General features: G+C 33.6%; 14 protein-coding genes and 2 long non-coding RNA genes across 24 annotated transcripts; 7 read left to right on the forward strand and 9 right to left on the reverse strand.

The window, feature by feature from the left end:
* Positions 1 to 10,403: 10,403 nt before the first annotated feature.
* LOC126759684 (dual specificity phosphatase 29) lies at positions 10,404 to 24,429 on the forward strand. 6 transcript variants are annotated; one of them, XM_050474686.1, is made up of 6 exons: positions 10,404 to 10,747; positions 12,560 to 12,619; positions 17,979 to 18,148; positions 19,601 to 19,729; positions 23,932 to 24,056; positions 24,114 to 24,429. In XM_050474686.1, the coding sequence occupies exons 1-6, from the start codon at positions 10,730 to 10,732 to the stop codon at positions 24,317 to 24,319; spliced, it is 708 nt and encodes a 235-aa protein (XP_050330643.1). In that variant the 5' UTR covers positions 10,404 to 10,729; the 3' UTR covers positions 24,320 to 24,429. The 6 variants fall into 6 exon arrangements, with proteins under 6 accessions (XP_050330643.1, XP_050330645.1, XP_050330647.1 ...); XM_050474685.1 differs by lacking the exon at positions 10,404 to 10,747 and adding an exon at positions 12,181 to 12,219; XM_050474687.1 differs by lacking the exon at positions 10,404 to 10,747 and adding an exon at positions 12,181 to 12,219 and having other exon boundaries at positions 23,959 to 24,056.
* Positions 24,430 to 31,802: 7,373 nt separating this feature from the next.
* LOC126759683 (uncharacterized) lies at positions 31,803 to 37,405 on the forward strand. Of its 3 annotated transcripts, none has more exons than XM_050474682.1 (5): positions 31,803 to 31,890; positions 32,039 to 32,135; positions 33,057 to 33,263; positions 33,327 to 34,557; positions 37,152 to 37,405. In XM_050474682.1, the coding sequence occupies exons 2-4, from the start codon at positions 32,106 to 32,108 to the stop codon at positions 34,548 to 34,550; spliced, it is 1,461 nt and encodes a 486-aa protein (XP_050330639.1). In that variant the 5' UTR covers positions 31,803 to 31,890; positions 32,039 to 32,105; the 3' UTR covers positions 34,551 to 34,557; positions 37,152 to 37,405. The 3 variants fall into 3 exon arrangements, with proteins under 3 accessions (XP_050330639.1, XP_050330640.1, XP_050330641.1); XM_050474683.1 differs by having other exon boundaries at positions 31,867 to 31,970; XM_050474684.1 differs by lacking the exon at positions 31,803 to 31,890 and having other exon boundaries at positions 31,897 to 32,135; positions 33,046 to 33,263.
* A 2,602-nt stretch (positions 37,406 to 40,007) lies between these two features.
* LOC126759680 (serine-rich adhesin for platelets) lies at positions 40,008 to 44,790 on the reverse strand. Its single transcript, XM_050474678.1, has 4 exons — positions 44,302 to 44,790; positions 43,164 to 43,321; positions 42,698 to 42,890; positions 40,008 to 42,637 (listed from the first exon to the last, which is right to left on the reverse strand). Exons 1-4 carry the CDS (start codon positions 44,353 to 44,355, stop codon positions 40,655 to 40,657), a joined length of 2,388 nt encoding a protein of 795 aa, XP_050330635.1. The 5' UTR covers positions 44,356 to 44,790; the 3' UTR covers positions 40,008 to 40,654.
* Positions 44,791 to 45,340: 550 nt separating this feature from the next.
* LOC126759681 (nuclear envelope integral membrane protein 1a) lies at positions 45,341 to 47,420 on the forward strand. The gene is made up of 4 exons (XM_050474679.1): positions 45,341 to 45,563; positions 45,633 to 46,143; positions 46,195 to 46,669; positions 46,725 to 47,420. Exons 1-4 carry the CDS (start codon positions 45,473 to 45,475, stop codon positions 47,181 to 47,183), a joined length of 1,536 nt encoding a protein of 511 aa, XP_050330636.1. The 5' UTR covers positions 45,341 to 45,472; the 3' UTR covers positions 47,184 to 47,420.
* A 1,305-nt stretch (positions 47,421 to 48,725) lies between these two features.
* Positions 48,726 to 52,903, reverse strand: LOC126759682 (probable cytochrome P450 28d1). The gene is made up of 7 exons (XM_050474681.1): positions 52,600 to 52,903; positions 52,366 to 52,504; positions 52,089 to 52,301; positions 49,538 to 49,939; positions 49,358 to 49,478; positions 49,020 to 49,292; positions 48,726 to 48,956 (listed from the first exon to the last, which is right to left on the reverse strand). The coding sequence occupies exons 1-7, from the start codon at positions 52,785 to 52,787 to the stop codon at positions 48,781 to 48,783; spliced, it is 1,512 nt and encodes a 503-aa protein (XP_050330638.1). The 5' UTR covers positions 52,788 to 52,903; the 3' UTR covers positions 48,726 to 48,780.
* A 2,973-nt stretch (positions 52,904 to 55,876) lies between these two features.
* Positions 55,877 to 63,433, reverse strand: LOC126759679 (dynein axonemal intermediate chain 3). Its single transcript, XM_050474677.1, has 9 exons — positions 63,211 to 63,433; positions 63,012 to 63,152; positions 62,292 to 62,953; positions 62,054 to 62,228; positions 61,566 to 61,756; positions 60,404 to 61,501; positions 57,314 to 57,489; positions 57,055 to 57,257; positions 55,877 to 56,980 (listed from the first exon to the last, which is right to left on the reverse strand). The coding sequence occupies exons 1-9, from the start codon at positions 63,354 to 63,356 to the stop codon at positions 56,476 to 56,478; spliced, it is 3,297 nt and encodes a 1,098-aa protein (XP_050330634.1). The 5' UTR covers positions 63,357 to 63,433; the 3' UTR covers positions 55,877 to 56,475.
* A 1,048-nt stretch (positions 63,434 to 64,481) lies between these two features.
* Positions 64,482 to 65,175, forward strand: LOC126758711 (adenosine 5'-monophosphoramidase HINT1). The gene is made up of 3 exons (XM_050473072.1): positions 64,482 to 64,599; positions 64,652 to 64,793; positions 64,844 to 65,175. Exons 1-3 carry the CDS (start codon positions 64,550 to 64,552, stop codon positions 65,111 to 65,113), a joined length of 462 nt encoding a protein of 153 aa, XP_050329029.1. The 5' UTR covers positions 64,482 to 64,549; the 3' UTR covers positions 65,114 to 65,175.
* LOC126758710 (rab-like protein 3) lies at positions 65,162 to 66,275 on the reverse strand. Of its 2 annotated transcripts, XM_050473071.1 has the most exons (4): positions 66,063 to 66,275; positions 65,840 to 65,995; positions 65,549 to 65,773; positions 65,162 to 65,494 (listed from the first exon to the last, which is right to left on the reverse strand). In XM_050473071.1, the coding sequence occupies exons 1-4, from the start codon at positions 66,115 to 66,117 to the stop codon at positions 65,283 to 65,285; spliced, it is 648 nt and encodes a 215-aa protein (XP_050329028.1). In that variant the 5' UTR covers positions 66,118 to 66,275; the 3' UTR covers positions 65,162 to 65,282. The 2 variants fall into 2 exon arrangements, with proteins under 2 accessions (XP_050329028.1, XP_050329027.1); XM_050473070.1 differs by having other exon boundaries at positions 65,549 to 65,995; positions 66,063 to 66,274.
* Positions 66,276 to 72,563: 6,288 nt separating this feature from the next.
* On the forward strand, positions 72,564 to 76,394 carry LOC126758137 (protein obstructor-E). Its single transcript, XM_050472208.1, has 4 exons — positions 72,564 to 72,831; positions 75,510 to 75,725; positions 75,783 to 75,977; positions 76,030 to 76,394. The coding sequence occupies exons 1-4, from the start codon at positions 72,777 to 72,779 to the stop codon at positions 76,257 to 76,259; spliced, it is 696 nt and encodes a 231-aa protein (XP_050328165.1). The 5' UTR covers positions 72,564 to 72,776; the 3' UTR covers positions 76,260 to 76,394.
* A 3,090-nt stretch (positions 76,395 to 79,484) lies between these two features.
* Positions 79,485 to 81,819, reverse strand: LOC126758136 (uncharacterized). Its single transcript, XM_050472207.1, has 3 exons — positions 81,299 to 81,819; positions 80,283 to 81,246; positions 79,485 to 80,222 (listed from the first exon to the last, which is right to left on the reverse strand). Exons 1-3 carry the CDS (start codon positions 81,755 to 81,757, stop codon positions 79,828 to 79,830), a joined length of 1,818 nt encoding a protein of 605 aa, XP_050328164.1. The 5' UTR covers positions 81,758 to 81,819; the 3' UTR covers positions 79,485 to 79,827.
* A 2,947-nt stretch (positions 81,820 to 84,766) lies between these two features.
* LOC126757969 (uncharacterized) lies at positions 84,767 to 92,384 on the reverse strand. The gene is made up of 5 exons (XM_050471910.1): positions 89,103 to 92,384; positions 87,311 to 87,488; positions 86,770 to 86,791; positions 85,670 to 86,182; positions 84,767 to 85,609 (listed from the first exon to the last, which is right to left on the reverse strand). The coding sequence occupies exons 1-5, from the start codon at positions 92,373 to 92,375 to the stop codon at positions 85,426 to 85,428; spliced, it is 4,170 nt and encodes a 1,389-aa protein (XP_050327867.1). The 5' UTR covers positions 92,376 to 92,384; the 3' UTR covers positions 84,767 to 85,425.
* Positions 92,385 to 94,363: 1,979 nt separating this feature from the next.
* Positions 94,364 to 98,800, reverse strand: LOC126758907 (uncharacterized). Its single transcript, XR_007666914.1, has 2 exons — positions 98,472 to 98,800; positions 94,364 to 94,550 (listed from the first exon to the last, which is right to left on the reverse strand). It is a non-coding gene; the product is annotated as an uncharacterized LOC126758907 (long non-coding RNA).
* Positions 98,801 to 101,028: 2,228 nt separating this feature from the next.
* Positions 101,029 to 101,843, reverse strand: LOC126758129 (uncharacterized). The gene is made up of 2 exons (XM_050472199.1): positions 101,751 to 101,843; positions 101,029 to 101,692 (listed from the first exon to the last, which is right to left on the reverse strand). Exons 1-2 carry the CDS (start codon positions 101,838 to 101,840, stop codon positions 101,081 to 101,083), a joined length of 702 nt encoding a protein of 233 aa, XP_050328156.1. The 5' UTR covers positions 101,841 to 101,843; the 3' UTR covers positions 101,029 to 101,080.
* A 5,894-nt stretch (positions 101,844 to 107,737) lies between these two features.
* LOC126758190 (3'-5' RNA helicase YTHDC2-like) lies at positions 107,738 to 111,733 on the reverse strand. The gene is made up of 4 exons (XM_050472301.1): positions 110,838 to 111,733; positions 110,573 to 110,780; positions 109,898 to 110,509; positions 107,738 to 109,839 (listed from the first exon to the last, which is right to left on the reverse strand). The coding sequence occupies exons 1-4, from the start codon at positions 111,408 to 111,410 to the stop codon at positions 107,882 to 107,884; spliced, it is 3,351 nt and encodes a 1,116-aa protein (XP_050328258.1). The 5' UTR covers positions 111,411 to 111,733; the 3' UTR covers positions 107,738 to 107,881.
* A 1,028-nt stretch (positions 111,734 to 112,761) lies between these two features.
* Positions 112,762 to 113,658, forward strand: LOC126758191 (uncharacterized protein C9orf85 homolog). The gene has a single exon (XM_050472302.1). The coding sequence runs from the start codon at positions 112,853 to 112,855 to the stop codon at positions 113,498 to 113,500; it is 648 nt and encodes a 215-aa protein (XP_050328259.1). The 5' UTR covers positions 112,762 to 112,852; the 3' UTR covers positions 113,501 to 113,658.
* Positions 113,659 to 120,366: 6,708 nt separating this feature from the next.
* LOC126758786 (uncharacterized) lies at positions 120,367 to 121,276 on the forward strand. The gene is made up of 4 exons (XR_007666884.1): positions 120,367 to 120,557; positions 120,618 to 120,911; positions 120,977 to 121,054; positions 121,120 to 121,276. It is a non-coding gene; the product is annotated as an uncharacterized LOC126758786 (long non-coding RNA).
* The last annotated feature ends 620 nt before the right edge of the window (positions 121,277 to 121,896 follow it).

The following is a 121,896-nucleotide window of genomic DNA, read 5'->3' on the forward strand; positions in this document are numbered from 1 at the left end:
ATCTTTTCTCGTCATCCAGATCATTTATATATGTATATACATATGTATGTATGTATATGTATAACCCTATATCTATGTATATCGCTTAGTTTTAGGTGATAAGTACAACCGTTAGTTGAACAAACCTATAATACTCTCTATCAACTGGTTGCAAGAGTATAAAAATCTCTCGCTCGCTTCAGAACCTGATGGAGAACTATAGTAAACCTATAATAAAACGTTCACACAAAATTGTTTAGATATCTTATATTTTATATAAATACATTTTATTTTAGATGTAGTTAAGAGATCTAGATATAATGTTATCTGCCAAGTTACTTTTAAGTTGCAGCTGATATGAGATTTTAACTTAAAGTAGGCGATGTCATGATCACTATCTATTCTCTTATCGATTCACATGAAAACTAAGGTACCATCCCTGTGGTTAAATTTAATTCTGCCGATTACTGTTGCTGTCATATATTATAGAATGAGAGCAAACAACAAAAAAAAAATGTAAACACTTATTAAAAGTCGTGAAATAAACTTAATTAATAAAAAAAAAAATTAGTGAATCGCGTTGGCAAATGTGTTGTACTCGTATTTGAGTAATTTTTATTAAATAAATACTTTTATCTGTTGTCAACATAATTGCTATGATTGGATGATTGTAATTTTATATAAACGCTAATGAACGTAATAAATAATTGACGAATTAAACCAAATTAAATTATGGTACAATACTTCTTCGATTAAGTGAAGCATTTACGAGATATTCATCGTCAAATATCAATGCCTATCAAAGGAAAACACAAAACCAAACAAGTATGGAAGGTCTAAGTTCGGGTGCAATTGAGCATTTGATACTCTTGCAGCTTGCAGGAATCAAGGCCAGGCAAATACCTTAAGGTGCAAAACATCAACGAGAGGATCGAAATCCAAGCAATTATATATGTATATACTGTATATATATATACTACTAGGGGATCCGGCCGGCCCCGCGTTGCTGTGGTATACATACATTTTATACTATTATTCATATAATAAACTATTCAACACAGGGAAAAATTTTTTTACGAATAAAGACAAAAACGTTTTTGTCGGTATAAGAATCCAAGAGATTGTACTTGAATAACAAATAAATTGCATTGGAAAAATAACGAATTTAAGGCTGCTTTCTCAATGTCTGGTTACCTGCCTTTCTGTTTAGTTAATAGAGTTGTCCGCTTAATAGATTGTAATAAACATCAACAATGTCCATGGTTAATGGAGATGCCCGCTTAATAGGGCATCAATTTAAGAGAGTTTTCACTGTAATCTTTACTTATGAATTGTTTTAGCTATCCTATCTTCTAAGTTGGTTTGAACTGAACACAGTATGCTAAATTTTACTAAAATCGGTTCAGTACTTTAGGAGTCCAACGCGGACAAACAACGTGACACGTACTTTTTATATATAAAGATATTGGCAAATCTTTGTTGAGTTTCAAATGTTTGATCTTACAAATCAAACAGGCAAATTAATAAAGAAATTGTAAGACGGGTCCATATTCCCGCGTATGTATATAATCACATAAGCCGGCAATTGAAAGAAGATCGGAAAGAATTCGATCTACAATTGCAGAAGCTAAGATAAATATAAATACTAGAGACGAAACTGACATCGAATTTTACGAAAACCGTCTCAAGCTGTATGGAGAAAAATATCGACGAATTGACGATGAAGTACAATAAGCCATGTAATATTTTCGAATTAGAAGATCTTTCCTTTGAAGCCACCGATACTTTGCGGGTATTAAAAAAACAAAAGGAAATCAACTTAAAAAAAAACGGAAAAATTGGAATTACCCAAAATAGAATTGCAAAAATTCTCAGGCGAATTCCGAGAATGACAACCATTCAAAGAGCTCTTCGAGGAGTATGTCCATAATAATAAGGACATTTGTGACTCCAAAAAGATGAGCTATTTAAAATCTTGTCTTCAAGGAGATGCTAGACTAATGGTTAGTCACCTTATAACGGGATCAGGTGCAAATTACAACACTGCTTGGGAATTACTGGCACACAGATATGATAACGTGCGCAAACAATTTAACGACAATATCGAAAGGCTAGTAGAAATACCACAACTGACGGATGAGTCAGCATACAAAATGAAAAAATTCTTAGATGTAACAAATGAATGCATCAGTATAATAAGGAATAAAGGAACGTTGGAGGAAGTGTTAGCACAGCTGGTGCTAAGAAAATTTTCTAAACAACTACTTCGAAAATATGAAAACACCTTTCGTAAACCGACTAAAATACAAGATTTGTCGAAAGTAATTTCATTTCTGGAACAAAAATACAGTACCCAGAACTCTATGCAAGAATTGCAAAGATATCTATCTCGAGGAGTAAACTCGCCACAACAAAACCAATTTTATAATTCCACAACAGAAACAAAAAAACCATCAGGAAAGACAAGTTTTCGTCAAAGTTGTAAAGGTTGCTAAATGCAAGGACATGACATATGTAAGTTCGGGTGTCACCGAACATTTTATACTCTCGCATGATAAAGTGATAATAATTTACATATTTTTTTATTTTGCTGTAAAATTTATTAGATTAGATCAATCTGTGTACTTTGAGTATTGAATTGTATTTTCATTTCCTAATGTATATATGTATTATACAGAGAAGGCATCAGATGGAATTCAAAATAGCTTTATATTGGAAGAAGGCGTGGTTGTGAACCGATTTCACCCATATTTCGTATATGTCATCAGAGAAAATATTATGTACTGAATTTCATTGAAATCGGTCTAGTAGTTCCTGAGATATGGTTTTTGGTCCATAAGTGGGCGGCGCCACTCCCATTTTAAATTTTTAAAAAAAGCCTGGGTGCAGCTTCCTTCTGCCACTTCTTCCATAAAATTTAGTGTTTCTGGCGTTTTTTGTTAGTCGGTTAACGCACTTTTAGTGATTTTCAACATAACCTTTGTATGGGAGGTGGGCGAGGTTATTATCCGATTCCTTCCATTTTTGAACTGTATATGGAAATGCCTGAAGGAAATGACTCTATAAAATTTGGTTGACATAGCTATAGTAGTTTCCGAGATATGTACAAAAAACTTAGTAGGAGGCGGGGCCACGGCCACTTTTCGAAAAAAATTACGTCCAAATATGCCCCTCCTTAATGCTATCCTTTGTGCCACTTTAATATTTTTATTTATGGCTTAGTTATGGCACTTTATAGGTTTTCGGTTTCCGCCATTTTGTGGGCGTGGCAGTTGGCCGATTTTGCCCATCTTCGAACTTAACCTTCTTATGGAGCCAAGAAATACGTGTACCAAGTTTCATCATGATATCTCAATTTTTACTCAAGTTACAGCTTGCACGGACGGACGGACAGACAGACATCCGGATTTCAACTCTACTCGTCACCCTGATCACTTTGGTATATATAACCCTATATCTGACTCTTTTAGTTTTAGGACTTACAAACAACCGTTATGTGAACAAAACTATAATACTCTCCTTAGCAACTTTGTTGTGAGAGTATAATAATAAAAGTGGTAACGCCAAAAGGAGAGTTGGAATTAAGAGCCTTGATTGATAGTGGTTCTCAGAAAATTCTAATTTCTGAGGAAGGAGTTCAGATGTTGGGGTTCCCGAAAATAAAGGAAACCACCGAAATAAGCGGCGTCTCAGCGGAATGCGTGGAAGTTTCACGGCATAAAGTAGGACTGAAAATAAAACCCAGATTTAATTGCAGAAACAGAAGCTCCAGTGTTATCTAAACTGCATAAAGCACTTCCAATAAAAAAATTTGAAAAGAAGGCGTATGTATGGAAGAATAAAATACTAGCGGATCCGAATTTAAACAAACCAAGTCGCATTGATGTAGTAATTGAAGCTGATATATGATTTGATTACCCAAAAATAATGAAAAAAGGTATAATTAAAGCTGATGGATTACTAGGACAAGCCACAATTCTGGGTTGGATTGTGTCTGGTAATATTGAAAGATCCAGAAGCAATGAAGTAGTAGCAGCTATGACAACATTTAAACTAGATGAATGAAAGATATCTCACTCGACGAAAGACTGTTTCATTTCCCCCCACCAGAGGTAAGGAATGACAAATCTTTGTTGAGTTTCAAATGTTTGATCTTACAAATCAAACAGTTTGATTTTATAATTCAAACAGATATATAACTCATACACTGACAGACAAGTTACAGCTTGCACGGGCGGACAGACAGACATTAACCCGGATTTAATTTTTTCTCGTCATCCTGATCATATGTACATGTACATATTACTCCTATACTGACAGACACCTCAGGTTTGTTAGAAAACCGAAAACCATTATATGTAGTATGTTGAAGTTGGGGTACTATCGACCAGATTTTATCCTTTTTTTCCCAATAATAATACATACTATTAATACTACTGTGATCAAATTGAATTTTTAATTTATACTTCGCGGGTTTTTCGAATCGATAATTTTTTTTCTGTAAGTTGGTAGTACTGTTAGTGCAGGCCCGTCCAACATAATTTTGTGAAGGGCCAGGTTTAGCATTTCATAACCGTAGCGGGCCAAAAAAAAAATAAAATGACCTTCAGTTTTGGTATATTTATTTATTTATAAAAAGCAACATCACATAAATCTTAATATATTATTATTAATGTAACTATGGCCTTAGCATATAAAGATATTCTTATTCTTAAAATCTAATTAATGAGATGTCTGAAATTTTTTCTGTTTGCACAGCGCATCTATGTCAGCTGGAGTTTTAGAAGTGGCTATGCGCAAAATGCCTTTAAGATGGCTATCTAATAAAGATGATCTGGTTTTTGATTTGTTAAATTTCATGCGAGAAAACAGCTGCTCGCAAACATATGTACTACCAAATAAAGAAATATGTTGAATAGCCAGCTTAGTAAGGTTTGGGTATTGACTGGGTGTAATTTACTTTTTGTTAAATTAAATTAAGTTTGGAGGACAATATGCCGTTTTTAGATGAGAGCTGCTTTGCAATTCTATTAACTCCAGCTGTAAACTCAGCGCAGCGCCTTCAATTTCAACATCAAATGGATTTTGAAACACTTTCATGCAGGGAGTTTGTGATTTGAAGTCTGCGAATCTGTCGTCAAACTCGTTCCTTAATATTTGTAACATCAACACGTACTTGTCAAAATCCAAGGTATCTTGCTTTCCTGTAGATAAGGTCTCCCAATGAATCAACTGCTTTTGTTCCAGCTGCATTTCCAACAACAAAAGCTTTTTTGTGAAAGCTAGAACGTGTTCGTATAACTGTGTGCATAGTTGGTCTTTCCCTTGTAGTTTTAAGTTAAGATCAGAAAGATATTTAGTTATATCAACCAGGAAAGCCAGATCTGCCAACCACTCCTCATCAGTAAGGAAAGTAATTTCTTGGTCTTTGTTGCCAAGAAAAATCTTTAAGTCGTCCAGCAGGGAATAGAATCGTTTTAGTGTAGCTGCTCTGCTGAGCCAGCGAACGCGACTGAAGTATACAATGTCTTCGTGATCTGAACCGACATCAGCCAGAAAAGCCTGGAACTGTCTGTGGTTAAGCCCTCTTGCGCGTATAAAATTAACTGTCTGCACTACTTTATTCATCACGTGTTTCAGGCCTATACAACTGGGATACCCAAAGACTATAAGAGATGGCGGGCCGGATGAAGGGCCTATGCGGGCCGGATGGTGGCCCGGGGGCCGTATGTTGGACAGGCCTGTGTTAGTGACATATGTATGTATATGCTAAATTTAACGTCAAAATATTTATTAGTAATCATTTTGTGAGCCTCTACATAAAAGTGAATTCTCGATTTTGACCATGTCCGAATTTATTGAACAAAGAAGTGCAATAGAGCACCATCTCATACTGCATTGGTTACTCGTGATCATTTCGCCATTTCAACAAATATCGCGCCGCAAACACCGCAATCGGCAGATTTACCTTCGTGTAACTTCTGGCTATTCAGCAAATTCCAAAGACCACTCCGAGGACACCGTTTTGACTCAATTGAGGATATAAAAACTGGATCGAAGAAGGCTCTGATGGCCATCACGACGGAGGATATTTCCAAGTGCTATGATGACTGGAAAATTCGTTGGCATAAGTGTATTGCAGCGGGAGGGGATTACTTTAAAGGAGATGAAATGGACAAAATTCACCTTTCGATTTGATCACAATAGTTTGTCACTTACTAAAAAACTAATCATATAGAGTAAAGTCAGTCGGATGTTCGAAAATCCTGATATTACTTATATGGGGGATAAGTCAAGTTTTCGCTCAAATTTATCTATTTTAGTCACAAATATGTATGCATACACTGTTATGAGTAAGAAAGTCTAGCTCATATATTGGCCGATATATGCGGTATAAAGTCACCAGGAAGTTCGAAAATCTTTATATTAGATATATGGTGGCTAAGAGAAGTATTTATTTATTTATTTTATTTATTTATTTATTTAACAAATTAACGCCAATCGGCAATATACAACAGTTACTTTTATAAGTAAAAGAAAAAAGAGAAAAAATATAATAATAAGGCCAATTGTATTACAGAGATCAAATTAATGGTATGGAAGGAGTTTGTCCTTTATATTATTGATGAATGAACTGAGGAAGCCTCCATAGAAATCGATGTTCTGGTGAAGTGAATTTACATGGTTAGCAATCCTGTTGTGAGGTCCGTGGAAGACGTAGTTTTTCTGTGTCTTTGTTGTTTTAAGTTTCCGTGATTGTCTCAGCGAGAATGCCGTAGGAGCAAACTCAAAACTACCAAGAATCTCTGGGGCATCAATTAGGTTGTTAGCAACCTTAAAGTAAAAGACTAGGTCAGCGACTTGACGACGTGTAGCTAGGCTGTTGATTTTAAAGCGTGAACGAATATCATCAGTGGAGAGTACCAGCGACCTCAAGGTTGTATGAAAGGATAGAAACTTACAGAATTTATTTTGGACCTTCTCCAATGTGTTGATTGAGACATCAGTGTGAGGAGACCAGACTACAGTGCCGTACTCAAGTATGGGTAGAACCAGTTGGCGATATAGACATATCAATGTGTAGGAATTGCGAAACTCTTTGCCTGTTCTCGTGATTAATCCAAGAACCTTATAGAAACTTACAGAATTTATTTTGGACCTTCTCCAATGTGTTGATTGAGACATCAGTGTGAGGAGACCAGACTACAGTGCCGTACTCAAGTATGGGTAGAACCAGTTGGCGATATAGACATATCAATGTGTAGGAATTGCGAAACTCTTTGCCTGTTCTCGTGATTAATCCAAGAACCTTGAAAGCTTGGAGTGTGATCTTATCTATATGCTTCGAGTAAGTGAGTTTGTTGTCTATGATGATGCCCAGGTCTTTGATGTCGGGAACTTCTTGCAGATTGTGACCGTTTAGTTTATAACTGGTGGCAATATTGCTGTGAGAGCGCGAGTACGAGACTACCGCGCATTTATTTGCGTTAATGTCTGTTTCATACATTCCTACTCAGTTAACCTGGTGATAAAAAACGTTGAGATTATGATAATCGGCTTTCTTGAAGGAGTATGTAGGTGAACTCGGTGATGTAAGATTAGGTCAAAAATTAAGACTGATAGAGAGGGCCGGATGATATTTGTCCTCTTCAACAAATGGTACGTTGACGAAGACGAGCTCTAGGTTATTTTGATCAATTTGTATTAGTTCAGCTTGAAAGTGGCGTTTGAAAGCGATGAATACCCCACCACCTCGTTCTAGACCGGACAAAACTGGATCCCTATCGTGCCTAAAAATTGTGTAAGTGCTGTCGATTAGTTCGCCATCGTGAATCGATGGGTGTAACCATGATTCAGTAATACAAATGAGGTCGATATTACTGACGGCAGACGCTGTGAAAAATTTATTTAGTTTTGTTCGGAGCCCCCGCGTGTTTTGATAGTACACTTGAAGAGCTTCGGGTTTCTTCCTTTTCACTGAGCGGGCGAAAATTTTTGTTAACTATCTGCGGTATGCCATGGATATACGAGTACTTGATGGTTTTACTTGTGTCACCATTCTTGTTGAGAGTGTTTAATTTAGAGCGTAAATCATTAAGGTGAGTCTGGTGTTCAGGGGTTAGGTCTGGTTTGAATCTAACCTGAGAACTCTCACACTGGTTTAGTTTAAAGATTTCTCTGCAATTGCAACTGACTTGGTCTCTATAAGCAGAGGACGTGTACGGCTAGGTGTCTGACGTCCAAGTCTTCGGATTTTGAACCCAGTTAACTTAGCAGATAATTCATCCGATAATACAGCTGAGAGTAATACTTTATCATCTTCCAGTCGGTCGTTGCCAGTAGCTTTGGTAGACTCTGAAATTCCAAGAGCGATGACGTTTGACTCACGCTTCTTACGATCATTAATTTCTTTTATGATGTTCTCAGGAGAAGATGGTGATGATGATGAGATTTTGTATGAGCATAAATTCTTTTCAATAGTTGTAATACGGTCACTCAGACTCGTGCATTTTTTGTCGGGGATGGCATGTTGCTTGGCGAGCGCTTTAACTTCTTTTTTTAATCCGGTGATACTTTCACTAATAGATGATTTAAAGTTTTCAAGATTGTCATACATTTTTTTGGCAAATTCTTCAAATTGTTTATTTAGGACTTTTTCAAGTAGATCAACGTTGTCATTCTCACTTTCATCCTCCGAATGTCTTCCACTAACCTCCAAATCATTGCATTCCAGACACCTCCATAAGATACGATTTACAATTAGCTTTTTAGGTGGCAGGTTGATAATCAGATTGACACATTACCAGTAGTATTAGTAACTAAAAAATGTATGTATTTACAACACGATATTTTAGTCTATTAATTTAGTCAGACAGAGTTAATTAATTTACAAAAATTATTTTAATTAATAATAAAATATCACGAGCGAAAAAAACCATGTATGTCTACTTGGTAGCCCTCTAGCGGCAAAAAAAAAAGTATTGGTCCGATTCAACACATTTTTCACATACGGACAAACTATTGATATCCCTAAATATCAAAAGTCAACTATATGTAGGTACTAGGATCCAAATATTCGGTACATGGGGAGCTTGAACAGTTTTTGTTGGATTTGAACAATTTTGTTCATGAGTGAACGGGGTTTTCATCCGATTTCACCCATTTTCATACTGTTGGTGGGAGTTCTTATAATATTTGCGCTGAGAAAATTTGGTTGTTGCAGCTTAGGAGATATGTACCATAAACTTAATAGAGGGCGGGCCCATGGCCACTTTTTCAAAAAATTTTGTTCACAAGTGTCTCTTGCTACTGCGATCCCCTGTACTAAATTATAGTTATATATCTTAATTTAGTGCATAGTTATGACACATTTTAGGTTTTCGGGTAATAGCGATTTACACGAATACATTTTTTTTGGACTAAGGAACCTGCATACCAAGTTTCATGAAGATATCTCAATTTTTACTCAAGTTACAGTCACCCGGATTTCAACTTTTCTCGTCACCCTGATCATTTTTATAAAGGGGTTTTCATTAAGAGCGCTACAAAAATTCTTTTAAATAAAATAAAAATTGTTTGGGTTATCAATGAAATTCTTTATTCGTGTGAAAGTACATTCGATGCTATTATGTATGGAACTCGATTTGTTTGGATCACCACCACGGGCACGCTTGCAGAAGGTACGAATGTACTTTCATTGATATCGCAAACAGTTTATGTTTTATAAAAAAAACTTTTTACTGACTCCGAATTTCAGTAGTAATTTTTAATAATTTCGACTCGTTGTTGGATCGTATATCTTTCCATGATGAAATTACAAACCTATAACACCAGTTGAAATTTTTATTAGGGCAGTAAATTTCCTATGAGACCATAAAATTTGCAATTTAAAATTGTTTTCATTGAGTTATAAAATTCAAAAGGACCGTAAGAGACTATTTTGTAGAGCATTCAATCCCCTAATAAAATCCATTAAACGAAGTATGTATTGTTCTAACTGATAATAAGAGAAAAATAAAAAACCGTTAGGCGAAGGACCTTCCCGTTACAATTAAGAGCTCATAAGCGCATACTTGGAGAACCTTCCTTACCTAGGAACTTTCGTATTTTTTTCAATAAACTAATAAAGCATGTTCATTTTACAAATTTAGAAAATTTATTGGGATTTCATTTACAATGACAGTAAATTGGACAGTTTGTTGCCTCTGCTGATTCTCCCATTTCTAATATCCATGATTCAATGATAGAGACAAAATGACACGTGTTGGGAGAGTATACAAAGTTATACACCCCCATACATTTGTACATACATACATATATACATGAATGTATGTATTTGTAAAAGTTTTGAAACCCATTTATAAAAGCTTTGAGTTAAATGCAATGCACAAAAGAGCTTTCGTTTTCCCTGAAGTGAAGAAAATAGCTATTGTGCAATTTAGTACCTAAAAGAACGTCAAATAAGATTTACAATAAAGTGCCAATAGCAGAAGTGAATGACATATCAGGATTTGACGTGTTTTAATAAATTAATAAATTTTTAATAAGCCAACGTAAACAAACTTAACAAAACTCAAAAGTGTGAAAAGAAATAAATCGATACTATTTTAATATACATACATATGTATGTATAAGCACATATGTTTATGCATTTACAAAAATTTATAACTATTTGAAATATAAGGATATATTGAATTATTGAGACGATAACAATCAAATTAGCAACGCCAGCAACAATAAATTCATCAAAATGTCATGGAGATATACGGTACACATAATCTACTTTTCTGTTGAAATACGTATTTGAATGCATGTGTTTGCAGCCTTTTCCATATGCGTAAATACATATATGCACATACTTATGTGCATGCATACTATATATCTACATATGTACACATTTTCACGTTTAATGAATTTAAACACAGCTTCAATATTCATTTTAAAAAGAAAAATTTAATAACATGATATAGATATAAACATAAGTATGTACATATGTATGACGTGCATATATTAAATTCATTTTATTTACATACTATACCGCAAATTCATTCAATTTGTTGGAGGCGAACGTCCGTTTTTTTTTACATTTGATTTAGATGTTTATATGTACATATGTCAAACTGATGTGTTTTTGTGAATTTGTTGTGCTTCTTCATTGTTCTTGTTTTTGCGCTGCTGCTCTCACCTTGTATACATTCGTCTTACATATGTATGTAATATTGATTATGTTCAGGTATATAGCAACATTCCGCAAAACAGCAATGTTGTGCAAGGTTAAAGTTGACTTTTAAATACTATATATGAAATTACCATATACATGCATATGTATACTAAATGGTTCCTCAAATACTTGTGCAGATATAACGTTAACAATAATAAATATGAATAGTAAACAAATTTCTATAATGCTCCGATCCCAATGCGTTATAGAAATTTTTTATACTTTTTATAAAGTAAAAATCCGATTTTTAATTTGGTCTTGTATTCAAATAGAGAATACTCAAGTCAAAAAGGTTAAAATTAACACAAATTTTTATAATAATTTACAATGGTCAAATAATATCCTTTGATTGGAATGAAAATTGTGTAAGCGTTTTTAAACAATGCTCGTAAGTGGTTGGATTTTAGACAACTGTTGAGATGCACACACATTCTTTGTTGTGTCCGAATGTACGAAGGTCAAAGGAAAATGCTTAATTTGCAAGAAAGTTAATTTTGTGAAAGCTTTCTAATAATAAAGTTAATCAGAAAAATCATTTAGATTTTTCTTATACTTGTACGTATGTATATGTGATCTTTGTGTAGGAATGGAACTAACTTTAAGTCTGTTCACCTGCTATCTGTTCGGTAAACCGATTGTTGATTATCGTAAATAAGTGGAAAAAATAAAATGTGTATATCAATGCGTTTTGTAAATGTTACTAATTTATGTTAAGTTTGTATACGATAATTATATATTCACGTATCTGCAGATTTAATTTGCGTTGAGAGTACTAGCGATAAATGAGAGTTGTCGTTTGTCTCTATTAGATTGCGTTAGTCTCAACGGGTATTCTAAATCAACAGAAAAATAAAAATTATAAAGCTTACCCGATCGTATTTTTTTTTTAATTTTTAATAAAAAAAAATTGCCGCCTACAAACTAACTAATTAACATTTCCAGAATGAATATTGCTAATATGTATTACTATTTCTTTATTGAAAGCTTTAACATTGATGTGTACTCGTATTCCACACATGGTAATGTCTATTCATAATGTTATTGTGCATTGCAACTAAAGAGTTAAATAAATGTAATACAATTATGACATGCTGCTTTATTGATTATTTGTATTACCTCAGTTAATAAACACCTTTCAAACTAATCAATGGAAATTAATTTCTAATCGGATGAATATTGTGTTTTAATTGCTCCTTATATTAGTGGGAGGCATTGTCATCGAAGCTAAATCGTATTCTCATAAGTAGAGATACCTATTGTTCCACACCTTAAAATGCATGTCATATATGTAATACATTCATTCATACATATACATATATGTATGTATATATGTACTTAAAAAAATATACAATTTTTCAGCCCCCCAATGACAAGTATAGCACCAATATTGGGGAAAGGTACAGTCCGTTGTATTACCAGGTATATTTTTATATTTTGTATGCTTGTGTGTAATTAAAAAAACTGAAAGAAATGGTCATGGCTACTAAACTACAATTAAATCGCTTTTATATGATACAAATATAAATCTTATTGTTCGAGATTAGAATAGTGCTTAAAATCCTATTCTGGAAGGACTTACATATATAAGGAGTTTATTTACATTTCTTTATATACTTGTTTCCACGTTTCCATTTCGCTTTTATGTTACAAAAATTAGTAAATAAGCAAAACTATTACAATTTGCAAAAAGATTACAAAAATATAAAATGAGCAAATAGCGTCGAATGAATTTTAATTGCATAAAATTCACATTTGAGAAATATAATAAAATTACTAATTTTTATTTAAAATGCAGATCGATTATAATATATTTAAAAAGAAGCTTATCCTGGGATACTTAGATATTCATTTTCATATTTCATTCAGAGAAAAAATGTATTCTTACTCCATTGTGACTAAAGTAAGTTTGTAGATTATCTTCTTGATTCATAATTTTCACGCTCGAAAACATACAGGTATGTAGAATATTATAACTGCTTTTCGTGAATTGAAAACGTTTAGTGCAATTTTTTTTCTCAGGCTGACTCAATTTCCGAAATTATACATACAGGTATATGATGCTTTCATGAATCATAATTGAAATACACATGTATTGTACATACATAAATATATGTGTGATTGTACATATTTATAGTTGTGACCATGAAATTCTCGTTGGTTGTTAGACTTATATATGAACTTTATTTTTTTAGTACACTCATCCGATATAAATAGTCTGGCGCAAGGAATTCTATTTAGAAAATATTTTGGATATTTGCCAACGGTCATTTTCAGAGCATCTGTCTGTACGAAATTCTATAAGAAAATATTAGAAAGAACATCATGAAATAAATTTAGACACTGTTAAGTGTATCAGTTTTAAAAAATGTATATGTATGTAAGTCTTAAAAACTTTTAAGAAACAAAATAAATTGTTGATATTTTTATACGTTCCTTTCGCTTTCTCCCTCACAAACAAAATATGCTAAACCTAAAATTTTCGACAAAAGCATTTTATACATATATAGCACATGAGTAAAAACATTGTGTAAAAGATGAGAAAATATCATCCACTTTGAAAAATGGAAATAGTAGGGCATTATCGTTTTCCCGTTCATTATAGTACAAAGAACATACTTTAAAATAAGCAAGTAAAGAAAAGCTTATATTCCGAAAGCCTACATAACTTTATTGTACACAATTCTTTTATGTTGACTTGATTAACAATATTTTACGTATTCGTCACATTACTTCTTGAGCGAGACAAGAACAGATATCTCTAAAATTTGATAAGCGAAACTTTATTAACATATCGTACTCAGATGTGATAATGAAAATATTCAATACAAAGACATTAAGTTTAACTATTATTTCGAGTTTTTTTATATTCGAGTTTATTTATTTAAATTGGCAAGACAATATATGATTATATCGCAATAAATTTAATTTTTTTATTGGAAGTTCACAAAATATTTTATATTTTCACATAATTTCGCACAGTAATACAATAAATTACATACATCTCATACAGCTCAACGTTCCATCGAATGCGATATTCGCCGTGGCCACACATTACATATTAAAAATAAAAAAAACACTACTTTCAAAATACAAAAGTTTTCATCTCCGACACTAGAAGCTATATTGTATGTTAATGTTTCATAAACCACTTGAACTATCTTATGCAAATTGCGTTAATTCGCAAAATTGGTTCAAATGATCACATTCGTATCATATTCGTATTTCGCTAAAGCAAAATTAAAACGTCATTAAAAAAATTTAACAAAATTTAAGAAATAAGTTCATATCTGCCGTACTGAATGTAATGATCTCTATCACACTAATGAATTTGAACAGTAAATATGATAGATAAATTAAAATCTACTTGTAAGCTGATATAGATTAATTTATTTTTTGAGTAATGGGCACTTATTTATTTAATTAAATCAACCTTATTCTCTGAGAGAGGCTACACTTCGGAGCAGTAATCTATCTCTACCTTGATGGCAGCCATCTTCTCTTGAAAGGCGCTACAGCCTTGTTTATTTAATGAAAACAACCTTACATCTAAACTACAGTTAACTGAGAGAGAGAGTTAATAAATAGAGAAGGCGCAATAGTCAGGTTTAAGCATTCAATAAATGTCCGAGCTTTCTCTTCATAAGAATTTGTTACTTTAGGCCCCATTACGGCAATCAACCTAACTGCATTTTGGTTGAAGGAATTCAGTTATATGGTTTTTAGCACAACCCGTCGAAAAAAAATTTGGATTGAACTGTTGTCCAACTTCGTCTTTATTTTGGTATTACGGTTATCAACTCTGTGCTGGTGGGGTTGACTAGAGTATCAAAAATGTTCAACTCCTAAGGAGCAGTTGCAGTTAAGCATTGATGAATTTATTTAGGAAAAATATTAGCAGAAAATTAAAAAAAAAAACTATTTTATTTATAATTTCTAACCATTTTAAACAGTTATTATGTATAAGACACGCTACAATTTCCAAATATTAAATAAAATCAAAAGACCGCGGGAAGTGTTTCGAACATAAAAACCCGATACAATCTACTACTGATAGAAATACAAGAAGCGTTCCAAAGTAAACAGGACTTTTTGAATCTAGCTCCCTCTGGTGGCGCCATCTATATGTCGACTGGTGCGTTAGAATCTGCTCTCTTTATCGATTGCCCAGTGAGAATTTCATGACATTTCATGGAATGGAAGTGAAGTTATTGCGTTTTAAGTGTCAGTATGTTTGTGTTATCGGTGCGAAAATGAGCTTCGAACAAAGAGCCAACATTAAATTTTGTTTTAAAATTGGTAAAACTTTTACCGAAACGTTTCAATTGATGAAACAAGTTTATGGCGATGATTGCCTATCCCGTAGCAGAGTACACGAGTGGTTTCAACGTTTTCAAAGTTGTCGTGAGGGGAGGGTGGGTGGATTTTGGGGTGTTAAACTCTGCTGATAGAATTTAATTTTTTGAAACTATGAAAATGTTAAACTAAAAACAAACCTATTGTATCTGGATAGTATTAAAAAGTTGTGGGAATGTAGGCCAATTAAAAAACCCAGAAAAATATAAACTGGACAGAGACATTTTTTTAATTTGCTTCAAAGTAATGAGCTTGCCTTATAACTCTGTGGCTGCTGAACTGGATTTTTTTAGATTTAAGGAGAATTGTGAGTCGAAAATGGACTTCTTTAGAAAATTAGTTCTGAACTGAAAAGTCACCAATAAGGTTTCTATTACTTTTTTTAGAGTTTATTGTTAATCATAATAAAGGAAAAATAAAAACTCATTTATTATGACTTTCAGTTTTCGTTCCATAAGCAAACTGTTGTGAAATAAATTTAAATTAAAAAAAATTATGCTATTTGCAAAAAAATACTTGAGTGTCTTAATTAAAATGTCTATATTTAAAAAAAAAAACAACCAGAAAAAACTGAATTAGATACACAACTTTACTTATTATTTGTTTTTCATTTGCTGAATTTAGAATGTGGAAAAGGTTAAAAATCTTTTCTTCAGATTATATTTTCTAACTAAAATTTTGAATATATTTTCAGGAACTGGTTAAATCAAACAAAGAGATTCAAAACTTTTTTAGTGCATCGTTTTTTAAAGATTGGAGCAACAATCCCTATATCTGTCGCTTCAAGTGAACGCTCGTTTTCCTCACTTCGCAGGCTTAAAACACATTTAAGAAATAAAACTGGAGAAGCACGCCTGAACGGAATGGCTCTCTTGAATATCCATAGAGATATAGACGTGACGGAGGAAGAGAGATTTTAAATGTTATGGCCCAAAATAAAAGAAGATTAGACTTCAATTTGTGAATAAAATAATGAAACATTGTTTTTTACCTAAAACCCCCCCCCCCCCCCCCCAAATTTTTTTCCTGCGTTCGCCACTGTCGTGAGGACATAAATGACGATCAACATGTGGGTTAATCAAAATCTGTGATCACCAGAAATTCCATCGAAACTGTGCGTGAATTCATCAAAAACCATCCCAAATCATAATTGAAATTCATGGAGATGGAATTGAACATCTCCAAAACATCGATTTATCGCATTTTGACCGAACATTTGGGCTAACGAAAGGTGTGTGCACGATTTGTTCCACACAAATTGACTGAAGACCAAAAATTGCTCAGTATCCAACATTCCAAGGACGATTATTTTACCAAAAATCACATTTTAACCATTAACCACTTCCCGTATTTACCTGATATGGCACCGTGCGACTTCTTCCTTTTCAGAAAAATGCATTTTCCCATGAAAGGAAAGCGTTATGCAGACGTTGAGGCCATTTAAAAGGCTTGCACCGGAATACTGGCGGCCATATCGCCAACGAGCTAAAACCTTGTATACTTTTTGAGTAAGATTAAATTTTTGAAGCATTGTTATCCTCTTCAGTCACGCACAAATATGGTGTTAATAATATTCAAAAGCAGGTTTTGTAAGAACCATAGATATCGTAGATTGTATCAATCCAAAGTTAAAAATATTTAAAAAGCATTCTTGATACCTACCGGCAGCGAGGAAATAAAGAGTTTGTGGTAACGTTCCTTCCATCTTATTTAATAAAAAACAAAATGACTCCTCATTTAAACGAGAACAACTTATGAATCTGCAATAAACATTAATAAAAATTTATTTAAATGTCAATAATACTTTAGTTTACTTGGAGTTAGGAAGTTCAAATGGATTTCTGTGATAACGAAGGATTTTTCTTATGCGCAGCACATCTGTTTTGACCCAAGCAATGTTGGTATCGTAATATACAAGTAAATAAAAATTAACGTCCATTTTAATAATTATTCACCTTTTTGTGAACGGTAACTAAATTAAATTGTTTTGATTTTTCGTTTAAAAATTTTCAGCTTCTAATTTGTCTGAAAAGAGTTGAAAATCGTAATACCAAAAAAAAAAGAGTTAGGTTGATCTGAAGTTGAATTGCTCTAAATTCAATTCCACCGAGTGGAGTTGAAAACCATATTATTTTAGTGCCAAAAATCGCAATAGTTGTAGCACTTTTCGATTTCACAAAGTAATTCATATTCGATTGGTTTGGTAATACTTTGTTACGAATATGTATTGGGTTATACGTAATATGAATGAACTAAAAATACATTAGGTTAATAGTGTATGTATGTATGTATACATTTTTGTCTATTGTATTTCCCACAAATTTAATGTTCAATATGTTGTGTGTAAAAGCAGACTATATTTCACTTTCAAATTATACTTTAAATTTAACGGTTAACGGTTTCAATATTTATGTTTACTTTAAAGCCACCGAGTCGATTGGATAATTCAGACCAAACTACAGGCCGTCATTTGCAAAGAGTCCTATATTATTCAATGACGCCCTGCAGGAATCTGACAGGGCTACGAAGAACAGAATGCGCCTTACATGATGTTGACTGTGATGAAGTATATCCTGGTATTTACATTGGTGATGTGTAAGTACTAATATGGAAATAAATTATATTTCTGTGTAAGTTTTGTTTCTTTAAATGTAGTAAGCTACTGGTAATAGATGCATTGAATTTATTCCAGAATTAGTCTGCTTAAACGATAGCCGGGGCTTACAATAATTTCTAATTGATCAACTTTCTACTGCTGTCAATTTTTAATCCCAACGGAGTACTAACAAATAATTTAATTATTTTGGTGGTTCAATAAAGCCTGCTAAGATTTTCATATTTTCTCGTCAATAGTACAAAAAAAAGCAAAATATTGTATTATTCTTCTTCTTTTACTTGCGTAGGTGCTTACGCAGTTTTAGGCGAGTTGACAGCGCGACAGTAGTTCTTTTTTCCCTATTTGGCACCCATTTCAGATACCAAACCCACATGCTCACATATGTAATGATATCAATATTATCGGCGTACACCAGCAGCTGTACACTCTTATAGAAGACTGTACCTTCTCTATTTAGCTTTTATTTTCTCCAGCAGTAGATTGAAAAAGTCACACGTTAGGGAGTTTCCTTGTCTGAAACCCCGTTTGGTACCAAACGGTCCTCCCTAATCCTGACGGAGCTTTTGGTGCCGGGCATGCTTTCAGCTGACCATATCTTGTAATCAGTTCTTCGACGTTGTATTTGAATAGCTCGGCCAGTAATCCATCGGTTCCTGCCGCTTTATTGTTCTTCAGGAGGGTAATTGCCATTCGAACCTAACCTAATTTGCTCATTTTCAGCATATAGTATAATTGAAAACTCTTCAAAACTATGCATCCATTTTTGAGAAGAATCGGCATATGCCCGTATATCATAGCATTATTTGTTAAAGTTTAGAAATATATATTAAATGGTAGAATATTTATTACACACAGTCGAACGGACGGAAAGTAAGGCGTGATGATATAAAATATTCTTTGTATTTCGGAATACTTCTTAATACCTACAATTTGGTAAAATCGAATTACCTAAAAACCTACTAGATAACAACTAGAAACTGCAGATGGAAATTAAAGTAGCCTAGAAATTTTAAAATTAAAAATAAATTTACGATTTATTAATTATTTATTTTATTTCAATTCACCTAATAGTAGTACTAATAAACCCGGTCCATCCGCCATTGTTAATTACTATAATTTCATAACAATAATAGCTTGCAATGTTATTTAAGATTATGCTCCTGCATACTTCGCAGTGTTTTAATTAATTTTTTCTCAAAATATACAATATATAGTATCAGTGAATTGATGCATCGGGGATGGACAAAACTGTTATATATGGTTCTTGATAAATAATAATCAATTTGATACATAATTAGTTTAATAATGTCCATATGTTTTACAACAAATTGTTATTAAAGTGCTTAATATCGAATAGAATAAAGTACGATGTTTTACTATTTAATGTTCTTAATATATGTAACAATATTTAAATATTTTATTTATTATAGAGCTGCGGCGAAAAACAAATCATTTCTGCGAATGATGGGCATTACACATGTGCTAAATGCAGCTGAAGGTTGCCGCTACGGTCAAGTGGACACTGGTCATAGTTACTATCGCGATATGCCAAGCATAAGGTTTGTTTACATGATAATTTTTACATGAATAAGAAAGTTACTCACAAACAGTGAAGTTAACACAATATTTTTTTATAAATAGTAAACTAAAGTTCGGGTATAACCGAACATTTCATACTCTTGCAACTTGCGAGGATTAAAGCCGGGGTTTTCTCAATTTTATTAAAATAATTCACATATTGGCCGATACGGAAGTATTGCCTCGATTCATTCTATTTTTGATACACAGATTTACTATTGTTAGGAAAGGACTCTCTCAAAATTTCAATTATACATATACATTAAGTAACTCACACAATGACCGAATCGGTCAAAAGTTAAGTACTGGAGTCAACATACTCGGTACCTACAGGCTTGAACAGTTTGGGTTCCATTTTTTTGGTCATAAGGTGGCATACTTCAAAGGCATTATCCATGAAAAGTATTATACCGTTATAATAATTGCTTCTTAATTTGTAGACAGGATAATGAAAGAATCAAAAGTGACCGTGGTTGTAGTTCGATGTCACTCATTTTCAGAATGTTATATAGGAGTGTCAGCAGATTATCATATATCGAATTGGGTTGAACTCGGTCGGGCGGGTGTCGAGATACATATGTATTTTCAAATAAAAGTGGGCGGTACTACGCCCATCGTCCAATTTTGACGCCATTAAAGCCTTGTCATACCATCTCGGGAGTAAAATTTAATGTTTTGGTATATTTAGTTTTTAACAGTTATATGAGGAGTAAGCGGGCCTTCACTGTCACTACACTGCACTGTCGGTAGAGATTCTTGTAATATTTGCGCTAGGCGAATTTAGTTATTGTAGCTTAAGTGAGTTGAGAGATACATACATATGTATGTACATTAAAGTTATTAGAAGATGGGGCGTTGCCCACTTTTCAATATATTTTGTCCACAGGTGCCCCTTGCTACTGCGATCCCCTATGCCGATTTAGAGTTTTATATATTAATTAAGTGCTTAGTAATGGCACATTATGGGTTTTCGGTTAATGGCGTTTGGAGGGTGTGGCAGTAGTCCGATTACGCCCATCTACGTACTCATACTTTTTATGACAAGGAATGCGCATACCATGTTTCATCAAGATATCTCAACTTTTACTCAAGTTACAGCTTGCACGGACGGACGAACAGACAGACAGACAGTCACCCAGATTTTAACTCGTCTCTACATCATCTACAACTTCAAAGTTGTGACTAAGAAGAAGAAGAAGAAAATGTATTTGTTCTTTTTCATTACTGCATAATTTTGCCTGTGCTATTTTAATACTGAAGTTTTTATTTATTGTTACTTAATTAAGTTAACAATAAAAAATGTGTTATTGTGTTATTTTTTATAAATTTCGATTCACCACATCATATGTACATATGTACATACATATATGTCATAAATTTTAAGCTTCTGCGATCAGAAATACCCATGTTATATGAAAAATTAAAAAAAAAAACGTATTCAACTGCTTAATTTCGTTAAACAAAATAACGTATCATCACTCATGTAAAAATAACAGATTTTTTTTATAACGAAGTTAGCCTTAATTTATTGTCTATGTTTATTTTTATTGGTTATGTTCAATATGCTTTGGTAAGGTTAGGTTAGATGGGTGATCAAAGATCCCATGTGGACTACTTTATGTAGTTCTTTATGAGGCCATAGAAAATAAGAACTCCTATGTTCGAACTATAAATTAGCAAAACACTTAGTAGCTAATACAAATTTGTACAGGCGTTTAATTTCCATTCCCGCCAGCTCGGTGGGATGTCTAAAGTTAGGCGTTTTCAACTCTCTCTCGCGATCAATTTTTGGAAAAACGACTTTTGCGACAGCGAGTGTACCAATGGTGGTCCAGTGCTGACTAAGCTTCCGCAAGGCCCAGCTATTCAGTAGTAGAACGCAAGAGGATACGAGACCATCGACCCGCTCCCATTCTACCGATGCGGTTCTAAGGTGCCTTGAACGCACTGTTTATGAGTTTAAGGCTAGTATCGCCACTCTGTTATCTGAGTGGATGATCCCTTCTCTAAAGGAGGCCGCAACCCCGGCTTGGAAGACACTGCAATAATCAGGAAGTCTGAAATTGCAGTTGATTGAGAGCTCCTGACAGTAGACCACTCCACCAACCTTCCCCCCAAGCTTTGATCCATCCGTGAAGAAGCTCACTGCTCCTCTCCTCCAACGGCTTCTTCCCAAAAATTACAACATCTGCAGGGCCCAGAAGCTTTAATTCCTGCAGACTGTCATTATTTTATCATAATATATCTTTTGATAATTAATTGTTTAATAAATAATAATTAAACATTATTATCATGTTTTTGGCTTGAAATAATTTAATTTTTTCTACTAACATATGTATGTACGCATCAATAATAATAATAACATGAAATATGAAAAACTTGTAACTGTTTAATTTGCTAATATTCAAATTTTTTATTTCTTATACAAATTTAGATTCATCATACGTTATTTGGTTTCAGAAATGAAAATTCAAAATAACGTAGGACACTTACTATAAAATTTGCTTTATTTTTTGTCTAAAATATACTTATAGTTTCATGTTAATTCAGATTTGAAAATTTTGTTTAAATATCTCAAGTTGTATACAAAGAATCCTGTAAACCTATGAAAAGTGATGTTACGTTATTTTGCATTTCAGTTGACGATATGTACGAGTATAAAATATACTCGCGATATATTTTCCGTTAAGGTGTTTTGCTACAATTTTAACTCACGGTTAAACTACAACTACTTTCCAACACTCCTAATAATTTCATACATATGTATGTATATGTGAATGTAAGTTTGTTAGGAAAGGAGGACACATAGTATGTAGAATTTTTATTAAATGTGTATATTTTTTTGCGGAATGTGAAAAATTTTATTTTAGTAGATATGATTATTTGTCGAAAAAATGTAAAATCTTGCAAAGCAAAAAATGAATCAAGCGTATTCGTTATATGTATTTCTATAAATTGCTAAACTGCCAATTAAAAATCAATGAATATTAATAATGAATTATTAATAGTAATCATAATAAATTTACCACATACATATACACCCAGCGAAACAAAAGAGTCGTAACAAATGTTTTTTCACAAATTCATTGTAAACGGTTTTGGGTATTGCCCAAAAATAGCAGCACAATTAAATTTAGACAGTGCGACGTTTTTTGGAAAAACATCGTAAAACTGGCGAACTAGAAAGTAAGAAAATTTCAGGTAGAAAAAGCAGCACTAGCTTTGGAGAACATCGTGCTAGCTTAAACACAAGTTTGCAAGACCGATTCAATAACAATATTTTAACTCGAACAGTTCAAAATTGGCATAACGAGAAGAAGAAAAAAGCCACGCGTGACCATTAAATTAAAGAAAAGTGGTTGAGATGAATTGTAAATAAACTTTTCTGGACACAAACGAATTGGAAAACTTTAATGATTTCTGACGAATCGAAGTTTAACCTTATTGAACCTGATGGTTATTAAGCAGTTCGTCGCAGAAGTGAAAAACTATTCGCAGAAAATTTAATTCTTCCTACTGTGTAACATTCCGCCTATATAAAAGTAAGGGTATGCATTTCTAAGGGCAAATCGGAATCAATTTGAATATTAGAGAACTCAGTGAACGCTGAAAAATATAAAAATATTATAACGAAGAGGGTGATACCCAACTTGGTGCTCTTGAAGATTTTTCATTCCCGTCATTTTTTTAAGTTAATTCGTTAATTTTGATATTTGAGATTACAAAATTAAAGGAAGGTATGGGTATTACTTCATTGGATTTGCCATTAAGTGTCCGGATGTTATTCCAATACAGAACGTGTAGGTGCTAATAAACTCTAAAATGCGCAGAAAGGAACCTAAAACAACCGTTGAGGCAAACAATACAAGCGTGATTCAAACCAATAGTTGCAGACTATACTACATAAGCGCCTAAGTCTACCATTTTTGAGGGGACTGAATTCAACACTGTATGTTTTGATAATTTTGCATCTATGTACATAAGTACATATATTCGGGAAATATTGCACGTTTTGCTTTGTTTCGCTGGGTGTATAGTTACTATATGCTGCTAAAACAACTCTTCAAAAACCTATGTATATCGAAATTTAATAAAATTGTTTGGCTTTGTTGGTTTATCGATCTACAACTTTTTTTTATCACAAATCCCTATTTTTGATAAACAAAATATAACAACATTGTAGAAGAAACAACAAAGATACTATTTTTAGATATATGGGCTTCCCAATGGTTGACGCACCTACAACAGACATATCCCGATACTTTTATGTCGCAGCGAAGTTTATTGATAGCGCAATCAGCAGTGGAGGTGGAAAAAACCAATTACCCAATTTGTTTATGTAACTAATTATTTTGCTTATTCTAGGGAAAATTCTAGTTCATTGCTTAGTAGGCATGTCAAGGTCCGCCACATGCGTACTCGCTTACCTGATGATTTGCCGAAAAATGACCGCCTCAGATGCGATACGAAAAGTTCGTATGCGTCGCGAAATTCGACCAAATGAGGGATTTCTGCAGCAATTAGCGGATTTGGATATGGAGCTTAAAAGGAACAAAAATTATCAATACTGAGTTTTCAAAACTTCATGACTACCTTTTTAATACAATATTCGAACGTTTAGTACAACTGGCGATAGAATTTAGAAACACTAATAAATGTATTCTAAAATACTAAAAACTCATGTACATATGTTTAAGATTTATAAAATTTTTTGGAAAGTACTCATATATGTAGTATGAAATAATAAGTATAATAGTTTTGTTGACCTAAAGTATGTTCCTAACATCTAAAACTAATTTAGCTGAGCAAAATAAATTAGACTGCAACACCAGAAAAAGTAAATTACAGAGAAGGTCCAACAACGGTTCGGAGGAGAAATTTTAACGTGGCGCGTAAACACAACTGAGCATTGAATGAGTTTGTGTGAGTTTGAAAGTTTGCATTTATATTACACCCGCATGTTAGGCTTTTGGCTTATATTTTTATGTGTTTATATGCAATCATTTGTATTGTCTCAGTGCTATTCAGCTTCAGTGCCACTGAAATAATTTACAAACATGCAGGTGAAGCTAATAAAATAGCATTAAAAATTAGATTATAATGTAATTTTTTTTTAATCATCCTTCCATTTAATGGCGAAAAGTAATTAAAACCCCATTATGATAATTTCCATCTCGTTCGATGCCATAAATATGGATAAATAACTGGCGTACCAAAATAACAGTGGTGCGTTTTTTACCGCTTAGCGTTAATAAAATGGTGAAGAAGGTTTTTCAAAAACATATTATTTATTTCTTATTAATTTTTTCTTCTGAAAAGTTAACAAAATCAATGATTTCGTTCATCTGAATAGGTGCAACATAAAAAAATTAAAATTATATAAGTAACTTAAGATAATTTTCATACTTATGGCACTTAGCTTATACTTAAGTACATTTCTAAAGTAATTTTTAATAAGTTTATAATGAGTGAATCCGTCGTTTTTATACTCTCGCAGCAAAGTTGCTAAGGAGAGTATTATAGTTTTGTTCACATAACGGTTGTTTGTAAGTCCTAAAACTAAAAGAGTCAGATATAGGGTTATATATACCAAAGTGATCAGGGTGGCGAGTAGAGTTGAAATCCGGATGTCTGTCTGTCCGTCCGTCCGTGCAAGCTGTAACTTGAGTAAAAATTGAGATATCATGATGAAACTTGGTACACCTATTTCTTGGCTCCATAAGAAGGTTAAGTTCGAGGATGGGCAAAATCGGCCCACTGCCACGCCCACAAAATGGCGGAAACCGAAAACCTATAAAGGGTCATAACTAAGCCATAAATAAAGATATTAAAGTGAAATTTGGCACAAAGGATCGCATTAGGGAGGAGCATATTTGGACGTAACTTTTTTGGAAAAGTGGGCGTGTCTCCGCCCCTACTAAGTTTTTTGTACATATCTCGGAAACTACTATAGCTATGTCAACCAAACTCTATAAAATCGTTTCCTTCAGGCATTTCCATATACAGTTCAAAAATGGAAGAAATCGGATAATAACCACGCCCACCTCCCATGCAAAGGTTATGTTGAAAATCACTAAAAGTGCGTTAACGGACTAACAAAAACCGTCAGAAACACTAAATTTTACGGAAGAAATGGCAGAAAGAAGCTGCACCCAGGCTTTTTTTAAAAATTGAAAATGAGCATGGCGCCGCCCACTTATGGACCAAAAACCATATCTCAGGAACTACTTAACCGATTTCAATGAAATTCGGTATGTAATATTTTCTTAATCCCCTGATGATATGTACGAAATATGGGTGAAATCGGTTCACAACCACGCCTTCTTCCAATATAACGCTATTTTGAATTCCATCTGATGCCTTCTCTGTATAATATATACATTAGGAACCAATGATGATAGCGGAATAAAACTTTACACAAATACGGTATTTGAAAAAATATGTAAATGACGGATAATGAAATCTCGATTATCACTTCATCATGCGAGAGTATAAAATGTTCGGTGACACCCGAACTTAGCTCTTCCTTACTTGTTTGATATAACTTCATATAAACGATCGGGAAGCGAGCTATAAAAATTTTGTAGTATTTGCAGCAAAATTGTTGTCCAGGCCGTTTTAATTGCCGCAACTTAAGTTATTTTGCAATAAAACTGCCTGCCTTCTTCACATACCTTGCGCGATAGCAACACCCATACGTTTTCCATTATATTAAGGTCAGGTGAATATGGGGGCCATTCGAGCAAGTCCACATTTTGAGCCTTACTCCACTCTTTTACCACCCTAGTTGTATGAATAGGGGCGTTATCGTGCTGGTAAGTCCATTTGAAAATGTGAAAAATATTGGAATAATGAGGAAACGCAGTCTGTATGATGGATTTGTAGGTTTCCGCGTTGATTTTGAAAGTAACAAATTGAAGGTCGCAAGTGCCAAAGACTGATACCGGCCCCCACACCATTATGCCTCCCTCACAGCTATGGCGACGGCTCAGGAAATACTCCTCCTTTTGAAGATCGTGATAATAATAGTTGTATCCATCAGGACCGTCTAAATTAAATTTTTTTTTGTCGAAAAAAACTACCTTCTGCCATTCGCTCGTCCAGCTCATGTGCTTGCGTGCAAAGAGCAGTCGTAAAGCTTTACGTGCATCATTTAACGGTGTTTTTTTTTAATTTTTAGACACACTGGCTGTAACACCGCAAATTTCTTTAATTTTGGGTGCTGAGAGATGTGAATTGGACGCAACTAGCACAATATGCCTCCTGACTGCCGCAGAGGTGGCGTGTTTGACTCCGCCTTTCATGTTTTTGCCATATTCTGCTTTGTTTCCCAAAAAGTTACTCACTACATTTTGGCTTCGTCCAATTTTTTGAGCGATTTTGTGATGGCTAAGACCACTTTCACGATAGACTTCGATTTGGCCTCTTTCATACTCGGATAATTGTTCTCCGCGTCCCATTTTTCATTTAATTTAAAGAAAATACATGAAATAAAAAATTTGTATCAAAAATGTGTCGCCACACCGCCAAGTTTAATCGCAAACTAAAAATTAGAGATGGCAAATATTTGAGTACCTGTGACTTTGTCACTGCTACTTAAAAATCACTGGTCACAGCTGTGACAAGTTTCCTAAAGTAGCAGTGACAGGAATTAATGAACAAAGTAGCAGTCACAGTATCATATGAAAAATTGCGACTGTGACAAAGTAGCAGTTACAGTATCATGTGAAAAATTGCGACTGTGACAAAATAGCATTCACCGTGGAATATTAAAAATTGCGACTGTGACAAAGTAGCAGTCACAGTATCACATGAAAAATTGCGACTGTGATGAATTCATATTCATTAAAGCCATGAATTTTCTTTAATTTCAGATAAGTATAAATTGGTTAACATAAAAAAGTTAATTTATCTTTAAACGGGTGATATTTATGTACAATTGATTACAGAAATCTCAATGCTGTAGTAAAGCCAATTATAAAACTTTTAATCTTAAAATTGCATCAATTTATATAGTAATTTAAAAAAAAAACTTATAAAAAGTATTTTATAAGTAACGAAATATTTTAAAAAGTATGTTTTCGTTTAATTTAAATAGTTTCTATTGAGTATCCTTATATTGAAAAAACCCTTCAGAGAATATATTTATTGTGACTTTAAAAATGTGCGTCTTAAAAAATAACGGATCATGTACATTAATTTTTGTACGAAACGGTTACAAATCAGTTTGCTTATATCTATTTAATAAAAATTAAAGATGTCTGTGTCAAAAAGAACAAAAACGAGTTATGTGTGGCAATTTTTTAAAGAAGTGGATGCTGTTTTCGCAAAATGTGATATTTGTAAATGCAAAATATCATATAAAACGTCAACATCAAATTTAAAAAAACATATGGAACGGAGGCATCCTACTGTTCGATTGGAAATGGTAATCTAATTTTGAAGTTACTATCAAATTGGTATTGTGAAAATATTTTTGCAGACGGATATTACGCCAGCGCCGCAAAATACGCCTGTTACTTTTGAAGACGATATTCCATCAACTTCGACTGCATTACCAAAGCCTTTAACACAAACCAAGATTTTAAATGTCGCGCGGCTAAAATCAAAAAGTGAAATAACAAGCAAGTTATTGCAGCTGTTTACGGTGGATTTGCAACCTTTCTCTATAGTTGAGGACAAAGGTTTTCGGGAATTTGTAACAGCTCTAAATCCATCTTATGACATTCCTAGCAGACGTGTGATTTCAAAATCAATGATTCCTGCATTGTATGAGGAATGTAAACATAAGGTGCGAGAAATGATTAGGAGCGGGGAAAAGTTTTGTATCACCACTGATTGTTGGACATTGCGGAACACGTCTAGTTTCATTGCTGTAACTGCACATTATGTGTCCGACAATTTTGAACTAACGTCAGTGCTTTTATCGTCATCCCAACTGAGGCAAAATCATACAGCTGAAAACTTAAGTGAGGCGATACAACAAATCGTAAGTGATTGGAAAATTAACGATAAAATATTGCTAGCTGTGTCGGATAATGCTAGTAACATAAAAAGTGCTATAATTAATAAGTTAGGTTGGAAGCATTTTGGTTGTATGGCTCACACAATTAATTTAATTGTAAAAGAAGGATTACGCATTCCTGAAGTAGAACAAGTAACTGATAAAGTTAAAATAATAGTTGCTCACTTCAAGAAAAGTACTTCAGCGAATGAAGCGTTTGAAAATTACCAGCGCAACAGCGGTAAAGAACCTCTAAAATTAATTCAACAAGTTGAAACGAGGTGGAACTCCACACTGGCAATGTTGGAGCGTTTTTCGGAGTTGGAGGAAGCGGTGAAATGTACTTTGGTAATTATAAACAAAAATTTACCTATATTAACCAGCGACGAGTGGGCGACTGTTGCTGCTTTGTGCAAAATTTGTAAACCATTTAGAGATGCCACAGTAAGCATTAGTGGTGAAACATATTGCACAGGTTCGCTTGTAATACCAATCGCAAATGGTCTATTAGATGTGTATAGACACTTGCGAACTGAAACATTTTCAAACACTATACAAAAAGTGATTGAAATTTTTTTAAATGGAATTAGGGAACGTTTTAGCAGTTTACAACACAGTAATACACTTACGGTAGCTACTTTTCTAGACCCCCGGTTCAAATTAGTGGCGTTGACTAATGAATCAGCAGCTCATAACACAAAAAAACTTATAAAACGTTATCTAATAGATATGCAAAGGGAAGAAATAGAATTTCAGACTGAAAGAACAGAAGAAAACATTGAAAAATCAGTATCAATATGGAGTTCTTTCGATAAATACGCTAATGAACATAAACCACATGGTAGCGTAGAAGCAAAAGCCATTATTGAAATTCAGCGCTATTTGGAAGATGGCCTGGTTTCCCGTAGTTGCGACCCATTTCATTGGTGGCTTGAAAATAAATACAGATACCCTAAAATGGCAGAATTAGCCAAAAAGTATTTATGTGTTTTAGCCTCCTCCGTTCCTTGCGAGAGAATTTTTTCCAAAGCGGGGCAAATTGTATGTGATCGTCGGTCAAGATTAAGCGAAAGGAATACTGAAATATTGTTGTTTTTGAATACAAATGGAAAATATTTACAAACATAATATTTTGGCCTTCTTTTCCATTTAATGTAAATATTTTTAACACTATTTAATTTTATCTTTTATGTATATACTTTGTATTTGGTGATTTTCTAAAAATGAATTTACTATGTTAATTTCTGTTTATTCTAATAAATATGTACATTGTACCTAAATGAAAAAAGGAAACAATTTTGTTCTACTTTATTGGCCTATGTCTGTTACAATTTTTATTTCAGTCACAGTCACAGTTTAAAATCACTGCTACTACAAAGTCACGGTCACAAGTAGCAGTGTTCCTTAAAAGTCACAACATCGCCCATCACTACTAAAAATCTTTCACCTGAAAGTGTAAACACATAGACGGCGACAGACTGCAAACTACATCTGTCAAATATTAAAATACACACGTTCTTAAGGGCAGTGTTATTTTGACAGCTGCACGACTACACGACTGCAGGCCGACAGTTGTCGTTCTCGCTAACTTCAATATCCTCCTATTTTTGCCAACGACAGTAGGACGACAGTAGAGTTGACAGTAGAATGGAAGATAGAAAGAGGAGGTAGAGTGGTGATGCCACTAATATGTAAAATGTAAAATTATTCACAGCTCTAACAAACTTGATAGGGGTATTCTCTTGCTCTTGCAAGATTGCAGATTGCAATAGTATTTTTGCCGAAATATACAAGAGCACGAGAGCACCCATTGCAGAATCTAGTGATATACGAATGGCTAATTCGGTCAATTTGTTGTGAATGACTATTAAGCATGGCTATTGTGAATTGGCGCACCTTCTGCATACATTTTTAAGAAAAAAAAACTATAACAAATCTTTAAAATTTAAATAGAAATAATAAAATCCATTTAAAACTTATCTTCCTCAACAATTTAACGACGTAATATGTCTTTATGTAAAATGGCAACTACAACAGGGTTGCAATTATATTTTTGCGTGACATTGCACGCAAATATACATAGGTTTTGGTCTGACATATTTTACAGCCCTTGCAAATATTTTTCTGCGTGTGTTTGTTGTTGTGCCGTTGTAAATCTGCAATTCTTGCACCGTGCACCGGGTCTTGCAAGAGCAACAGAATACCCCTGATGTTATTTTACAAATAAAAGCATAAAATAGCTATATTATAGCTCTATTATATCATTTGTAATAGCAATTGATAATTTAAAGCAAAAATATTTACCTATTTACTTATTTTTTGCATAAAAAATTTCACTTTGAACAATATATTAAAATTTCATTGAAGTGAAAGGTATTAGTATGGCCACAACGAAATTGTGTACATACAAAATGGACAACTGCGTTTTTGTGTACATGCCGGCCATTGTGTTGTTGTTGCTTCTCAAAATGTACATGTAGTAAGATGAACAACGACGTTTTCAGTTCACTGTCGTGCCGCTGCAGTCTGTCGTAGCCATTGTGTTTACACTTTGAACCTATTCAGTTGAACCAAAAAATTGCACAGAAATTAGCGAAATAAATAGCAAAACAGAATATGCAAAGTAACGGTACTTAGCAAGCGGTTCTTTACTAGCACACACTGATTGACACAAATATAAAGTTAAAACGTTTTTAAAAAAACATGCGCACGATCAATATGTGACGAAAAATTCATGAAAATGCAAGCGAATTTATGTGAACCTATTCAGTTGATCGGCAGTGTATAAGCCTATGGAACATTGATAGTAATTTGCCGCTTTCGCTTTTATTCAGGGACAGCAGTAAGTCAGATATCGCAGTATACCATATATGAGAATATTACAATTAGGACAATGTTTTTTGTTGTAAAAAAATAAAATAAAAACAACTTTCTAGCTGTAAGGACATCTGTAAAATAAATTATATTTGAAAATTTTAAATTTTTCACATTTTGGCACACAACTCTTAACAATTTCCAAACACTTCCTTAAAGTAATTTTAAAAATATCGAGTGGTAAGTCAATGAATCGAAGATTGTTATTTTAAATAAAATAAGGTGGCAGCACTAGAGTGTTCTATTCAATTTAATTTAGACAGGGTAATTATGTTATTTATGGGTATTGCATGTTTCAATAATTTTATAGAATAATATTGAAGTGATTGAATACTATTGGTTTGGTATCGTATTTAAAGTAGTATAAATTTAATTATTCACATTACTAAACGGCATAATTCCAAATGTCTAGATGAAATATGCTGGTGCCTTGCTGCTTATGTAGTTTTGTGTCTAAACGAACTTAAATGGGCCAATGAATGGACGGAAATAAAGAAACTTATATGTGTGTAAGTAGATGTACGCATGAAAATGAATAACAATATGAGTAGTTATATGATATATAGTTATCGCTGACTTCTAGTTTTTAAGACATTTGCATTGAAATTTCAAAATCTTAATCTGGAGAATTTTCTATCTACCTATTTGCCGATACCCACTTTATTTCGGAATTCGTGGGATACTTACTAGATCTCAGCCTTTATTTCATGTTAAATAGTGCTATAATGGTTTTAATTCAATAGATATTTAATTTTTAGTTTAATTCTAATTACTTAAGAGTACGTAAGTATAAATAACGCCTGGTCGGTCCAATTCCAGAGCTTCCTCAATTTTTTCGCGTAGGTCTCGTAAAATCTTTAAGCGGCAGTTTTTTGTATTCCTAATCTGTAAAACCTTCTTTATCATTCCATACCCATTTTAAAACAGAATGCGTGAGGGTCCCAGTCGAAAATTTTAATAAACATATATTTAACATTATGTCGTATAGATCAAACTGTGAGTTATATTAATTAATTAATAGCATGAAAGTATGTTTTCAAGTATATGTACTTCAATTTAATGCCCACAGTAAATACAATCAACTCAGACTTATTCGTAGTCCCAACATATCCAATAAAGTGATTTTCGGCTTTCCAGTTGAGTGTATTCCGTTTATGTTGGCCATTGTGAAAAGAAGTTTTCATATTTCCTTGGTGATTTAGAACTAAATGAAAACGATCTACACAACCAATACAAAGTTTCATCGATTAATGAATTTAAATGTTGCTATTTTATTAAAAAAAAAGTTTTACCATCGCCTGGCAATATTTCCACGTTTTTGGGTCTTTCCAATTTCGAAATTATGAAACCTTCGGTTACATCCGAACTTAGGGATTTTGGAATGCTATAATATAAATTTTATATAACATACCCTTTCAGATATTTTCCAGGTAAAAATGCAGAATGGAATTTATTATAAAGAGATAAATACCGGCATTCACTCCGACATTAATCCAAACTTCTCACCTGCCAATGAATTGGTGGCATTTAATCGTGAAAAAATCAATTACACTTGTGAAGGTGTTGATCTTATATTAAAAGATCGACATAAATATCACGGAGGTCGAAGCGATTGGGATGTGCAAAATGGAAACCAGGTAAATTTCTGTGTACCTACTCTTTGACATAATAGGCACACTTAACAAATTTTTATATGACAGGCGAAGTGGTCACGCAAAAATATCACTACGACAATGGAAAGATTTGAGCCTACAGGTGATCCTCCTCCACCTCCACCTTCATACACATTTTTAGATTATGGACTTGCTGCCACCGTAGTTGCCTCGATTAAAAAAGAAACAGATGATGTAAAAATTGTAAATCCTTTCAATGGAACATCAAAAGATATTGAGTCCCTGGGCGCTGTTGGATCAGTAGATCACGTTTATTCGTACGCTTATTATGAGCCGCGGGTAGTGAAATGTAATTCAAATATCTTTCATCAAAAAGAAATAATAGAAAAATGTAAGAATGAACAGATCAGTTCCCGACGAAATGTATCAAAGGGGTTTCGTTTAAAAGCAAGTAGTGAGCAGAACGCATATTTATCCTTGGAAGACCGTCATAGTTATACAACTCATTATGGAACAACGGAAAATTTGTATGAAGAAGTTAACGAAAAAAATGGTAAACATGTTCTTTGTGATAATCATACATCAATATCTGCAAATAGCGTTAAAGAAGAATTTTTACAAGTACAACGCAATCACTTCCGAGTAATAGAAGAGCTTAATTTATCACTGGAAACTTTTATTATGCCTCCTAACCTGACCTTGAACAACATAGCGGAAACTGCAGAAAGTATTGTGCACTGTGTAGGTGCTGAAAGCGATTTGTCCTCTGCTGTCGAAACCTCAAATAAAATATTACCTCCGAAACCTTGTAAATCTGGTTTGATAGGAGGACCTTTATCTTCCTTATCCATATCAGGTCATCGCAGAAAATTTTCAAGTACAAGCCTTGAAGATGTTATAGAGACTTTTCAATCTATGGACCTAAAAGATAATTCTCAAAATTCTTCTAATAATGTAGAATTTGATGAAGAAGATTTGGACAGCGGATTTAGTGGTAGTGTTATTAGTAGCGGGGCTAGCTACAATGAAAGTTTGCGGTACAATAAAAGTAGAGGTGCGCCACAGACACGCAGCAACGCTTTTTCTAAAAGCTCCTGTTGTTCATCCCCACCTTCGAATGAGTTTTCCACAAAAAATAATGTGACATCTCAACAATCTACCTCTGTAACTAATAAACGATGTTGCGAAAATTTGCTCCCAAAGAAAAAAGGTCATGAAATAACTTCATTTAATAGTTCCCATCGTTTTTCGGATATGCATCATTTATATATTCGTTCAACACCAGAAGCACTTTCAACTGAAAATTCCTGAAGTTGTTGTAAGTAGATCGTGTTAATTGTACCAAAAACTTTTTATTAATTCTCGCTCACAGAAAAATCTAATAATTAGAGCAGGCTGTATAATGTCAATAAAATTTTTCGTTCTCCTACTGTTAAGACTTATATTCTAGCTCACCTAATTAAAAGCATAACAAAGTAAGAAAAACGTTAACTTCGGCTGCACCGAAGCTATAATATCCTTCACAGGTACATTTCTTATAGTTTAAATGTTCGGTTAAACATATAAATAGAAGTTCATGATGGGTCGGCTTTAGTATACCGTCCCAGGATTTCGGGAATAAAATGGGTATGGTCGGATAGAGGAGACTCTCCAGATCACGAATATATATGGTTATAGCCGCAGGAAGTTTATAGTTTTCGAGATATTCGCGTTTAAAGTTGAAAATTTGCAATATTTTAATTACATACATATTTTCGATATATAAAATTAATTTTGCACTTATATTTTTCAATTTTATATACACTAACACATCACTAATTCATTTGTACACATTTATTTTATATAATATAGAGCAAAAATAGCTTTTAATATACATTTAAATTATTGTTGAATTATGATTATTTAAGAATAACAAATGAATTACAAACTGACAAATAATCAGTGTTACCTTATCGACATCATTTTTAAAATAACTAAATGAAATAAAGTGAACAGATTATACCCCAAATACGAGAATCAACAACCTATCAAAAAAATAACCCTGATCGGTCAAACACCGAGGTGTATCAGATTTCATGATATTTACCTATTGATATAAGATAACAAAAAATGTGTCGATTTCTATCGATCTTCTAGCTGCCTGTTTCTCTGCTTGCCTTTCTACACGAACGTAGCTTGATCCTGTCCTCTCATCAAATTTTACAGGACAAAGTTTTTATAGTTTATATCAATTTTGATTTCGGTGAAACTCGAAAACGCGACAAAATTATTACTCCCAGAAACTTTTTTTTATTTTTATTGAAAAAATTCCAAATTTCAAATCACTATGTTTAATCGTCTAATTTTGATAATCAAACTTTGTCGCAGAAATTTTTAAAGCTTGAAAAGTGAACTTTCTGAATATGTGATGGTTATTTTTGAGAAACGAAAATTACTTGGTGAATGAAAAAACGTAAATTCCTATGTTAAATGTATGGGAACCTAAAAATATATAGCGACCCCTTAGAGTTAAGCTACAGAGCCTGGCTTCAGGGAGGATTTTTTGTTTGTCAATCACTAACATTTGAGGGGGTAAGAATTGAAAAATAAATTCAAATATTTTTTTAAGCACCCTAGCGCATATATAAATAGATACTTTTCAAATATTACATCCAGATAACTGAACTTTAAAGACAATTCTTTTTTTTTTTAAATTAGTGAAACTTAAAATAATCTTTTCGTGTTTTAGCGTCAGAATATTTCCCAGCAGCTTTCAATTAAGGAAGTCGTAATACAAGTATTGCAGGTTAACTGAATCATATGTAAGGGCGGGGGTTAGTTTCAGCGCGTCTTGTTATTATCTAGGAAAATGTTAGACTTCGAGTAAATTATTCGATGGAGCTGTGTATAGAATCAAGAGCCCGCCATCATCGTGTCATCAAGCAATAAGTATTTTATATCTACCGATATAATAAAAGTGACAGATTTTACATATAAAGAAGTCAATCGTGGCTAACATGGATTTATTGCAGTTTTGCTTTGCCCAAATCTCGCAGTATAAACTTATATGTATATTTGGCACTTTCGTCCAAAATCAAAAGATTTTTATAAAGTGCTGTGCTTATTTCTTTACATACACGTTTACCATATTTTTCTCCCCATATGTAACGGTAACCTTTTTCATAAAGCCGGAAATGATAATATACATACTTTTTACAGTAAAATAAAGTAATATTTTTGCAGCGTGTAATATTTGGAGGACGCTGCTCGAAAAATGTCAATGAAACTGTAAGAACTATGGGGTAACCATGTGCTTTTACTATGATTGTTCCGTTCCCGCGACAGGCGGGTTGTTGTTGTAGTCCTTGGCCGGATAAAAATACTTTTGGTACAACACAATCGGCCGGCCGGTCCTCTTCTACGCCGCACTTATATGGCCGCGTGGATCTAGTGGAACGCAGTTACAGACTTGTCAGAACACTGTACTCCGAACCACGACAAGATGCCTCTTGAGTTGAACATCTACAAAGTGAGACGCTTATGTTTCCAGTTAAAGAGCATAATGAACTCCTCTCCAAGCAGTTCCTGCTTGAATGTCGCAGACCCCGACATATCCAACATATTCCTGCGTGCAATGAGTCTTCGCATGATACTGGCCACCTCGTTGCATGCCCCGCCAACCCCACTTATCTGACACCCTTTTCCCTTTGGTCCGTAACTAATAATAAATAGTTTTCCGTGACTTGATCACACAAAGGAAATTTATTACTTTTTAGCGCATTATGTACTTGTATATTGCATTTGTAATATATATTTTAATTTTTGTATATTCCTTAATACTTTTACTATTTATAATTTTATGAAGAATTAAATACTCCGAAATACGCACTTACAATACGCAATACAATTTTGTTTGTATTTTATCTTTTTCAGAATTAATGCAACATACTTAAATACAAAAATATAAGCGCGCATTTTTATGATGTAAGGAGATTCACTTATGTGTTATACTTATATTCCACTTGAGTATTATTGAACTAAAATAAGCTTAAGAAAGTATCTAGTTGTATGAATGTGGAAAACTTCTGAAACCCGTAAAAGCTATGTTTGTATTTAAAAACAAAGTAAGTAACAATAAGACAATTGTTTTCCCAAAATAAATAAATAAAGGGACAAAAAAATTTGAACTAATCTTAATTTTAACGATATAACAAATGTAAGTATTTAAAAAACTGTCTTAAAGCATTAATGCAAATTATCTCGAAACTGTAATGTATTATGTTTATTCCTCATGTCACACAACGTTACAAAACCGAACATTTATACTCTTAACAATATGCCGAGGAAATATCTTCAGATCGTGACAAAACATCATTTTAGGAAATACATCACATTCAGATTTTGGTATCTTACTCATGTAAATGATGGGTCATAGGCGCCTGTTACACATTCAATATTTATTGTGATATTTGGATGTGATCCACTTTGATGATTGATGGATCGCGAGTAAATGTTACACGTTCTATAATTTTCAAGTCTGCATTTATTTAAAATAAATCGAGTTTTTGAAACATGTACATACATATGTATATTAAAAAAAATAGTTTTGCTTTATTATTTGTTTAATTTTTTGTGTTTTTTAATGCCTAAAGAAAACTGAAGAATTTTAATGTCTATTCAACATTTAAAGTAAACATTAGATCAAAAAAAGTAGCAACCATTGAAAAGAATTCACCGGATCTTTGAAAATGAAAAACATATATTATATTCTTCTTCTTCTTAATTGGCGTAGACACCGCTTACGCGATTATAGCCGAGTTAACAACAGCGCGCCAGTCGTTTCTTCTTTTCGCTACGTGGCGCCAATTGGATATTCCAAGCGAAGCCAGGTCCTTCTCCACTTGGTCCTTCCAACGGAGTGGAGGTCTTCCTCTTCCTCTGCTTCCCCCGGCGGGTACTGTGCCGAATACTTTCAGAGCTGGAGTGTTTTCATCCATCCGGACAACATGGCCTAGCCAGCGTAGCCGCTGTCTTTTAATTCGCTGAACTATGTCAATGTCGTCGTATATCTCGTACAGCTCATCGTTCCATTGAATGCGATATTCACCGTGGCCAATGCGCAAAGGACCATAAATCTTTCGCAGAACCTTTCTCTCGAAAACTCGTAGCGTCGACTCATCGGTTGTTGTCATCGCCCAAGCCTCTGCACCATATAGCAGGACGGGAATTATGAGCGACTTATAGAGTTTGGCTTTTGTTCGTCGAGAGAGGACTTTACTTTTCAATTGCCTACTCAGTCCGAAGTAGATTAGGAGTTTACCCCGAACAAAACGCGATTCGTAATGTTAGCTATTTTGACATTTCTTTTTAAATTAAAAGCATATCACTTGTCTTTATACATACAATTATTTTCTTTCAATTTTTTGCAAGTATTCTTCCAATAACTAAAAAAGAAATGAATTTCCAGCATTTCTTACTTTTTTTATCCCATGAATCCAGAAAAACTTACCTCTCTTTGCCTTTTAAATACGTTACACTAATTACATATATCAGGGGTTATACTACATATACATTCCGGCCAAATGCATCATACCATTATTATTATGCATTATCCATTATAATTTATCTAGACACATTATTCATAATGTCAAAACCAACTGTTTCTTTTGTATTGTTTTATTAATAATGATTCAAAAATAAAATTTTCAAATATTTCAAGCAAAGAAAATGTGTTTTTTAAGTGATAACTGAATACGAATAGATTGTAAATAACACAAAACCATAGAAATGTAAACAGAAAATTCATGAGAAAACAAAAAAAACTGATTTTGACATTATACATTAAAATACGTTTTAGTCACTCCGTATCGACACAACCTCATATAATTGAATCATGATTAAACATAACCAAACTATGAATACTACTGTGATCAGGTAAATTTTGTCCATTTCATTTCCTTCAAAGTAGTCCCCTCCCGCTGCAATTTTTTCATTCATCATAGCACTTGGAAAAATTGAAAAAATAGAATTCACTTTTAGAGCCTCATAAAACGACGCGTATCTCAAATACTAATAAATATTTTGACGTGAAATTTAGCATAGATGTCACTAACAGTACTACCAAATTACAGAAAAACCGACCGATACCGATTCGAAAAACAAGCGAAGTATAATTTAAATATTCACCTTTCAATTTGATCCCAGTAGTAAATATGTAAGTATAAAGGATAATTTGACTTAAATTCGTGAATATGATTTTCTTGTTTGTTTTACATTTTATTTATTATATAACATAAATCATTATTCAATTGAAAAATGTCAATGTCTTGAAAGGTTGAACGCATTCAAAAAATGGAACACGGTCGATCGTTCTTGTTTCGCGTTTTGTTGAATATCCTGAAATTAATGCCATAAATAAGAATGATTGATTGATAAGAATGAATGAAATAAAAATAAGAAATTAGCTGATATAGCTTCCTTCACAGGGAAAATATTACAAATAACACGTTGTAAAAGTATTTTAAAGATCAAATTTTTCTTATATCTAAAGATGTAAACGAAATTTTATTTTTTACCCATTATATAAAAATCTTTTTTTCAAATATTGGATCAGAATCTAGAATTTTTGAACGACATAATGGTTCAATTTGGAAATAACGTACATATATAACTGAAAATATGGTAAATAAGGTGAATATTTATGGAGCAAAATAATTTATGACATAGTTTTTTCGATTTCAAAAAATTCAGTCGGTTAATAAACGCTTGTCCCTGTTAAAGTAAAATTGCTGACGGGGGCAGCCAGCACCATGGCCGTAACTTCTTTTATTTGTCATATTTTGACCTTAACCCATGACCCACAAAACACGACGAGACAGTACGATTTTCAGTATCAATACACTATATCTTCATATAATATATACATTTGAACCATTAATAGCTTATCTTTAGTAACACGTCGTTTTACATACATATATACAACATAAACATATACTAATTGGCAAAAAATCGAAAGAATGTTCTTGTTTTAAACGACTTACTTGGATCTAATTTCCTATTAAGAATAATCATTTGTTTCGATCTAAATCATCATAAAAGTAATTTAAATAGATTTGGATTTTTATTTTTATTTAACATCTGTGGACATTCTCTCATCAAGCTACTTGAACTTCTCATTATTTATGGAAGATCTGTAAAAACTGTAATTAATATTTCACTAAAATATTTTCAAGTAGTTTTCCAAAGTTCAATGACTTGAATAATATATATAAATAAAATATTTCATTGTTTAACATTATCAAGTTGAAACTGATTATTTAATCCAATATAAGGAAATGCACATTAGTATAGCAAAGAAGTAATGTTGAATAATAACTTAGTGCGAAATACTTCTAGTTTTCCCCCTAATTTCTAAGAACATAATTATATTGAATATTTTAATTTTGGTCAGTCTCCGGGTCTTCATCATGTTCTGGTAGTAATGGACTATCATCACTTAACGGTGTAAGAGGTAACGCGGTTCCTGGTGTTGAGGGTGCCGAACGTGATATAAAAATTTTACGCATTTTACCTCCTCTGCTAGCGAAAAACTTTGCGCCCACTTTACTATTGACCGGACTCTTTAATGGGAATTTGCTCGAATTCGACGATGTAGCATTCGGAATCATTGGAATATATAGAGCTTTATTCGATTTTGGAATAAAATGTTTAATTTTGTTTTGGTGTAATGTCGTAGGACGTTTTAATAAATTGTCGGTAACATTAGACGATCTTTGTGTGTTTCGTGCTTTAGCTGTAATTGTTGCTTTTGCCTTGTCTAATGGTGTAGTTGCTAAATGAACTGTTGTTTTAGCAAAATTTGGATTGTTAGAGCAATTAAGACTTGAGTTTGACTGTATTTCACAGCATGCAACGGAATTGCGTTGTAATTTTCGCTGTGTATATGCGTTAGAAGTCTTAACTATCCCAGAAGGTGTGTTCGATGGTGAGGACAACGTATGACGTAGCGCAGGCTTCATATGGAGCAGTAGATCTTCATAGCTTATTTCTTCCTGCCACTGACGTATTTGATTGAGAATATCTTTCACTTCGCCAGTCGGGCTAGTAGCTTGTGGAGGCGAGCTAGGTATACAAGCATTTGCAATACTACTAACATCAGAGCAATTATCTGAAGTTGTATAATTAGTTAAATCATCTGGAGTATACTTATTAAGATTCTTATTAACAGGTAATGATGGGGAATCTGTGTTATTTACCAATGTTTGGGGTTGTTGCTGTTGTTTCTCTAAAAAATTGTAACATGTTTCCAAACTTTGCCTTAATATATTAAGATCTTTCAACTCTGTCTCTGACAAATCATTTTTTGTAGCTCCATTAAAGCCAGCAACTGAATCGCAAGATTTATACGTTGGATTCAATATACTGGTGTTGATTACAAGTTGAGTGGGAAATGTACTGGTATGATGTAGTTGTTTAGATTTGATGTATCCGTTGTTAACAATCAAAGTTGTCCCGTGGTTGCTTGATTGAGCTTGTGTAGTAAAACCTTTGAGATCAGTAGTCAATGTATGTTGAGGTTTCACTCCAGTCTCATCAAAATTAATTACTTCAAATGATTTACTACCATTCCCATTAGAGACATTATTAAATCGATCTACGGAATTATTGTTTACGAAAATATCACTAATGCTGCTGCTGCTGCTATTGTTAAAATAACGAAATTGCTGTTCACTTTGGGATTGTATAAAACCTTTTGGAATACAACCTCCGCTAAAATTGCTAGCGCATCCACTGCTCCGATTACTCTTAGCCCCACTACCATTACCACTGTCATCACGGTTACCATTTTGATTTGAAATGGAACGATTGGAATTGTTCTCGACGGATTTTTCATTGAAATTGAATTGCTCAACTACCGAAGTTTGTAAAATAGTGCTGTAAGGTGTGGTTGAGTTTGATGTATTTTCTATATCCAAGTCATTTTCATTCCCGCCAACTGAACCATTTAGTGCTACCACAGTGAAATGCGGAGCTCTATTTTGTTTAAATATTTGCTGAGTGACTATACCACTATTTATATCGTGCATACCCATATTATTATTGCCTCCATTACCTCCACTTGCATAAACTAATTGCGAGGCAGATCGCGGTATTAAAAAGTCCTGGGGGAAATGTGAATTAAAACCAGTTTCGGGGCTGGCTGCTCGAGAGTATGGTGGTGGTACCAGGGTATTTGCTTCGTTAATATTACAAATAAAGCTTGAACTTAGAGAATCTATCGTACTAGCTGCAGACAATGATCCAATTGGCCGGACAATATAATTACGAAAATATTGTACCATGAGGTAACTGGAACCAGTTTTAGTATTGTCGCTGTTGCATGTAAAAACAAGTGGATAAAGATCGGGCTTCGATGTTACCTTCAATTATTCATTAATAAAAATTCGATTAGAAATTGAAAAAAAAAAAAACTAAAATACCTCAGTATATGGAGGCGGCGGATGGTGAAACGAATTACAGCGGCTATATTGTGGAGGAGCATAACAGGACCCTGCCGAGTCACCCTCAGATTGAGCACGATGGTCAGTGAATCCCCAACCGCAAAGTGTTCGCCGCTTTTTCCACAAGGAATATGCACACAGTAAAGCCAACATGATCGCAACTACCACACACCTAGTTTCATTTATGTATGTCATATAAAGATATAATTTAATATGTTCAATTAGGATGATGCCGTAAAAATAAAAGATTATTTATACTAAAAACCATTATCATGTATTGTCTATTAATATGTAAACTGAGGTTGGTTTACAATTACCCGTTATGTCCCATTAATATTATATTAAAAAATATGTAAGGTATGGGTATATGATCTTCTAAATCTGCTTAAGCAATAAAATTAATAAATATGCATATAAATATACATATGTATGTATGGCATCTTACCAGAAAAACCAATGGCTTATGAAAAACAAATTCAAGACATGTTCTGATGATGGTGGTAATTGACGAGGTCCACTTTGGTATGGAGGACAGCATCCTTGAGTACAGCATTCCCTCGGCAATGAACAATAATGACCTCCTTCACAAAAGCGAGCATGAACCTGGTAATTACAATAAAAATAAGTATGACAAAACAAATGTCAGGCGGAGCTTAACATTAAATAATCTCACAATTTGTGCCCAAATTATCTAATTTGTCCACATATTTTCATTAAAATATCTAACTTAGCTTTATATGTGCATGGTATTTAGCAAACCATAACGACGGAAATCCTAAGAAAAAATAATATAGTAGACGTCGTAGTAATGACTCATAGTTAATCATAATTCTGTATTTTATTGCAGATGATGAATACTTAAAATTTCACAACGGAAACAAACAATTACATTGTTAAATATATAAAGAACTTTTGATTCGATATAAATGTCTATGAATATACTCCCCAACTAATTCTTAAACAGGACTTTCTTACATATTATTCATTTCTGTAATATGAACAAGTTAGAGTAAAACCAATATCCCAACGATTTGTGAATGAAAAACACGAAAATCAGGCGAATATTTGTCTGCACAAAATTTTCTGTAAAACTTGACAACTTTTTGTCCACACAAGTCTCACAATATTTTTCCTGTATTAAAGTAATTTTTCCTACTAAGAAATTTAATTCTAAAATTGGAATATGAGTTCAAATTTTCTGAATAAACAGACCATCTGCACATATCCATATAGATCTGTACCAAATGGATCTAATGAGGTAAACAAATTTTTAATGGTATTTGTTTTGGAAATCCAAAACTTGCTGGCTTGAACTTTCCTTTTTAAGAATCGAATGACCGTACAGATCTGATGAACTAAAACAATATGTATTGACGAACAACATTTATATTTGTATACAAATACATACATATAGAATGTAGGTAGAAAATAAGAAAGAAATAATTTAACACTTATAAAAATAAAAGAGTCTTCTCTGAAAGACACATATGTACATACATATCTTGATATATGATTCTTCATTTAACCAAAGTTCCACCTGTATTTACATACATATTTATTTCAATACAAATGTAATAACTTACAAGATTCGGCATACGGAAGATGTTAAACATCAAAATGGCAGGGATCAGCAACATTTCTTTTCGCTCCTAAAAACCGTTTGTCATTGATTGTAAGTATGTCGTAATTCCTCGTCCATTAATACGAAATTAAAGTATCGCTTTTGTATTTTTTTTTTTAACTTCACAATTTTGGAAGTCCGAATATTTTAGCGTGACTGTGTAGATTTGAGTGATATTTTTGCGACAAAATGTAGGCCTTTCGGTTAAAAAAGATTAAAACTCACGGAAATCTTTTTATTTTCGTTTTCAAGTATAAGTGGTATTTCGAGGTATATTATCATCTATTAATCACTTTTATATATGTATGTACTTATGTATATTTAGGTACGTCTTTTAGTGATATATTATTTGTTATTGGCTATCAATAATCGCGTAAATTAATTATGCTTAATAAAACCCAGTTTTGACATTATGTTGCTATGATAAATATTGAAGGTGAGAAAATTTGTAACCCACCCTTAACACAATACTCGTCATTTCCCTTTCCATTTAAATAAGTAGTATTGCCAACAGAGATAAATTGATACTCAAATAACGGATATAGGCTTATCTACTTTTAGCATTTAACAATGAATAGAAGTTGTAACAAAAATTTAAAGTTATGCAAGCAATTTCCTTAGGAACTTCGGGCATTTAAATACTTTAGTATAGTATGCAGTAAATTTTGGAAAATATTCTTTCCATTTTTACCATATTATCCGTTCGGCAAAATTTGTAAATGGTTGCAAATGTAACGTAATAACTTCTACCGAGGTTTATTAAGATTTGCTACAAACAATGACAAATATATGATTGTTTTTTCTATTAAAAAGGAAGAAGAATTTTCATTTACGTTCTCTGGTTTGACTTTCCGTTCCGTTCCCACGAACGCAGAGAACGTATAATATAAATATAAATATATATAAATGTACGTTCTCTGCGTTAAAAAATTAAATAAACATTTTACGTTCTCTGGTATTACCCTGTATCTTCGGGCATTTTGTAAATAATCAACATTGTTACCTTTACTTTTAATATAAAAGCGCAGTCCGTGTAGATTTGGGTTTTATTTTGGTTTCAGTAGTTCAAAATCTTTTACAAATATAAACTTCGACCTATAAAAAATTGCTTATTTATAACTCGGTGATATTAAATGAATTCGTATATTTTGCGAATTTATCTTGTAATATATTACTGCAATGTATTCATAGCAGGATATTCAGACGGCGTCAATGTGTCTCAAGGTATTCAATATACATTAAATTATTTATTGGGTTTGTCTTATATCTTAATAATATTTATTTACTCTATAGTCATATTTTTGGAACCAGGAACAATAGTTGACTATCATCCAAAGACGCGCCACAAGTCATTTTTCGGTAATGATATGCGAATTTATTGTTACAGTGGGTCTCGAAAAGATTGGACCCATATTTTTGAGAATATTGAGCTTCAATTGGAAATTGAAAAGGATGAATTCAAACAATATGAAGGTGCTACGCCGTCAGAAGTTCGACAGAATTTTGAAGATCGGCAGTCTCTATTTAGTTTTAATTTGTTTAGTAATAAGCGGACACGTTTAAACCTATATCCCTTTAAACAACAATGCATTGGAATAGACACAACGCTGCCCTATCGTGTACGCCTACATCAATTACGAATTGACTATTTTCGCACTATTCAATTCTCCGTGGGTATATGTTTATTTATATTTGCTGGAAGCCTTAGTAATAACTCAATATTGTTTTATCTGACTGGAGTTACTATTGGAATAGGCTCATCTTTTATGCTTATTATTTGGTTAACAAGTAAATTAATGCCCAGGTACGTTTTATTTCTAACGTTTTTGTGCATTTATAATTAATTTCTTAATAGGCGTCCTATGGTGTACACCATCTTGATTGGTGGATGGTCAATTGGATTTTATATTATTCAACGACTTTGGGATAACCTTCATTTGATTTTTCAAATGTATCGCTCGTATGTTCTTTGCTATGTATTCGCGACGGGAATAATATCTTTTTTCTTTTGTTACCGTATTGGTCCCCCTACAAATCAACGATCGAAGAATATTATAAAGTGGGTTTTACAAATAATGGCTATAATTATGGCATATTTTTCAATACAATATGAAGAAGCCAGTGTACTCATTTTAGCCGCAATAATATTTTTGAATTATTTGCCGAGATCACTCTTATACAAACCTCTCAAGATTTATAGATGGCTCTTTCCACCTAAAAGACGTTTCCTTACCAACGAGGAATTTTATGAAGAAGGTATCAGAGAAACTTCCAAAGCCTTAAAAGAATTACGAGCATATGCCAGCAGTCCTGACTGTAAACAGTGGAAAGTATGGCCATACATAACTTTACCGAAATCATTGTTTTTAAAATTTCATTTTACAGATTATATCCAAACTAAGTGATCCTTTACGATTTGCAGCTTTTGTAGAAGGCCAGTCCCACCTGCGAGAAGAAGAAATCTTACGCTATGAAAATCACACAGAAACTATTGAGCATAGTGAAATCGACTCAGATGATAATTTCGAAATGGAGAAAAAATACAAGAAAAATAATGTCCCTCATTCCTATTTTAAAAATGAAGAATATGGTTGGAATCAAAGTAAAATATTTAGTAATAATACTACATATGACGAAACGAGCGAAGAAAGTGAGAATGAAGAGGATGATATTGTGTACGAAGATACTACAAAATCAAAAGGTTCTTTTAATAATATGAATATTCAGAACAAATCGAATTATGAAAGAAGTGGTACACATAAATTTTATGATAGTAATATAGATCGCACATATTCATCGAAATTTTCTAGTAACACAAAAAGAGAAACCAAGTCTAAAATGTGAACTTGATGTTACACTTAGCTGCCCACATTATTGTAGCTGATCTAAAAGTGATAATTAGTGAAACCTTCCCACATAAAAGAGACTTAACACAGTCAGGGTCAGTGGGAATCACATAACGTTATTGTTTATAATGATTTGTACAACTCTCTCTACCTTTAAATTGTGTATCTATATTTGCATTTTAAATATTTTAGGATATGTATACTAATAAAAAAGACTGCTATTTTTCATCTGAAATGTTCCTACTTTTGTTGTTGCTGTAGAAAAGAGAGAAAAGTACTCAACAACAAATTTTAGCTACAATTTTCCCATTCATAATAGAGAATGGAGTAATCCTTTTTTCGCAAGGTGGCGCCAGTTGGAAATTCCAAACGAAGCCAGGTCCTTCTCCCACCTGGTCCTTCCAACGGAGTGGAGGTCTTCCTCTTATTTGGTATTTTCGTCCAGACCTAGCCAGCGAAGGCGCTGTCTTTTAATTCGCTGAACTGGGTGTATAACGTAATACCGACAATCAAAATCTCGAAATTTAGAATCCCAACAATTAAAATACCAACAAATCAAAACATCAACAGAAGTTGTGCTGAGTGTCGATTCTCTTTTCACGGGTCTTTTCCAAGATTTGGCGCATAGTGAATGCCTGGTATGTTGTTGATTTGCCAGGTCTAAAGCCACACTGATAAGGTCCAATCAGTTTGTTGACGGTGGGCTTTAATCTTTCACACAATACGTTCGATAGAATTTTATACGCAATGTTGAGAAGGATTATCCAACGGTATTTGGCGAACACAGTGGGGTCTCTCTTTTTGTGCATTAGGCAGAGCACACTTAAATTCCAATCATTGTTCATGCTTTCGTTTGACCTTTTTCTACAAAGAAGCTGATGCATGCTCCTTATCAGTTCTTCGCCACCGTGTTTGAATAGATCGGCCCCCGTCGCTTTGTTGTTCTTCAAACGGGTAATTGGTTTTCGGATTTCTTCATGGTCTGCTCCATTGTCATCGATTGGGGAATCGGGTTTGCCCTCTCTTGGCGTTAAACTTTCACTGTCATTCAGCAGGCTAGAGAAGTTTTCCCTCCATAATTTTTGTATGCTCTGGGCATCAGTCACCTCTGGAGATTCTACAAGAGTATGCTCCGTTCTTGAAACTTTTTGTTAGTCGCCGCATCTTTTCGTAGAATTTTCGAGCAAAAGGTTATTAGAGAATTCAAAAGCACAACCAGATTGACGCAGGATATAAACATACTCTGAAAAGCAAATGGTAAAAGAAAGCCGAATTGCAAAAGCTTACTAAGCGCAATGGTCCGTTTTTTGTCGGACCGAGATCTGTCAACTCCGAAGCATTCTTCCAAATTATTTTTGGGATTTTTTCCGCCGCTACAACATCAACAACAAATTGTTGGGATTTATTTCTATTCTGCATTCGTTATTTTTACAATTATTAAAGAAATATAATCAGAACATTTTGTCGAATATTTGTTTTGTAACATAATTATGGGTTGGATTTAATGTGATGAGAATAGCAGCTTATTTCAGATTGCCGATTATTGTTTACATCTTAGGAAAAACCGATTGCCAAGTCCTCGATTCGTCATAAGATTATGTAATATATCTTCTTTCACTAAAATTAAGCCAAACACCACCATCTTGTTGTGTTAGAAAATATTTCGGATCTAGTTTAACAAATGGTTTAGTTCTTGCATTCAGAGTAACACTAAAATGCTTTATAATTGAAGCGATGGCTACCTTTGTTTGAATCGTAGCAAAATTAATGCCTTTGAAAAATAAAATATTCCATCATATACCTGTAAATAGTTAAAAAGAGAAAAATTTCATACCCAAACACATTCGGGGCCCATCGCCAAATCCTAAAAACGCTCCAATATTGCGAAGTAATTTCAAATTATTTCCATCCACTGTAAGAAATCTTTCAGGCTGAAATCGATCTGGATTACAATAATGATTTTCATCATGATGAATTGCGTATATTGGAATCATTACAGAGTCACCAATTGCTAAGGAGACTTTACCACCGTTTTTGTTAGTAAAAGTATAAGGTACAGTGCATCTCTTAATGGACCACAAACCAGGCGGAAGAATTCTAATACACTCTTATGTTGAAAAGAAACATTTTTACATTAGTAGTGCAAATATATTAATTTTGTAAACAACATACCATATACGCAAGCATTCAAATAAGGAAGTTCATTCAGTTTTTCAAAACATATTTCACCGTTAATAGAGTTATTTACGATTTCTTTACGTAATCTTTTTTGAACAGTTTGGTAACGACCTAACTAAAGTCAATAATAAGTGTGATTTAAAAGCGTTAATATTAGGGAAAAATATTTCTTACTAGAAATAAACAGTGAGATATAACCGTCGCTGATGTATCTAATCCATCGATGAGGAATGTCATTGTATGCGAAATCAAGTTTTGTTCGCTAAGGTTGTGGGTTTTCTTTAGAGACATTAAATGATCCATGAAGTCACGCCGTTTTGTTGAACTTTCTAAATAGATTTTCAAAGCCTCTTGGATTAGCTTTTTAAAAAAATCTTCGCATTTGTTAGGAATAAATTTTACTTTGAAGATGTTTATAATTGTAGGCAATACACCGGCCATGATGGTATATAAAATAAAAACGTTGTTGTTTTCGGAAAGCATCTTCATATTTTTTGTAATTTGGTCAACAAAAGTTATTTCACTAATCCCGAGCACACTTCTTGCTATGTTTTCTGCAGTGAAATGAAGTGCAATCTGAAATGGTTAATGTAAATACATATATATTTGTTCATAAATTTAATTGATTTTTAATAATTAATACATATTAGAAATATCCTATTATATGTTAAATAAACTCCTAATACCATATTCTTAATTGAACAATTAGGGACAAGTAAGAAATTATTCCATTGCAATTTAATTTCGTACCATTTCAATAGCAATTGACTTCCCAGAAAAGTTATTACTATTAATTATAATTTTTTTGTTATTGTAATATTAAAAAAATATGTATTTCCTATTCTTCTTTTCCTGTTTTACGTAGACACCGCTTACGCGGTTATAGCCGAGTTTACAACAGCGCGCTAGTTGTTATTTCTGGTAGACAGGTCCTTCTCCATCTGGTCTTTTTAACGGAGTTGAGGTCTTCCTCTTCCTCTGCTTCCCCCGGTGGGTACTGCGTCGAATACTTTCAGAGCTGGAGTGTTTTCGTCCATTCGGACAATATGACCTAGCCAGCGTAACCGCTGTCTTTTAATTCGCTGAACTATGTCAATGTCATCGTATATCTCACACAGCTCATCGTTCCATCAAATGTGATATCCGCAGAACATTTCTCTCGAAAACTCGTAACGTTGAGTCATCAGATGTTGTCAGACAGAAATATTAGTATAAAACGGATATGCAGCGCTTTCAAAAAGACAGCGGTCACAACAGATTTATTCTCAGAAGTTTTCTTTATTTCGTTTAGCAATGAAATCTTATTAACAAAAAAGGAAGGGCTAAGTTTGAGTGTGATCGTATCATATAGAGTAAAGTCAGCTGGATGTTCAAAAATCCTGATATTAGTTATATAGGGGCTAGGCCAAGTTTTCGCTCAAATGTATCTATTTTAGGCACAACGATACAATGTGATAAGTAAAACACGCTCTCTTATTTTCATTGGGATAACTCACATGTTGGCCGATATATGCGATACAATGTCACCCCGACGTTCGAAACTATAGGTACCGGTGCCTAAATATTCGATACCTAGGGACTTGGAACAGTTTTTATTGGATTTCAACAATTTTTGGACATAAGGTGGCACACACTAAAGACAAAGTTTTATCCCGTTGTATTAATTGCTTCTTGATTTATGTACTGGAAACTGAACGAATCAAGTGGAATTTAAAATTGTGCTAGATGGGAAATAGGCGTAGTTGTTGTCCGATTTCGTCCATTTTCACAATGGGACATAGGAATATCATAAGAATACTATGTACGTAGATCAGTTAGTCGGATCTCGAGATATGGGATTTCACCAAAAAGTGGGCGGTGCCACGCCCATCGTTCAATTTTCACACCGGCTCCCATAAAGCTCTCTCATACCATCTGGGTGATAAAATTTAATGTCTCTAGCCTATTTAGTTTTTGATTTATCTTCCTTTTAGTAGTGTTTAACAGTACCATTATATGGGGAGTAAACGGGGTTATCCTCCGATTTCATCCATTTTCACAATGTCGGTAGAAATTCTTAAAATATTTGTACTCAGCAAATTTGGTTTTTGTACTTTAAGCGGTTTAGGAGATATTCACATTAAACTTGTTAGAGGGCGGGGCCACGCCCACTTAAAAAAAATTCCCACAAGTGCCCTTTTTTACTGAGATGCTCTGTACCAAATTACAGCTTTATATCTTAATTTAGTGCTTAGTTATGGCACTTTATATGTTTTCGGTTAATGGCGATTTGTGGCAGTGACAGTGGTCCGATTACGCTCATCTACGAACTCGAAATTTTGTTTGCACTTCTCAATTTTTACTCAAGTTACAGCTTGCACGGTCGGCCGGACGGACAGACAGACAGTCTGTCAGACAGTATGAAAAGTTTTTTTTTTATAAAAAATTGCGGGCACAAGTTCATAATTATCAAAAGTTTTTAGAAAAAAGTTCGCGTATAGTATTTTATATGAATTACAGCACATGGCTTCGTCCGCAACACGATATTTGAGTAGATATGTTACACACAATAACACGTAGACCCGCAATGTCGGTAAGGTAAATACTTGTATAGTTTAGAAAATAAGGTATTATGGGAGGATGTGCACCTAGCGAAGGTACATAGCTTCTGTCTTAGAACTCTATTGCAAACTATGTATTAGTACTTGTATATCTTAACATAAGTTATAGTGTCACTGAAACTTACATCTTTTCCATTTAGACCGTCTTTTGAATGAATATTCATCTGACGTTTTAAGAACTCACACCAAGACTTACAAACCAATTGCATTGTACAGTAGGAGGTTCGAATGCGAGCGATTGTAAAACCTGGAGATACTAATGATCGCTGTTCCCGCCATTCCTGGCCGCTCAGTAAAAAAGGATTACATATTAATAACGGATCCTTATTTATGTCAATCTAATAAAAATTTTATTTTTTGTTTAAGAGTAACGTATATTATAATTTACAATTGTTGCCTTACCAGTTTTGCAACATCATTGGAACTAAAATGTTTAAAAGAAGTAACAAAAACGTCATGCACAAGTTGTGGTTCTAATAGCATAAGTAGTGGAGAACGAAGGAGAAAAACACCCACGTAACTTTCACAATTTTTGTATTTTCTAGAAAAGGTAAAAATATTTACGTTTCAAGGTACTTCAAATTTGATATAAGAATAATTTTATCAACTTTTAATTTATAATTAAGAGATTCTTGCCTATAAATATTGTTTATATCATCTGCAAAATGTTGTTTGTTGGTAACTAATCCTGGAAATGATCCAAATAAAGGTAACGGTTTCGGACCTTTTATACCACGATTACTCCAGTATGTAAAATTCCATGTCAGAAAAAGATATATCATGAAAAATATCACCGTTAATAATATAAATGAAAATAAAACCATTTTCTTTCCTTATTTAAGCAATTTTTTAGTATATAACTCTTCTCTAATCTATCTACAAACTATTTTGCTCAGCTGTCGTGTTATGGTGTCGGAAAACTTCTAAATGCAGCAGTGCCTACTTGGATTTTATTTATGGGTAAGTGTACATACATATGCATGCAAAAATGTTCATATTGTGTATGAAAATCCGAAAGTACACAGAACAAACTAAATTTAGTTTCATTTCGTGACGATAAACGTTGTGTTGTTCAACACATTAATTTTAAAATAAAATGTGAACGCCTTAGTGAATAGACAATTTTGTGAATTTTACTTTAAAAATCTTGCTATGGCTAAGGCTATGTTGGAACTTTATGTGAACGCCACAAGCGATTAAATATTTTGATATATGTACATATACAAAACTTTCTTTTCTTTTTCTTTTTACCTATTTTTGGTACACAATTTACTTATGCCATAGCTAACAGGTCTAACACTTTCTATCTTTATTTATCTGAAATATCTGTTACAAAAACACGTGGACTTCAAGTAAGATTATGGTAAAAAAAATGGACCAAAGAGTTTGAAACCGACACGAAACCATTGATATTATTGTAACTGCTCAGGAGTTTGAATGAGCATTCTTTACTTGCACCAATAATAAAAAAAGAGACTTTACTTAGCAAAAATATATACAATTAAAAAATAACTTAAAACATTATTAAACAAATCGGTACATCTTTTTATACTCTCGCAACAAAGTTGCTAAGGAGAGTATTATAGTTTTGTTCACATAACGGTTGTTTGTAAGTCCTAAAACTAAAAGAGTCAGATATAGGGTTATATATACCAAAGTGATCAGGGTGACGAGTAGAGTTAAAATCCGGATGTCTGTCTGTCCGTCCGTCCGTGCAAGCTGTAACTTGAGTAAAAATTGAGATATCATGATGAAACTTGGTACACGTATTTCCTGGCTCCGTAAGAAGGTTAAGTTCGAAGAAGGGCAAAATCGGCCCACTGCCACGCCCACAAAATGGCGAAAACCGAAAACCTATAAAGTGTCATAACTAAGCCATAAATAAAGATATTAAAGTGAAATTTGGCACAAAGGATCGCATTAGGGAGGAGCATATTTGGGGGTAACTTTTTTGGAAAAGTGGGCGTGGCCCCGCCCCCTACTAAGTTTTTTGTACATATCTCGGAAACTACTATAGCTATGTCAACCAAACTCTATAGAGTCGTTTCCTTCAGGCATTTCCATATACAGTTCAAAAATGGAAGAAATCGGATAATAACCACGCCCACCTCCCATACAAAGGTTATGTTGAAAATCACTAAAAGTGCGTTAACCGACTAATAAAAAACGTCAGAAACACTAAATTTTACGAAAGAAATGGCAGAAGGAAGCTGCACCCAGGCTTTTTTGAAAAATTGAAAATGGGCCTGGCGTCGCCCACTTATGGACCAAAAACCGTATCTCAGGAACTACTAGACCGATTTCAATGAAATTCGATATATAATATTTTCTTAACACCCTGATGATATGTACGTAATATGACGGAAAATGAAATCTCGATTATCACTTTATCATGCGAGAGTATAAAATGTTCGGTGACACCCGAACTTAGCCCTTCCTTACTTGTTGTTATATAGAGCCATTGACCCTGGTGTCAGGCAGTAGTTGCGTAATTTAACCTTGATGTGACAAACCGGGAATATTACCTTCATATGAGAAAGTTGTACATCTAAGCTGTTAACAATCTACCAGATGTAGTTCTTTGTATCATTAATCCATTGACCGTGCCAATAGGCATCTTTTGACATATCTGGTAGTATCCCCATCTGGAGCGGCGTGTCAGGATCAATTCTGGAATAGAAGTTGCAGTGCTGTAGTATCCAAAACGACAGCTGCGCAATGGGTGGTGGTTTGACTCCAAGTACGCCATTCGCGGAGTGGGAGTTGGTAAAGGTGTTAACGGCTCGACTGTGAATGGCGGTCAGTTTTTGTCGGAGTACTGTCCGATGTGGTCGACGTAGTCAAGGAAAGGGAAGTAAACTTTACTTGTAACATGAAGATTATTATTTTAAATATAGTAGTCATTATACAATTTAATATCATGCTGTAAAAATTTCAAATCGACCTTCTAATATTAAATCCTACTAAATAGAAAAATCACATTACAAATATAAATCGTAGACGTGAGGAGGGTGACATACTTTATTGCAATGTATAATACTGTAGTCAGTGGTACGCGGTGAAGGTCTACATCGCAGTTCTTCCACGTTTCGAATGCCAATGCCAGTAACTTGTTACCTTTGGATTTGATTTCCCCCCTCTGAATCCGCCACTACAAATGTTACACCTAAAATTTTAACAGTCGGAATTGTTTGGCTCTTACAGAACAGAAGCGAGAAAGGTCGAAGAGATAGCCATTTTCTTATGAGCGCTTGCCATCGAATGATGTAATATATTAACTATATTGAGCTCGACATCGTCTGACAGGATAGCTATACCATGATATTCAGGGGAGTATCCATGTGGATCAGACGAAATTGCACAGGCTAGCCCTCATCCATTATCTAGCTAGCAATCCTTACCTACAATCCGGAAAACTTCGGGAAATGACACTAGCCAGTACAAGAATTACACTTGACTGATGGAATGTGCCGACGTATGACAGTCGGATATACGGAACAGACTTAGCGAGGAACCAAGAGTTGCTGAGTGGTCGATTTCATTTTCGAAGTTGGTGGTATTGCCAGTTAACTGCAGTGTAGTGAACGAATATGCGTTACGTTTAAGTTAATTGCTTATTTTGGCGCGAAGTAGTCCCCATTTTTGGTTTAAAAAGCTATTGTGCCCTATGCATACTGTTTCGAGAATTAAGAGAGTAGGTTTAAGAGAAACTATCGAAGAGGGACAATTTAAATAGGCGAAAAAAAAGTAAAGTCATGTAAATAATATCTTTGAATAAGTAATTAGTTAGACATCTAGTAGTGGATTGTATTAATAATTTAAAACAATATTCGGTTTATAGACAAGCGTATTTATTATCAAATGTATCCATCTTAATTGTAATGTTATATATTTAAATGCTTTATGCCTTAGTTAAAGTATTTAGATAAATAGATGACCCACACATAGAATTTAATTGGATCTTGCACCGCGACCTAAGGTCACAAAGGCCCAGTACTTTGATGAATTTCAAGAATTTACTGAGGGCTATTGAGGTAATGTGATCCTTCACCCACACACACTAGTAAATGGAGTTCATCTATCCAAAGATTATTTTTTTCAAAAATTTTAGCTTATGCTTGGGGTACAGTTAGCTTGGCTAAAGTATTGTGTAAACTTCGAGAGAGACAAAACCTTTTAGTATTTGGACCACACGTTCGATTTTAACATCAAGTATTTAAAGAGTCTTCGAATAAAAGTCTTTAAGTATCAGCGTACTTAATGTGTCGATAAATTTGGAGAAGCTTGAAATACTTTACCCATTTCGTCAGAGGTCCTTATGGGCAAAACCAAGACAGTAAGCAATGAAAATCTGCGATATTTTTGGTATTTTTTACATTTATTATTGTAAATCTTTAGTCTCCTATATATGTTGACCTCGTATCGGTGTCCAAATTTTGTATTTCATTATTTTTATTTGCATTTAAAGATATTTGAAGGTCAAGAAAACTATCGTACCACCAACTACATTCCTCATTCCTCCAAGAGATCTTCATCTTGGATGCATTCGTACCAATATATTCTTTCAGTATTCCCACCTATTGATTTGTTCAGCAAACGTCGACGATGATCTCCACGGTATAGAAAATCTATGTAACTTAAAGTATCAAATGCATCGAAGTCCTTTACTATTTCATTGGATTCCATTTCAGTATCAGCATAATCATCGACGGCCTCCATTAATACTCGTACAGATGAGATTATCATGTCGATACGTTGTAAATCAACTTTTTCATGTGGTAGTATCCTAGCTCTTACAGATGCTACTTCTTCTCCTACTCTTTGTTGGATACGAATTAAGGATTGTTTTTTTGCAGCCTCATAAGCTAAATGTTTTTTCTCAAGCCGAGTTTCTCTCTCTAGCTTTTCCTCATCAACACGCTTGCGAGACATTAGAATGCTTAATAAACGATTCAAATTCAACTCATCCCATTTACGTTTCATTCGTTCTGTATATGAAAGGTTTTTCGATTCATCTCTGACAAAATAAAAAATGTAGATGATTAGAAGAAAATAAATTTTTACATAAAATGAACACGTGTTAAAAAATACTTATTCTCATCTCCTCCTTCTTTAACTTTGCGTGTTGCATTTATTATATACTCCTTTTCGAGGCGTTCTAGTTCTTTCCTGGTATCTATTTCGGCCTGACGTTTTGCTTCAATTATATCACGATTATTTTCGAAATACTGATGTTCCCAAGCCTGAATAGATTTTTTACGGTTCTCTTCCTTACTAAAATACTCTTTTACTCTCTGATACAAATGATAATATATTTATATGACAATAATATTATTTTTCACGAACTAACCTCTAATTCTTTTGGCTCTGGGGTATAAAAACTTTGTGGTAACTTCATCATCCGGAAACTACTATTATAATCACCTATCCCAAGTAGCTTCTCCGGTTCTGAAGGGCGATGTTCCGATATCGCCGTAATTATTCCACCACCCAAAATGTCATTGTAGCAGGCATCATCGTCTCGCGCTAAATAATATGGGAAAATTTTATGTTATATAAATTGTAAAACATCCAAAGTTCCATAACATTAAGGTTTATTTTCCGTTTTTTTTTTTTGTTCTTTAATTATGCTTTCGCAACATGTCGCAGAGATAATAAATATAGTATAAACAAGTAAGGAAGGACTAAGTTCGGGTGCAACCGAACATTTTATACTCACAAGAATCAAAGCCAGGGAAATACTTTAAGGTGTAAAACCAATCACATGGAGAAGAGTCAGCCGGATGTTCGAATATCCTGATATTAGTTATATAGTGGCTAGGCCAAGTTTTCGCTCAAATTTTTCTATTTTAGGCACAAAGATACACTGATATGAGTAAAACACGCTCTCTTATTTGGGATAACTCACATATTGGCCGATATATGCGGTACAAAGTCACCCGGAGGTTGAGGACTTTGTACTCGCAAATTTGGTTGTGGCAGCTTAAGGGGCTTAGGAGATATGTGCATTAAACTTATTAGAGGGCGGGGCCACGCCCACTTTTTCAAAACTTTTTTCCCAAAGGTGCCCCTTGCTCCTGCGATCCTCTGTACCAATTAACACCTATGTATATAGTATATTAATTTAGTGCTTAGTTATGGCATTTTATATGTTTTCGGTTAAAGGCGATTTGTGGCCAATGCAGTGGTCCGATTACGCCCATTTGCATTACATTCATTGGCACATTGATCGTATTGATATTGATCATATTTTTACTGTTAACTTTACATTGTTGAGCTATTTTTGTGAGTCAGTTAAGCTCTGATCAAATCTTTATTTATTACTAGAGGTCCCGTCCACGTTTTACTGTGGCTGATACATAGATAGTCCTACTAATACTATCTATATGATTTCTATTAGTTAGATTATAACTATTAGTTAAGGAGATATAGCATTTGGGTGAAGCAACTTGTGTTAGTTTACAAAAAAAATGAATCAAAGAGCATTTCGTGTGTTAATAAAGCATTGGTTTTTTGGGAGAAAAATACCGTTGAATTTGGGCTGTGCACCAGTAAAATTAACCGAGTCCAATCAACAATGGACTGCATATCCATTCCTAATTTTCAGCAATTTTATTATTTTTAGGAAGGATCAATTTGAAATTGTACCCATATACTTCATCGTTCCCGTTTAAATATTGCACTGCTCTGTGCAATGCTTCGAAAAAATTTCGGGTTATCTCAAATTATAATAGACCTTTTTATCAACACTCCAATTATTCCGCTATATTTTTATGCTAGATATCGTGTTTGGTTTGCTATGAATGCATTTGCGTCCTTCCCCCATAATATAGCAAAGTATCCGCAGTGCCTTGACTACGAAAATGCCTATGCCATTTTTTTGTGATATTATATAAATCTTACGGGTTTGTCCGAAAAAAACTGCCTGGTTCAGGAACAATCTGACGGGTTCGTCCTTAAAAAAACTGTATGGTTCAGGAGTACAATCGGTATAACCTATATACCAAGCATTAATGGATATGAAAATTTTTACTTATTTCTTACTATTTTTGAATTACTAAAAATTTCAAATGATTCTTACATGAATTTTGAACAAAGGCTTATGATTTGAAATATAATTTTTGTATTTATGAATTTTAACATAAAGAGATAAAAAGTAGCCTATGTCCTTACCCTGGTTCTAAACTACCTCCTCACCAATTTTCTGTCAAATCGGTTCAGCCTTTCTTGAGTTATAAATGGTGTAACTAACACGACTTTATTTTATACATGTATATAGATATAACCTTCAATCAATTAATCATGCGTATTGCTTTTTGTTTTTTTTAAGGAATGTTGGGGGGTTTACATTTTCTAATATTAAGATAATTCTTTTTATACTCTCGCAACAAAGTTGCTAAGGAGAGTATTATAGTTTTGTTCACATAACGGTTGTTTGTAAGTCCTAAAACTAAAAGAGTCAGATATAGGGTTATATATACCAAAGTGATCAGGGTGACGAGTGGAGTTGAAATCCGGATGTCTGTCTGTCCGTCCGTCCGTGCAAGCTGTAACTTGAGTAAAAATTGAGATATCATGATGAAACTTGGTACACGTATTTCTTGGCTCCATAAAAAGGTTAAGTTCGAAGATGGGCAAAATCGGCCCACTGCCACGCCCACAAAATGGCGAAAACCGAAAACCTATAAAGTGTCATAACTAAGCCATAAATAAAGATATTAAAGTGAAATTTGGCACAAAGGATCGCATTAGGGAGGAGCATATTTGGACGTAACTTTTTTGAAAAAGTGGGCGTGCCCCGCCCCCTACTAAGTTTTTTGTACATATCTCGGAAACTACTATAGCTATGTCAACCAAACTCTATAAAATCGTTTCCTTCAGGCATTTCCATATACAGTTCAAAAATGGAAGAAATCGGATAATAACCACGCCCACCTCCCATACAAAGGTTATGTTGAAAATCACTAAAAGTGCGTTAACCGACTAACAAAAACCGTCAGAAACACTAAATTTTACGGAAGAAATGCCAGAAAGAAGCTGCACCCAGGTTTTTTTTAAAAATTGAAAATGAGCGTGGCGTCGCCCACTTATGGACCAAAAACCATATCTCAGGAACTACTTAACCGATTTCAATGAAATTCGGCATGTAATATTTTCTTAACACCCTGATGACATGTACAAAATATGGGTGAAATCGGTTCACAACCACGCCTTCTTCCAATATAACGCTATTTTGAATTCCATCTGATGCCTTCTCTGTATAATATATACATTAGGAAATAATGATGATAGCGGAATAAAACTTTACACAAATACGGTATTTGAAAAATATGTAAATGACTGATAATGAAATCTCGATTATCACTTTATCGTGCGAGAGTATAAAATGTTCGGTGACACCCGAACTTAGCCCTTCCTTACTTGTTATTATAGCAATTACCTAAAATATCCCAAGCCTCCATATTTCCATCAATACGAGTGAGATATAAAATTCCAGGCCGCGATTCACTCCATGTAACAGCTGTTAAATCTGCGGAGCATTTTCTCCAAAATATTGGCGAATAATTAAAATTTTCTTTCCACACAGCAAATATAGTCCGACCTATTGAAACAAATACAACTGGATAAAATGGATTTTTCCTTATTGCAATTACTGGTCCATCATGAACTCTAGCAAAATTTATTGATTTAGAAACGTTCTCGCGGCATTCTTCATCAGCATATGAACCTAACCAATTCAGTCTTTCAATGTGTCCATAAAATGATGAAGTTATAACTGACTGTCTGATTTCCTTTGGATTAATTGGTTCTAAAATCGTAGCAAAATTATTCGAATTTACTCTTTTTTTTGCAGAATCTGGAATCTTGCAATGAAATACAGATGAATCGCAAAATATAGATGTTATTGGTTCATTAAACACAACAGTAAATATTGGTTTTAGCACTTTATTTTTATAGATGGACTCGCTCTGTGTCAGAGCTTTGGGTTGGTCATGTCTTAATGTTCCAGCTTGAAGTTTCTTATCATTCGTTGAATCCAAATCCCAGAAAGAAATTGTTCCATCCACAGAGCAAGTGAGAAAGAATTTATGGACAATCTCTTTATTTGGATCATTTAGAGTCTTTCCAAAAGAATTTACATAAAAATGTTGACCCAGCCAATATATACCAGTAATTGAAGACTTTTGTGATACCTCTAAAGCTGATGACATGACGGGCGGTACAATAGCATCTTCATTTATCTGTATTGTCCATTTTAAAAAATCAGCTATTAAAACACGATATTTCGATTGTGCCGCTGTTAGTATTTCTTCCGCGTCAAGCTTTTCTGCCCGACCTTGTAAATCCCAAGCAATTATTTGACCATTTTTACCTCCACCAAATAAAAGATTGGGGTCATGTGGACAAAATGATAGAACGGTCACTTCTTGAGATGTTTCAAACTCTAATTTGTAATTTAAATTATCAGCGAAACTCCACATTAATATCGGATTTGGCTGTAATACAGCCCGTTGAACTACATCCACATGTCGTGAGACTAAAAGTTATTAAGCATTAATGACATAAATTTTTATACCAAAATCTATAAAAAAAATATGTACTTAATTCAACTGTAGCAGGAGTATTAAATGTATAAGAGGTTGCAATTAATCCCGACAAAGAGGAATACCAATCGATCCCACAAACGTAGCGCTCATAGCTTTTGGAAATATTGGCAAAACACAAGGTTTCTTCTAAATGTGGAGTGGTATAGTGTTCAATCGGTTTATTACAAATGTATGCATAATCATTACTAAAAATATGAAAAAAAACATATATAGTAAGTTAAAAATGAGAATAGCAGTGTAATAATTAAATGATGAGGGGGACCTCATTCCGCATTTAAGATTAATATTGTTGTAGATGTCTAGCAAAGCGAATAATTAACAAGATTTTAGTCAAAAATAGGTATATTCACTAATTCAGTTGTAAGCGTTCAGCTCCGATGTTACTTATTTTCGGTCAATGTTTTAATTAAATACTTAATTAGGCAATCAGAATATAAATCATTTAAATTTAAAATTCCTTTAAAAATGAGCCCATAACTTACCGATACATATCAATTTGATTAAACTCAAGGGTGTCCAGTAACAGTCGAATATTAGATGACATTACGGGCTGTGGCTTAGGTGTTCGGGGTTCTATTGGAGATGGGGTTGGATTTCGGCTGGACCCATGTATTTGATCCTTCGAGGTCTCGTCTTCTGATGTTTCATCCAATTCATCTTTGTTTTAAAAAGTTATTGAAATTTAATTATTATGGTCTTATAAATATGTTATTCAAAAACCTTCATCATTTATTTCATATAGATATTGTGCCCAGGCATTTGTTGGAAATGTAGGGTCGGTTTGCTGTTCAAGATCTATTAAAGTTGGAGCGGATTGTATTCCAATGGTAACTCGACGCCGCATAACATTTTCAAATTTTATTAAATCACTAGGTAATAGCTCTACATATCCATCTCGTATATCCGAAGATTTTCGTAAAGAAAATTCTTTGAGCTCAGGTATCCTTAAAGGATAGACACTCTGCACTTCGACCTCTAACGGACTTGAGTGGGCTTGCTCTATGGTCATATTTACTTCATTTTCACTACCTAGCGATATCCATCTACGAGGCTTTTTTATCAAACGTTTGTTTACAAGCCAACGCTCATATAGCTCCATATTTCGAATTATTGTTAATGCTATTTTCGCGTCGGCAGGACTTAAAAAAACAATGAATGGATCACCCTCAGGAACATCATCTTGGTTCTCTGTTAAAATTGGTGTGTAACCAAACAATAAATGGTCCTCTAAATTAAACCCTTCAAGAGCTGAGCTCATAAAATCACCATCCTCTATATTTTCAAATTGGTCTATTAAATTTTTATATTTTATTTGTTTCCAAGGGAATTCTTGAGTAACGTTTAATCCAACTAAAAGTTGTAAACGTCGCTGCACATTTTCTCTGCAAGTTAAAGTCATGTTAATATTATTATATTATATATGTATTTATATATAAATACTTCAGGACTATTTGATGACAGGATGGCAAACTAAAAAGACTTCGCCAAGCTTCAGCAATATCATAGTTATGCTCTGGGTTGCCTTCATCATCTGAATCAGGTTCCCGCCACTTCTTAACTTGCAGTTTACCTGTCGTTACTCTTTAAATTGTAAAAATAAGAAACATTTAAATCAAAGCCTTAAATAAATTATCCCTACAAATGAACATCGGAGTCTTCTTCTGCAGGAATATCATCTTGTTCAGTAATCACAGTATTCACTGTGGTCGGCTTGGCTAAATGAGACTTTGATGGTTTTCTACGCGATTGCGGTTTAAAGTTCAAGCTGGTAATAGACTTCGACATTTTCTTCTTAAAAATTAATTCGAAAGAGTCTTTTTTTATATAGGAAATAAAATGTTCAAATTAAAAACTTACAATTAGGATATTATTGACTGAAGAATAACACAAAAATCAAAAAATTGTTTAATGTTGATTTTCGATGGAATTCTATGGCAACAAAAACTGTTTTTTTTTTTAAGCAAAAGTAGAGTAATGTGTATAAAATTGTTTAATGTTGATTTTCGATGGAATTCTATGGCAACAAAAATTGTTTTTTTTTTTTTAAGCAAAAGTAGAGTAATGTGTATAACTCGAAAAATAAGCTCTTTTATAAATGAAACTTTTTGTTTCCTTATTTTTAAGCGTTGAGTAATTATGTTTATAAAACATAAAACAAAATAGTAAAGGTAGGCCGAGGCCGGCATAACATACATACATAAGTATGTATGTACATATGTGGGTATATAAACATAGAAGTGCTAGCCAAACGCTTCATAATCTTGCATTCTTGAAATTTGCATTGATTAAGAACACGTGAAATATTTTGGGATAAGTAAAAATTTATATTATAAATCAATTTTTGACCTACATATGTATGTGTATAATATAGTACGTCCCTATTATGTGTTAAATTCGATCTTCGCTAGTTATCGAAATTCGAGTGGAATTATGTATCGAATTTTCTATAGAACGAAAGTAACTACGAAACTCCAATGCATTGAAATAATTAGTGCGGAAACTACCTCATACACACGGTGGAATTCATAACATAGAATGTAGATTATAATTATATAATTATTAATCTACATTCTCTGTATGTAGCTTGCAGGGTTGTGAATAAAATAATATGACATTGGAAGCATAACGCTCTGAACACATAGAGCGCGACAGACTGCTAGCGACATCTGTCAAAAATCAAAATACACACGTTCTCAAGTACACATTTATTGAGACAGCTGCACAACTGCATAACAGTTTCCATAAGAACGTGTGTATTTTGATATTTGACAGATGTCGCTTGCAGTCTGTCGGGCTCTATGTGATCAGAGCGTAAACAAGAAGCTTGTGAAAACGACCAGTTAGGTTCACAAATGCACACAAATGTTTTGAAACGGCAGCACTGTTGGTGGGCACTATCAGAGAACGTAAATTTAGAAAAGGCAGAGAACGTATATCATATAATTTACGTTCTCTGCTAAAACTTTGGAACTAAGTACATGCGTATGAATTTTTTCGTTTCGAGTGCAGTTTTGGTTTTACGGAAAAGGTAAAATTTTAGTAATTCTAAATATTTGACTCTCAACGTAGACTTATTCTAGCTTGCCTCGACCTTTAACCAATATTGCGAAAATGTCTAGTGAAGTTGAGAAGGCACAAACAGCGGGTGCCGCCGAAGATACTATTTTCGGAAAAATTTTACGAAAGGAAATTCCATGCAATTTCATATATGAGGATGAGAAGGTTAACTTATAAACTTTTTTACAACGGGTTTTACAATTTCTTGTTTTTAGTGCGTCGCATTTCATGATATCAATGCTCAGGCACCTACACACTTTCTTGTAATACCTAGGAAGCCCATCGTGCAACTATCGCAAGCAAGCGGAGATGACAGTCAATTACTAGGCCATCTTATGTTAGTAGGTGCAAAAGTAGCCAAAGATCTAGGATTGGACAAAGGCTACAGAGTTGTTATAAACAACGGTCAACACGGAGCACAATCTGTTTATCATTTGCATCTGCATTTTCTCGGAGGACGTCAAATGCAATGGCCTCCAGGCTAAGGTTTTCGATAAAAAGTAAATCAGATAATAAAAAATAAAAAAAGATCATTACAAATACTCCATTCTAAAGTACTTTTTATTAAGGATATGATAAAGGTAACCTCTTACATAAGTATACATACAATACATTTTCAAAATAGTGTCTCCTTTTATTCTTGGTATTTTTTAATCAAGTAAATTGCGAGCTTATTCTATTCCCAACTTCTGCACTTGCATGTTTTCTTCTATCTGAGGATGCATTGGGCAGGTCGCGAGAATGATTTTTTTTCTCAATTACACGGTCGAAAAAACGAGATAGTTTTACGGCATCAGTTGTTCCTGCAGCAAAACTACGAGAATCTCTACAATTTAACCATATTTCTTCCGAGCCACAATGCTCAGCTGTAATGTTGTCCATGTATTTTTGGAATAAAACGTTAAATTTACTTTACTTACCGATCGAACCAATTTTTTGAAGTTGGTTTGATTTCCGTTTTTCCTCTGAAAGGTCTAGCTTTGCACCAACTACTAGCATGGGAAGTTGTGTCGATCCTAAAAATTGCTCTGGATCAAATGTATTGTCGCAACTTAAATTCCTAATATCTTTTCCATCTTTATTAAGGATTTCAAAAAGCCAATCCCGTAAATTCTCTTGACTTTTACGATTTGTTAAGTCATGAACTAGAATAATTCCATGTAAAGTTGTATAAAACACACCTCTCGTATTTCTATGGCTTAAGGACCCACCAACATCAAACAGTTCAATAAAATACGTTTTTTGAAGAGGGGTCCCCTCCTTATATTCGTGAAGCTTGACTTCTATATTGCATCCGACAGTCCATCCTGGACGGGTTAACGGTTCACTATGTGCTATCAAGTGTGTTAAACATGTTTTTCCGACTCCTAAAAGAGAATATCGCATATAAAATACACAGCGATAAACGCAACCAATAAAAGAAAACATACATACCTGAATCTCCTACTATAAGCACTCTAGCTTTCTCAATGTTATTCGCCATCACCATTCATGAAAATATATGTTTGTTCGCAAATATTAAATTTAGTTAAATAATTCGAATATGAATAATTATTAAAAATTAGCCATCTTTTATCGAACTATTGGAATCAAATCTTTGATTTTAAAATACTTATGTATATATGGGTTCGTTTTAATCAATTAAGGGGGATCAAAACATAATCAGCTGTTCTATTGCTATAGAGGGAAATAAAAATTAACGAATTCGCTGTTATTGCCACCTCGGTGCATTATGGCTTATTCACATAGAACTTTTGAACGGGTCTTTACGGGGCATCTCCACAGGCAAAAATTTATGGCATACTAACTGTCAAATCTATTGCTATTGCCATTCCCAAATCTGCATGTGGGTATTTGTTATCATAACACAATCATTGGCGAAAAGCCGTCTAATTAGTATTCCATATATTGCTTTCCATAAGCAATAGGGAGTCTTCATAGGCAATAGGCACGGCAATACAGTTAGCATAACATAAATTTTATCCTGTCGAGATGCCCCGTTACTGTTGATCTTTTGATCCAAGCAAATATGATTTTTTGGTCGTTCACCAAGTAATCTCATTTTTTAGTGCAAATTTTTATTGTGTAAAATATTTTATTAAAGTTTATATTCTTAATTTTGATCCAATACCTTTTGTCATGCTTCGGGCAGAGATTAATTCCACGCTCATAAAATTGTTTATCCTTGTAAGCAGCACTCAACTTGTCCAGCTGATCACAATACAATTCAGAATTTCTTTCAAATCCCACTCAAAAATACCCTTCAACTATCGACCTTCGAAATGGAACAATACGCTTCAAAAATGGATAATTTCTTTAACGTTTGATAAGCAACTCACTGTCGTTAATGCGACGAGCAAATTTCATTCTGTAAGAACCTGTGGAATCCATATGTCAAACTTCGTCGATTGATCTTAGATGTTTAATATGCTTTTGAACGGTCGCCTTAGACAAATTTAATCTGTCAACAATCTCACCAATTGTTATTCGACGATTTTCAACGACCAACGACTTGTCCGTATACATTATAAAATTTTCGCCTTGCTTGAACTGAATTTTTACCCTTTTGAGTGTAAACCAGTAAAATATGCCGAAAATGCTATTTTCGATCTACCGTCTTCGATAAGGCAGCAAACAAAAACTTTTCCAAACAATTTCAAACATTTTTTTACAACCAAGCCTTACTTAACGGTAAAGCCGATAAGTGTGAGTGTTCAAAATTGAACATGTTCGTTTTCTTAAATAAGTTAAGTTAAGAAATTTGTAATGCTTAAGATCATGAAAACATATACAGTCCACCAATTTTTTTAAATAATCATTTCTTTTCCTCGACAATATGTTCACATATCATTAAACATGCTTACTTATCAGCAAAGCCGAAATTCTACTAAATATAAATATCTATTTATATATTAATATACATGCATACATACATATATACATAATGCATTTACATGCAAGGCACATCTAATAATAATAAAAATGCACGGGGACACAAGTCATAAATTTACAGATGAGATAACATTAAACACACACACACATGTATTAAATTATACACTTGAAAACAACCCTATGTAGCATAAAACATATCAAGCAGCATAAGCAATATGCTGCAATACATACAAACATATACCCATATACACATACACATATATTTAGTTATTTAAGATAGTTTTAAAAATTGTATATAAGCGACGAAACTACCAAATAATAATCAGAATGAATAAATTCTCACTCACACAAAGACGTTTTATTTCAAACAGTGAGGTTGGCCACGAAAAAATTCAGTAAGATCAGCTGGATTAAAAATGGTTTATCTCTAAAAGACCTATTACTTTTATATGTAGACTTTTTTCAAATTAACTTAAAAGTTATGTGAAAATATCAAATAACCAAGTTTTTAGTTTTTTTTTATTGTTATCATGTCCAAAAAATTTGTTTTTTACGATCTCGACTCAAAATTTCATGGGTCGAAATAAGTAAATTTGGAGAAATTACAACCATAACCTCTTAATAATCAGAGAATTTAACTTATTAACCATGGCGCTGGAGAGAATATAATGAATCGTGCATTTTGATATTCTATTGATCATTTGTTGGAATCAGTCAAATGAGATACGTGATATAGTTATCCTTATCACATATCTCCCATACAACCGATTATGCAGACTTTTTAAACATTCATTAGCTTAATACATTTGTTTATATCTAATTTTGTACACTCTTGCTACATGTTTCTGCAGATTATAATAGTTTTGTTCACCTAACGCTTGTTTGTATCACCTAAAACTAATTCAGTCAGATTTTGGGTTATATATATAGTATGTATATAAATGATCAGAACGATGAGAACCCGAGTGACTGTCTGACTGTCCGTCCGTGTAAGCCGTAACTTGAGAAAAACTTTAAATATCGTAAGAAACTTGGTATATATGATATGTTCCTTGACAAAAAAGTAAGAACGAGTTCATAGTTGGGCGTAATCGGACCACTGCCACGCCCACAAAATCCTATTAAAAAAAAACCTATAAGGTACCATAACCAAGCACTAAATTAAGATATAACAAGTAAGGAAGGGCTAAGTTCGGGTGTCACCGAACATTTTATACTCTCGCACGATAAAGTGATAATCGAGATTTCATTATCCGTCATTTACATATTTTTCAAATACCGTATTTGTGTAAAGTTTTATTCCGCTATCATCATTCGTTCCTAATGTATATACTCGTATTATACAGAGAAGGCATCAGATGGAATTCAAAATAGCGTTATATTGAAAAAAGGCGTGGTTCTTAACCGATTTCACCCATATTTTGTACATGTCATCAGGGTGTTAAGAAAATGTTGCATACCGAATTTCATTGAAATCGGTCTAGTAGTTCCCGAGATATGGTTTTTGGTCCATAAGTGGGCGACGCCCATTTTCAATTTTTAAAAAAAGCCTGGGTGCAGCTTCCTTCTGCAATTTTTTCCGTAAAATTTAGTGTTTCTGACGTTTTTTGTTAGTCGGTTAACGCACTTTTAGTGATTTTCAACATAACCTTTGTATGGAAGGTGGGCGTGGTTATTATCCGATTTCTTCCATTTTTGAACTGTATATGGAAATACCTGAAGGAAACGACTCTATAGAGTTTGGTTGACATAGCTATAGTAGTTTCCGAGATATGTACAAAAAACTTAGTAGGGGGCGGGGCCACGCCCACTTTTCCAAAAAAGTTACCCCCAAATATGCTCCTCCCTAATGCGATCCTTTGTGCCAAATTTCACTTTAATATCTTTATTTATGGCTTAGTTATGACACTTTATAGGTTTTCGGTTTTCGCCATTTTGTGGGCGTGGCAGTGGGCCGATTTTGCCCTTCTTCGAACTTAACCTTCTTACGGAGCCAGGAAATACGTGTACCAAGTTTCATCATGATATCTCAATTTTTACTCAAGTTACAGCTTGCACGGACGGACGGACAGACAGACATCCGGATTTTAACTCTACTCGTCACCCTGATCACTTTGGTATATATAACCCTATATCTGACTCTTTTAGTTTTAGGACTTACAAACAACCGTTATGTAAACAAAACTATAATACTTTCCTTAGCAATTTTGTTGCGAGAGTATAATAAAACAGTTTGGCACAAAAGATCATAGTATCAAGGCACCCGTGGACTAAAAATTTATACAAAGTGGACGTGGTACTCACCTCTAATAGGTTTAATTAATTAATTTCATTTTATAAATGAAAAAAAAAAAATCATTTCATAACTACGCGCACTCCCCATATAATGGAACTGTTAAAATCTACTAAAGCGCGTTAAATCAATAACCAAAAACTCCAGAGACATTAAATTTTTCTACTTATATGGTATAAGACAGTTTTATAAGAAGCGATATCAAAATTGCACAATGGGCGTGGCAATGTCCTCTTTAAGGTGAAATTACATATCTCGAGACCTACTCAAATGATTCCAACCAAATTCAGTATATGACATTATTTTATTATTTTCATAGTGCATTTTATGTCATAGTGTGAAAATGAGAGAAATCGAACTACAGCCACATCTACGTACATATATAACACAATTTTAAATTCCTTTTGTGTCTTTCACTTTTCGGTATACAAATAAAGAAGCAAATAACATAACTATATAAAACTTTGCACGAATAGTGCTCTTGAAGTATTACCACCTTATGACCAAAAATTGTCCAAGTCGAACCAAATCTGTTCAAGCCCCTATGTACTGAATATGCTCACCCCAGTACCTATAGTTGACTTTTGACCAAAAATAGCGGGCAATATGTAAGTTATCTTAATAAAATTGAGAGTGCGTGTTTTACTCATAACAGTGTATCGTTGTGCCTAAAATGGATAAAATTGGGCGAAAACTTGACCTATCATTAGCCTATACCACTAATACATATTAAAATTTTCGAACACCCGGCTGATTTTGCTTCATATGATTGGTGATTGTATTATATGTGCGGAACCTTAATGAAACCTTAAGAGCATTTTATTAGCCTATGACCTTTTAATTGTATGTAGTATTGTCAAAAATTAGATAAAATCGGGTCAATACTATCTCCTATATAACTAATATGAGATCTTCAAACTTTTATCAAATTTAACTGAAGCAAATCGTTCATTTTAACACACTATTTATTTTTTGTTTTCTTGTTAATGTTTGTGGAATCAATTTTTTTATACGATTTAGAAAATCAATAATCAGCAGTAATCAGTCAAAAGTATTTTTTTAGGTTATATGGGAATATTTGCATACATAGAAAGCAAGACTTCATTCTCACTCATACAAGTATTTTTTTAACGATCTACTTAATGACAAAACGACTCTGCCGGTTTTTTCATGACAATCTACAAAAAAGAGAAAACGTTCGCTTATCGGCTAGCACAACGTTTAAATAAATGTTCGAATTAATGGCCTATCAAGAGCATTATAAACATAAGATATTGGACAGTGCGAAAAGGAGGTGCCTTTATGCCGCGATGTCTGAATTTGGTATCTCCGCAAAACTAATACGGCTGTGTTAACTGACGCTGAGCGCTCGGGAAGGACCTCTCCGAGCCGTTCGATACCAAACGAGGTTTGAGACAAGGCGACTCCCTATAGTGCGACTTCTTCAATCTAATGCTGGAGAAAATAATTCAAGCTGCAGAACTTAATCGAGCAGATACAATCTTCTATAAGAGTGTACAGTTGCTGGCGTACACCGATGATATAGATATCATTGGCCTTAACACCCGCGCAGTTAGTTCGATTTTCTCCAGACTAAATAAGGAAACAAAGCAAATGGGTCTGGTGGTAAACGAGGGCAAGACGAAATATCTTCTGTCCTTAAACAAACAGTCGTCGTATTCGCGACTTGGCTCTCACGTCACTGTTGACAGTCATAAAATTGAAGTTGAACAATGTCAGCTGGGAAATCCAACGCAGAATAACTCTTGCCAACAGGTGCTACTTCGGACTGCGTAGACAATTGAGAATTAAAGTCCTCTCTCGACGACCAAAAATCAAACTCTATAAGTCACTCATTATTCCCGTCCTGCTATATGGTGCAGAGCCATGGACGATGACAACATCTGAAGAGTCGATGTTACGAGTTTTCGAGAGAAAGGTTCTGCGAAAGATTTATGGTCCTTTGCGCCTTGGCCACAGATATATACGACGACATTGACATAGTTCAGCGAATTAAAAGACAGGGGCTACGCTGGCTAGGTCATGTTGTACGAATGAACGAAAACACTCCAGCTCTGAAAGTATTCAACGCAGTACCTGCTGGGGGAGCAGAGGAAGAGGAAGACCTCCACTCCATTGGAAAGACCAGGTGGACAACGACCTGGCTTCGCTTGGAAACTCCAATTGGCGCTACGTAGCGAAAAGAAGAAACCACTGGCGCGCTGTTGTTAACTCGGCTATAATCGCGTAGGAGGTGTCTACGCCAGTAAAGAAGAATAAGCTATTGGATCATATGTCGGAAATTAAGCTTCGATTAGTTGCAACAGTTACCAGCAAACTTTTTTTTTTAAATTCGACCAATTAAAGTTCAAAGCTAAAATCTAAGGTTCCTTCTGCACAAAATATTTTATTCAGATGACATACACATAAGAGGAAGTATACATATACATATCTCAAACTGGTATTTCTGCACAAAATTTGGTATTAACTAAAAACTGTAATAAACAAATTCATTTACTGTGGATGTACATATGTATGTATGTAACATCAATTAAAGGCAAAATTTTAGTAATAAATTGAACTGTTTTGTTCCTGTGGGTTTTTAAGGTCTAACCATGTTTAATAGGTAAAAGCTTTCCTATCGCTTTTGGCATTGTATACAACAAAACAGCAATAGGACAAAGTTTTATTTATAAACAAGCTCGCGAGTATATCAAATGAGCGTATATAAAATATCTAAAATCACGTTCCTACTTAACTGCGAAGTGGTTTAACATTTCTTCATATTCAAAGATATTCAGCTTTTTGAGGTACTGTGACCAAACATATTCAGTTAAGATCGAATCGCAGTTGAGCAAACACGTTCCGGTCTCGCTACATCAAAGCAGCTATTTACAGTTACGCAATTTCAAAATTTGAAAAATTTTGATCGTTTCATAAATAATACTTTAAAGTATAGTGTAATGCAGCAAAAAGGTTTATCTATTTTATTAGTCCTATTTGGAGTCATAGCGCAAGGTAAAACATATAAATATTTTCAGTTATTTTTATATGGAAGTGATTCCTTTCAAATCGGCGATATGTACGTACATACTTATATGTATGCATAAAGCGAACGTATGTTGAAAGTAAAAGTAATACAGCAATAGATCAATAAGAAATATGTATGTATGTATATGTGAGTATTGGCACATGGTTGGCACTGATGTTATGTAAAACTTCAACGATGCATTCGTATTAATTGCACATACAGAGCATACGTATATATGTACATGCATACATACACACATATGTATGTAGTCTTTTGAGTATAATATTTGTATAAAATTGAGTAGACTTCACTTACGAATGAAAAGAAGTAGTATAAAAAATTATATAACACCTGTATATGTACATATATACTAGGAGATTTTATGAGTACATAGTATGTGAGTTTGTATAAAAATGCAAACATGAATGGAAGTATAATAAGTATTGCCACACGCAAGGTACAATAATCATTACCCACTTTCAAGTGAAGTGGAGCATAAAACTTATATTGTACGATTTAGCCAATTATTAATTGTAGTTATTGGACATATCTACCTTTCTACCTATAAATGAATATTTGTATTTACACACACTGCATCGTTTAGGCAACCAAAGCAATTCCGGTTGAATAAACGAGCTTTCAAAATTCGCTTTCAAATTAAGGCCATTCTCCGACCATTTGATATGAGCGTTTGGAAAGAACCCTGTTTTACCAATATATTAAGTATTATTATGTATTCATGAATATGCGTATACACATTTGTATGTACCCTATAAGAAATCAGCCAATAAATAGTGTACTTTTTTAAACAGAATTTCTAATACAATTTCAGGTTGCAAGTTTAAGTTTTATTGTATGTCAACATTTCTATTGGTTATATAGCAGATCGAAGCCAACGCACGTATAATCCAATTATTTGTTCAAAACTTCCTTTTGCCTTGTGAGCCGCAAAGCAATTCATCACAACATCTAAGAGAATATACACACTTAATACTTTTCCCATTCGGCTGCAAAAAGAAGATATTATGTCAATTGTGTTGTCGTGAAAAATCGTGAGATCACAACGAATTTCACATTATTTTCAATTCTTTCTAATCGATAGTTAAAACCAAGGCATAAGTGTCACAACTATATTTGGGTACTTGCATTGATTTTCTCACTATCTACATATGTATACATAGCTCGGATGAGATTCGATTAAGAAGGATTAAAGTACAAAATGTTTGCAGAATACTTCTTGGTGTCTCTTATTAGGTATTAAAAAATATATATTGTTCTCTGTTTTCTTGTTCGCCTTGACAGTATGCATAACCACAACTAAAACGACTTCTTTTGTAACTAGGTTTCAAATAATTGCCGCTAACAAATGTGGGTACATACATACATACATATGTACACATTTAGTTGATGCATACAATATGCAGTATATGAAAATTTATTGTGATTTATAAGGCTAATAATCTCACCAATGACATAAAAATTTAATTTTCCAAAATACTTGGAAAATTTTCATGTTAGTAATAAAATACAATTTTTAGCACTAACTTAAAAGGCACGTTTAAAAAGGTTGTGTCCTTTATTAAATCAAAACACAATAATCGCAGCTCCCAACAGAGGGCAAGAATTTTTATCATTTCAAAGAAAAAGTTATAATTTTGCATAATACAAATATACGCATATTTAATTAGTGGTTGTATTTGTTCATTTTGAGACATAGTATAAAAAAATGAAGGTGGTGTTTCATCTATATGTAACACGTACATATGTACATACAACAATACTTTCATAAATGCATAATATATCTTTTTATGCATATATGTACATACATACATCCATGCAAGCCATATATCGGTTAAATAATACGTTAATTGCCGGAGGGCTCTACCAGATATTTCTGTTAAAGTTTCTTCAGGCCGAATTGGCCTGAAACTCTTATACGTATATACGTATACATGTTTGATTGCTCATCTGATCAATTTCTTCGAAGATTACGTTGTTGCTTTAGAAAATAATATATACCGAATTTCGTGAATATCTCTTGTCAAATGTGAAAGTTGTCCATACAAGAACTTGATTCCGATCGTTCAGTTTGTATGGCAGCTATATGCTATAGTTAACCGATCTGAACAATTTCTTCGGAGATTACATTGTTGCCTTAGAAAATAACATATACCAAATTTCGTGAATATATCTTGTCAAATGTGAAAGTTTTCCATACAAGCATTTGATTCCGATCGTTCAGTTTGTATGGCTATATGTTATAGTGGTCCGATATCGGCCGTTCCGACAAATGAGCAGCTTCTTGAAGAGAAAATGACGTTTGCAAAATTTCAAAACCATATCTTAAAAACTGAGGGACTAGTTCGTATATATACAGACAGACAGACGGACAGACAGACGGACATGGCTAAATCGACTCAGCTCGACATACTGATCATTTATATATATACTTTATACGGTCTCCGACGCTTCTTTCTGGGTGTTACAAACTTCTTGACAAACTTAATATACCCTGTTCAGGGTATAAATATTATATTATATAGGTACATTTTATGTATCTAACTTTGCATATACAAATTCCAAAAATAGTAGAATGAAACAGAAATTTTCGGAAAAGTTTAACCAACTATTATATATTTGTGTGTATTTAATACTGTTATTGAAGGTCATGGCGGTCCCATTCAAACATCCGAGTGCCCGGAAAAGATAGGTGAACAGGCATATGCTCACACTGAGCGATGTGATCAGTTTTTTCTATGCACAAATGGTACTTTGACTTTGGAAACCTGTGAAAACGGCCTCTTGTTCGATGGGAAAGGATCAGTACATAATCATTGCAATTATAACTGGGCTGTTGATTGTAAGGGGCGAAAATGGGATCGTAAGTGTTATTCACTTTTATATTATAAATAAATAAACTAAACTTTTTTGATTATAGCGACACCGATAACAACACCTGGTTGTGATTATCAGTTCGGTATTTACCCCGTATCAAAAGAGTGCACCACTACATATATAAAATGCGCATTCGGTGAGCCAATCGAGCAGGAATGCGATGCAGGGTTAGCTTATGACGATAGAATTCATGGTTGTAACTGGCCCGACCAACTATTAGATATTTGCAATCCAGAAGGTAGGTTATCAAAAAACTGAAAATTCATGTAAAACACATTTATTTTATACAGCTGTCGTCGGTTTCAAATGTCCAACCAAAGTTGATTCCGGATCCCCAGCTGCACGCTTTTGGCCGTTCCCACGTTTCCCTGTTCAAGGTGATTGTCATCGTTTAATAACATGCGTTGAAGGGTATCCACGTTTGATCACATGCGGGGAAGACAAAGTATTTGATGAAAATACACTTACTTGTGAAGACGCGGAATATGCATCCTCTAAATGTAACAACTTTGGAAAATAACTGACATGATGTTTCTTTTCAATAGACAAATACTCTGTAAATAATTTTGCACCCTATTTACAATATTTTTTTGCTTTATCCTAATAAAAAAATGTGTATATAAATAAATTGGATATACACTACTGATCAACTGAATAGGTTCACATAATTTCGTTTGTATACCTCGGTGATCATGAACCTATTCCGTTAAGCCGTAGTGACTATAGTCATACATATGTATGTACATATATTTGTACTTCAAACGATAATATTTAGATCATATTTGCTATATGTCCTTCCACTTACGCGCTTATAGCCAAGTTAACAACAGCACTCTCTATTAGGCCAATTTATTTATCTGGCGGCGTGGACCATGTAAATAAAATAGTTTGGGGAATTTAAAATTTATATTTGTTGTAGGCGTTTTTAACATAAATAAAATTTATTTTTTATAGTACTTTCTAAAACAAAATTATTAGAAAAGTGTCGTTATACGAACAACTTGACAATCTTGTGCACATAATACGAGTATATAGAATCATAGATAAAATGCGCCGGGTAGAACGTGTTAAGACAGGTTAAAGGAGTTTGTGCATAGCTGGGACAAATGTATGGAGCGACTAGGAGAAATAAATCGCCTTTTTTTTCGAACCATAAAAAGTTTTTTTTGTCATAATATTTATTTTACAATGTTTTGGTTCATGCAGATTATTGTGTATATTTGTGAATTTATCAAAGTTCGGTACGTAAAATACGAACTAAAGACTAAAATGGTGAAACTTGCAATGGGACTACAAAGCGAATTTACAAAGTATTTGTGCAAATACAATTTGGGTCACGGATTGCAAGAGGGGTTTAAAAATACTTAAAAAATAGGTGTGGGCCTCCCCCATTAGGTTTAAAGTAGATACATACATATCTCAGAAACCACTCAAGTTATTTCAACCAAACTTGGTGAGGACAAAACATTTAGTGACCCCTCGTAGAGTGTGAAAATAAGAGAGGACTATATCCTCAGACACCGAGTACTTTTTAGCGAAAATATCGGCTTATCCATGAGATTTAGTTAAGATATTATTAAATAGAGATAAAGTTTTTTTTATGAAATCAAAATGTCTCAATGCCAAAAATATATAAAAGCGGAAATACGTCCCCTGGTCCCCAATTACCTAACATAATAATTTTCAATTAAATTTCTCCGGTTGACTTCATACTATTAATATCGCTCAATATGTGACATACAGGTATCTTTGCAAATTTAAGTAAACTTATAACAGAGAGCCATAAATGGACACAACGAATGTTCGTTAATGAATTAGCGATGCGCATGACTATTTAGATTTATGTGTCAATTTCTATGATATGACAAAAAAATTCATAATTTATAAATAAAAATTTATAAATCTCTTTAATTAAAACTTTATACATATAAATAATAAATTGTTGCTAAAAACCGCGGAATAAAATAAGCATTTATTAATTGGGATCTTAGCAGAACTCAATTTATTTACTTTAATAGCATATTTTACTTACTGAGATAATTAAAATATTTTAGCAAAATACGTTGGGTGTATAACGTAATGCCGACAATCAAAATCTCGAAATTTAGACTCCCGACACTCAAAATACCGACAAATCAAAACCGACAAATCGAAATACCGGCAAATCAAAATACCGACAAATCAAAACACCGACGAATTTAGAAAAGGTGGCGTTGTTGTATCACGCTCAGGATCATAACCCTTAGTCGGCAGAATTCTCTTTCTGTGCTTCGATAGAAATAAGGGCGGACAAGATAAAACATTTTTCACATGTCGGCAGTTTGGTTTGTCGGTGTTTTGATTTGTCGGTGTTTTGATTTGTCGGTATTTTGATTTGGCTGCATATTTAAATTGCAGAATTCTCTTTCTGTGCTTCGATAGAAATAAGGGCGGACAAGATAAAATATTTTTCACATGTCGGCAGTTTGGTTTGTCGGTGTTTTGATTTGTCGGTGTTTTGATTTGTCGGTATTTTGATTTGGCTGCATATTTAAATTTTGTCGGTTTTTTGATGTGTCGGCATTTTGAATTTCGATATTTTGAGTGTATCCCAAACACGTTCATATGTTTTGGTCTATGAATGCTTATTTATATACATATGTACATATATGACAATCACACATACATTCATAAATACACGTACGCTCATGCTTGCTTCTCCTTGATGCGCGCAAACAATGTTGCAAAGTCTACACTTTTTCATTCAACGGTTAGAACGAAGCAAGTTAAACGATCGAAGGCAAGAAGGTGTCAGGGGGCGCACTGCACAGACTTATTTTAGCTATTTTTTTAACGATTTTATTTAAAAACTTTTGAAATTTGTATAAAGTTGTGAATATTTACACATTTAAGTAAATAATATTAAATTATGAAAATTAGGTATCAATATTTCTCAAAACAAATTAAGCAATGATGTTTTCTGCGGCTACAACTACAAACACAGGGAAAGGCTTGAAAAAATATAAGAATACACTAGAAATGGGGTACACTTAAAATACCAAAGCCCAAAATGATGACCCATTAAAACATCGAAAAATTCAAATATGCAGCTAAATCAAAATACCGACAAATCAAAATACCTAAAAATAAAAACACCGACAAATCAGAATACCGAAAAATCAAAATATCGACAAACCAAAATGCCGACTTGTGAAAAATATTTGATTGTGTCTGGGGTTATAACGTAATGCCGACTATCAAAATCTCGAAATTTAGAATCCCGACAGTCAAAATACCGACAAATCAAAATACCGACAAATCAAAATACCGACAAATCAAAACACCGACAAATCAAGAAAAGGTAGCGTTGCTCGTTCGAGGCCCTTCGGCCTCCGGCCACGAATCAAAATAGCGACAAACCAAAATGCCGAATGGTCGAAGCACAGAAAGAGAATTCTACTAAGGGTTATGATCCTGAGCGTGTTCATAGACGGAAGCCCAAGGCCGCAGGCCCTCGAACGTACAACGGCGTCTTTAGTAAAATACACATAGTATTTTTTGTTTTTAATTACTCAACCAAAATTCAGAAATTTAACATTCGGTTAGTACCATATTAACCTTTTTTGCAAACGTTCTTTACTTTAAAATTTCTTCTGTCCGTATTTTTAATTGTCGGTGTTTTGGTTTGTCGGTATTTTGATTGTCGATATTACCTTATACACCCAATATTTTTCCTTTTATTTTATTAATTGAAAACTAGCAGATCTAATTTCAATTACTGTAAACTCATATTTTATATGCATCATATATGTATAAATACATATATAGGTATGTGCAATAAATATTGCTTGTTTATACGTATTTACACAAATATTAATTCATAAATACACGTATGAGCTTACCTCGGACTAAACGTGACATCTATTTTTTATTTTTATAGAAGACATACATATATGTATACATTTTGCTTGTTTGTCATACATTCCTTACTTTAAGTTAAGATAATTAAAAAGGTGTATATATTGTATGTATACTTAAATGTAAATATGTATGCAACAACAGTAATAAAAATTAAATAATATAAATTAATATATGTAAAATGAAAAAACTTATTCCATAACACATCTGGACTGTTCTTGAGGTGTAGAAAAAACTATTGCTCGAATTAGTCCGTCTCTAACTGATTCACTTGGATTGCCTACATTGAACATAAATTTTACCCTGTTACAGACAACATCTGGTACGCAAGTGTACATTGGATACCAACCAACTTTGTTGAAAACTACATACACCTTATATATTAAATTTCGATAAACATAAACTGGGCGGTCAAACGTTATTTCCAGCAATGAATCATATCTAACACGTGACGTACAATGTGTGTACGTAAGTCTTGATCCTTGGATATCTTGAATATGTGCGTAGAGAATTTCTGTATATCTCTCGGAAAAACCGGCCGAATTCATAAGCTCTCCACACAGAACCTGAGTTGGTACTTGCACCCCTGTATATATGTATATAATATTGTTAACGGTATTTAAAAATATGCATTAATTTAACAAACCTGTTATCCATATATTACTATCCACTTGAAATGTTAGTCCGCAATCGGTAACACTGGTATTTCTGTAGTCAAATTGCTGATTTAGCGTACGAACACAGTATGAACGTCGAGTGTCGTTTGTAGTTAAATCAGAGTCACTACCACCTTGAAAAGTACTTACATTATTTGAAGATGTCTGCGGAGTAGTTGTTACAATAGAAGCTGTATTCCCCGCGAAAGTTTCAAATGGAGCAAATAGTGCCGGACCATTTGATGGAGTGGGCCGATGGTATGATGGTAAATCTCGTTGGCTTCGCGATTCATAATATTCCCGACTTGTTCTCGAGCTGCAGAAACCTTCGGGCATGGGACAGTCGTTAATAGTTGGACTTGAAATTTTAATAAGAATTGCTAAAGCTTCATTCTGTTTGAGAAGCTTAGATCGCGCAGGTCCTTCAGCAAATTGCTGAGGTGTCAGTGTAAGAAAACGTATCTTCTGAACAGCTTGGCGTATAAGAGCTTCGTCAATTTCATTATTTGGACAAGAAAATGACGCAATCATGCTTATTTCTGTCGATGGCACATTATTATGTCCATTTTTTTCTTCATACGTAATGGAAGTATCATTTTCTACGACAACCACGTCTTCCACTAAATGAGACGTATCAGAGTTTTCTTGTCGGCTATGAACAAGACTGGAGTCGTCTGGCTCCATTTTAATCTCTACAACTTCGGATGTGTTATTGTCTATATCAAAAGAGTGTTGCAATGATCCCTTATCTAACGATGAGGATGGCGTCATCGGCATAACTTCGTTTTCAACAAAAAGTGCGCGCTCAGAAGCATATTTCACTAAAGCATTAAAAAGTTCCAACTCAGACGTAATATTCAAACGATCTTGATCAAGAATAGCCATTAATGTTGAGATTTCTATATCAACAAAACTGGGATCAGCTAGCACATCGCGTGTATTTGCTGCTATAATCTAAAAAACAATTATATGTACATTTGATTTTATTAAAATATATATTACTTACACTCATACTACTCTGCATTAAACGTGGTTCGTCAAATAATTTAGCAAATTCATATGCACGGCAAGCATTTTTGGGACTTAAATCTGCCCAGAGAAAATGGGTGCATTGCTCTACTACATAAGGCAGCATATACTTCTTTGCAACATAACACAACTCACACGCCTTATCAAAGGAGCTTATGCTGATGCGATCTGAATATATATACTCTAACATAGCTTGAAAGGCATCGGGTTGTACATCAGGTATTAAAATAGGATCACTCTCATCCGGAAGGTTACCATAAAACATCCTTTCAAAAACAGGTGAGGACATGGCTAAAATTAGTTTGTGTCCACAAAGAATGCGTTGGTTTGGGGCAGCCCCAACAAGAAATTTACAATCAGACCACTTTTCCGACTGAAGTAAGTAAAGTCCTCGCTCTTTTATTTGCTGAAAACCATTTTGCCAATCTAACTCCATTTTTTCCGATTTTTCAACTAAATAAGCCACACAACAATTCTGTATATTATATTAGAGAAATTAAAAAAATAGATTCCGTATTGCCATATCAATGAAATGTTTGTGTACAATAATAAAATAGTCGCCATATTATACCTCGTTTACAAAAAATTAAATAGAGTTTTAATGTGAATTATTTTTTTTTAAACGTGTTCAAAGTGTACTTTAGAACCTTAACGCATAAAATATTAAAATTTCACTTGCATGAGAAGTTACCTTGAACACTTCTATTAGTTAAAGAATTCAATGTACAATTCTTTTCGAAAATTACCTTTTCATTCATTAGCTACTACCGATCGCACAATTATTTACGCATTTGACCCATGTGAATGCAAGTTTGTAATGCTCAAGAATTCGTGCATTTGGCTGAATTTAGTAGGCAACATTGGTTAAAATTGACAGATTTTTGATATTGTTTGACAGATGTCGCTTGAAATCTGCCGCCTTGTTTGTGTTTACAGCTTCAGAGGAAAACAGTTTTTATATTGCTAATTAAATTATGTGCAAGTACATTAACAAAAACAAATTTTAATATTTTTAGATGGCAGAAAATAAACAACGCACAGTTTGCTATCCATTTTTCCAATATTCTTCACTTTTTCGCACACTTTCATTTCACTTTTTGTTTTAATAAATCACTATCAGCTGTCCAAATGCACAATTCTGCCGTCTGTCACCATCAAATTTCAATGCGTATTAGCGTTGCTTAAGGCGCATTAATTTTGCTCGTCTGTCAGGGCTATTAATTTATAGCCCTGACAGACGACAGCGCTAATATGCATTAGCAGGCTTAATTTACATTTACTTGCGCATTTGACCCATGTTAATGCAAGTTTGTAATGCAAAAAAATTTCCTGCATTTAGTTGAATTTACTAAATTTGAGTAGGCAACACTGCCCAAAAATGGCTAGTTTCTGCTATTGTTTGACAGATGTCGCTTGAAATCTGCCGCCTTGTTTGTGTTTGCAGCTTCAGAGGTAAACAGTTTTTATATTGCTAATTAAATTATGAGCAAGTATATTAACAAAACCAAATTTTAATATTTTAGATGGCACAAAATAAACAACGCACAGTTTGCTATACATTTGTTCAATATTCTTAACTTTTTCGAACACTTTTATTTCACTTTTTTTAATAAATAAACAAAATTCACTATCAGCTGTCTAAATGCACAAGTCAGCCGTCTGTCACCATAAAATTTCAATGCGCAAGTAAATGTAAATTAAGCCCGCTAATGCAAATTAGCGCTGCCGTCTGTCAGGGCTATAAGAAAAGAGATTCATTCATGGATAACATGATACGAGACTCTTTGATTCGAGAGAGTGCTGTCAAAACTCGCATTTCTTATAACGTTTGCCATTGATGCCAGTGCTGAAAAATATTAGATTTGGTATTTTGGGCATTTTGAAATTTCAACACTACCGCTGAGGTATGCAAATAGCGCGTTACCGATATTATTTTTGGATGCTCGGTTCCCCAGTAGGCCTATATCACCCTTATACAACATAAAATATATATGTGTATATATATATTTATATGTATGTACATATTAAAAATAAATACGTAATTAACAAATTAAAAGAATATATATGTATAAACATCAGAAACCAAAGCAATTCATATAAAAATATCACAAATTTAAGATATATGTATTCAAAACATTAAAATTAATACTATTCTAATTATAATTTTCCTACCAAAATACTGTAATTTTTGAAATTATTTCTACACTAGTTTTACAATCAATATTGTGATACAATAAAATATTTATTTTTATTTAACGTACGTAGTAGAACTTAATTACAAATATATTATTATAATATGTATTTAGATTAGTAAATTACATATTTTTAAAAACTACTGTATTAACTCTATAAAATATCATGCACAAAAATTTTCTTTACCAAGTATGCACACACTTCAATGAAATTTCGTTTCACACTGATTTTGTCAGTTAATTATAGCGGTTTATTTCTGGCATCCCGCCTTTTCTGAAATCAGCTGATAAAAATTTCCTGATCTCCATCGCTGTCAAATAATCAGGGAACGCGTTTGAGAGAAAAAGAGAGCCAAGATTTTAATTCAAATTCAGAAGAACGAAGTAAGATCAATATTAAAGATATGTTGGAAGGAATCAGAAAGAAATTCTGGATCCGCCACTGGTTGACAGACTGCACATCTTTTCGCGACTACACGAGACTCTATTTATTGAAAGAATTAGCATGGAAACTACATGGAGTGAGCGATCAAGCACTCATGATTTACATGCGAAGTGATTTTATGTGCGCGTTATAGAAAATTTATTTTGTTATTAAGTCTTAGAAGATTACAAAAAGCGGAAAAATAGTTACCGCTAGAGAGGATTGCAAATAATGCATGAAAAAACAGTAAGAAAGGGTTAAATTGCAAGAATCAACGCCAAGGAAATACCTCAAGATGTAAAACGTCAACCAGAGGATCGGAATCTAAGCAATTACTCACTATATAACTCGCACATCGACCGACAAATTCGGCATAAGATTTGTCAGAAAAATTAAAATTTTAAAACTCGTATATGGGAATTGGAGTAGTATCGACCCGATTTTATCTATTAACTATTATCATACCACATACTAAACAAATGTTCCCTGGGGAAAATTCAGCGGGATGTTCAAAAATTCTGGTAATAGTTAGATGGGGGGCAGGTTGATCCCCTGTAGCAAATTACAGTTTTATATCTTAGTGTTTAGTTATGGCACTTTTTAGGTTTTCGGTTTTTAAGTTGGTAGTTAATAATTTCGGAGGCATTTAATTAAATTTTTAAATTTTGTGCCTCCGAGTAATAGTACTTTTCCGATTAGCAACAAACCGCCACCTTAGGGCGTCAATGGACACATGTGCGTGCTCCGACAAATACATATGTACATATATTCAAAAATCTTACTTATCCTGATTATCTTGTGTTTCTAATTAGCAATCAGTAGCTGTATATAATAGTTCAGAGATAGTGATTTTACTAGTTTATTGCAATTTAGAGCTCTGCACTCATATATTTAATATATGTTATCACAATGTAAAATTTGGTTAATTCTAGTGTATACTTACTTTTCAATTTAGCATGATTGTTTAATAAAGAATTAAGGAAAGGCTGCGTTCGGTTGCAGACGAAATTTGTATACTCTCGCAAATTGCAAATCAGGGTAAGTTTCAGATTTTAGCTAAGCATTAAACTAAACTATACTTGCGAACAAGCTTTCAAACTATTTTATTAATATAATCACTATACCATATATGATACGATATATTTGGCATAAAATTCACTAGCATATGATTTGTATAAGTAGAATGGAGAAGTCTTGGAATTTTTTGAGATTATTAAGATTTCAGGTTAAGTTAACTGGATGTCAAATCATCGCGCCATCTTGCTGATTTTGATATAAATTTGTAATTATTTATCTATCTTCTTTAGATGTAAGTGTTACCAGAAACCATTAGGATAATAACAATATCAAAATAATTATACGCTGTTCAACATGTTGCGAGAGTATAAAACATACATATGTAAACGGTCAGGATTTACTAAAATTTTGACTTAATTGCAAAAATAATTCTAAAACGTGATGTAACATGATAAGAATTTTTATCACAACTTAATTTACAAGTCGCTCATTTTCGCTAAATACGTATTCGTAGTTTTCTATAAATAGTTTAGTTAGTGTATTCATTCGTCCGATATCACCAAATACAATTTGTTCTGATGTAAAAATGCATGGGCCCCATACAATTGCCAAGTTAGATGCAGGCATGCGATTTTCTTTACTGAAGGCGGCAACACTGAAAACAAAAAAATATAATATAAATTGCAAGTTTTTCCCAAAAGTATTTTAAAATTACTTCTTTAAATGGCGTATAAGAAATTTCAATGTTGCTCGATTAGGATCAGGCATTTCTTCAAGTGTATTTTTCAATGCTTCAATACCAACGGTTTCAAGAAAATTACGTCCGAGTTGATTATATATATGCTGGGGAATCAATGGGTTGCTTAATTCTCGAAAGAATTGTTTTAATAAACTGGTAATAGTATGTATATCATCAGCAACCAAAAGATTTGAATTGTAGACGAAGCTTTCGGATAGCTTTTTTTTCAATTCATCAATAGCTACTTTGTTGCCAGAAGCACGATATAATCCATCTTGTAATATAAAGTTTTTACGTTCGATATAAGCTACACAGTCCACAACAAAACGTGGGACATGATGAACAACTTCACTCATTTCTAATTTTTCAAGTGGTGCCCCAAAAATTGGAAATTCAGGTTGCGCATCTGTTTCCAAATATAAACTTCCCGTTTTTGCAGAACGAATGATGTCATTTTGTTTCTTCTCGGTTTTTGGTGAACGTACATTTCTATAACATAATAAATAACATTATAATAAAAAGTAATGTTGATTGAAATTCTAACTAGATTCTGAAGATTGAACTTATTAAATTATCGGTTTTTTTATTGATTATAGCAGTTAAAAATTAATTAGGGTCCACTCTTCAAAAGTGTCAAATCGAGACAATATTTGAAAAAAGTTTGTTAAAATTTGTTTTAAATGTTGTTCTGAGTCTAAAACAAAAATGGTAAACGAAATCGTTCAAATCTTAATTTTTATGTGCCTAGCGTACTTAGGTTTTCTAGATAGAAATTATAAGTGTTACTTTGTTTCGAAAAGCAATGTACACATGTTTTGCTTTAGCTGCGTATTATTCAAATATTTGATTTTACTCCATAATGCCAAAAAACTTTATTTTTGTTTTTCTTGTTTTCACATTTACATTGGTAGAAATCTTTGAAAAATGTACTTTGAATCATAAAAACAAAACAAAGTGGTAAAAAGTCGGCAATCCACTAAGGAAGCAAAAATTTGGAGTTTCGAACAACGTTTTTCTAAATAATCGATTATATTATTATGAAGGAGATTTTAACATATTTCCGTAAATATACTTACATTTTGAAGACGCTTCTTGGAACTGTGTGAGAAATGGGGAAGAAATTGAATAGGTTAAAATACACATTTAAAAAATGTATGACAGTAAAGGTATTATTTTTGTATGGGATTGAAAACACATCTTGAATGAGGTAATACAAAAATTTCTTCTGCAGAAACGCAGACTGAAAATTTATTATCGTTTCCAAGAAATTTTTTTCAAGTTAAACTCGATTTTACTTGCAAGGATGGAGAGACTCTGATTATAACTGTAATATTCATTGATTTATTTTCAATTCCTTCAAACGTTTCAGTAAAATTTTTATTTATTTTTAGCTGTTTTGACGTTTTTTATGATTGAGAATCTACAAACACTATCCACAATCTATGAAACGTTGCTTTTTACGGTTGATTGTGGGTTCGTGCGCCATCTTTGTATTAACTTCATGTTAAAACGTTATGTTAAACATTCTTGTGGCGCTCTTCCTCAGAAGCGATATTTTCAGTCTGCTTGATTCCATATGTTGTTGTAAGCAACAGGGTAATGTATTTATATACTCACATTTACTACGCACACGTTCGGTAATGGTTTTTTTGTCGTCCACACTTGGTATATCCAAAATATTACCGGACGAAACACTTTTAATAAGCTGGGGGGCAGATAGTTTTGGAGGTGAACTCTCATATTCGGTATTCTCTTTAAAGGCTTGAGAGCGCAAAAGCTCTTTCTCTGACACGAACTATTAAATATAGTTAATAAGCAGTTACGTTAACTACATAAGTACATACATGTAAAATTAGAATCATCAAAGTAAAGTTAAATACAAACAATTATCATTTATTAAAATTTACTTAATAATGTGGTACTGTGTAATCTATCAAAATCAATTATTGGCTTATGAACACGGCACCGCAATTTTGACTTTAATATTAACAAGTTTCCCTTCCTCTTACGAAACAAATTTTAACCACAAAACCTTTCAATGTATTCCTCATGAATTTCTTTTTTACATTTTGATGATTTTGTGAAATTTATATTCTATTCGCAACCAACGTTCTAAGTTACTTAAAGTTTCGACAACCGTGTTCGCAATAGAACCAAATTCGTTATAGGTACTTACAGTGGGAGGTGTTGGGAAAAAAAATTAATTAATTATTTTAATCGAGCGGGGTTTTGTCCGAACGATTTCTTGGTATATGTATCTCTTTTAAGAGATCAAATTTTAAAATAGTTTGTAGGCATTTTAAGACATTAGCTTAGTCTAAATGCTTTGGGATGTAATTTTTTGATATTAAAATGGCATCACCAGGGTAATAGTAGACTAGATGAATTTAAGTTGCGGACAGGTACTAATAACTATTTAACTACAAGAAGTAAGCGTTTTCTTTTCAATCATGTGTATCATAACCTTCAACATTGCTGTAAACAGATAAAGCCGCTTCGTTATGATTCCAAATATAGAAACAAGATTTTTAAATTCCTGTTACTCAGGATGGTCATGAAAACCATCTTTTCTCCTTATGATTCCAAATTAAATTAAAACTATTTGACTTAAAAAATAATTACTTCTAACCACTTCATTAAACATTGCACTTCATGCTGCGGTCTATACAACCGAAGAACTTTGAGGATCGTTTCTTCGAAACTAACTTTTTTCATCTGGCCGTCAAAATTTCGAGCGAATTATTTAACCGATTTACTTGAACTAAAGCGTATTTTATAGACAATTTTATACTCAAGTGCGTGGTATTTTGACAGTTATTTAAGAATTTTGGTTTCGAAAAACACAGGTAATATAGCATCATTATAGCAATTTTTCCAAAATCCTGGCCTACATCTCCGAATTTTCGAAATTCTCAAAACCCCTCTACTATGCTTCCAGATTAAAAAAATTTACTTTTTTCGTTTCGGATAAGAAGCCTAGCCAGGAAGTTGATGGCCGCAAAAAAATGTCAATCAACGGGATCGTTGATATTTTCGCCATTTTATTATATTTTTTTTTGACAAAAAATAATTTTTATTTTGTAGTTCAATAATACCTCTTAATATAATAATAAAATAGGAAAAAATTACTTTTTTTGACGGTACTAAAGGTATCCCCCCTTAAGATATACATACATACTTAATTACAAACAATTTGAATTGAATCCTTCCTTCGAAATCATACACTTTAAAATGATTGGAACAAATTCCTTTATTTAGCTACAATTTTTTTCGAATTTCATCAATATATATGTTACCAAGTTTTGTCATAAAATATATATTTTATGTTATAAGTATTTACGTCTAAGGCTAATAACGCAGTTATCCAAATTTAAAGAGAAATATGTAGTTCAAACTTATTTTTACTTACCAAGTCATCTTCATCTTCAATGTTTGATATATTTAATAGGTTCAGTTTCCACGCATTTATTGGATTCAATCTAGAGTCTGTGGCAGGTTCATTATTTACACATGTTCTGTTCGTTATTGTTGATACAAACGCTATGTTTTCATGAGTACTATTTGATGGCGGTAACCAATTAAAAGTAGATGTATTCGTTGGTTTCAATTTTCCGTTGGTCTTATTGTAAGAAAGCAAGTTTGCATTTTGGTTTTTTGCAAAATAATACGATGATTGGCTATACGTGTAATCATATACGATTGCACGAATTTTAGGCTCCTTTAAGCTGAAAAAAATGCATACTGTACGGAGGAAGGGATGTTGAAAATTTGAGTGTGACGGTGCAGTAATGATGTCAGAACTTGAAGCACTTGTGATTGTGCTATTGCTCTGAGAAATTGTGTTGTGTGATGTTTGTAATGGTATCAGGTCGCCTGCTCCGCAGTATTCATCAAACTGTTTTGAGAACATAAATTCGTCATCGGTCTCCCAATCTCCATGATCTTCCCCATTGTCAGATATAACAAGACATGGAATTGATGAATCATTTGACATACGTTGCTTCCTTTTATGCAAATACTTCGAATTACAAGTTCGATTACTCAAATTATAATATTCGGGATCACTATCGTATAGAGCCTCTCCAACGGTTTGAAACTTCCAAATGGGTTGGTAAATGTCTTCTTCCTTTGCTTTTATTATAGAGTTTTCTTCAGTGTGAGACGAGTTATTTTTTTCATCAGAAAGGCTATGATTATTTGAAATTTTGGTTCCAGTTGTCAAATCAATATCTTCATTTTTATTATAATCATAGTTGTTTAGTTTAACTACGTTTTCATCAAGATCTAAATATTTCCCTTGAGCTTTTTTACTTCTTTCCAACGTTTCCTTAGTTTTTGTACGTAGCAGAACTACTTCGTCATTGCTTTTCATACATTTATTTTTTACCACATTTTGTGTCGCACTTAATTGTACACTCTCATTCTCATTAACAATAAAGTCGCTCTCCAAACTACTACTTTGAAATGCCATTGGAATAAATTTCGTAACTTGCTCGCTCACTGTGCTGTCAATTGGTGCTTCACCATAAATGTTCTCCCCTTGTTTATCATATTTCCATAAACCTCTATGTCGCTTTACTGACTCATTCAGTACAGCCCATAATTTAAATGATATTTTAAAGCTATTATAATTAGCCAGCACCTTCAAAGCACGTTTAACATTGAAGCTCCACGGGTTGAAATTGTAAAGAAGCCAATCTTGAAACCAATTAAAGTACTGCAATCGATTGGAACACAAATGCAAGACGTTTGTATTAAGGCTATACGATATTAACACATTGTTAATTAAACACACAAAATTAAAATGGTTGATTTTTGGATTTTGATTGTTCACTTCGTATATTTTGAATGAATTATTGCAACATTTTCCTTTAATATCGAAAAAATAACCGTTTATTTGTTTGAGGTACTGCCCGTGTGCTTTGTTGTACGTATTAATCATTTCCGATTTTTCCTTATAATTTCTTTCACATTTTTCTTGGTTAATTTTGATTTTAGTTTTTTCTTTTGATACCCCTCCACCACCTAGCCAACCACAATGACTGCACTTGCTTTTGATCACATTGCAAGTTGAAAAGCAACTAGTTCGACCTTTTTCGGCGGTAACTGTTGAGAGCGGTTGATAATTCATTACCGCAATCGGACTATGTTCGGAGGGCCATTTGGTTCGCTGCAGTGAAGATCGTATTACATAGCTTGCTTCTGATAATGTGTTGAGCGAATAATTGGATTGCTCAACAGATGTTTGATACTCTCTCTGTTTATGAAGTATACATTTTGCTTTCAGATTTTGCTTAAATACATCCACCATTGTCTCAAAACGATTTTCAATTTGCTTACTAATATGAATATGACTTATATTATTTGTAAATGTAGCATTTTCTTCTTCTACGTTTTTATCAGTTGTCGTCAAATTAGTCATTCCTATTTCTAAATAGAAAGGGGAAACAAAATCGTACATTTCATAACTTGAAGCAGCATCGCAGTATGTGTGCATCAACACGCTTCTTGATGGAAGGCTCTTAGGAATACATAAACCGTAATCGCCATCATCAAATGATGTACCATGACTGTAATAATTATGCACTTGTTGACGCAGCAATTCCAACCAATAACAAACGCTTTCAGACAGTGGAGTATGAAGCGTTTTATAATCTGGTGTATTAAAAGGACGAGTTGGAAAATGTTTTAGAATTTTGGGTGATTTGGATAGTTTCCTCGAAGCAGATGAACATTCAATAGAACTTTTGATGTGAACGGAATCTAGATCTCCCTTTAGGAATTCACGAGGTTTAGACACAGTATGATTAGAAGTTACTTCTAAAGGAATTTTACCAACAAAATGTTCGCTAAATTTTAATCGGCCGTATATATGTTGCTCTCTCCGGAATGCATCGTAGTTCGTTTTCTTTTGCTTAAAATCGAGTATTCCTTGCTTATTAAATACGTTATTTGATGGGGAAACATTAGGGTGTCCTTTAACGTTATACATTGCCTCCACCCGTTTGTGTTTTTTACTTGAACATTCTTGTTTAGGTTTTGAACTTTTCTTCAACGACCCCAAAATACCATCGAAGAATTTAGGCTTATCCAAATTCTGAAAATACAATGTTTTCTGCTCTTTTTTCATAACTTCAAGTTTTTCTTCTTTTGATGTTTCCATGAATTTTTCGCTTCTTATGCAGAATTGACATTCTTGAGTATTATATAAATTGGAACAACAAGAACAAATATTTTCATAGATATTCTCCTCAGTGTTCACATGATTTTTATTTATTTTTCGCAAACTTTCGGATTTGTTACTTTTGTTACCTTTAACCAAACATATACAAAAGTCACACAAATAATTTTTCCCTTCAAAAATACCATAACCACATCCACGACATAAGTTTTCATAGATAATATCATTATTTTTCGCTGTTCCAAATAATTTTGTAAATAGTAGTTTTTGGCTTGATAATTCGTTATGTTTAATATTGTCGTATATCGGTTGCCTTTTTTCAATCAACTTCGAATTTAAATCAAATACCGAAAAATTAAATGCACTTTCATTTCCATAGCTATTGTCTCCATTGGCTCGAGTGTTTTTTGGAAAAACCATTTTACCATACACATTACTGTTATCCTTGTTTTTTGCTAAGTTCGGACTGTTCTCATATATAGTAAAGATCTCTTCTGACATTTTGCTTTTCTGAAAGAAATTTATTAACATAATTGCTCACTTTTCCTTCAATACCATGTATGTATGTATAATTATGCAAGAAGAATGTTGGAATTAAAATTAATTAAGAGTGATAAATGAATTTATATGCATAAAGGCATGTACACCATTGCATGTTAATACATTTGCACTATGTGCATATTAGGGTGTTAAATTTAAAACTTTTTTGTTTCTTCTCGAGTACATAAAATGTTTGTATCTTATGTTGAACAAAAAATTGCTACAAATTTGATCCGGGTTTTAAATAAATAAATTTCATAAAAACTTATTTGTTTTTATTTTGTTTATTAAATCGTTTACATCTCTGAAATAATTCACTTTTATGACATTAACGTTAAAACCACTTGCTCCCTAAATTTTTTTCAAAAATATGTGATATACTTGAAAAACAAACAGGTAGTACTACAAGTTATGGGCTCAAATTTTCATGGAATTATTTTTTAAACATAAAAAACAAAATTTGGATGTGTCGGCGAAGAAATAAAAAAGAACTTTAAATGAAACGTCCCAATGTACATACATATGTATATGCATATATACCTGCATATATTATGTATGTATAGATACGACTTACTCAACTAAGCCGCACCCAAAGCTTACTTCTAATTAATGTTTTAACGCGAATATGAACTTGCAATATAGACGCATAATGTACGCACAATGTTTCGCGGTAAACAGTATTTAAACATACATATGACAATTTCGTATTAAGCAGTATAGTTTTTAATAACATAGAATTTATTATATATTTTGAGTGTATGTACATATGTATGTGTAGAATTTAAGTGAAATAAACTTTTTTTACAAATTCAGAATTTTGTTCGATGAGTTGCGTATATTTTGAAAGCGAGAGGCTAACTGAAAGGCTTGATCTGAATTTGGCGCCACGCTGCAACACCCAGTCTCAATGATGAACTTACAGATGCCATATATACGAAAAAATTTCGTTTTCTTTACACTCAAATAATAATTGTGCAATGAGAACACTAGAGCAATACCAGCATAAATTTTCTTATTCTTTTGCTTCAATGTTTTTCTCTGTCAATGTTATTATATACGAGCTCAATCAGATACCCACTCTCGCAAATGGAAGCATACGTGTGGTTGTATACAATAATGATAGAGCACAAGATCACGCCCTGAAAGTACCGCTTTACTGGACAACCAGCTGTTCGCAACGTGACGTCATAAGCGAAAGTAAGGTAAGACAAAAGTTAACTCTGGCAAAAGGAATTAGCTAGGTTAAATTAACCTTTCCGAGTTCAAACAAAACGGGCGTCAGCATTAATAACATAGAAATTACTGAAGATAACGGAGTTTTTAAAGTGTCTGACGAAGTTAACGAACAGATCGAAAAAGATTTTAACAACCGAGTTAAGAGTTTTCCAAACCAGTTGAACACAACAACAGTTTAATAAAAAGGTAAAACAATAATGATACAAATCAGGTGATAGATCTCATCATTATGTGCACGATGATGTTCAAGAACTATGTAGTTTGCCTTTTATATTTCGGAGAATATTTTGAAAAACAATAAAGCGATTTTCAATTATAATATTAATTTTGTTCTCTAATCCCGAATTATAAAAAACAACCCGCGCATAACAAATAAAAATAAAATTAATAAGTCTCTGAGACATTTTGGTTAACTTTTTAAGCAAAATATTAGGCAGCTCTCCTCTTTTTATGCTTCGCCAAGCAACACTGACAACAAAGCGTTCATTGTTGCATACCTTTTGTTTTCTACGCTTCGTTGTTTCAGTATGACGGAGAGGGAAGTTTTATGTGAATGAGCCTTTAAGTTCATTTTATACTTTCGCATTTTGCAGGTATCAAATCCAAGGAAATACTTACCAGTGTTGGCAAAATATTACCACAATCTCCTACCTTTATATTGTCCCCGATAAAAAAACGTAAAATAATATTAATTTTAATAAAAATAAAATATATTGGTATTTTAAATAAACAAATTTATTTTTATTTTTTTTTTCTTTTTGCTATTTGGTAACAAGAACACTTAACTTATGATAGCATAATAAATTCCAGTCATTTGCTTTGGTAACGGACAAATTTGCAGAATATCCTATTGTTTTCCAATTCTCAATAATCGTCTTACTTAAATTAATTATTTTGAAACTGTAAAGAAGAAAAGAAAAATTAAGTGTATGCCGTACAAATATGTATGTATATATGTACATATAACATATATGTATATTAAAAAATAATTAAATTTATTAATCACAAAATGCCAATGTCGATATGTTAAGCCCTTAAATCCTATGTTTTCTACGTCAGAACTCAACGTCCGGTTAGCGCTTAACGCGTTGTTGATTTGCACTTTTAAAACATCTAAAACCTCATATACTCCATCATTGTGAAAAGTTCTATTCTGTTAGTACTTGATTAAATAATTATAAGTTAATAAAGCAAAATTGTGAGAACATTCAAGGATATTTAGAAATAGATAACTGATATTTCATACTCTTAAACTATTCTCTCTCTACTAAAAATAAGAAATGTGATAAATTTGATTACGTATTTAAAGAATGAAATTGAAATATAATGTCAGAAACGCTTCAATTTCAGTAGCCACATTTTCTGATTTGGAAAACAAAGTGTTGTATTCATAGATCTATTTGAGAAACTTGTTGACGTTGGCGCTTTCTTTGTTAAAAAATTTTATAAAACTGTCTCTATCACAAAATTTATTGATGTATATACCAACAATAAAAAACAGCTGTTATAGTTTTCGTATTAAAAAAAAAGGGCACGATGATGTGGAAATTATAATAAACTATTAGTAAGATTTTTGTAGCAGTGCATTCTGCCATTACGTATGAGAAATGTTTGATCCGTTTCCACGACAGTCGGGTCTACGTAACCGGAATGGACCCGGATTTATATCCAGCCAAGGACTGTCAACACGGCAGCATTTCTGCAAATTAATTCAGGAATGTTTTCTACCGCTATTAACTCTGCTTTCGGTTTAACTCAGCTGCCGCATCAATCTACAAGTATGCCAAATCTCATATGGAAAGAACATGTGAACACTGAAGCTACTTGACATTTGTCGCTCAAAAGAACATATCGAGAAAGGCTTAAATGCAATATATCAGGATAACGAGACGTGTTGAATTCCTATGGAGTCTTTGTCTGTCCATGAAAGTGATAACTTGAGAAAACATTCAGATAACTTGATGAATCTTAATGTACATACACTCAGTCCTTTTTTTACGCGATTTTCGGTTCTGCCACTAATCGCGTAAAAAAAATCGCGTAAAAATGGTTAGTTTTCCAATATTAACTGACGAATTGGATCCGAATATAAAAAATATCGCGTATAACAAAATATACGCGCAAAAAAATATTCAAAAGCAATACAATAAGTTTCAAATTTCAGACTTATGATTTATTCATTCATAACAAAATAAAAAATACAAAACAAAAACCATATATAAAAGAGAAGAAAGTAGAAAATAGGTAGATTTATTGAAAAAAACCGTTGAATGCTGTTTAATCACTGTCATTATCCGTAGTTTAAATTATTTTTAGCCGCTTATTTTGATGGCCGGCACTGATATCACTAGAATTTGTATCAGAATCAATAGTAAGAACTATGGAATGATGTTCTGGTTGACGTAGCGTCTCCGACTGAGTTTGCACCATAAACTCAGTTAATTTTGTTTGAATGCTTCTTTTTAGACCCAATAAATTCCGATGTAGTTCTTTATATCTTAACATGCATACACTCAATTCTTTTTGAAAAATTCGTGCACGTTCTGCTGCAAGTTTAAGACCAAGCAAAAAACGAAAAAAAGCAATCGCGTTAAAGTGAGAAATTCGCGTAAAAAAAGGAATTTGCGCTGCAAAAATAACCGCGTTAAAGTGAAATAGCGTAAAAAGAGGTCGCGTAAAAAAAGGACTGAGTGTATTCCTTTGACAAATTTTCTTAGGAGGAAATCGGATTTTATCCCCGCCCACTTCCCATATAACGGTTTTGTTAAAAACTACTAAAAGTGAGATAATTATAAATAAATGCGGTAGAGGCAAGAAATTTTACACCCGAGATGAGAGACGTGACACTGCCTCAATAAAACTATGCGCAAATAGTGCCGTTGAGATTCGCTACTTTATGGCAAAAATTATTCAAATCGAACCAATGTTATTAAAACACCAGATACCGAATATGTGGACTCCAGTTCGTAATGCGAACTCATTATCAAATACATATATCGGGCAATCTGTAAGATTTATTATCGAAATGCGGAGAGACACTTTTTCTGATAATATTATGCATGCATGTCAGAAATTGATTGAATCGAATCAGTTATTCCTTAGCCCCATATATTATACTTAATATAAAGATTTTGGAACTTCTTTCTGACTTATCTCAATAAAATTGTTAAGCTGATAACGGCGCATTTTTTGTCTAAAATGTCTAAAATCAGCGTTAACCCATTTGGGGGTGTTTCCTCGTGGGGTCTGAATTTACCAACTGTTGTGCCAAAGATACCTTCTTTGCCGACCCTGGTGTTAGTCGCCAAGCACGATTTTGACATAGTAAGGGGGGCAGCTCTCATAGGTGCGCTCCAAGCGCTCATAGAAGACATTTTTGGTCACATCGTCCTCTTCCGTCGGGGCGTGGGCGCAAATCAGCGATATGTTGAAGAACTTCACTTTGATGCGGATTGTGGCTAGACGTTCATCCACCGGAGTGAATCGCATTTCTTGGATACTTGGCCAAAGACCGAAAGTCGTGAGCTGCTTGAATCGTTTCTGGCCACTCCCAAGTGAATGGCGATCAGAGAACTTTCCTCACTTGCGTGAACTTTGACATGATTCCAATTTCTTGTTGACTTTACTCCTTATAAATTGTCCAACATGTAAGATATCTTAGCAAAATTAATGAAGGTATAATATTTGATATACTCTAGTGTAATGCCAAAAATATGTGAAGTTGGTCCACGAATTACTCAAACTCCTATATACTACATAGTATAATGATTTTCTAGCAAACCTTATGCCGAATATACTGGTCAGTGTATAAATATATGTATATTTATAAAATTGCTTAAAAATACATTCTAGAGTATACCTGAGTAATGTCAAAAGTTTGATTGTAATCCATCCCGATTTCGTCGAACATATACAGATTAAATTCTTTCGCGACACTTTTTAAATGAAGATTTGACTTAGCCATTCCTTATTTATTAATTGATTAATGATGACTGCCGTAGATAATTTTGTTAAACTATTACATGACTTTAAGGAGAATAATTAGTGATTAGCTAAAACAAAATCCTTTATTTTGTGTGCAGCGTCTGAAAAACGACAGACGCGGTCGACAAATAACATATGAATGACTTCAAAAATAGCTTTATGATACAAGTCCGTAAAAAACTTTGTAATCCACTGGGAAGGTAAACCAACAAACTGAAAAAATGCGTACAGAATATATCTAACTTACATATACCACTCGTGAATTCAAACTTTACAAAAGAACATTAAGAGTTCGACAGACATTTTACAATTTTTTGTCTATTACCTGTATATGAACGATTTGGTTCCTGAGCAAGCCAAAATAAACATCCCTAACTATATTTACAAACGCGAATTGCAGATAAAATTGTTTTGTTAAATTTTTGCCTTTGAAATTTGGTTGTAGTACATATATTTGAACTTGCATTTTGGAGAAGGCATTTAAAATTTCGATATTCAAAGTTTTCAACATCATTATGACATCATTATACGTACATAGATGCTATACATGAATAGTATAAATAATTACTGCTTCGTGACCTTAACCCTCACAAATGCAAACAAACATTCTCACACACTCTGAATGGAATGAACCTAAACAGCGAGAGTGCAACTTTTTATCTCTCAATTTCTCTTTCAATATAAGTAGAATGGATTTTACTTTAGGACACTAATAAATTGTTTCGCGTTCAGCAATCGGCCCTCAATCTTATTTACCTGATTTCACCAGGTGCCTACTCTGCTCATGTTTCAATGCTATTTAAACTTGCAATGACATTTATAGTTCACAGTACTCACCGAAACAATTGTTTTATGATCGTCATTTTGGTTTTATTATTTTACTAAGTCATATTTAATTGAAATTATCTATTACTGCGATAAAATTATTAGTTGCAAACTAGTATTATTTGAACGATAATACCATATACAGTCATGTCTTCGAACATTAATTATTTTGTGAATAAAATATATTCATCGGATTTCAATTTCGATTTATATTATATTATTTGTACCTTCAAATGACCACGTCTGGTTTTATTCACGTTTAAAGAACAACTAATACTTCTAGTTAACAAGTTCAAAGCAGTAATCAAAATTCAGTATAAATATGTACATACATTTGAATATGGCTTACACACCTCACAGAGTATCTATGTTACACGAATGAAATTTTTAACACACTTACAAACAAATATAAGCATGTTAAAGAACAAACGAGCACGCAGCCCGACTCAACTTGAACTCAATGTATTTATTTAAAACTGGTCGTGAAGCTGCGCTTGCTACTAGGTCTTTCGTTCGTCATTTCATTTGGTTATACCCTCTCAATCACTGTTGCGGACATGGTGTCTTTCGCACTAGATTTTGTGATTTTTTAACAACAAAAGGCGTCAAATTTTTATGTTTATGGACTGGTGTGGTTCCAGCCTTCAACAATTTTAATGTACATATCTTCTAAACCATTCAAGCGATAACACCAAAATTTGCTGAGAACAAATCTGATCCCATGCACCCTGTGAAAATAAGATTCTGATTATAACCATATAACGATTTTGTTAAAAACAAGTTTTTTTTAATGTGACGTTTAATCAATACAATTAAGCCTCCACGACTTCCTTTGGAGGAATGAATGAATACGATTAACTCAATTTACGAGTACTTATTCCATTAAATCAAGTCGTATGCCGCAAATAACACCTTCAATATTGACTTCTAAAGCCTGAAGAGAGTCTGGTTTATTTCTGAAGACCGATTACTTCAAATAACACCACAAGAAGTGTTCTACTGGTGTTAAATCACAACTTCTTGGAATCCATTCAATGTCACAAATTTTTTGTAATAAACGAATCTCCAAACTATTCATCCAATAATTCGGTTGTTGCATATGCAGTGTGACGCGTAGCCCTGTCTTGTTGGAACCAGATTTTGTCAAGATCAACTTTTTTCAAGTGCGGCTATAAAAAGTTGGTTATCATCGATCTATACCACTATCCATTGACGGTAACCGTGTCACCAACTTCATTTTGAAAGAAGTACGGACCGATGATTTCACCAGATCAAAAACCACAGCAAACTGTCAACTTGGATGAATTATTCTTTACCGCACCACTAATATATGGTAAAAGTAACTATTTTTCTTAAAAAATTATTTCAAGTTGTTTCAAGGCACAATTATCAAGTTCACGACGTTTACGGTGGTCCAATGGCTTCAGTTCTTGAGTGAGAACAATTTTATATGACTGCAAGCCAGAATCTCTTCTCAATATTCACAAGGTTGTGGTTTGAGACAGCCTCAATTCTTCAGAATGTCTTGGATTATACAAATTGCGATCTTCAGTAACACTTGCCTGAACGGCAGAAATATTTTCTTCGCCGGTTCTTTGTCTTATTGGAATAATGAATTCTTTCGCAACATTTTTATAATAAAAATGTGCCAACACCTGGAGTAGATCAAAGTAAATAATAATTAAAAAAAAAATTAAATAATTAGTAGATTGAACCCATCAGACATGAAAGATCAATAAACAAACATTCAGGGGATAATAATTTACGATCGATCTGAGGTCAGCAAAAGAAAGGGAAGGATGTGAATAAAGGGTTAGACTTCTTTGTGAATAGTTCGAGCTTTTCGGCTATTATTTTTATAAATAAATTTTTTCTTTAAACTTAGTGAAAATTTACGTTGTTATTTCCCAAAGAAACTGCATTTTGATACTCTTGCAAGCAGTTGCCACAGAGTATTATAGTTTTGTTCACCTAACGGTTGTACGTATCACCTAAAACTAAGAAAGATAGTTATAGGGTTATGTATATATAAATGATCAGGATGACGAGAAAAGTTGAAATCCTGTTGACTGTCCGTCCGTCCGTTCGTGCAAGCTGTAACTTGAGTAAAAATTGAGATATCTCGATGAAACTTGGTCCACAGGTTCCTTAGTACAAACAAATTTCGAGTTCGTAAATGGGCGTAATCGGACTACTGCCACGCCCACAAATCTCCATTAACCGAAAACATATAAAGTGCCATAACTAAGCACTACATTAATACTTGTATATGTATATCTCTGTAATTTGATAGGGGCACCTGCAGGAATTTTTTTTTTTTTTTAAAGTGGGCGTGGCTCCGACCTCTAACAACGGGATAACACTTTGCACGAATAATGTCTTTAGTGTGCCACTTATGACCAAAAATTGTTTAAATCCAATACAAACTGTTCAAGTCCATAGGTACTGAATATTTAGACCCCGAACTTAGCCCTTCCGTACTTGTTTATTTAAAATATTTATTATTTCTCCTAATTTCGAAAAAATCCTAATTTTCACTCAAAAAATCTCAAGTCAAAATATCAAATACTTTTTAAAGGTCTCAGCGAGTATATACTCCAATAAGTATTTCTTTATTTTTTTTAATTATTTTCATTTATACAGGAAACAACTTCAGTATGAATGGCATTTAAATCAACAATGGCTAGATCTGCAGCCGTATGTGTGCAATCATCTGCTTCAGAGAACACTGCAGGAACACGATGTTTAGCACCTTTGATAGTATTTATAGATCGACGCGAGTTTTTAATGTACAATGTAACTTTAATTGATAGTTTAGCGTAACAGGAATTCTTTAAAACACTGTTTTTGTAGTTTTTGCATTTTTGATAGAGTTTTAAAACGTCATAACCGTCCAATACTATCTGCTGAGTTGCAGCGTTAACATCATTCATAATTCCCGCTGATGTTTTAACCGCAATAGCGCCGCAAACATTAATTTCATCATGTAAACTGTCCACAACGATCTGAACCTCAGGATCCTTAACTTCTACACACTTTGGACTCTCTTCGCGGCGATCCTCAATATTCTGTACGACCGCGTCAACTTGGTTTGTGGGTTCTACAACGATTATTTTATATTGCGATTCCAAAGCGTTGGCAGTTTTAATAGTAATATCTTGAGCTTCTTTTATAAAATCATCTACAATTCCTTCATAGTTAACATTTGGAAATGCAACTTTGTTAGCACCAATCTAAAAATGAAATTTATATATTTCACATTCTAAATTTCAAGAAATGTTAAACAATTACCACATTCGCAAGGCAAATAAGTAATATTACTGTGAGGACTTTCATTATTTCAGTTAATGTTAGCTGACGAAGAATTAACGACTGTTTCATTTTAAATTTTACGTGGCTATTTTATAAGTCGAAGTTACCGATTGTTTAGATTGTAGAAAATTTACGATTACCATCATAAATCATATAGTCATTCAGACATATGTATACCTTTTACAGCGGCATCGTTTCGCTACAAATTATTTCTAATGTTATTGAAATTTTATTATTTATTTATAACTTGTAAATATTTTTATGTACTAATTTATTTCATAATTCGAATATCCAACTGAACATACAACTTTGAAAACCAGTTTGATCAAAATTGGATCTATAGATTTTGTTATATACATACACATTTGCGGACCAATTACATTTTCTTGCTAAGATACAGCTTATTTACTAATATGTGACCTATTATATATACACACCATTTTTAATTAGCAAATCATTTTCAACAGTGTATTTGCCCCACTGTTCGATGTGGATAAGAATTAATTCGCTAATTTTAGATTAACCAATATAAAACAATTAATGATGGATTAGCTATTATAAAGTATGTTAATCTTTTCCTTTTCCAGACTATTCCCAAAACCTTATAGTACATAAATACATACTTACATATGTACGTATGTACAGTATTGATTGATTATGGAATTGCTATTTTAAAGTAACTTAATCTTTTTCCAGACTATTGTCAAAACTTTTTATTACATATGTATATATTTACATGCATACAGGTACATTCAAATAATTTTTATCCATACGTACATACATATGTTAACAATGTTATTTTACCAATATGTTACCAAACGCACTATGTAAAGAATATATGCATATATGCTATTAGTTTAGCACACATATGTACATGGGTACAATTAACTATGAATAACCTCGAACAACTTAGTTGCCATTCTACACATTCTACATAATTGTAACTAAATAACCAGTTCAATTTTTAGGTTATAAAAATGCTCAAAAATAATAGTAAATTAAGTGCTTACATTATTACTTAATACCTACGCTGACCCAACTATAAATGTATACACATCTGATCTAATGTATTTATTTAATTTATATACTTTTAAACTATATAGTATATTAAGAATATTGTCAAATGAATTTGCATCTTCACACACTAAATCATTCTCGCGCCTCCTGGGACAAAAAGTTCTGTTGAGGATAAAGATCTTACACACATTTCACATTTCTAGGGGAATGCAGTATTTTGAAAAATACTATTATTATTTTATTTGTGGTACTAAGAAACATGTGTAGCGTTTTACAACTTGCAGCTTATGAAAAAATGTCAGAGGTGCTGTTTGTGATAAGTTCTGTGTTGATATATTTTTTAATACTTAAGTTATATTTTGAAAACGGAAAGTCGACTATCGTTAAATCACATTATCATTTGAACAATTACCTTGCATTTGCGTCAAAAAGAACATATGTATATGTGGATGTCCCTCAAAACCTCATATTTAATTCAATCATGACAGTCGCCCCTATATAACGAATATCAGAATTTTTGAACATCCTGCTGACTTATTCTATATTATTGGTTTTACACCTTAAATTATTTCCCTGGCTTTGATTCATGCAAGTTGCAAGAGTATAAAATGTTCGATTGCACCCGAACTTAGATCTCACTTACTTGTTTGAAACTATTTTTCTATGTATTTCTATTAATTGGCTTAAAAGTAGTTCATATATAAATAGTGCAACAAAGTAGTTATATATAGTTTATGTATGAATTCATTTGAAATAGTTTATTTACTATTTTTTCTACTTTCTACTCCAAAAATGCTCAACTATAACCACTAGCAGTAATGCCACGAAAAAGTTCAAATTGAGTTGTTTTCGATCAAAAAAATTTTGAAAATTCAATTGAAATCTAAACCGTAAAGGGTCATAGGTTTATCAATTGTCATTCATAAATAAATAATCAATTCCTACTATGTTGATGTTGTAATTATCCGACGGGCAGGAGTGTAAAATATTTGAAAATATGTAAGATTACCAAGTCTACTATATTACAGTTGCGAGCGTTGAAATAGTAGTGCCTATTGGCAAAGAGAGATCATTATTATAGTTATATCCTCTGAAGTGTTACGGTCCTGTTATACACAACAATAAGTGTGAAACACTTACCGTTACTTTTTTGTAGTCAATTATTTTGGGATATCTGTTTTTATAAGTGAGCAATAGAATAGTAGTAAACGGTGAGCTGATTGCAAAGAGATTATTTTTACTAAAAAATATCTTATTTTATCAAACAAAAAGTAAGTTTTCTGGACTTTTATTTATTAGTCAATGTAAAAAGCAAAACAAATATGACTTTGCACCTTTTAGTGGGTCACGGGAAGCATTGTAGTGAAGAAAAACGAGAATGGATTCAATATGTCATAAAGAACGGTAAAACCTACAAGCAGTGAAAAGACTTGTAGAGTGTTCAGCCACAATGATTCGCAATGCTATTATTTATAAAGCAAAGACAAAAAAATGGCCACAAGGCGGATTCTTTCTGAGAATTTTATACGAATAGTTGTGAGATGTGCTAAGACTCGCCCTAGAACGTCAGCTGTGGAGATTCGGAACGAATAGAACCTGTCCTGCGGTGTTCATACAGTGAGAAGACTTCTACGTGAACATAATTTTGTATGTTCGCAATCCTCGAAAAGTACCGTTATTAAAAAAAAAAAAATATGTAGCACGTCATGTTAAATTCGCCAAAGGACACCTGAATTGGCCGATTGAGAAATGGTGCAAGATCTTGTGGACCGACGCACATAGGAGCGTCCTCAAAAACCGGACAAAATTGAAAATTACAAACTTCAGCGATGATACTCAAAATTGATTTTTTTTGGTACCTACCTAACCGTTCTACAATGAACCGATTAAATGAATGACCTTCAGGCCGATATATTGCCACACAAGTAGTCGGAACCTAGACTTCGTTCAGAACGCACGTGCTTACTCTCGAAACTCTCCATTGTTCTCGAAATTGCAAGTGGTTTTTTTATTGCGTGAACGGAATTCTTGAAAATATTTTTTATGGATTCAGGATGAGTCATTAAAAAAATTAAATTTTTTGTTATAGTGTCGGGCGAGGTCGAGCTATGAATTATTTTTCCTAGTAAACTACAGGGTTTCTACTTAACATATAAGCTTAAACATTTTCCCCATTTTTCCCCCCCTTTAAAAAAAAGCGCGTTGAAAAAAGTTGGTCAGTTGCATAAAATGAGTACTGCTTTATTTATTTATTTTTTAGTTAAATACTGAAATCCTGCTTAATTATTCTATACGGGTGGTATATAGATAGTATAAGGGGGCTCTATCGGAGCTGGTGTGAAAATTGGACAATGGGTGTGGCACCGCCCACTTTCTATATTCATTTTCCTGTGTCACTCTGTGAAAATGAGAAAAATCGGACTACAACCACGCCTAATTCCCATATAACACAATTTAAAATTCCATTTGATTCTTTCACTTTCCAGTACACAAATAAAGAATTAATTAATTTAACGGAATAAAATTTTGCGGTAATAATTCCCTTAAAGTAAGCTACCTTTTGACCAATAATTGTCTAAATCCAACCAAAACTGTTCAAGCCCCTAGGTACCGAATATGTGAACCCGATACCAATAGTTGACTTTTGACCGAAAATATGTGTGAGATATGAAATTGAAATTCACACAGAATCCTTTTCTGACAATAGTATTTCATTGTGTCAAAAATGGGTTGAATCGGGTCAATACTTTTTTATAGATTTTATCTATTTTTGCTCATCCCACATACTACTAATATGCCACATATTCAAAAAAATGTTCCCTCGGTTTCATTTAGGTATCTTAAATACAATCAGCAATCATATGGAGCAAGGTCAAGTGGATGTCAGAAAATCTGGTCGGCACTACCGCCTTCTCAAATATATTCAATATAAAATGTTCGGTTGCACCCGAACTTAGTCCTTCCTTACTTATTTTATTTTAATATATGTATTTAATCATGAATTTTTATTCATTTTCATTCATAAAATCACTTTAAAAAATTGTGTCCGGTTTTTGAGACAAAATGCTCCTATGTGCGACGTGTCATAAGTTGGTCTATGCGGCAGTAAATGGTCCCGTCAGTATGTAATTCGCCCCCCTAATACAGAGTACGACCCCAGATCCAGCACAAAAACTTTGAAGCATGACGGTTCGAGTATCATGATTTCGGGCAGTTTTTCTTACAGAGGTGTAGGTCCAATTCACAAGATTACTGGCATAATGGACCGATACACATATGTGGATATAATGTAGAACATTATGATACCATTTTCCGAAGAGGACATGTCGCTGAAATGGATATTTCAGCAGGATAATGACCCGAAGCTATCCATTAGGGTGCCAAAGCAATGGTTTCGGGCCGATGGAATTGAGGCCATGGATTGGCCAGCTCAATCCCCTGGCCCCAATTCTATTAAAAACCGTTGGTCAGATGTCAAGAAAGCCGTGTGAAATGATAAACTCATAAACAACAATGAGTTGTGGACCATAGTGGAGCAATCATGGCAGAGCATACCACTGAAAAGATGCCAGAGTATCGTAGGTTCTAGGAAGAAGCGTTGTATTGCTCTTATCAAAAATCATGGCCATGCTACCAAGTACTAAGATCTCGTATAGTATTTAAAAAAAATTTTCTTCTTTACTACTATTTTACTGCTCCCAACAATTTTCATACATAAACATATCTTTGTAAATAAACATATCTTTGTAAATAAACATATCTTGCACATATTCAAATCAAAATATTTTTAGGAATAAACATAGCCTGGAAAATATGTTCCACTTTTGCATTTCAATGGATGTTAAAATTGTTTGGTATTTTACATAACTCACAGATATGTAAAACTTGTAATGGGGTTTCGTCCATAGCTGAGGTATGCTCAGCCGCTCCAGGGTCAGCCTTGGGACCCACGAACACTTAGCAAAAAAGAGACGAGTTTTATCCTCGTAAAGTTATATCCACACCCCCACCCCTTATGCGTACAGCCAGACCAGCGTGATGTATACAGTGGTGATGAAAACGAACGAGATTGGCAAGCCAGGCGTTGACGCTTGTTGAAGCTGGCACGGTGATGAAAACGAACGGAATTGGTAAGCCAGGCGTTGACGCTTGTTGCGACTGGCACGGTGATGAAAATGAACGGAATCCTCTGTGTAGGAGAGATTTTATTAATAGCCAACCCTCTTTGTTGGCCTCCAGCTATCAATTGTCTTGCACTGTCCTTACATTACATGTCGCCTGTTAGTCGCGTTAGTTTTAATAACGGTGCCGTAAGCAGCGGTACTGACGCCACGTGTTCTCGACGCGGCTACGGCAGTGCCATCGCGAGCTTTGGCATCACCCAGCGGTGATGCCTTTGCTGCGCAAGGCACGCGAATTCCCTCAACTACCGGGCAGGGCCATCGCGAGCACTGCCATCACCCGGCGGTGATGCCTTTTCTGCGCGAGGCTGCACAGCGCAGCTTTCGTCACCGTAGCGAGGTAAGTATGCGTATGGTGCGTTAGGACGTATGGTGGAAAGCTCTAGCAGCTTTCAACATCGTAGTGAGGTAAGTTGTGTGCGTATGGTGCGGGTACATGATGTAAGTCTCTAGCAGCGTTCAATATCATAGTGAGGTAAGTTGACGTAAATTATTGTAAGGTGGTAAAAGCCACGTTACAAACTCTAACACCCACTACTATTTCACTGCTCGCAGCTGTACATACAAAATATCCCAAGATTGCTTAAATATTTGCGATTTTATTATAATAATTTTAATGTCTCATATTTTAAAATCCTAGGGAGCTTATAATAGAGATAATGAGAATACACCAGTTAAAAAAATTTTTGTTTACGGTTTTTGAATCAAAAAAAATCTTACATATTTACAAAGCTAGCATTGAAAATATTTTTATAGTTGAACATCAGCTTCAATATTTAATGAATTATGTATTTACATATATAATATGGATATATCAAATTTCATATTAAAAATACATAATACAGTTACTAAATTAAGACAGTACTTGCGGTATTAAGTATTACAATACATATAGGTAAAAACACGTGTAATTTATGTTGGAAAAATATTTTCTAAACTATGAAGAAGTTTTTGTATGCAATAAACTGAAGTTGATGTTTGCATACAATGTCCACTTCTTAAAAATGCTTCAAATTGAGATTTAATTAGAACTCGAAGTTGTAAGAGCATTTTAGCGTCTTTGGTAGGTAATTCAAATTTTATCCAATGATCTAAAGACATTATAGCGCTTTGGTTATTAGCTGCTGTAGGTTCTGATAATGAAAGTGCTTTTACGCTTTTATTCAGTAATTCGTTTATTTTTGCATCTGAACTATCTTCTTTTAACTCTAAAAGCGGTTCTTCGTTATCTGAAACTTCAGAGTTGTCTGATATATCTTCATCCAGTAAACAATCTTTGCCACAGTGAAGAATAATAACTACTGGTGAAACTATGGTGTTCATGTTTATGGAACAAGTTTTCCCAACACGTGTTTTTTCATAGAATACCACCCAATCATATGGTAACTCATCAATGAATTCTTTAAAATTCTTCATGCCAGGTGGGTTCAATGCGGATGTCCGTTGTAGAAGCAATCGTTTCTCGGCCCCTGATATTAGAGTTTTATGTTCACGATCAATTACTGCCACATTAGGATAGAAGCCGGCAACCAAACAGCAACGAACAATATTCCAGTCATCATTGAATAGAGATGCTTCTTGGCCAACATGAAATTTTTGTGATGACAGGTCAGCTATTTGACGCCGTGTTGCGCAAAATGTTTCCATTGCAGAGTGTGACAGAAAGTATTTGCTACAGAACTCACGAACACGTTTTTTATTGTTACGAACCGAGCAATAAGATTTATATAACAACAATATACCCAGCTGATCACTAAAAGTCTTTCCTGCAAAAGATTTACGCTGAAATGAAGCATGACCTTGGGCTGCACGGTCTGTAGGTAAGATGAAAGGATCTTTTACAGAGTGATAAGCGACAATTGTCAATATAGAATCAAAACATTTTAAAAAAATTCCGTACATCAAGCACTTGCCAAGCTGAACATCTAGGGGAATTTCAACCAGATGTCTGCCTAACTCCGTAACGTTTTCATCGCCATCAAAAACTTCTAGTATTTGCAGTTTTTTAATAGCATTCTGTACACTTACGTTTGAAGGAGGGTTTAAAGAACGAGCTAAATATGATTGTACATCGCTTTGACGATCTAGCGTCTTTGCGTACAAGCAAATTTCGGTCAAGGGAATCCGCATAAATTCGGGAACGCTAAACTTTGGCATATACTCATATGTTGCCGTAGAAAATAATCGATAACAAACACCATTCTGAGTCCGACCAGCACGTCCAGACCGTTGATTTGCGTCTGCTTTTGATATCCATACTGACTGAAGTTGAGACGATTCCGTTATTGAATCATGCGTTTTCATTTTAACTTTTCCCGAATCAATAATGTAGGCCAAATCTGGTATTGTTATTGATGTCTGCCCAATATTTGTAGACAGTATTATTTTTCGAACTGAATGTCTTTGCAGGGCTTCGATCTGATCGTTTGAATCCATCTGACCATGAAGAATACATATCCGAAATGTATTAACTGGAAGTGTACTTTGAATAAGATCTCTTTGTTGCACTATATCATTGTATCCTGGCAGAAATACCATGATAGCACCAGGGTGGGGACTACGATAAAGACCTTCTATTAGTGATAAAATCAGATCATGATCAACTTCATTCTCATCATTAAATTGCTTCTGATAGGCATATAAAATACGTTGCTTTTCGTGCAATTCCTCGGTTAATATCATTTGTTCTTTCTGGACGATATCCAGACTTTGCAATATTTTCATACAAATTTTATCCGAATGCATGTTCGCGTAATCGAGAGCAGTTAAGCCTTCGACATTAACTAGATGGACATTAGCTTTATGATGCAGAAATAGTTTCAAATATTTTGGCAAATTACATTTACTAGCTGCCATAAGTGCGGTTGTTCCTATAACATATTTAAAAATTATTATAGTTAAAAATAATTATATGAATTATTTTCTTACCTGTTCGAGAATGCACCGTATCTACTGGCATACCTTCACTTTCAACAAAATACTGAATTTGATCAAACAAAGCGAATAGTTCCTCTTCGCATTGGTAGTTTTCAGCAAAGCACTGATCAATAAGTGCATCTAAACTGAGTTGTAAATGTGTATCATTTATATTTGATTGCATCCCATTTGATTTGCTCTCATCTTTGTAAGTGTTCGTATATATTTCCCTACACTTTGTTGTGCCGATTTCGTTCATTGAGCGTAAATACTTGTCCATTAAAGCGGTTCGATAGCCCGTCCGATAAAGAATGTCTTCAAGGTGGAAAATTTTTACATTATAACCCTGACCGGGTACATTTACCACTGGGCAATTTTCGAAGTATTTTGACAATAAATTTATATCCATTGTAGCTGACATTAGAATAACTTTGAAATCTTTATTTTTCCGTAGTTGGTCCTTAATGGTTATAAGTATAAAATCCGTGTACTTATCTCGTTCGTGAATTTCGTCAATTACTAAATGAGATATTTTTCGAAAGAAATCATTCGCGTCAGTCATTATGGATCGTAGTAGACAACCACTTGTTGTGTAGATTAAATTTGTATTTTTCTGAACGCGACCTTAAAATTGATATTATGGCATTATAAAAGCGAAATCTTTTTTGACACTTATCCCTTACATACTTTCCAAACGTATTTGATAACCAACAGTATCTCCAATTTGTTCACCCCTTTCTTCTGCCACTCTATTGGCGACAGAAACCGCTGCTACTCGTCTCGGTTGTGTAACCACTACTCTACATGGACGACTTCTACGCGTACTATCGTTTAAAATATATTGTGGCACTTGGGTGGTTTTCCCCGAACCAGTTTCTCCACTAATAATGAAAATCTGAAATCTTGTACATAATTAAAAAAAACTTAGTTTCCATTAATTTGATTTACTCACGTGACTTTCTTTCAAAATTTTATTTATTTCATCTTGATAAAAGTAAATTGGAAGTTCTCTTTTGTCTCGATAAAGCTCGGTAGATATGCGCTTTGGATGGGGTGGCACAAGACGTGGTCCCAATCCTCCTAATAGAGCCTCGCTACGCAGTCGGTTCTTGTTTTGTAGACGTTGCCGACGTTCAAGTGCGCTTCTCTCAGTTGAAGGGGTGTCATATAAATGTAATTTTTCCAATACCGATCGACTAGCAGACGACAATTCAATTTTACGTAAACACCCTGAAGATTTTAGACGTTTACGGTGTGTAATATGTAATACGCGGTTATTTTTCGAGCCATAACTTCGCGACAATAGTCCAAGGCGAGCAATATATTTATGAGCATATTTCCTTTGGGCATTGGATAACCCTGGAATAATCAACTCAACATCTGTACCGGCTATAAACTCTGATATGCGCTGTTGCAATTGTAACCGGTCGCCTTCAGGTAAATTTACTTCATTGTGTACGTTTTTTCCTTTATTACGGGATCTTGTCGTCATCATTTGTTTTGCAATGTTTTCATCTTCAGTCATTTTTACTTATTGATACTCTGAATTTTTCAACTTTTGAAAGCCTTTATAAAACTTTATTCGGATCCTTTATATCAAATACATCAGCAAAATTTTCATCACCTCTTTACATCTGTTCTTGAATTAGTAAACTACCAATAATGAAATTTCACCACAACTGTAAGAGTGTTCACACAAAGAACATTTAGTATCTCATGATGAGTGTCTACATGTGTTGGGATTTTAAAATTTAATGGGTAATGTTTTGGATTTTGATGTGCCAACAAATTCAAATGTTGGCAATATAGGCCCTTAAGTTATTTCAATGAACACAAACGTAGAACTAAATGAATTGTTCCCATTCAATTCGTATGAGTATGAAATAGTATATTTGACAGCAAACAGCAAGTTGCACTATATTATTAAAAATCATGCAAAATTTTCAAAATTTTTAATCGATTTCCATGACGACGGAATGTTTCCATACGTAATGGACTCAATAAGGACAGAATTCTGCCTCTACAATAACAACAACGACGGTGTCTTGAATTTTTTTAGTGATTATCTAGTTGCTTGCAGCCTACGACAATTCAAATTAATTTTGAAAAGTAGTTTGTGTGATCAACTTGATAGCAATTTCCTGATGCGTAAGTCCGCGATTACATGAAGCAACTTTTGTTGGTAATTCTCGGGCGATTCTCTTTTGCTGTCGCCCATTACCTTCACACGAGCAACTTGTGTTGCGCAACTCTGTTCGAGTTTTTTTCTCATTCCCTTTCACTTTACTTTAACCCATTGTCGTTTTTTTTTCCTTATAGGTATTTGGGCCACTCTATCACATATATTAATCAGCTCTGTCAATTAAGAAATACATTTTAATTATTAAAACAAACATATATCACCCTTTTTACTATCGTCTGAATCAATTTGTATGGCTTCCTCCATACATTTCACAATATCTTTAATTAATTAGATTTTTTCGTCATACTCCATTTTCTAAAATATTTATATTATATTATGTATATTTGTATACATATTTGCAAATTACTTACCAAAAGATGAAATTAAATTTTGTAAATATATTCAAAATATTAATTTCAAAAAAAGATACGCAAATGCAACTATGTACTACGAAAGAAAGAACACGAATGCTGAAAAACGTCGCAGCGAACTGTTACGAATAAGAACACAAAGCGAGTTGCTGAATACTGGAAACTCGGCGCGATTCCCCTCTCCCTGTCGCCCCTCGCCTATGAACCAAGAGTTGCCGCAACAAAAGTTGCCTCGTGTAATAAGGCTCTAACTGCAGCGTAAGTTTCAGGGTTCTCAAAGTTTGTTTCTAGATATTTGAAAAGTCGATAACTAGCTTATCTGTATTCGATTGATTAATCTCATATCTTAAAACATGTTTCATACAACTTTTTTATTTTAAAGTAATTGCCTAAAATAATAAAGTTATTGTCAAAATGAGCACTCAGCGTGGTAATGCAACAAGGACACGATCTCAAAAGCATAAAAATCGAACAGTTTTCAAAAACGACCTGCACGACAAAACAAATCTACAAAAGAAAATAAATTCTTTGCACGTCTCCGAGGTTTGTCAACATTGCAAGGATGTCATAGAATGGAAAATTAAGTATAAGAAGTATAAACCTCTTACTCAACCAAAAAAGTGTACTCGTTGTGAGCAGAAGAATATTATCAAAGCGTACCATGTGCTTTGTCGACACTGTGCTCTAGAAACACATGTATGCGCTAAATGTCTGAAGAGTGAAGAGCAAGTTGTCATAGAACCACCACAGCCAACAATGGAAGAACAAGTCAAATTGAAAGTGGAAATGGAACGACTTATAAAATCTTTACCAGAACGAAAACGAAGGGCTTTCATTCGGTACATGGATAAGGGTAAAAAGCAAGAAGATTTAGAGGAGACGGTTTCTGGTGAAGGAATTGAAAGTGACACGAAGCTTAGGAAACAATCAGATGATAAAATAAATTTACCGCATACTAGAGAAGAATTAATTCAAAAGATTGAGTTTCTCAAGTTAAATAATGAAGACGAATATATAATTTCCGATGCGGACCTCGAAAGCGACAATGAAAGTCCCATTTAGTTCAAAATTGAATTCTTTTTTTGAACCTGAATTGAAAAAATATTTTGAGTGACTTATGTTATATACACAGAGCCTAAATATGTTTAAAATATTTAATATTACTATGTATTACGCAATTAGATAATTATTAATAAATATATATTTTTAACACAGTTCAATTCTGGCTTACACTTTGTAAAATTATTAGCTCTATAACTATTTTAGAGAGCAGTTTAAATGATAAATTCCATGGTAAAAAAATCTTTCCGCTGCTGACGCTCTATTGATTTAACCGATATTTGGCTTGAAAAACAGCTACTTACCACATATAACCATATGCCAATCTATCTATCTATGTACCAAATGTTAAACGGCGTCGATAATAAGACATTACATTTTTTCCGCATCCTACGAATTCGAGGTTAAAATGAGGATGTACGGATAGAGAAGGTTCTCCAGATTTAGGAAAAAATAGATATTACAGTGCACGAAATAATTATATAGGACAACCGTTTCTCGCAAACTTTTAGAACACAAACTGTTTTTTCAAGATATACTGGATATTTTAGAATTCACGTAACACGTTATCCAGAAGCTGTGTATATTTTTCTGCAAACTGAAGTCTCACAAACTTGTGCCTTTGCAAAAGTCTAAGTTTAGCACTTCTCTTTTCATATCGAATGGTGTTATCTGCTTTCAGGATTTGTTAAACACGTCGAATAGTGACTGGAAAAGACAATTGACACCGAATTTGCAAGGGGCTTAGATCTTATGAACCGCCACACACTTGATTTGTCGAACTTCTTCTTTTATTAAAGATGGTCGGCCTGTTCGAGGTGTTTTACCATAGTTTTTGGGGATCTTTTAGAAAGTTCTCAATCGTATTTTTATTTCTTTTCATTCTCGTTGCAATTTTTCATATGGACATTCCAGTTTCAGAGTATGACAGTATTTGGAACTGCTCCTCAATAATGAGTTCAGTACCGCGTGGCATTTCTATATAATAATTAATTTAAGACAGGCATTTCATTTATTTATGAGAATACTTTTTTAATATAAAAAATAAACAAGCAGTCCCATATACTTACATACATATTTCGCTGTAGCTAATCCGAAATTTATCAAAAATTGCACACCAAGATTATTTACATGTAATTTTTAGACTAACTGTTCATACCGCTACGTAAAGCCACTACAAAGGTATCCAGCAATAAAAATTAATATAGCGGTAAAATAAACATATTATTGCATTGAAAATATTAGATATTATTTGAGATATTATTTAAAATGCGTGTTTGTTTGATTTTTTATCTACTAACTCTTCTCTAATTCGGTTCTACACATTTGTTTTGTAAAGAATAGATCAAATCGGGCAAATACGTCTCCTAGCCCCCATATATTGAATATAAAAATTTTCAAACATCCGATAAACTTTATATAATCTTTTAGAAACTTTGCCTGTATCTTTTCTGGTACTAGTATTTCGTGATGCCGAAAATTTATAAAAGTAGGTCAATACTAATATTATATACTACGTAAGACATCTTAGCGAAATTAAGTGAACATATTATATTGAAAATTATATAGTTTAATGCAGAAAAAAGTACTGCTATGGACACATGGCATAGCACAAATGGCACATTCTTTACATCTTTTTTCTTGTGTGACAGTATCATAAATGTTTTTACTAAATAACAAGTGTTTGGGTATTTTTAAAATGTTCACTCCTTGTCATCAATAACAATACAAAATGCAGTTGCAATTCATTGCCAAAAAAATAATCATCGAAATGCGAAAGCTTTGGTGTAATGAGCTGGACACATAAATGGCACAACCTACAAATGTTTTTATTGTTAATATTTTTTGCTGTAACCAAGTTTGCAAGTTGCGTACCAAGTTTTTTAACGGCAGACCAGAGATCGTCCATATATTTATAATTAACCTTTGCAATTCCAGTTTTGACTTCATTCCATAGGTTTTCAATTGGATTTAAGTCAGGGCTTTGCGCTGGCCAATCCAAAATATCTATCCTCTCCGCAGAAAACCAATTTTTAACTAGCTTCGACGCGTGTTTGAGATCGTTGTACCACATAATTTTTTAAAATGTGCAAGTACTGAAACTTGTCCATTTTTCCATTGATTCTTACGAACGGACCTACACCATGCCGCCACCATGCTTTATCGTCTTCTGAGTGTACTTAGAATTATATTCTTGGGACTTAGGACGATGTACAAATATTCTGTCATCTGGTCCTATCCTGTTAACCTTTGTTTCGTCACTCCACAATACATTTTTCTAAAATTTTAAGCCTTTCTCTTGTTGAGCTTTGGCGAAGATCAATCGTTTTGAAATATTTTTTTTTGAAAGGAGTGGTTCCTTCCTCGATATGCGTCCGAACAATTTTACCTGATTCATAAGTCTAGAGGATACTTATAAGCCTAATGATTGGTTGATATCAGCCGCTACCTGCCGTGATAATTTAAATGGATAATTTTTGGCGATTCTTACTATAGCAGTGTCTGTATGCGCATTCGTTTTACGTGGTCTTGGCTTCCGAATTTCTATTGTAGTATGCTTTCCGGATTCCATTTTATATTATTTCTTTCACTGAAATACTTTTAATTATTTATTTTTTAACAACACAAAAATGATGTTCTTCCATTAAAATCTGCGCGAGTACTACTTCTGCGAAGTAATCTGTGCCATTTATGTGTCCACTCAACATCAGCATTGACTACGATAATTGAAGACGGTAAACAAAAAGCAAATCGTAACGGAATATTTGGGCAGTACAGTACAACTCTAGTACAGTAGCACCAAATTGAATGCACAATTTTACATTTTACACAACTTTAACTGAAACAATTTTAGCATTTATATGAAATGAAACTTTCTGCCAGACAATCCATCGGCCCGCGCCGCTATATTGTTCTTCACATGAGTAATTGCTATTTTCAAACGTTCTATTGTCTGTTCCATCGTCATCGATTAAGGAACGAGTTATGTTTTCACTGCCATTCAACAGGCTGGAGAAGTTTTCTCTTCATAATTTTAATATGCTCTAGGCATCAGTCACTAGATCATGAAACTTTCTGTTAGTCGCCGCATCTTTTTGAACATTACCCCTGTCGGCCAGCTTGTCAAGCTCTTCGTACACGTTCATCGGCCTATCTCTTGTTTTGTCTACAAATTCGTCCCGCTTCCCATCTATCTATCCCATCCCGCACGTGTTGTAGTCGATTTTAACAATGCGAGGTAGGCAGTCTGTTTTCTCTCCACTGCGACACGGCACTCCTCATCATAAAAGCTGCTCTTTTGCCTTTCCGAAAACCAATGGCTTCGTTTGCAGGTGTAGTTAAGAAGCTTGAATTACCGTCCCACAATTTCCTATAGCGAGTTGCGGAAGAATATTCTCAGAGAGCAGACTGCAAGTCGAGCAGAAAATCTTTCGGCTGTCTGTTGTGAATGCTGCTCCTCGACGTCGAACTTTGTTTGTTGACATGCGTTTTTTGCTGCGTAGACACGAGTGCGTACCTTCGCTGCAACAAGATAGCGGTCCGAGTCAATGATAGAGCCGAGACGTGTCTTCCGTCTATCACAGCATGATCGATCTAGTTGGTGGCTCAAGCTAAGCGCTCATAGAAAATATCTTTGGTCACATCGTCCTTCTCTTCCGTCGGGGCGTCTTTATTTGGTCACTGTAGTATAATATATATTCATTATGTCAATTTAACTAAGATACTAACATATTGACCGCTATGTACAGCCGACCGGAAGTTTGAAGACCTTATATTCAGTATATGGGAGATGGTGGTAGTATTGCTCCGAGTTTATCTATTTTTGGGAATACTACATATAATTAACAGAAAACGATGTTATCTTAGTTTCAATAAGGTGCTTCACTTACTATCATCACTATACTGCAAGTATAAGGAGTAAAGTCAACCTGATGTTGGAAAATCCTGATATTAATTAAATGAGCCTAGTACAAGTTTTCACCTGATTTTATCTATTTTGTGCACAAAGAAGGTACTTTTAGTAGTGTTTAACAAAACCGCTTCCGATTTCACCTATTTTCATACTTTTAACAGATTTTCCCATGAGGTACTTCTCATTACCGCGATCCATTGTACGAGTACTTGTAACTTCATTTTCGGCTTGGTTATAGCAGACTTTATATCGAATATATCAATGTAAAGTAACTTTTAAAATAAATTTGTGTGGAAATATGTTGTGAATAATACCAAAAGTCCACATCTTCTTCGAGCCGCTATCTACCCGATACTACATTCAATTTACCACTTTTGAGTTGAACTTACCCAGATAGCATTGAGTTGATTGTATGGTGATTTACGTATCATTATTGATTGTTCTTGGTGATTGTTTTTTGATAAATTTGCCGTTTACAATAACAAAATGTACAAGTATCAAAAAACGCTCAACAAGTTTATTAAATATGAATTGTGTTGTTTCGTGATCCCGTTATGAGTATACAGTTAACAACATCAAAATATTTCTTTTTGTGACAAAATAATGCATGCATTTCTCACTCCCATATAGTTCATCTCCAAAGCAACAGCTCTCTAGTGCGTGAAATAAATAAAATATAACATAATTTTAAAGTAATTAATTAAAATAGCTTAATAATTCATTATTTTTGAATTTGCCAATTAAAGTAATAAAAATTAATTATTTTATAATGTCAGCCACTCAAATAAAAAGAAAAGCTAGAAAGGAAGCTAAAAAAATTATAAATTCAAAGTTGTTGCATAGTGATTCAAGTGTTGAAGTTCAATTTCAAGACCAAGGTGTTGCAATGGTAAATAATATTTATATTGTCAACGAAGCGAGAGGGAAAGTAGATTTGAGGATTTCTTGGACAGTGATAGTGATAGTGTTACAAGTGATGAAAATGATGTAACCTATGATCTGCGTTCAGAGCTTAGCAAATGGGCGTCAGACTTCGGAATAAGTTTTGTGGCATTTAATGCTTTAATGTGTGTGCTAAACAAATGCAACATAAAAGTTCCCAAAGATGCCAGGACAGTTTTACAAACACCGGCTGAAGTGGTCAAGCGAAATGTGGGAGATGGGATTTATGTACATTATGGTCTAAAGAATGCGTTGACAGACTTCTTAGTATTAAATGATTTCCGTCTTCCAAATATAATGCTTGATTTCGGCATTGATGGTCTGCAACTTAGTTGCGAGAACAAATGAATCGTTCCGAATGCACTTGCAACCAGAGCATCATAAGCAGTCGTCCAAATCAAGATTGGAAAATTTAAATATAGACATTATTCATCAATGTTGTTTGGATTATATGCATGTAGCTTGCTTGGGGGTTATGAGAACGCTTTTGAACGCATGGGTTAAGAAAAGAGGTGAACATTACTCATTGCCTTTGTATAAAGCAGAAGTACTTTCAACAGAGATAGTTTTCAATAAAAAAAATATACCAAAGGAATTTAATAGGAAACCACGTAGTTTTTGCATTGTATACCGGACCTTATTTGTTAAAAAATATATTATCACCAGAAAGATATGAGCACTTTTTTAAAATTTTCTTTAGCTTTAAGAATTTTACTTCATAAAGACGAATCAAAACAAAACAATCCATGTGCAGAACATTTACTAAAATCTTTAGTAAGTGACATTCCGTCTATGTATGATATCTCATTTATTACATGCAACTTTCATTCATTGTTGCATTTACATGATGATGCCAAAAGGTATGGGTCCTTAGATGGAATTAGCGCTTTCAAATTTGAGAATCACCTCCAAAAAGTGAAGCGGAAGGTAAAGAAAGGGGAACAAGTTGCTTCTCAAATTTACAAAAGGCAGGTAGAAAGTAGTTTTCACTTAAAAAGACTCGATGAAAATCAAAGTGTCGTATTTGGTAAAGTAGTTAACGGGTAAATATCAAATGTTCAGGTTGTAATAGGGTTTCGTCCATAGCTGAGGTATGCTCAGCCGCTCCAGGGTCAGCCTTGGGACCCACGAACCCTTAGCAAAAAAGAGACGAGTTTTATCCTCGTAAAGTTATATCCACACCCCCACTCCTTATGCGGACAGCCAGACCAGCGTGATGAAAACGAGCGAGATTGATGGGCCAGGCGATGCCGCTTGTTGCGACTGGCACGGTGATGAAAATGAACGGGATCGATGAGTCAGGCGGTGACGCTTGAACCTGGCACGATGATGAAAATAAACGGAATTTATGAGCCAGGCGTTGACGCTTGTTGCGACTGGCACGGTGATGAAAATGAACGGGATCGATGAGCCAGGCGTTGACGCTTGTTGCGACTGGCACGGTGATGTATACGACGGGCTCCTCTGTGTAGGAGAGATTTTATTAGTCGCCAACCGTCTTCGTTGGCCTCCAGCTATCAACTCCTATTTTCCTGCGCGATACTGGGCGACCGTCCGGTTCGGCGAGCTGGAGCAAAAGAGGTCGCATTTGGTGTAAAGTGCTTGCTTTTATAGCAGCATCGCGCAGCTTTCGTCGCCGTAGCGAGGTAAGTTGTATGCGTATGGTGCCCTAGTACGTATGGTGGAAAGCTCTAGCAGCTTTCATCATCGTAGTGAGGTAAGTTGTGTGCGTAGTCAATGCGGTGAAGTTTAGTACGTATGGTGGTATGGTGAGGGTACATGATGTACTGTGGAGCGAAGTTGACGTAAATTATTGTAAGGTGGTAAAAGCCACGTTACAAGGTAAATGGGTACTTCTTTTCTTTGGAGCAACCAAATAATTTCTGCCTCGTTGTGAATACAGTTATCCAAATTATAAAAATCATTAATTCCAATAATGTTCCACTTTTCACCGGTCTTGTCGAGAAAAATTTAACACCTTACCTTTGCACACCTATAAGTTCACATAAATTTAACTTGTATTATGTGGCTGGCATTCAGTACGATAGGGAAATTGAATTTACAAAAGAAAAAATAACTTCCAAGATTATATGTTTGAATGAATCTTCTAGAAGTGGATTTTATTTCACACCACTAATTAACTGATTGACATCATGAGCTCTATAAATAATTATGGATATGAACCTAACAGCAGCCAAATAATATGTAAGTCCAAATAAAACACTTTAAATTTTCTTCATTTTTATTTAACTTTATGTTTTTCAGATCAAAATCTAGACAGCACAGACCAACAGTCTCTTAAAAATTTAATAACCATATATAATTAAGTTGACGATGGAAGTGCGGGCTTTAAAGACAGAAGTGAAGGAGCTAAAGGAAGAAAACAAAAGAAATTTGTTGAAGCTGACACAGGAAGTTATTGCGGTCAAATTGGAAAACAGGGGAAAACCCTCTGAAAGTCAAAGTCCACAATTCGACCAACTACCATTTTACCATAAGAAGGATCTTGACGATTTCGAAGCACAGCTTTTACAAAAGCCAGAGTTGATGGAGAAATTTGTATGTATAATGCTTGTTATGTTGCTTTTACCAGTTACAAATGTATAACAAAGAATTATTTATAGAAACTACTGTCTTTTTCGTGGAGGGGCACGGCAGATAAGCCAAGCGCGGAAAAATGTTTAGTTACAACAATAATAAAAGTAATATTATTTTATATTGTATTAATTCTTTTAACAATAACTACATTTCTTTCCTCTTTCTTTAGATATTTGCCATGAAATGTTTCAAGTGGACGAAAAAGCCGTTAGATCAACAATACAAAAACATTTCGTTTATGCAAACGAAAGAGTAAAAAAACGACGTCTACCTTTGGCTGAAAATAAATGATTGTATTGAGCTGTAAGGAAAAACATGTTAATGAATTAATTTAAAATATAAATAAATTTGAATTTAAAAATAAACCAAAAAATGAATATTGATTAATAAGATGACTGAAAACTGACTGGAAAAAACAATCGAAATTTATAATAAAATGACTGTAAATTGACTAAATATTGACTGAAAATTGACTAGAAATTCATTGAGAAATGACTGGAAAAAACAATCGAAATTTGTAATAAAATTACTGGAAATTGACTGGGAATTGACCCTGAAAATGACTCAATCAACAGTCAATTTTCAATGAATATTGATATAGAAATTGACTGTTTTCTATCAATTTTTCTATTGAAAATGAGTAATTTTCCATTAAAGATTGATAGTAAATGCTGGCTGGGTATGCATATCATATACATACATACATATTTTCATATCAATAAATTAGATAAATTTTAAATAAATATTTCGCACACCAAGAAAAGTATAGTAATGAATCTAAGTATGTCTCTACCTATGCATATAATACATAAGTGAATAGGATACCAAATCCAAAGATATCAATTCCTAAATATTTCCCCGCCAAAAAACGAAAGTAAAAAATGGTAGGTTACAGCCGAACTTAACTCTTCCTTATTTGTTTGCTTTTAATAACTTTCGGAACTGG

This window comes from Bactrocera neohumeralis, chromosome 5 (genome assembly GCF_024586455.1).
Source record: "Bactrocera neohumeralis isolate Rockhampton chromosome 5, APGP_CSIRO_Bneo_wtdbg2-racon-allhic-juicebox.fasta_v2, whole genome shotgun sequence".
Lineage (NCBI taxonomy): Eukaryota > Metazoa > Arthropoda > Insecta > Diptera > Tephritidae > Bactrocera > Bactrocera neohumeralis.

What these genes read in the sequence shown, in the direction of transcription:
- LOC126758711 (XM_050473072.1), top strand. Translation starts at nt 64,550, where the DNA reads ATGCGTATGAATTTTTTCGTTTCGAGTGCAGTTTTGGTTTTACGGAAA. An exon ending in GTTTTGGTTTTACGGAAAAG is followed by an intron (nt 64,600 to 64,651) that starts GTAAAATTTTAG and finishes GACTTATTCTAG; the next exon opens with CTTGCCTCGACCTTTAACCA. An exon ending in TCATATATGAGGATGAGAAG is followed by an intron (nt 64,794 to 64,843) that starts GTTAACTTATAA and finishes TCTTGTTTTTAG; the next exon opens with TGCGTCGCATTTCATGATAT.
- LOC126759679 (XM_050474677.1), bottom strand. Translation starts at nt 63,356, where the DNA reads ATGTCGAAGTCTATTACCAGCTTGAACTTTAAACCGCAATCGCGTAGA. An exon ending in TCCTGCTACAGTTGAATTAA is followed by an intron (nt 61,502 to 61,565) that starts GTACATATTTTT and finishes AATAACTTTTAG; the next exon opens with TCTCACGACATGTGGATGTA. An exon ending in GGAGGCTTGGGATATTTTAG is followed by an intron (nt 57,490 to 60,403) that starts GTAATTGCTATA and finishes CATATTATTTAG; the next exon opens with CGCGAGACGATGATGCCTGC.
- LOC126759682 (XM_050474681.1), bottom strand. Translation starts at nt 52,787, where the DNA reads ATGGTTTTATTTTCATTTATATTATTAACGGTGATATTTTTCATGATA. An exon ending in ACGGTCTAAATGGAAAAGAT is followed by an intron (nt 49,940 to 52,088) that starts GTAAGTTTCAGT and finishes TAACCATTTCAG; the next exon opens with ATTGCACTTCATTTCACTGC. An exon ending in TTTGAATGCTTGCGTATATG is followed by an intron (nt 49,293 to 49,357) that starts GTATGTTGTTTA and finishes TTTCAACATAAG; the next exon opens with AGTGTATTAGAATTCTTCCG.
- LOC126758710 (XM_050473070.1), bottom strand. Translation starts at nt 66,117, where the DNA reads ATGGTGATGGCGAATAACATTGAGAAAGCTAGAGTGCTTATAGTAGGA. An exon ending in GCTTATAGTAGGAGATTCAG is followed by an intron (nt 65,996 to 66,062) that starts GTATGTATGTTT and finishes ATTCTCTTTTAG; the next exon opens with GAGTCGGAAAAACATGTTTA. An exon ending in TCAAAAAATTGGTTCGATCG is followed by an intron (nt 65,495 to 65,548) that starts GTAAGTAAAGTA and finishes ACAACATTACAG; the next exon opens with CTGAGCATTGTGGCTCGGAA.
- LOC126758136 (XM_050472207.1), bottom strand. Translation starts at nt 81,757, where the DNA reads ATGGAGTTAGATTGGCAAAATGGTTTTCAGCAAATAAAAGAGCGAGGA. An exon ending in TAATGCAGAGTAGTATGAGT is followed by an intron (nt 81,247 to 81,298) that starts GTAAGTAATATA and finishes ATTGTTTTTTAG; the next exon opens with ATTATAGCAGCAAATACACG. An exon ending in TAGTAATATATGGATAACAG is followed by an intron (nt 80,223 to 80,282) that starts GTTTGTTAAATT and finishes ACATATATACAG; the next exon opens with GGGTGCAAGTACCAACTCAG.
- LOC126758137 (XM_050472208.1), top strand. Translation starts at nt 72,777, where the DNA reads ATGCAGCAAAAAGGTTTATCTATTTTATTAGTCCTATTTGGAGTCATA. An exon ending in TAAGGGGCGAAAATGGGATC is followed by an intron (nt 75,726 to 75,782) that starts GTAAGTGTTATT and finishes TTTTGATTATAG; the next exon opens with CGACACCGATAACAACACCT. An exon ending in AGATATTTGCAATCCAGAAG is followed by an intron (nt 75,978 to 76,029) that starts GTAGGTTATCAA and finishes TATTTTATACAG; the next exon opens with CTGTCGTCGGTTTCAAATGT.
- LOC126759684 (XM_050474685.1), top strand. Translation starts at nt 12,196, where the DNA reads ATGTGTACTCGTATTCCACACATG. An exon ending in ACAGTCCGTTGTATTACCAG is followed by an intron (nt 12,620 to 17,978) that starts GTATATTTTTAT and finishes TTTACTTTAAAG; the next exon opens with CCACCGAGTCGATTGGATAA. An exon ending in TAGCGCAATCAGCAGTGGAG is followed by an intron (nt 24,057 to 24,113) that starts GTGGAAAAAACC and finishes TGCTTATTCTAG; the next exon opens with GGAAAATTCTAGTTCATTGC.
- LOC126758190 (XM_050472301.1), bottom strand. Translation starts at nt 111,410, where the DNA reads ATGACTGAAGATGAAAACATTGCAAAACAAATGATGACGACAAGATCC. An exon ending in AAATTTTGAAAGAAAGTCAC is followed by an intron (nt 110,781 to 110,837) that starts GTGAGTAAATCA and finishes ACAAGATTTCAG; the next exon opens with ATTTTCATTATTAGTGGAGA. An exon ending in TACGGTGCATTCTCGAACAG is followed by an intron (nt 109,840 to 109,897) that starts GTAAGAAAATAA and finishes AATATGTTATAG; the next exon opens with GAACAACCGCACTTATGGCA.
- LOC126759681 (XM_050474679.1), top strand. Translation starts at nt 45,473, where the DNA reads ATGAATTCGTATATTTTGCGAATTTATCTTGTAATATATTACTGCAAT. An exon ending in CGGCGTCAATGTGTCTCAAG is followed by an intron (nt 45,564 to 45,632) that starts GTATTCAATATA and finishes TTTACTCTATAG; the next exon opens with TCATATTTTTGGAACCAGGA. An exon ending in CTGACTGTAAACAGTGGAAA is followed by an intron (nt 46,670 to 46,724) that starts GTATGGCCATAC and finishes TTCATTTTACAG; the next exon opens with ATTATATCCAAACTAAGTGA.
- LOC126757969 (XM_050471910.1), bottom strand. Translation starts at nt 92,375, where the DNA reads ATGTCAGAAGAGATCTTTACTATATATGAGAACAGTCCGAACTTAGCA. An exon ending in CCAAGAAGCGTCTTCAAAAT is followed by an intron (nt 86,183 to 86,769) that starts GTAAGTATATTT and finishes ATTATGTTATAG; the next exon opens with AAATGTACGTTCACCAAAAA. An exon ending in CTTATACGCCATTTAAAGAA is followed by an intron (nt 85,610 to 85,669) that starts GTAATTTTAAAA and finishes TTTTGTTTTCAG; the next exon opens with TGTTGCCGCCTTCAGTAAAG.
- LOC126758191 (XM_050472302.1), top strand. Translation starts at nt 112,853, where the DNA reads ATGAGCACTCAGCGTGGTAATGCAACAAGGACACGATCTCAAAAGCAT.
- LOC126759680 (XM_050474678.1), bottom strand. Translation starts at nt 44,355, where the DNA reads ATGTTGCTGATCCCTGCCATTTTGATGTTTAACATCTTCCGTATGCCG. An exon ending in ATAAGCCATTGGTTTTTCTG is followed by an intron (nt 42,891 to 43,163) that starts GTAAGATGCCAT and finishes AAATGAAACTAG; the next exon opens with GTGTGTGGTAGTTGCGATCA. An exon ending in CGCCGCCTCCATATACTGAG is followed by an intron (nt 42,638 to 42,697) that starts GTATTTTAGTTT and finishes GAATAATTGAAG; the next exon opens with GTAACATCGAAGCCCGATCT.
- LOC126758129 (XM_050472199.1), bottom strand. Translation starts at nt 101,840, where the DNA reads ATGAAACAGTCGTTAATTCTTCGTCAGCTAACATTAACTGAAATAATG. An exon ending in TTATTTGCCTTGCGAATGTG is followed by an intron (nt 101,693 to 101,750) that starts GTAATTGTTTAA and finishes TTTCATTTTTAG; the next exon opens with ATTGGTGCTAACAAAGTTGC.
- LOC126759683 (XM_050474682.1), top strand. Translation starts at nt 32,106, where the DNA reads ATGGACGGAAATAAAGAAACTTATATGTGT. An exon ending in ATAAAGAAACTTATATGTGT is followed by an intron (nt 32,136 to 33,056) that starts GTAAGTAGATGT and finishes GATATTTTCCAG; the next exon opens with GTAAAAATGCAGAATGGAAT. An exon ending in ATGTGCAAAATGGAAACCAG is followed by an intron (nt 33,264 to 33,326) that starts GTAAATTTCTGT and finishes TTTATATGACAG; the next exon opens with GCGAAGTGGTCACGCAAAAA.